This window comes from Ranitomeya imitator, chromosome 1 (genome assembly GCF_032444005.1).
Source record: "Ranitomeya imitator isolate aRanImi1 chromosome 1, aRanImi1.pri, whole genome shotgun sequence".
Lineage (NCBI taxonomy): Eukaryota > Metazoa > Chordata > Amphibia > Anura > Dendrobatidae > Ranitomeya > Ranitomeya imitator.
This window is the reverse complement of record NC_091282.1, coordinates 603,841,379-603,985,557: the sequence shown is the minus strand read 5'-3', so window position 1 is coordinate 603,985,557 and position 144,179 is coordinate 603,841,379. Positions and strand designations below refer to the sequence as shown.

The window sequence follows — 144,179 nt, the reverse complement described above, 5'->3', positions numbered from 1 at the left end:
GGACTACAGCACTAAGTACTGTACGGCCAAAAACTAAATTGGCCTCTGAAGATAAATCAAGACGATAATGTCTATAAAAGGTGGAAGGAGATGACCACGTTGCCGCCTTACATATTACGTCTATGGAGATGTCCGCTCTTTCCGCCCAGGATGAGGCCATGGCTTGAGTGGAGTGGGCCCTGATGCCATCTGGTGGTGTCTGGCCTTTAGCAGTATAAGCAAGATATATGGCATCTCTTATCCATCTGGCGATAGACGCTTTAGTTACACTCGCCCCTTTCCTTGGATTCTGAAAGGAGACAAACAGAGCCCTACTCTGCCTGCATGGTTCTGTTTTGTGTAGGTACTCTTAATAGAGTTCTTCTGACATCTAACATGTGATATTTCTGCTCGTCAGCTGACTTCGGATTGTTACAGAAAGATGGTAAAATTATTTCCTGACTTCTATGAAATTTGGAAGCCACTTTTGGTAGGTATGCTGGATCAGGTTTTAACACTACCCTGTCCTGAAAGACCATTAAATAAGGAGGATCTATCGATAACGCTTGTAAATCACTCACTCTCCTAGCAGAGGTCAGGGCTACTAGGAAGGCTGTCTTTAAAGTTAAATTTTTGATGGAGACAGACTCTAACGGCTCAAAGGGAGGTTCTGTTAAGGCGTCTAAAACCAAATTTAAATCCCATGGTGGTAATCTAGGAATATACACTGGGTTACTACGTTCAGAGGCCTTAATAAATCGGGAAACCCATCTATTTCCCGCCACATCACTATTATATAATGCCCCCAAAGCTGATACTTGGACTCTAAGGGTATTTACCGCCAAGCCCAATTCTCGGTCTTTCTGTAAAAACTCCAGAATAGCCGGAATTGGAACCTTGCCTGAAAAGGGATGTTGGTAGAAGGCAAGGAACTTTTTCCAAGTTTTAGCATAGATCTTTGTAGTAACCTCTTTCCAGCTATTTAAAAGGGTAGCTATCAGAGCTTCTGAAAACCCTCTTCTCCTCAATAACCCCTTCTCAAATTCCACACCATCAGATGCAGGGATTCCACATTGGGGTGGCTGAATGGACCCTGAGAAAGAAGCTCCTGACTGACCGGTAGTACCCAGGGGTCGGTCACAGACATTGTCCTGAGTAACGAGAACCTTGGCCCAGGAGGGCATAAGGGGGCAATCAGGATCACTCTCGCCCTCTCCTCCCTGATCTTCCTAAGGACTATAGGGATCAGACACATTGGGGGGAACGCGTAAGCCAGAGGGAAATCCCAGTGAATTTGCAGGGAGTCTATTATACAGGGCTTGTCCGCCACTCGAAGAGAAGCGAACCTCCTGGTCTGTCTGTTCTCTCTCGTTGCAAATAGATCTATAACGGGCAACCCCCATAGGTCTACAATCTGTTTGAACACTCGTCAATTTAGCACCCATTCTCCCTGACGCAGAGAATGATGGCTGAGGTAGTCTGCCTCTGTGTTGAGCTCTCCCCGAATGTGAACGGCTGACAGAGAGTGAAAGTGAGCCTCGGCTACGTTGAGTATATCCGTGGTGATATTCATTAGAGATCTTGACCTTGTACCTTCTTGACGGTTGAGATACGCTACTACTGTTGTGTTGTCTGACTGGACTCTTACGTGCGAATCCTGCAGAGATGGTAGCAACCTGAATAGGGCCTTTTTTACTGCCGTAAGCTCTTTCCAATTCAAGGACTTTTGAGCCTCTAAGAGAGACCATAGCCCTTGAGTCCAAACATCTCCTATATGAGCTCCCCATCCTATCGGACTGGCATCGGTTGTAACCGTATTGTCTGGAACTATACTCCAGCGTACTCCTTTCCCTAAATGTCCTATGTTTAGCCACCATCTCAGACTGTGTAGAGTGGCGGTGGACAGCCTGAGACTTCCGCCTAATTGCCCTTGAAGACTCTTCTCTGCATCCAAGACCTGGGCCTGCAACACTCGAGTGTGGAATTGAGCCCACTGGACGGCTGGTATGCAAGATGTTAGGGATCCCAGGAGGGACATAGCATCTCTCAAAGTCAGATCTGGTCTTTTTGTTACCGTACTGACTTTGTGTACAATTCTCTGCTTTTTCTCTTCTGGAAGGAAACATAGTTGCTCTTCCGAATCTAGCAGAATACCCAGGAAAGTCTGAGTCGTTGATGGTTCCAATCTTGATTTTTCCATATTGACTAGCCAACCCAAGTCCTGTAAGGAAGATATAACATGATTTAGGCGACTTCTACACTGAGAAAATGAATTTCCCACTACCAGGAAGTCATCCAAGTAGGGTATAATTAACGTATCATGCTCTCTGACATAGGCCATTACTTCCGCCATGACCTTAGTAAACACCCTCGGCGCCATAGATAGACCAAATGGCATTGCAGCAAACTGAAAATGTCTGACCTGGTCGTTTAAGCGCACCGCCATTATGAGAAATTGTTGATGATCCTGGAGAATGGGCAAATGGTAATACGCATCTTTTAAATCCAGGACTGTCATATAACATCTGGGAAAAAGAAGTTTAGTCGCCGTTTTAATAGATTCCATTTTAAAGGCATGGTAATTTAGATGTTTGTTCAATCTCCGTAAATTTATGATGGTTCGAAAGGATCCATCTGGCTTGGAGATCAAAAATAAAGGGGAATAGAACCCTTTCCCCTGCTGATGTTTTGGAACCTCTACTATAACCTCCTTCCGTCTTAATATCTGAATCTCATTTTCAAGGGCCTTTTGTTGGTCTAAGGAATCAGGGGCAATCAAGATATAAAAATCAGAGGGGTTTTCCTGGAATTCTAATTTTAACCCTGAATTAATTATACCCAGAACCCATTTGCTCGAAGATATTTTGGCACACTGAGCATAGAAGTATTTTAATCTGCCCCCTACTGGAAGATCTTTATTAACGATAATTTCTTCTTCTTCTGGAGGAAGATGATGAAGCATTAAAGTCCGAACCTTTCTTTTTCGGGTCTGTTGGTTCCCAGTCTCGGTTGTGGTAAGGTCTTCGGTATTGGAAGCGTCTCCTGAAGGTATTCCTAAAGGTAGGATTGAAAGCTTTAGGAAAACCTTTCTTCCTATCCTCAGCCTTAGCTAGGATGTCGTCCAATACCGGGCCAAACAGGTACTCACCCCTACACGGTATTGTACACAGTTTAGCTCTTGCCTGGGCATCCCCTTTCCAGGTCTTAAGCCATAGGGCTCGGCGAGCAGCGTTTGAGAGACCTGCTGATCTTGCTGCTAATTTTAAGGAATTCACCGAGGCATCCGCTAAATATGCCACCCCTTCCCGTATTTGCGAAAGGGAGTTCAGCATCTTGTCTCTGGGCACCTTGGATTTCTGCTGTTCCTCCAGCTGGGATATCCATACCATGACGGATCTAGCCGTACACGTGCTAGAGATAGCAGGCTTGAACGCTCCCGCAGATGATTCCCATACTTTTTTCAAAAACATGTCGGCCTTTCTATCTGACGGATCTTTCAGAAGGCCCACGTCCTCCAGCGGCAAAGCACCGACTTTAGACGTAGAAGCCACCGCTGCGTCCACTTTTGGGATTTTCATCCATTCTGCTAGATCATCGTCGTCAAAAGGATACCTTCTTTTGGCTGATGACGGCAGGAAACCTTTATCCTGCTTATCCCATTCCCGTTTTATAAGGGACTTACCGGGCCAAACAGGTACTCACCCCTACACGGTATTGTACACAGTTTAGCTCTTGCCTGGGCATCCCCTTTCCAGGTCTTAAGCCATAGGGCTCGGCGAGCAGCGTTTGAGAGACCTGCTGATCTTGCTGCTAATTTTAAGGAATTCACCGAGGCATCCGCTAAATACGCCACCCCTTCCCGTATTTGCGAAAGGGAGTTCAGCATCTTGTCTCTGGGCCCCTTGGATTTCAGCTGTTCCTCCAGCTGGGATATCCATACCATGACGGATCTAGCCGTACACGTGCTAGAGATAGCAGGCTTGAACGCTCCCGCAGATGATTCCCATACTTTTTTCAAAAACATGTCGGCCTTTCTATCTGACGGATTTTTCAGAAGGCCCACGTCCTCCAGCGGCAAAGCACCGGCTTTAGACGTAGAAGCCACCGCTGCGTCCACTTTTGGGATTTTCATCCATTCTGCTAGATCATCGTCGTCAAAAGGATACCTTCTTTTGGCTGATGACGGCAGGAAACCTTTATCCTGCTTATCCCATTCCCGTTTTATAAGGGACTTAACTGTATCCACAACCGGGAATGTCTTACGACTCCTCTGGCACAAGCCCGCAAACATTATGTCCTGTGCGGACCTTGGCTCCTTGTTCTCTGTAACACCCATGGTAGCTCGGACTCCTTTAACTAACATATCCATGTTATCCACCGAGAAACAAGGCCTTCCCTCTTCATCTGAGGAGGATGGAGATGGGGAGCGGGAACATTCACCTTCTTGCAGGGACAGACTAGATCCTGGAGATATGTCCCTGCCCGACCTGGCGGCTGCTTCTAAGGGAATAGCTTATTTCCTCCCTGATAACCGCTCTAAGGTCTGATGACCTAAGGGGAGCTTCCTCTTCTAAGGTCTGACAGATACAAGTCTGACAAAGCCTTTTAGTGTGTCAGGCAAAGGAGTCGTGCATAGAGCACATTGCTTGTGCTTAGATTTAGCTGATTTTTTACCCTAAAACAAAGCACAAATAACAGACCATATCAGCACCACGTGTTTTGTTAACACTCACCATAAGGCTGATTCTGCGAATACCGGTTCTGGAGGAGTAGGATCGCTGGGGCGCTCGCACGCTGCTGCCCCCGTACCACGCTGCTGCTGCTTCTCCTTGAGCGGCCGCTACCACTCTTGCTGCGCTGCTCCGTTCCCTCTCCATGAGGGTGCTCGGTGTCCCCTACTGAGGACATTGCTGCACGCTTCATTCCACAGCTGCCGCTCTTTTCATAACGCTGCAGCGCTCCTCCCCCGGCTTACCCCGGAAGTGTACGAACTACTTCCGGGTTTACCAGCGCCGGTGTGTACCGCGCTCCACTGCGGACCAGGACGGCACTGCCCGACTCCTGGGATGCAATTGCTTGGTCAGATGAGGGGGGGTCTGCAAGCAGGACACCCCCGACGCTGCTTCCGAGGCCCCGATTCTGCCGTTCTCACAGATACCGCGCAGAGGCATGGAGGCCCGGGTAAGACTGATCCTTACTGCAGGCTCCCGCCGTCCGGACAGGAACCCAAACTGGAGTGGTGAGGGGGACCGCCCCTTTAAATCCTGTAGGTTCCTGTCCGGAAGGTGGGCGGATCCCCTCTCTCGTAGGGGTGCTGTCGTGGCGATAGGAAAATAATAGCTATTATGAAACTCATAGGGTAGGAGCAGTCACCAGAGAGTCACAGAAGAGGTGGAGAGAGCTTCCATTGAGCTGCGCTGCTGTTCTGTTTTGATGGCCGTGGAGCTCCAGGAAAGCTCCCTGGGTCGAGATGCCTGCTCCCTGGGTCGGCGCACATATCATTATTAAGCTCTGGGACCTGGCGAGTAGAAGCAAAAGAAGGGGACCCAGACTCTCCCCTCTTTGCTTCTGTTCACCAGGCCCCATACACCAGCATGGGCAGTAATGCACTGATGGCGGTCCTGACTGGACCAGAAACACAGATCACACATTGGGACCCTATACGACTGCTGGTGGAGAGCACCACCTAAAGTCAGACCCCAAATCACACTTCAGGACCATGCACGCCTCCTGGATGAGCGCGCCAATTGGACACCGAACCCTATATCAGGACCATACATATATGACTGATGGAGGAGAGCGCCACCTGGAGGTCAGGCCCCAAATCACAGATCACACATTCAGACCAAACAAGAATGCTGGGGGACAGCAGCACTAGCAGACCGGACCTCGAATCGCAGATCTGGACCATGCACGACTGTTCAGATCACAGAGGTTGAGATCACATCAGGACCATACACAACTGCTGGGGGAGGGCGCCACCTGGGGCTGCACTTATGCTGAAGGAGAGCACCACTTAAAGGCTGGACCCCAAAAGATCACCCATTAGGACCATGCACAACTGCTGGTGGATAGTCACCTGGAGAACAGACCCCGAATCACACATAAGGACTATGCATGACTGTAGGGGAGAGTGCCACCTGGACGCTGGATCCCAAAAGACAGATCACACATCAGGGCCATACACGACTTCTAGAGGAGAGCGCCCCCTGTGGACAGGCGCTGAATGAGGGATCATACAACAGGACCATACATTACTGCTGGAGAAGAGCGCCACCTGGAGGACAGACCCGGAATCAGGGATCACACATTAGGGCAATACATGACTGCTAGGAGAGAAAGTCACCTGGATGCCTGATCGCAAATTACACATCAGGACCCCGAATCACGGGGAGAGTGCTACCTGGAGGCCAGGCTCCGAATCACTGATCAGGACCATATACGACTGCTGGGGGACAGCGCCAACTAAAGGTCAGACCCCAAGTCACAGAGATCACACATCAGGACAAAGCACTTAATGAGAGAGCCACCTGGATGCCAGACCCGAATCATAGCTCAAAAATTGAGACCATATACCACTGTTGGTAAGGAGCGCCACTTGGACGCTGGACCCCAAATCACACATCAGAACCATTCATGACCACTGGGCGAGAGTGCCACCTGGAAGCCAGAATCCAAATCACAGTTCACCCATCAGGACCATACATGACTGCTGGTGGGGTGCACCACCCAGTGTCGGACTTTGGTGTCAAGGGCGCACCAGTAGCCAACCTTAGGGCCCCACTTTCAGGTACATGGAAATGTGATATCCTCAATCACAAATTTATATAACAATGGACTGTGGAGATTGTTAATGAATAAGATGCCACCTTTGTCTGTACATAGTGATTCTTCTGTGGGCCAATCCAAGCCTGGCACCAACTTTTGGCCTGACACGGAATTACATATCAGGCTCATACACAAGTGCTGGGGGGAGAGCGCAATCTGGAGGCCAGACTCGGAATCGTAGAGATCACACATCAGGACCACACAACCTCTAGGGGACAGCGCCACCAGGAGACCGGACCAGGAATCACAGATCCCGCATCGGGACCATACACAACCGCTGGGGGGAGAGCACCATCCCTTCGGAGGCCAGACCAGGAATCAGATCACACATCAGGACCATACACGACTGCTGGAGGCCTGACTAGGAATCACAGATCACACATCAGGACTAGAGATGAGCAAATTTGCTCGGGTTCCTGCTTATTCGGCAAGCTATAGCGTTTGCTGAATAAGCTGCAGAGGGAACCTGGCTTCCTGGATCGCGCCGGCCGATCAGCTGACCGGCGCCGCAGCTGCATGTGTGGCGGCTGTGTCACAGTCATGACGCATGCATGGACCAGGAATCGCAGATCCCGCATCAGGACCATACATGACTGCTGGAGGAGAGCGCCACCTGGAGGCTGGACTTGAAATCATAGAGATCACACATCAGGACCACACAACCGCTGGATGCGAGTGCCACCTTGAGATCCCAACATCAGGACCATACACGACTGCTGAGGGAGAGCGCCACCCGGAGACCGGACCAGGAATCACAGATCACACATTAGGACCATGCATGACTGCTGGGGAAAGAGAGCCACCTGTATCCCAGGCCCCAAATCACTTGGCTAGATGATGAGAATGGGGCATCAGACTCTGCTACTCGCCTGTCAGGATAATGTACCAGAGAAGTCCAAATAGATGTAATAGAGAATAGACTTTATTTCTACGCGTTTCGTGGTGATCACACCACTTCCTCAGGACAGTATATACACATACAGGGTCTTGTATTTATAGCAAAAGAAGGCACATGGAGACGTCTCCTTTAAAAAAAAAAAAAAACACACCACACCCAGTGGGTGGGGAATCTGACTTAAAGCGACTCTGTCACCCCCCTCCAGCCGTTATAAACTAAAAGACCCACCTTGTGCAGCAGTAATGCTGCATTCTAACAAGGTGGCTCTTTTAGTTTTTGGTGCAGCTATTGCCAAAATAAAGCGTTTTATAATTTCGCCAAAATACCTTTCTTTAGGCAGGTCTTAACCCCCTGCTGGAAACGCCACACTGCCGTCACTCAAATCTTCTGGGGCGCCGGGTGCCCCCCCTCCACGCTGTTTTCCCATGAAATCCGGCGCCTGCGCTGTGTAGTATTGGCTGGGGCAAGCGCAGTGAGGTCTGGCCGTCTGACCTCACATGCAGTCTTGCAGACTGCGCCTGCACCAGCCAGTACTAAACAGCGCAGGCGCCGGATTTCATGGGAAAACCGCGGAGGGGGCGGCGCCCCTGAAGATTTGAGTGATGGCAGTGTAGCGTTTCCAGCAGGGGGGTTAAGACCTGCCTCCCTGTCTAAAGACAGGTATTTTGGAGAAGTTATAAAACGCTTTATTTTGGCAATAACTGCACCAAAAACTAAAAGAGCCACCTTGTTAGAATCAGGAACACATGGGCTACTTGCACAGTGAACAAGTCTGTATGATCATGTTCACACACCACCAAGAAACCTGAAGACACAAAAGAGAATAGTAAAACCAAAAACACTCAGTTTGAAAAAATGTTGCAGTAATCCGCAAGTGCTAGTAAAAGATGTAAAAAACAGGGTATTTGGTTGATACGTTTTTTGCAAAAAATGTATACTAAGCTGCTCTACCAATCTTCACGGTATACCCTTATCAGAGCAGTCCTAACTAATGTATGCAATCCCTATCTGATGTATTTAAAAACCTGATCATCTGTATATAACCTGTGTGAACAGGGTTCAGAGAGGAAAAAATCCATGTGTGCATACAGGGTAGAACAGCTTTTGTGCAGATAGCCCAAGAGGAGTGGTGGAACTCCCCAGTCTTGTAGACACAAGAGAACAATTATGGAAACAGGAACACATGGGCTACTTGCACAGTGAACAAGTCTGTATGATCATGTTCACACACCACCAAGAAACCTGAAGACACAAAAGAGAATAGTAAAACCAAAAACACTCAGTTTGAAAAAATGTTGCAGTAATCCGCAAGTGCTAGTAAAAGATGTAAAAAACAGGGTATTTGGTTGATACGTTTTTTGCAAAAAATGTATACTAAGCTGCTCTACCAATCTTCACGGTATACCCTTATCAGAGCAGTCCTAACTAATGTATGCAATCCCTATCTGATGTATTTAAAAACCTGATCATCTGTATATAACCTGTGTGAACAGGGTTCAGAGAGGAAAAAATCCATGTGTGCATACAGGGTAGAACAGCTTTTGTGCAGATAGCCCAAGAGGAGTGGTGGAACTCCCCAGTCTTGTAGACACAAGAGAACAATTATGGAAACAGGAACACATGGGCTACTTGCACAGTGAACAAGTCTGTATGATCATGTTCACACACCACCAAGAAACCTGAAGACACAAAAGAGAATAGTAAAACCAAAAACACTCAGTTTGAAAAAATGTTGCAGTAATCCGCAAGTGCTAGTAAAAGATGTAAAAAACAGGGTATTTGGTTGATACGTTTTTTGCAAAAAATGTATACTAAGCTGCTCTACCAATCTTCACGGTATACCCTTATCAGAGCAGTCCTAACTAATGTATGCAATCCCTATCTGATGTATTTAAAAACCTGATCATCTGTATATAACCTGTGTGAACAGGGTTCAGAGAGGAAAAAATCCATGTGTGCATACAGGGTAGAACAGCTTTTGTGCAGATAGCCCAAGAGGAGTGGTGGAACTCCCCAGTCTTGTAGACACAAGAGAACAATTATGGAAACAGGAACACATGGGCTACTTGCACAGTGAACAAGTCTGTATGATCATGTTCACACACCACCAAGAAACCTGAAGACACAAAAGAGAATAGTAAAACCAAAAACACTCAGTTTGAAAAAATGTTGCAGTAATCCGCAAGTGCTAGTAAAAGATGTAAAAAACAGGGTATTTGGTTGATACGTTTTTTGCAAAAAATGTATACTAAGCTGCTCTACCAATCTTCACGGTATACCCTTATCAGAGCAGTCCTAACTAATGTATGCAATCCCTATCTGATGTATTTAAAAACCTGATCATCTGTATATAACCTGTGTGAACAGGGTTCAGAGAGGAAAAAATCCATGTGTGCATACAGGGTAGAACAGCTTTTGTGCAGATAGCCCAAGAGGAGTGGTGGAACTCCCCAGTCTTGTAGACACAAGAGAACAATTATGGAAACAGGAACACATGGGCTACTTGCACAGTGAACAAGTCTGTATGATCATGTTCACACACCACCAAGAAACCTGAAGACACAAAAGAGAATAGTAAAACCAAAAACACTCAGTTTGAAAAAATGTTGCAGTAATCCGCAAGTGCTAGTAAAAGATGTAAAAAACAGGGTATTTGGTTGATACGTTTTTTGCAAAAAATGTATACTAAGCTGCTCTACCAATCTTCACGGTATACCCTTATCAGAGCAGTCCTAACTAATGTATGCAATCCCTATCTGATGTATTTAAAAACCTGATCATCTGTATATAACCTGTGTGAACAGGGTTCAGAGAGGAAAAAATCCATGTGTGCATACAGGGTAGAACAGCTTTTGTGCAGATAGCCCAAGAGGAGTGGTGGAACTCCCCAGTCTTGTAGACACAAGAGAACAATTATGGAAACAGGAACACATGGGCTACTTGCACAGTGAACAAGTCTGTATGATCATGTTCACACACCACCAAGAAACCTGAAGACACAAAAGAGAATAGTAAAACCAAAAACACTCAGTTTGAAAAAATGTTGCAGTAATCCGCAAGTGCTAGTAAAAGATGTAAAAAACAGGGTATTTGGTTGATACGTTTTTTGCAAAAAATGTATACTAAGCTGCTCTACCAATCTTCACGGTATACCCTTATCAGAGCAGTCCTAACTAATGTATGCAATCCCTATCTGATGTATTTAAAAACCTGATCATCTGTATATAACCTGTGTGAACAGGGTTCAGAGAGGAAAAAATCCATGTGTGCATACAGGGTAGAACAGCTTTTGTGCAGATAGCCCAAGAGGAGTGGTGGAACTCCCCAGTCTTGTAGACACAAGAGAACAATTATGGAAACAGGAACACATGGGCTACTTGCACAGTGAACAAGTCTGTATGATCATGTTCACACACCACCAAGAAACCTGAAGACACAAAAGAGAATAGTAAAACCAAAAACACTCAGTTTGAAAAAATGTTGCAGTAATCCGCAAGTGCTAGTAAAAGATGTAAAAAACAGGGTATTTGGTTGATACGTTTTTTGCAAAAAATGTATACTAAGCTGCTCTACCAATCTTCACGGTATACCCTTATCAGAGCAGTCCTAACTAATGTATGCAATCCCTATCTGATGTATTTAAAAACCTGATCATCTGTATATAACCTGTGTGAACAGGGTTCAGAGAGGAAAAAATCCATGTGTGCATACAGGGTAGAACAGCTTTTGTGCAGATAGCCCAAGAGGAGTGGTGGAACTCCCCAGTCTTGTAGACACAAGAGAACAATTATGGAAACAGGAACACATGGGCTACTTGCACAGTGAACAAGTCTGTATGATCATGTTCACACACCACCAAGAAACCTGAAGACACAAAAGAGAATAGTAAAACCAAAAACACTCAGTTTGAAAAATACCCTGTTTTTTACATCTTTTACTAGCACTTGCGGATTACTGCAACATTTTTTCAAACTGAGTGTTTTTGGTTTTACTATTCTCTTTTGTGTCTTCAGGTTTCTTGGTGGTGTGTGAACATGATCATACAGACTTGTTCACTGTGCAAGTAGCCCATGTGTTCCTGTTTCCATAATTGTTCTCTTGTGTCTACAAGACTGGGGAGTTCCACCACTCCTCTTGGGCTATCTGCACAAAAGCTGTTCTACCCTGTATGCACACATGGATTTTTTCCTCTCTGAACCCTGTTCACACAGGTTATATACAGATGATCAGGTTTTTAAATACATCAGATAGGGATTGCATACATTAGTTAGGACTGCTCTGATAAGGGTATACCGTGAAGATTGGTAGAGCAGCTTAGTATACATTTTTTGCAAAAAACGTATCAACCAAATACCCTGTTTTTTACATCTTTTACTAGCACTTGCGGATTACTGCAACATTTTTTCAAACTGAGTGTTTTTGGTTTTACTATTCTCTTTTGTGTCTTCAGGTTTCTTGGTGGTGTGTGAACATGATCATACAGACTTGTTCACTGTGCAAGTAGCCCATGTGTTCCTGTTTCCATAATTGTTCTCTTGTGTCTACAAGACTGGGGAGTTCCACCACTCCTCTTGGGCTATCTGCACAAAAGCTGTTCTACCCTGTATGCACACATGGATTTTTTCCTCTCTGAACCCTGTTCACACAGGTTATATACAGATGATCAGGTTTTTAAATACATCAGATAGGGATTGCATACATTAGTTAGGACTGCTCTGATAAGGGTATACCGTGAAGATTGGTAGAGCAGCTTAGTATACATTTTTTGCAAAAAACGTATCAACCAAATACCCTGTTTTTTACATCTTTTACTAGCACTTGCGGATTACTGCAACATTTTTTCAAACTGAGTGTTTTTGGTTTTACTATTCTCTTTTGTGTCTTCAGGTTTCTTGGTGGTGTGTGAACATGATCATACAGACTTGTTCACTGTGCAAGTAGCCCATGTGTTCCTGTTTCCATAATTGTTCTCTTGTGTCTACAAGACTGGGGAGTTCCACCACTCCTCTTGGGCTATCTGCACAAAAGCTGTTCTACCCTGTATGCACACATGGATTTTTTCCTCTCTGAACCCTGTTCACACAGGTTATATACAGATGATCAGGTTTTTAAATACATCAGATAGGGATTGCATACATTAGTTAGGACTGCTCTGATAAGGGTATACCGTGAAGATTGGTAGAGCAGCTTAGTATACATTTTTTGCAAAAAACGTATCAACCAAATACCCTGTTTTTTACATCTTTTACTAGCACTTGCGGATTACTGCAACATTTTTTCAAACTGAGTGTTTTTGGTTTTACTATTCTCTTTTGTGTCTTCAGGTTTCTTGGTGGTGTGTGAACATGATCATACAGACTTGTTCACTGTGCAAGTAGCCCATGTGTTCCTGTTTCCATAATTGTTCTCTTGTGTCTACAAGACTGGGGAGTTCCACCACTCCTCTTGGGCTATCTGCACAAAAGCTGTTCTACCCTGTATGCACACATGGATTTTTTCCTCTCTGAACCCTGTTCACACAGGTTATATACAGATGATCAGGTTTTTAAATACATCAGATAGGGATTGCATACATTAGTTAGGACTGCTCTGATAAGGGTATACCGTGAAGATTGGTAGAGCAGCTTAGTATACATTTTTTGCAAAAAACGTATCAACCAAATACCCTGTTTTTTACATCTTTTACTAGCACTTGCGGATTACTGCAACATTTTTTCAAACTGAGTGTTTTTGGTTTTACTATTCTCTTTTGTGTCTTCACCTTGTTAGAATGCAGCATTACTGCTGCACAAGGTGGCTCTTTTAGTTTAGAACGGCTGGAGGGGGTGACAGAGGCCCTTTAAACACATATTCAAACATATGTACATCATAAAACACACGAAACAATCATAAAATATAATTGAGTATAGCATTTAAAACCATTGCTCATACATGTAAAAATCTAAATACAAAAAAACACATTAACCCCTTAGTGACAGAGCCAATTTGGTACTTAATGACCGAGCCAATTTTTACAATTCTGACCATTGTCACTTTATGAGGTTATAACTCTGGAACGCTTTAACGGATCCCGCTGATTCTGAGATTGTATTTTTGTGACATATTGTACTGCATGTTAGTGGTAACATTTATTCGATATTACTTGCGATTATTTATGAAAAAAACGGAAATATGGCGAAAATTTTTAAAATTTTGCAATTTTCAAACTTTGTATTTTTATGTCCTTAAATCAGAGAGATATGTCACGAAAAATAGTTAATAAATAACATTTCCCACACTTTACATCAGCACAATTTTCAAAACAAAATTTTTTTGTTAGGGAGTTGTAAGGGTTAAAAGTTGACCAGCAATTTCTCATTTTTACAACACCATTTTTTTTTTTTTAGGGACCACATCACATTTGAAGTCATTTTGAGGGGTCTATATGATAGAAAATAACCAAATGTGACACCATTCTAAAAATTGCACCCCTCAAGGTGCTCAAAACCACATTCAAGAAGTTTATTAACCCTTCACGTGTTTTACAGGAACTGAAACAATGTGGAAGGAAAAAAATTAACATTTAACTTTTTTTTGCAAACATTTTAATTCAGAACCATTTTTTTTTTTATTTTCACATGTGTAAAAACAGAAATGTAACCATAAATTTTGTTATACAATTTCTCCTGAACACGCCAAGACCCCATATGTGGGGGTAAACCACTTTTTGGGCGCACCGCAGAGCTTGGAAGTGAAGGGGCGCCGTTTGACTTTTTCAATGCAGAATTGGCTGGAATTGAGATCGGACGCCATGTCTCGTTTAGAGAGCCCCTGATGTGCCTAAACAGTGGAAACCCCCCACAAGTGACACGATTTTGGAAACTAGACCCCTTAAGGAACTTATCTAGATGTGTGGTGAGCACTTTGAACCCCCAAGTGCTTCACAGAAGTTTATAACGTAGAGCCGTGAAAATAAAAAATCGCATTTGTTTACACAAAGATGATCTTTCCACCCACAAATTCTTATTTTCACAAGTGTAACAGGAGAAATTAGATGACAAAAGTTGTTGTGCAATTTCTCCTGAATACGTCGATGCCCCATATGTGGGGGTAAACCACTTTTTGGGCGCACCGCAGAGCTTGGAAGAGAATCAGTGCCGTTTTACCTTTTCAATGTAAAATTGGCTGGAATTGAGATCGGACGCCATGTTGCAATTGGAGAGCCCCTGATGTGCCTAAACAGTGGAAACCCCCCACAAGTGACCCCATTTTGTAAACTAGACCCCTTAAGGAACTTATCTAGATGTGTGGTGAGAACTTTAAACCCCCAGGTGCTTCACAGAAGTTTGTAACGTAGAGCCGTGAAAATAAAATAAAAAAATCGCATTTTTTCTACAAAAATGATCTTTTTGCCCCAAAATTTTTATTTTCACAAGGGTAACAGGAGAAGTTAGACCACAAAACTTGTTGTGCAATTTCTCCTGAGTGCGTCAATACCCCATATGTGGGGGTAAACCACTGTTTGGGCGCACCGCAGAGCTTGGAAGAGGAGTGCCGTTTTAGTTTTTCAATGTAGAATTGGCTGGAATTGAGATTGGACGCCATGTCGCGTTTGGAGAGCCCCTGATGTGCCTAAACAGTAGAAACCCTCCACAAGTGACCCCATTTTGGAAACTAGACCCCCCATGGAACTTATCTAGATGTGTGGTAAGAACTTTGAATGCCCAAGTGCTTCACAGAAGTTTATAATGCAGAGTCGTGAAAATAAAAAATATTTTTTTTCCCACAAGAGATTTTGTAGCCCCCAAGCTTTTATTTTTACAAGGGTAACAGGAGAAATTGGACCCCAAAAGTTGTTGTCCAATTTATCCCGAGTACGCTGATGCCCCATATGTGGGGGTAACCCACTGTTTGGGCGCACGGCAGAGCTCAGAAGGGAGGGAGCACCATTTGACTTTTTGAGCGCAAAATTGGCTGTCGTGTTTGGAGACCCCCTGATGTACCTAAACAGTGGAAACCCCTCAATTCTAACTCCAACCCTAACCCCAACACACCCTTAACCCTAATCCCAACCCGATCCATAATCCTAATCACAACCCTAACGATAATCACAACCCTTACCCCAAAACAACCCTAATGTCAACCCTAACCATAACCCTAATCAAAACCCCAAATCCAACACACCCCTAATCCTAATCTCAACCCTAACCTCAAACCTAACCCTAATCCAAATACACCCCTAATGCCAACCCTAACCCTAATACCAACTCTAACCCTAGCCGCAACCCTAGCCCTAACTTTAGCCGCAACCCTAGCCCTAATTTTAGCTCCAACCCTAACCCTAACTTTAGCTCCAACCCTAACCCTAAGGCTACTTTCACACTTGCGTCGTTTGGCATCCGTCGCAATCCGTCGTTTTGGACAAAAAACGGATCCTGCAAATGTGCCCGCAGGATGCGGTTTTTCCCATAGACTTGTATTGCCGACGGATCGCAACGTGCACTGGATCAGTTGTGTTTTGGCGGACCGTCAGCACAAAAAATCGTTCAATGTAATGTTTTTTTACGTCGCGTCCGCCATTTCCGACCGCGCATGCGTGGCCGTAACTCCGCCCCCTCCTCCCAAGGACATAGAATGGGCAGCGGATGCGTTAAAAAACTGCATCCGCTGCCCACGTTGTGCACAATTTTCACAACGTGCGTCGGTATGTCAGGCCGACGCATTGCGACGGCCCCATACCGACGTAAGTGTGAAAGAAGCCTAACCCTATATTTAGCCCCAACCCTAACCCTAAATTTAGCCCTAACCCTAGCCCTAACCCTAATTTTAGCCCCAACTGCTTTCTCCTGCCAGCCGGCAGATGGCGACAGATGGCGGGCGCACTGCGCATGCGCCCGCCATTTTGTTTCCCAAAGAAGATTTTTGCCAGAAAAAGATGGTGGCGCCCATCGGGAGCCACGAGGAGCATCGGGGGAGACAGGTGAGTATTGGGGGGCTATCTGGGACCCCATTTCTCTGTCCTCCGATGTGCGATCACATCGGAGGACAGAGAAATTGAAAGGGAAATCACGTTTTGTTTTATTTTGCGATCGCCGGTAAACGGTTAATTAACGGCGATCGCAAAAGCGGGGTCGGTAAAAAACCCCCGAATCATGTTCTCTGGGGTCTCGGCTACCCCCGGCAGGCGAGACCCCGGAGAAAATCCGACTCTGGGGGGCGCTATTTACTTTTTCCACAGCGCCGTTAATTAACGGCGCTGTGGTTTAAGTACCCTTAACTGCCGCCGTTAAAAGGCGTATTGGCGGTCGTTAAGGGGTTAAAAAGAGTAGTTAAGCAAATGAATAACTTTTGCAAGCTGGGGGAGTGCTAGAACCTAAGGTGTTAAAACACTTATTCTTTGTCAGGACCCTGCTACTGATGTTTAGAACCATTGAGCTGTGGGTGGATTTGATTGGATTGTTTTGTTTGGTGGTAGTTTCACAAGAGTCTGTGAAATCAAAGAGTTAACAGTGGAAAACAAAAAAACAAAAATCCCTGAGAATTATTTTTTCTTTTTCTTTTTTTCCTTTCAATTGAACAAATAAGTTGTTTCGTTGAGTCCATGGGGATCTATAGTGTTCAGCTTGTGAATCCAGAAGATCTCTTTTCCGTTGACAGTCTGGACTCGATTAGTCCCCAAATCACAACACTCCAGGACCATACACAACTGCTGGGGGATAGTGCCACTTGGAGGCCGGGCCCCAAATCACATATCAGGCCCACACACGACTGCTGGGAAAGAGCGCCACCTGGAGGCGGGACTCTGAATCACAGATCACACATCGGGACCATACACTACTGCTGTAAGCGCCAACTGGAGGCCTGATCCTGGATCACAAATCAGGACCATGCATGATTACTGGAGGAGAGCGCCACCTGGAGGCCAGACCCCTAACCACACTGCAGAACAGCACGCAACTGCTGGGAAAGAGCATCACCTGGAGGCCAGGCCCCAAATCACAGATCACACATCAGGACCATAGACGACTGCTGGAGGAGAGCGTCACCTGGAGGCCAGGCCCCAAATCACAGATCAGGACCATAGACAACTGCTGGAGGAGAGCGCCACCTGAAGATTGGACCTCAAAAATCCAGCTCACATATCAGGACTATATACGACTGCAGGAGGAGACCACCACCTGGAGTCCGGACCCCGAATCACTGATCACACATCAGGAGAGTGCCACCTGAAGACTGAACCTCAACAACCCAGCTCACACGTCACAACAATACATGACTGCTGAAGGAGAGTGCCACATGGAGGCTGGACGTCAAATCACAGATTACACATTAGGACCATGCATGACCGCTGAAGGAGAGCGCCACCTGGAGGCTGGGTCCTAAATCACACGACGGCTGGAGGAGAGCGCCACCTAGAGGCCGGATCCTAAATCACGATTGCTGGAGGAGAGCGCCACCTGGAGGCCAGGTCTCGGATCATCTGTCCCACATCAGGACCTACATGACTGCAGGGGGCAAGCATCACCTGGAGGCCACATCCTGAATCACAAATCACACGACTGTAACGGAGTCTACCAAGCTGGGGTACCTCTTTCAGTACCACCCCGTGTTTCAGGAGGTCCAATCTGCTTTTACTAGATTCTGAATGAAGGTCCCTGGCAGGAATTTCTTGATTACATGAGAGCATATAAAAGCCGACTGCTTCTCCAGGTATTTCCAGTCTAAGAACACACTTTATTTACAACACACAGAATATATAACACAGATACACAGGGCAGGCCAATAGGAAAACAGCTGGCCAGACATACATTACAATAGCCGCAGGGGGCCGGAGCCTGCCACTATTTACTGTGGGAATTACAAAGGTGGGGGGAGGTCAGAAAGAGAATATCTTGTCCATTGGCGCAGACTGTGGACTGATGCATTTCACATGGAAACTATTATACATACATATACTGCATAACATTCTTGGTGCTGGGGGTTCTGTAAAACGACTCCCCTTTTCAGCGACGCGATCGGCATACACAGTCTGATCCTTAATGGATCGGTTTGGGGATGACCGAAGTTTATGGGGTTGGTACAAGTTCCGTTTGTCGACTTAGTCCATCGGCATTACTGTTTTGTTTGCCGGGTCTGTAGTGGATGGTGAAGTCCAGAGGTTGTAGGGCTAAACTCCACCGCAGCAATCTGGCGTTGTCTCCGGAGACCCGATTAAGCCAGACTAGGGGATTATGGTCCGTTAGGAGGGAAAACTGTCGTCCATACAAATATGGTTGTAACTTTTTGAGTGCCCATACTATTGCCAGGCACTCCTTCTCGATGGCCGCATAGCTTACTTCACGGGGCAGTAGTTTCCGACTCAGGTAAGCTACCAGGTGTTCTTGGCCGTCCGGCCCGACTTGGCTCAGTACTGCCCCCAATCCAAACATAGAAGCATCTGTGTGGACAAGGAAACGTTTAGTTGGATCGGGTGCGGCCAATACAGGGGTATTGGTGAGGGCGTCCTTTAGCTGGCGGAAGGCTTCCTCACACTCTGGGATCCAGGTTACCTGGCGGGGTTGGTTCTTACGGGTCAGAACAGTGAGGGGCTTGGCTACGCTGCTGTAATTGGAAACGAATTTCCTGTAATACCCTGCTGTCCCTAGAAACGCCATGACCTGGGTTTTAGTGCGTGGGGTTGGCCATTTGGCTATGGCCTCAATCTTGGCTGGTTCTGGTCTAACAAGTCATCCACACGCGGCATGGGATATGCATCCGTCACTGTTTTCTCATTGAGCTTACGATAGTCTACACAAAACCGTGTAGTCCCATCCTTCTTGGGCACTAACACTACGGGGGATGCCCAGGGACTGACTCTTCAATGACCCCTAAACGCAACATCTCGTCACATCCCCTCTCGTACAGACTCAGGGACGCGGAAGGAGGGTTGTCGCAGGGGGGTCTGATCCTGGGTCTCAACCTTGTGTTGTGCCAGGTGAGTGTACCCGGGTTTCCCCGAAAACATCCTCTGTCGCTGCCTCAACAACTCCTCCGCCTGCTGTTTCTCCCGGGGACCTAAGTGTTATGGACCTGGTGGTTAGGAGCACCTGGAACGACCTGATGGTTAAACTAACACCGAACAAGCTCTGGGAAGTGGGAGCTCTGCTGACCGCAACCCCTAATCCTATCACACACACTAGAAATAGCCGTGGAGCGTACCTAACCGGCCTAGACGCCTCTTCACAGCCTAAGAGCTAACTAGCCCTAGAGATAGAAAATAAAGCCTACCTTGCCTCAGAGAAATTCCCCAAAGGAAAAGGTAGCCCCCCACATATATTGACTGCGAGTTAAGATGAAAGTCACAAACACAGGAATGAAACAAGATTCAGCAAAGGGAGGCCAGACTAACTAAACAGACTGAGGATAGGAAAGGTATCTTTGCGGTCAGCACAAAAAACTACAAAAGACCACGCAGAGTGTGCAAAAAGACCTCTGCACCGACTCACGGTGCGGAGATGCCACTCTGCATCCCAGAGCTTCCAGCTAGCAAGGCAGAATCATGATAGCAAGCTGGACAAGAAAACAAAGAACAAATAATAAACTAGCAGGGACTTAGCTTCTGCTGGAGTAGACAGGTCACCCGAAAGATCCAAGAGCGAACTGAACCAGTACAAGAACATTGACAGCTGGCATGGAGTAACGATCTGAGTGGAGTTAAATAGAGCAGCCAGCCAAAGAATAAACGTCACCTGTGGAAGGAACCTCAGAAGCAGCAGCTCCACTCACAGCCACCAGAGGGAGTCCATAGACAGAACCCGCCGAAGTACCATTCATGACCACAGGAGGGAGTTCGATAACAGAATTCACAACAGTACCCCCCCTTGAGGAGGGGTCACCGAACCCTCACCAGAGCCCCCAGGCCGATTAGGACGAGCCAAATGAAAGGCACGAACTAGATCGGCAGCGTGAACATCAGAGGCAAAAACCCAGGAATTATCTTCCTGACCATAACCCTTCCACTTGACCAGGTACTGGAGTTTCCGTCTCGAAATACGAGAATCCAAAATCTTTTCCACCACATACTCCAACTCCCCCTCGACCAACACTGGGGCAGGAGGATCAACGGAGGGAATCATAGGCGCCACGTAGCTCCGCAATAACGACCTATGGAACACATTATAGATGGCAAAAGAAGCTGGAAGGGCCAAACGAAATGACACAGGATTGAGAACTTCAGAAATCTTATACGGACCAATGAAACGAGGCTTAAACTTAGGAGAGGAAACCTTCATAGGAACATAACGAAACAACAACGAAACCAAATCCCCAACACGAAGTCGGGGACCAACACAGCGCCGGCGGTTAGCGAAACGTTGAGCCTTCTCCTGGGACAATGTCAAATTGTCCACCACATGAGTCCAAATCTGCTGCAACCTGTCCACCACAGTATCCACACCAGGAGAGTCCGAAGGCTCAACCTGCTCTGAAGAGAAACGAGGATGAAAATCCGAATTACAGAAAAACGGCGAAACCAAAGTAGCCGAACTGGCCCGATTATTAAGGGCGAACTCAGCCAAAGGCAAGAAGGACACCCAATCATCCTGATCAGCAGAAACAAAGCATCTCAGATATGTTTCCAAAGTCTGATTAGTTAGTTCGGTTTGGCCATTTGTCTGAGGATGGAAAGCCGAAGAAAAATACAAATCAATGCCCATCTTAGCACAAAAGGACCGCCAAAACCTCGAAACAAACTGGGAACCTCTGTCCGAGACGATGTTCTCCGGAATGCCATGCAAACGAACCACATGCAGGAAAAACAATGGCACCAAATCAGAAGAGGAAGGCAATTTAGACAAGGGTACCAAATGGACCATCTTAGAGAAGCGATCACAAACCACCCAAATGACCGACATCCTTTGAGAGACAGGGAGATCTGAAATAAAATCCATGGAAATATGCGTCCAGGGCCTCTTCGGGACCGGCAAGGGTAAAAGCAACCCACTGGCACGAGAACAGCAGGCCTTAGCCCGAGCACAAGTCCCACAGGACTGCACAAAAGAACGCACATCCCGTGACAAAGAAGGCCACCAAAAGGATCTAGCCACCAAATCTCTGGTACCAAAGATTCCAGGATGACCAGCCAACACCGAACAATGAACCTCAGAGATAACTCTACTAGTCCATCTATCAGGGACAAACAGTTTCTCCGCTGGACAACGGTCAGGTCTATCAGCCTGAAACTTCTGCAGCACCCGCCGCAAATCAGGGGAGATGGCAGACAAAATTACCCCATCTTTGAGAATATCCGCCGGCTCAGGAACACCCGGAGAGTCAGGCACAAAACTTCTTGACAGGGCATCAGGCTTCACATTCTTAGAGCCCGGAAGGTACGAAACCACAAAATCAAAACGGGAGAAAAACAGCGACCATCGAGACTGTCTAGGATTTAACCATTTGGCAGACTCGAGATAAGTCAAATTCTTGTGATCCGTCAAAACCACCACGCGATGCTTGGCTCCTTCAAGCCAATGTCACCACTCCTCGAATGCCCACTTCATGGCCAACAACTCTCGATTGCCAACATCATAATTGCGCTCAGCAGGCGAGAACTTTCTAGAAAAGAAGGCACATGGTTTCATCACCGAGCCATCAGAACTTCTTTGCGACAAAACAGCCCCTGCTCCAATCTCAGAAGCATCAACCTCGACCTCAAACGGGAGCGAAACATCTGGCTGGCACAACACAGGGGCAGAAGAAAAACGATGCTTCAACTCCTGAAAAGCCTCTACAGCCGCAGAGGACCAATTGACCACATCAGCACCTTTCTTGGTCAAATCAGTCAACGGTTTAGCCACACTAGAAAAATTAGCGATGAAGCAACGGTAAAAATTAGCAAAGCCCAGGAACTTCTGCAGGCTCTTCACAGATGTCGGCTGAGTCCAATCATAAATGGCCTGAACTTTAACAGGGTCCATCTCGATAGTAGAAGGGGAAAAAATGAAACCCAAAAATGAAACCTTCTGAACTCCAAAGAGACACTTTGACCCCTTCACAAACCAGGAATTCGCACGAAGGACCTGGAACACCATTCTGACCTGCTTTACATGAGACTCCCAATCATCCGAAAAGACCAAAATATCATCCAAATATACAATCATGAATCTATCCAGGTACTCTCGGAAGATGTCATGCATAAAGGACTGAAATACAGATGGAGCATTAGAAAGCCCGAATGGCATAACCAGGTACTCAAAATGGCCCTCGGGCGTATTAAATGCTGTTTTCCATTCATCGCCCTGTTTAATACGCACAAGATTATACGCCCCTCGAAGATCTATCTTGGTGAACCAACTAGCCCCCTTAATCCGAGCAAACAAATCAGACAGCAGCGGCAAAGGGTACTGAAATTTGATTGTGATCTTATTAAGAAGGCGGTAATCAATACAAGGTCTCAAAGAACCATCCTTCTTGGCCACAAAAAAGAACCCTGCTCCCAACGGTGATGACGACGGGCGAATATGACCTTTCTCCAAGGATTCCTTAATATAACTCCGCATAGCGGCGTGCTCTGGCACAGATAAATTGAACAGTCGGCCCTTAGGAAACTTACTACCAGGAATCAAATTAATAGCACAATCGCAATCCCTATGAGGAGGTAAGGCACTGGATTTGGGCTCATCAAATACATCCCGGTAATCCGACAAAAATTCAGGGACTTCAGAAGGAATGGAAGGCGAAATTGACAGCAATGGAACATCACCATGTACCCCTTGACAACCCCAGCTGGACACAGACATAGATTTCCAATACTGGATTATGGACCTGTAGCCATGGCAACCCCAAAACGACCACATCATGCAGATTATGCAACACCAAAAAGCGAATATCCTCCTGATGTGCAGGAGCCATGCACATGGTCAATTGAGTCCAGTACTGAGGTTTATTCTTGGCCAAAGGCGTAGCATCAATTCCTCTCAATGGAATAGGATACTGCAAGGGCTCCAAGAAAAAACCACAGCGCCTGGCAAACTCCAAGTCCATCAAATTCAGGGCAGCGCCTGAATCCACAAATGCCATAACAGAATAGGATGACAGACAGCAAATCAGAGTAACGGACAAAAAAAATTTAGACTGTACCGTACCAATGGTGGCAGACCTAGCGAACCGCTTAGTGTGCTTAGGACACTCGGAGATAGCATGAGTGGATTCACCACAGTAAAAACACAGCCCATTCCGACGTCTGTGTTCTTGCCGTTCAGCTCTGGTCAAAGTACTATCACATTGCATAGGCTCAGGCCTATGCTCAGAGAATACCGTCAAATGGTGCACAGCGCCGATCGATCTGAATGGCCAAGGACATAGACTCATTCAGACCAGCAGGCGTGGGAAATCCCACCATGACATCCTTAAGGGTTTCAGAAAGACCCTTTCTGAAAATTGCCGCCAGGGCACACACATTCCACTGAGTAAGCACAGACCACTTTCTAAACTTCTGACAATATACCTCCACTTCATCCTGACCCTGACACAAAGCCAGCAAGATTTTCTCTGCCTGATCCACTGAATTTGGTTCATCATAAAGCAATCCAAGCACCAGAAAAAACGCATCTACATCACGCAATGCAGGATCTCCTGGCGCAAGGGAAAATGCCCAGTCTTGAGGGTCACCACGCAACAAAGAAATAATGATTTTTACTTGTTGAACGGGGTCACCTGAGGAGCGGGGTTTCAAAGCTAGAAACAGTTTACAATTATTTTTGAAATTCAGGAACTTAGATCTATCCCCAGAAAACAAATCAGGAATTGGAATTCTAGGCTCCAACATCGGATTCTGAACCACAAAATCTTGAATGTTTTGTACCCTTGCAGTGAGATGATCCAAACAAGAGGACAGACCTTGAATTTCCATATCTACACCTGTGTCCTGAACCACCCAGAGGTTAAGGGGAAAAGAAAGACAAAACACACTGCAGAGAAAAAAAAATGGTCTCAGAACTTCTCTTATCCCTCTATTGAGATGCATTAATACTTTGGGCCAGCTGTACTGTTATGGACCTGGTGGTTAGGAGCACCTGGAACGACCTGATGGTTAAACTAACACCGAACAAGCTCTGGGAAGTGGGAGCTCTGCTGACCGCAACCCCTAATCCTATCACACACACTAGAAATAGCCGTGGAGCGTACCTAACCGGCCTAGACGCCTCTTCACAGCCTAAGAGCTAACTAGCCCTAGAGATAGAAAATAAAGCCTACCTTGCCTCAGAGAAATTCCCCAAAGGAAAAGGTAGCCCCCCACATATATTGACTGCGAGTTAAGATGAAAGTCACAAACACAGGAATGAAACAAGATTCAGCAAAGGGAGGCCAGACTAACTAAACAGACTGAGGATAGGAAAGGTATCTTTGCGGTCAGCACAAAAAACTACAAAAGACCACGCAGAGTGTGCAAAAAGACCTCTGCACCGACTCACGGTGCGGAGGTGCCACTCTGCATCCCAGAGCTTCCAGCTAGCAAGGCAAAATCATGATAGCAAGCTGGACAAGAAAACAAAGAACAAATAATAAACTAGCAGGGACTTAGCTTCTGCTGAAGTAGACAGGTCACCCGAAAGATCCAAGAGCGAACTGAACCAGTACAAGAACATTGACAGCTGGCATGGAGTAACGATCTGAGTGGAGTTAAATAGAGCAGCCAGCCAAAGAATAAACTACGTCACCTGTGGAAGGAACCTCAGAAGCAGCAGCTCCACTCACAGCCAGTAGAGGGAGTCCATGGACAGAACCCGCCGAAGTACCATTCATGACCACAGGAGGGAGTTCGATAACAGAATTCACAACACCTAAGTCTTCACCCCAGTGTACCTGGTCCCATGTTTTATTATTATTTATTATTATTATTATTTATTTATATAGCACCATTGATTCCATGGTGCTGTACATGAGAAGGGGTTACATACAAGTTACAAATATCACATACAGTAAACAAACTAACAATGACGGACTGATACAGAGGGGCGAGGACCCTGCCCTTGCGGGCTTACATTCTACAGGATTATGGGGAAGGAGACAGTAAGTTGAGGGTTGCAGGAGCTCCGGTGTTGGTGAGGCGGTAGCTTCGATAGTGATGAGGTGGCAGCGGTGTCAGTGCAGGCTGTAGGCTTTCCTGAAGAGATGAGTTTTCAGGTTCCGTCTAAAGAAGGATCCGACTGTGGTTGATAGTTGGACGTGTTGGGGCAGAGAGTTCCAGAGGATGGGGGATATTCGGGAGAAGTCTTGGAGGCGATTGGATGAGGAGCGAATAAGTGTGGAGGAGAGAAGGAGGTCTTGGGAGGACCGGAGATCACGTGAGGGAAGATATCGGGAGATTAGTTCAGAGATATATGGAGGAGACAGGTTGTGGATGGCTTTGTAGGTCAGTATTAGTAATTTGAACTGGATACGCTGAGGGAATGGGAGCCAGTGAAGAGATTTGCAGAGGGGGGAAGCGGAGGAGTAGCGAGGAGAGAGATGGATTAGTCGGGCAGCAGAGTTAAGGATGGACTGGAGAGGTGCAAGGGTGTTAGCAGGGAGGCCACAGAAAAGGATGTTGCAGTAGTCAAGGCGGGAGATGATGAGGGCGTGCACAACCATTTTAGTAGATTGGGGGTTGAGGAAAGGACGGATCCTGGAGATATTTTTGAGCTGGAGGCGACAGGAGGTGGAAAGAGCTTGGATGTGTGGTTTGAAGGACAGGGCAGAGTCGAAGGTTACTCCGAGGCAGCGGACTTCGGGTACGGGGGAAAGCATGATGTCATTGACTGCGATAGATAGGTCAGATAAGGAAGATTTGTGGGATGGAGGAAAGATGATGAGTTCAGATTTGTCCACATTGAGTTTGAGGAAGCGAGAGGAGAAAAAGGAGGATATGGCTGATAGGCACTCTGGGATTCTAGACAGCAGAGCGGTGACGTCTGGGCCAGAGAGGTAGATCTGAGTGTCATCAGCATAGAGGTGGTACTGGAATCCATGGGACTTTATGAGTTGTCCCAAGCCAAGTGTATAGATTGAGAAGAGTAGTGGTCCTAGAACAGAGCCTTGGGGGACTCCAACAGAGAGAGGGTGGGATGAGGAGGTAGCATGGAAGTGGGAGACGCTGAATGTGCGGTTGGAAAGGTACGAGGCGATCCAGGATAGGGCGAGGTCTTTGATGCCAAAGGAGGAGAGGATCTGTAGTAGGAGGCAGTGGTCAACTGTGTAGAAAGCAGAGGACAGGTCTAGAAGGAGGAGTACAGAGTATTGTCCAGTAGCTTTGGCGGTAAGTAGGTCGTTAGTGATTTTGGTCAGGGCAGTCTCAGTTGAGTGATGGGGGCGGAAACCAGATTGTAGATTGTCAAACAACAAGTTAGATGAGAGGTGGGAGGAGAGTTCAGCATGGACGTGCTGCTCCAGGAGTTTGAAAGCGAATGGGAGCAGCGATATTGGGCGATAGCTGGACATAGCAGTTGGATCGAGGGTTGGCTTTTTAAGGATAGGCGTGATTGTGGCATGTTTGAACGCAGAGGGGAAGGTGCCAAAAGTTAGTGATAGGTGGAAGAGGTGGGTTAGGGATGGGATAAGTGTGGTGGTGAGGTTGGGGAGGAGGTGGGATGGGATGGACTGAGTTTTAGACTGAGTCCTCTCCCCTAAGACATCAAGCAAGGGAAGTCCGGCTAAATCCTCTGCTTCAGGTGCACAGATGGCCACTACCTCTTCAGGGCGCTCCCGATAGGGCTTCAGCATATTCACGTGGAACATGTGGATAACCCTGGGGTCGTCACAATCGGCGACATTATAGGTCGTGTCGGCTATTTTCCCCACTACCTGGTAGGGCCCCTGCCATGCAGCTTGGAACTTGTTCTGCCTAGTAGGCTCTAACACCAGGACCTTCTGCCCTATTTCCAAGGTGCGCTCTCTGGCCCTCCGATCGTACCATACACACTGGCGCCGCTGGGCCACCTGCATGTTCCCACGTACAGCCTGGGTCAGCTCCTGTAGGCGGTCCCGGAATTCCAGCACAATAGGTACCCCTTCTATGGTGCCCTCCCCCTTCCCAGTGTTCTAGCACTAAGTCTAGGGGTCCCCTTACCCGTCTCCCGTATACCAGTTTGAATGGGGAGAACCCCGTGGATTCTTGGGGCACCTCTCGATAGGCAAACAGGAGGTGAGGCAAGAATTTCTCCCAGTCCCTGTAGGTCCTGGTAAAAGTCCCAATGAGTTGTTTTAACGTCCCGTTAAAGCGCTCACACAACCCATTGGTTTGCGGGTGGTACGGGGCGCTTCTAATGGACTTTACGCCGCTCAGCTTCCACAGTTGGTTGGTCACCTCTGCTGTAAACTGGGTACCCTGGTCTGAGATAATCTCCCGGGGAAATCCAACCCGTGAGAAAACCTGGAGCAGGGCAGCCGCCACCGTCTCTGCCAGTATGTTAGGTAACGCAACCGCCTCTGGATACCGTGTGGCATAATCTACCACTGTCAACATATACCTTTTCCCTGACGGACTGGGTTTGGCTAACGGCCCTATCAGATCAACCGCTACTCGGCTAAATGGTTCCTCCACAACGGGGAGGGGGCATAATTTGGCCTTGCATCGATCTCCCCTCTTGCCAATGCGCTGGCAACTGTCACAGGTCTGGCAGTATTGACGAACATCATAGGTTACCCCCGGCCAAAAGAAGTTTTGTGTCAGACGATGCCTGGTGCGACTGACGCCGAAGTGCCCGGCCAAGGGTATGTCATGAGAGATTTGCAGTAACTCCTGCCTATACTTCTTGGGAACTACCAGCTGTCGTTTTATAGTGGGGCTCGTCCCTGTGTGGTGCTGCTCTGTGATCCGGTAGAGGAGTCCCTGCTTCCATATAAACTGTTCCCCTTCCAGTACCCCTCTCCCCTCCTGTGCCTTCCCACGATATCCCTCCAATGAAGGATCCTCAAGTAACTCCCTCGTAAATTCATCTGGGGCGGCCCAAGAAATGTGTCTGGCTATGGGAATACGTGTAGGGCTGGGATGTCTTACCTGGGCCTCCTCTGAGTGTGATTCCGCCTCCGCAGCTCGAGCTTGTCTCCGGGTGGTCACATGATATGTCTCATCCAAAGGGGCAACCGAGAAGGCAGACAACATGGGCCCCAAGTCATTTCCCAGCAAAACGTCTGCAGGCAAATCCTCCATCAAGCCGACCTCAACAAGGCCATCCCCAACTCCCCAGTTCAGGTGAATCCTGGCAGTGGGCAGTCGATGTATGGCTCCCCCTGCTACACGGACTGCCACTGTCCGGTCCGTCTTCTCTTGGTCCTGGACGAGATGAGGCTTCACAAGGGTCAAAGTTGCTCCGTAATCTCTTAGTCCCTGCATGCGTTTCCCATTAACCCACACGAGCTGTCGATGCTGTTGTTGATTATCTGCCCGGGCTGCCTGCATGGGGTCTACTTCATGCAGCACTTCCTCCATGTCTTCCACCCCTTGGTTCGTTGTAGCCCCCAATGCCGGGTCAGCTTCGCCTTGGTAGCAGTGTACAGCAGCCCGGCGGAAGGTAGCTGTTCCCGCCTTTGGCCACTGGGTATGCGGAGTCCGGTTGGGACATTGTCTTTGCAGGTGGCCCAGCTGACGGCAGGTGTGGCATCGCGCCCCAGGGGAACTGTGGTAGGCCGGGTTTCTAGCTGGTCCCCCTACAATCTTCGGTGGTTTGGGGCCCTCCAGGTCCATGGGCGGACCCCTAGTGACCATCTTTGATCCAGACAACTGAGGCCTCCTGGCGTCATGATGTTCATCGGCCAGATGAGCGGCTTCCTCAAGAGTCATTGGCCGCCTGTCCCGAAGCCATTCCTGTGTCTCGGGGTTTAGTCCATTAAAGAATCATTCTAACAAGAGGAGCTGGAGGACATCCTCCTTAGTGGTTGCTTGGCTCCCTTGTACCCACTGTAGCAGTGACCGCCGTAATTTACAGGCCCATTCAGCGTGGGTATCGGTTACTCGTTTTATAAGTCCGCGGAACTTTTGGCGGTATGCCTCTGCTGTCAGCGCATACCGGACCAAGATCACTTCTTTGATCTGCTCATAGTCTATACAGTCCTCATCGGGTACTGTGCGATAGGCGTCCGCTGCCCGGCCTGTCAGCTTGCTGGCCAGAATCTGAACCCGTTCCTCCGGCTTTACTTGATGAAGGGCACACTGCCGCTCAAAGTCCTGCAGAAAGCCATCAATGTCTTCCTCTGCCTCCCCCAACTGTCGGGAAGGCATTATACTGGATCTTTTTGTGGCTTACGGTTGAAGGTACCTGGGCGGAGTCCAGAGCTCCCCTTGCTCGCTGACTCTCCTCTCTCCGCTCTGCCATCTCCATCTTGGCTAGCTCTATCCTGGTCCGCTCGGCCATCTCTTCCTTCAGATAAGTACGCACATCAGCCATCACCTCTCGTATGATCTCTACTGCAGGGTTTGGGCCATAGAACGCCAGTCTGTTCTTTACCTCCCTCTGGAATTCAGTTGTTATGAACAGGTGATTTAGAACCACAATGGACCTAGTGGTTAAGAGCACACAAAGTGACCTGATAGTTACTAACATAGGACGAGCTCTGAGACGTGGGAACTCTGCTGACCGTAATCCCTAATCCTATCATACCACACTAGAGGTAGCCGTGGATTGCGCCTAACGCTCCCTATGCAACTCGGCACAGCCTGAGAAACTAACTAGCCCTGAAGATAGAAAAATAAGCCTACCTTGCCTCAGAGAAATTCCCCAAAGGAAAAGGCAGCCCCCACATATAATGACTGTGAGTAAAGATGAAAATACAAACACAGAGATGAAATAGATTTTAGCAAAGTGAGGCCCGACTTACTGAATAGACCGAGGATAGGAAAGATAGCTTTGCGGTCAGCACAAAAACCTACAAACAACCACGCAGAGGGGCAAAAAGACCCTTCGCACCGACTAACGGTACGGAGGTGCTCCCTCGGCGTCTCAGAGCTTCCAGCAAGCAAGAAAAAACCAATATAGCAAGCTGGACAGAAAAAATAGCAAACAAAAGTAACACAAGCAAAACTTAGCTTATGCAGGGCAGACAGGCCACAAGAACGATCCAGGAGAAAGCAAGACCAATACTGGAACATTGGCTGGAGGCCAGGAACAAAGAACTAGGTGGAGTTAAATAGAGCAGCACCTAACGACTTAACCTCGTCACCTGAGGAAGGAAACTCAGAAACCGCAGCCCCACTCCCATCCACCAGAGGAAGCTCATAGACAGAACCAGCCGAAGTACCACTCATGACCACAGGAGGGAGTTTGACCACAGAATTCACAACATTCAGTCTCCTCCACGTTCACATTGGGGGGCGCTGCACTGTCGTGTTCCATGATGGCTGCTATCAAATCCGCTTTTGTTTTGTTGCTGGCGATTAACCCTCAGGCTTCCACCAGATCTTTTAATGTAGTCCTCTTTAACTTCTGGTAGTTGTCTTCCATTCCTCCTGTAGAAGGGATATCACATCCCGCTGTCTGCCACAAGTGTAACAAAGTCTACCAAGCTGGGGTACCTCTTTCAGTACCACCCCGTGTTTCAGGAGGTCCAATCTGCTTTTGCTAGATTCTGAATGAAGGTCGCTGGCAGGAATTTCTTGATTACATGAGAGCATATAAAAGCTGACTGCTTCTCCAGGTATTTCCAGTCTAAGAACACACTTTATTTACAACACACAGAATATATAACACAGATACACAGGGCAGGCCAATAGGAAAACAGCTGGCCAGACATACATTACAATAGCCGCAGGGGGCCGGAGCCTGCTGCTATTTACTGTAGGAATTACAAAGGTGGGGGGAGGTCAGAAAGAGAATATCTTGTCCAGGGTCGCAGCCTGTGGACTGATGCATTTCACATGAAAACTATTATACATACATATACTGCATAACATTCTTGGTGCTGGGGGGGTTCTGTAACAAGGACCTTAATCAAGTAATGGGGTCAGACCACCAATCACACATCAGGACCATGCACGACTGCTGGAGGAAAGCTCCACCTGGAGGCCAGGCCCCAAATTACATATCACACATCAGGACCACAGACGACTGCTGGAGGAGAGCGCCACCTAAAGACTGGACGCCAAATCACAGATCACGACCATGCAGACAACTGAAAGAAAACGCCACCTGGAGGCGGAACTCAGGATCATAGATCACACATTAGAACTATACATATACTATATTTGACACCAGACCCCAAATTACATATCACACATCAGGACCACAGACGACTGCTGGAGTAGAGCCCCATCTGAAGTCTGGACGTCAAATAACAGATCACACATTAGGACCATGCACGACCACTGAAGGAAAACGCCACCTGGAAGCGGAACTCAGGATCACAGATGATACATTAGGACTATACACGACTGCTTGGGGAAGGGCACCACCTGGAGGCCAGACCCTGAACCACAAATCACACATCAGGACCATAAACAAGTAATAGGGGTCAGACCAACAATCACACATCAGGACCATGCATGCCCGCTGGAGGAAAGCTCCACCTGGAGCCCAGGCCCCAAATTACATATTACACACCAGGACCACAGACGACTGCTAGAGGAGAGCGCCACCTGAAGACTGGACGCCGAATCACACATCAGGACCATGCACGACCACTAAAGGAAAACGCCACCTGGAGGCTGGACCCCTAAATCACCTGTCGCAGGACCATACACAACTAAATCACCTGTCGCAGGACCATACACGACTGCAGGAGGAAGAGCAACCCCTGGAAGCCAGACCACAAATGAGGACCATACAAGACTGCTGGAGGAGAGCGCAACCTGGGGTCCGGCCACCAATCACACATCAGGACCATACACGACTGCTGAGGAAGGGCACCACCTGTTGGCCAGGCCCTGAATCACAGATCACACATCAAGAATTAGAAACGTACAACTTATTTATTTTTCTCACTTATATAGTGCCATCATATTCCGCAGTGCTTTACACACATCATTGCTGTCCCCATCAGGGCTCACAATATATATTCCCTATCAGTACGTGGAGTGTAGGAAGAAAATGGGAGAACCCTTAGGAAATCCCTGCAAACACAGGGAGAACATACAAACTTTTTTCAGTTTTCATCCTTTGTGGGATTTCAACCCAAGATCTGCAGGATATCAGTGTTAATCACTGATACCAACCTCCCCTAAACCCCCCCCCCCCCGCCCCATGCAGTGCTAACCATATCTAGATGGTTATAACCCCGAAGTGTGGATTGTGCAGGTGCCACGTCAGGATGTCACAGGAAGGATGAACGGCGCCCCAGGACTCTGCACGGTCATGCACTCAGCGGCGCCTCCACACATATGTCTGGATGGACTCTGCCGAGGACACGGCTTCGATCGTCCCCAGTAAGGGATCAGAAATGGAGAACTTGACATCATGGGAATCTCTGTAATAAGAGAAATCATCAGTCCAGCGCGTGTAAGGTGGCGATGCCCCTGCACTATATGACAGAAGCCATTACCTGTTCAGGATGACGACAGTGGCCGATCCGTCTGGGCAGAGGAATGCCACGCTCTCCAGGGATGACTTCTGGTTGGCATCCAACCCGACACGCTGAGCCCCCGGAGGGATAAACTTACTGCAAGCGTTAGATAAGAGTGGTGAGCGAAGGGTGGGGGCATCAGGGTCATAAATATATATATATACAGGTCCTTCTCAAAAAATTAGCATATAGTGTTAAATTTCATTATTTACCATAATGTAATGATTACAATTAAACTTTCATATATTATAGATTCATTATCCACCAACTGAAATTTGTCAGGTCTTTTATTGTTTTAATACTGATGATTTTGGCATACAACTCCTGATAACCCAAAAAACCTGTCTCAATAAATTAGCATATCAAGAAAAGGTTCTCTAAACGACCTATTACCCTAATCTTCTGAATCAACTAATTAACTCTAAACACATGCAAAAGATACCTGAGGCTTTTATAAACTCCCTGCCTGGTTCATTACTCAAAACCCCCATCATGGGTTAAGGTACTGTCACACTAGACGATATCGCTAGCGATCCGTGACGTTGCAGCGTCCTCGCTAGCGATATCGTCCAGTGTGACAGGCAGCAGCGATCAGGCCCCTGCTGGGAGATCGCTGGTCGGGGAAGAAAGTCCAGAACTTTATTTCGTCGCTGGACTCCCCGTAGACATCGCTGAATCGGCGTGTGTGACACCGATTCAGCGATGTCTTTGCTGGTAACCAGGGTAAACATCGGGTAACTAAGCGCAGGGCCGCGCTTAGTAACCCGATGTTTACCCTGGTTACCATCCTAAAAGTAAAAAAACAAACACTACATACTTACCTACAGCCGTCTGTCCTCCAGCGCTGTGCTCTGCTCTCCTCCTGCTCTGGCTGTGAGCGTCGGTCAGCCGGAATGCAGAGCGGTGACGTCACCGCTCTGCTTTCTGGCTGCCCGGCGCTCACAGCCAGACCAGAGAAGCAGAGCGCCGAGGACAGACGGCTGTAGGTAAGTATGTAGCGTTTGTTTTTTTACTTTTTAGGATGGTAACCAGGGTAAACATCGGGTTACTAAGCGCGGCCCTGCGCTTAGTTACCCGATGTTTACCCTGGTTACCGGGGACCTCGGGATCGTTGGTCGCTGGAGAGCTGTCTGTGTGACAGCTCTCCAGCGACCAAACAGCGACGCTGCAGCGATCCGGATCGTTGTCGGTATCGCTGCAGCGTCGCTATGTGTGACGGTACCTTAAGACTAGCGACCTGACAGATGTCAAGAAGGCCATCATTGACACCCTCAAGCAAGAGGGTAAGACCCAGAAAGAAATTTCTCAATAGGCTGTTCCCAGAGTGCTGTATCAAGGCACCTCAATGGTAAGTCTGTTGGAAGGAAACAATGTGGCAGAAAACGCTGTACAACGAGAAGAGGAGACCGGACCCTGAGGAAGATTGTGGAGAAGGACCGATTCCAGACCTTGGGGAACCAGAGGAAGCAGTGGACTGAGTCTGGTGTGGAAACATCCAGAGCCACCGTGCACAGGCGTGTGCAGGAAATGGGCTACAGGTGCCGCATTCCCCAGGTAAAGCCACTTTTGAACCATAAACAGCGGCAGAGGCGCCTGACCTGGGCTACAGAGAAGCAGCACTGGACTGTTGCTAAGTGGTCCCAAGTACTTTTTTCTGATGAAAGCAAATTTTGCATGTCATTCGGAAATCAAGGTGCCAGAGTCTGGAGGAAGACTGGGGAGAAGGAAATGCCAAAATGCCTGAAGTCCAGTGTCAAGTACCCACAGTCAGTGATGGTGTGGGGTGCCATGTCAGCTGCTGGTGTTGGTCCACTGTGTTTCATCAAGGGCAGGGTCAATGCAGCTAGCTATCAGGAGATTTTGGAGCACTTCATGCTTCCATCGGCTGAAATGCTTTATGGAGATGAAGATTTCATTTTTCAGCACGACCTGGCACCTGCTCACAGTGCCAAAACCACTGGTAAATGGTTTACTGACCATGGTATTACTGTGCTCAATTGGCCTGCCAACTCTCCTGACCTGAACCCCATAGAGAATCTGTGGGATATTGTGAAGAGAAAGTTGAGAGACGCAAGACCCAACACTCTGGATGAGCTTAAGGCCGCTATTGAAGCATCCTGGGCCTCCATAACATCTCAGCAGTGTCACAGGCTGATTGCCTCCATGCCACGCCGCATTGAAGCAGTCATTTCTGCCGAAGGATTCCCGACCAAGTATTGAGTGCATAACTGAACATTATTATTTGATGGTTTTTTTGTTTGTTATTAAAAAACACTTTTATTTGATTGGATGGGTGAAATATGCTAATTTATTGAGACAGGTTTTTTGGGTTATCAGGAGTTGTATGCCAAAATCATCAGTATTAAAACAATAAAAGACCTGACAAATTTCAGTTGGTGGATAATGAATCTATAATATATGAAAGTTTAATTGTAATCATTACATTATGGTAAATAATGAAATTTAACACTATATGCTAATTTTTTGAGAAGGACCTGTATATACACACACACACACACACATACATATATATACAGTTATATGAAAAAGTTTGGGCACCCCTATTAATCTTAAGCTTAATGTTTTATAAAAATTGTTTTGTTTTTTTGTAACAGCCATTTCAGTTTCATATATAATAACTGTTGGACACAGTAATGTTTCTGCCTTGAAATGAGGTTTATTGTACTAACAGAAAATGTGCAATCTGTATTCAAACAAAATTTGACAGGTGCATAAGTATGGGCACCCCACCAGAAAAGTGACAATAATATTTAGTAGATCCTCCTTTTGCAAAATAACAACCTCTAGTCGCTTCCTGTAGCTTTTAATGAGTTCCTGGATCCTGGATGAAGGTATTTTTGACCATTCCTCTTAACAAAACAATTCCAGTTCAGTTAAGTTTGATTGTCGCCGAGCATGGACAGCCCTCTTCAAATGATCCCACAGATGTTCAATGATATTCAGGTCTGTGGACTGGGATGGCCATTCCTGAACAGTGTAATTGTTCCTCTGCATGAATGCCTGAGTAGATTTGGAGCGGTGTTTTGGATAATTGTCTTGCTGAAAGATCTATCCCCTGCGTAACTTCAACTTTGTCACTGATTCATGAACATTATTGTCAAGAATCTGCTTATACTGAGAGGAATCCATGCGTCCCTCAACTTTAACAAGATTCCCGGTGCCGGCATTGGCCACACAGCCCAAAAGCATGATTGAACCTCCACTAAATTTTACTGTATATACATATACTAGATGGTAGCCCGATTCTAATGCATCGGGTATTCTAGAATATGTATGTCGTTTATTTATGAAGATTTTAGAATAATACATTGAATACACAGGATTCGGCCGGCCGCGACCAATTAGCGAAGTGTGGTTCAAATCCCGCGCCAATTCGCAGCCGGACTGCGCCTGTCTCTGATTGTTTGCGGCCGGTCACATAGTATATAGCACAGCCACGTAGTATATAGCACAGCCCACGTAGTATATTGCTCAGCCCACGTTGTATATTGCTCAGCCCACGTTGTATATTGCGCAGCCCACGTTGTATATTGCGCAGCCCACGTTGTATATTGCGCAGCCCACGTTGTATATTGCGCAGCCCACGTTGTATATTGCGCAGCCCACGTAGTACATTGCGCAGCCCACGTTGTATATTGCGCAGCCCACGTTGTATATTGCGCAGCCCACGTTGTATATTGCGCAGCCCACGTTGTATATTGCGCAGCCCACGTTATATATTGCGCAGCCCACGTAGTATATTGCACAGCCCACGTAGTATATTGCACAGCCCATGTAGTATATTGCACAGCCCACGTAGTATACAGCAATGTGGGCATCATATCCCTGTTAACAAAAAAAAAAGAATTAAAATAAAAAATTGTTCTATACTCACCCTCCGACGTCCCCCCGGATCCAAGCGAGGCCTTTACCGATGCTCCTCGCGACGCTCCGTTCCCAAGAGTACATTGCGGTCTCGCGAGATGATGACGTAGCGGTCTCGCGAGACCGCTATGTCATCATCTCGAGAGATCGCAATGCATGGAGCGGTCACCGGGGCGTCGTGAGGAGCGGGAAAGGCCTCGGCTGGATCCGGGGGGCCGACGGACGGTGAGTATATAACAATTTTTTATTTTTTTTATTATTTTTAACATTAGATCTTTTTACTATTGATGCTGCATAGGCACACAGGGTTAATAGCATTAACGGAGTACGTTACACCGAGGCATAACGCGGTCCGTTAACGCTGCCATTAACCCTGTGTGAGCGCTAACTGGAAGGGAGTATGGAGCGGGCACTGACTGCGGGGAGTAAGGAGCGGCCATTTTGCCGCCGGACTGTGCCCGTCGCTGATTGGTTGCGGCAAAACAGCCACGACCAATCAGCGACTTGGGATTTCCGTGACAGACAGAAAGACACTTCCAGACAGACGGAAGTGACCCTTAGACAAATTATATAGTAATATATATATATATATATATATATATATATATATATACACATACATTATATATATATATATATATATATATATATATATATATATATATATATATATATATATATATATATATATATATATATATATACACACACACACACACATACATACATATTTACAATATATACATAATTGTCTAAGGGGTACTTCCGTCTGTCTGTCTTTCTGTCACGGATATTCATTGGTCCTGGCCTCTGTCTATCATGGAAATCCAAGTCGCTGATTGGTCGCCGCAAAACAGCCACGACGGGCACAGTCCGGAAGAAAATGGCCGCTCCATACTCCCCGCAGTCAGTGGCCGGCGCCTGCTCCCCGCACTGTGTCCCCGGCGCTCCGCTCCCCGCAGTCACTGTCACCCGGCTCTCCGCTCCCCGTGCGCTCCATACTCCCCTCCGGTCACCGCTAACACAGGGTTAATGCCGGCGGTAACGCATTCCGTTACCGCGGCTATTAACCCTGTGTGTCCCCAACCTTTTACTATTGATGCTGCATATGTGGCATCAATAGTAAAAGAAAGTAATGTTAAAAATTGTACAAACATAAAAACTGCTATACTCACCCTCCGTTGTCCGGTGAGCCACTGGCGCCCGCCACCATCTTCCTTTCCCACCGATGCTTTGCGAAATTACCCATAAGACCTAACGGTCTCGCGAGACTGCTAAGTCATATGGGTAATTTCGCAAAGCATCCTGGGAACGCAAGATGGCGGCAGCTGCGCGCTCATCTGCACAGCGCCGTTGAATCCCAGGAAGCGGAGAGACGGGACGCTGAGGAGCAGCGAGAAGAATGGTGAGTATGTTTAACTACAAGGGGCCCTCGGATCGTTAGGCGAGTAGGTTTATTTTTTGGACCTGTGACATACGTGGCTCGGTAATATAGTACATCACTGGGCAATATGCTACGTGCCTCTGTGCTGTATACTACAAGGCTGTGCAATATACTACGTCGCTGTGCAATATACTACGTGGCTGAACAATATACTACGTGGCTGAACAATATACTACCTCGCTCTGCAATATACTACGTGGCTGGGCAATATACTACGTGGCTGGGCAATATACTACGTGGCTGGGCAATATACTACGTGGCTGGGCAATATACTACATGGCTGGGCAATATACTACGTGGCTGGGCAATGTACTACGTGAACATGCATATTCTAGAATACCCGATGCGTTAGAATCGGGCCACCATCTAGTAGATATATATATATAGATATAGAGATATATATAGATATACATACATACACACACACACACACGCGCATGCATGCAGGTGGAGGGCACCAGGGTCATCACACACACAGGCAGGTGGGGGGCTCCGGGGTCATCAAACACACTGGCAGGCAGGGGGAGCCACGGTCACAATATGTACAGGCAGGGGCACCAGGGTCATCACAAACAGGCAGGTGGAGGTTATCATATATACAGGCAGGCGGAGAGCACCGCAGTCATAATATATACAGGCAGGCGGAGAGCACCGTGGACATAATATATACAGGCAGGCACAGAGCACCGTGGTCATAATATATACAGGCAGGCGGAGAGCACCGTGGTCATAATATATACAGGCAGGTGGAGGGCGTCGGGATCATCATTGGCAGGCGGAGAGCACTGCGGTCATAATACAATGGGTATGGAAAGTATTCAGACCCCTTTACATTTTTTACTCTTTCATTGCAGCCATTTGGTAAATTCAAAAAAGTTCATTTTTTTCTCATTACTGTACACTCTGCACCCCATCTTGACTGAAAAAAAAATAGATAAATCTGTGCTGAAATAACGCCGATCTCCTTTTTTTTCTTTAGTGGGGTGGTGCAGTCTCTCAGCCTATCAGCAGTGCACACACACACACAGCAATGTGCATGTGGTGCACACAAGTAAGAGCATGTGTCATTGGCTGTGTATGTCACATGTTCTTGCCCTATAAGAACCAGCCATTTTCCCTGTCGCCACCATTTCCTCAGTGCTGCAGCTTAGTGTCAGACGGCACCGCTGCTGCTGTGGGTGCTATACAGTATAAGAGTGTGAATTGCGAGCGAATTTGCAGTTAGATAGAAAGAAATAGGTTTAGGGAGTCGGGACTAGTTGTAATATCAGCCCTTTTCAGGGTAGGTTACAGCAGTTCATAGCACTGTTTGCCAGGCAGGCCTGTGCCAGCACTGTGCAAGTGTTTGTCACAGCATTTGGTGTAATCTAGCTCAGACAATCCTTTCGGGCTAGTAGCATTGTCTGATAGTCATCTGAGTAGCCCGCCTGTGAAGCTAGCTACACTGCCTGTGTATCTAGTAATTTTTTACTGCATCTAACCCAGTAAATCATTTTGGGCTTAGTAGCAGTGTCTGCACGTTAGCGGAGTAGCCCACCTGTGAAGCTAGCTACACTGCCTGTGTATCTAATAATTTATTACTGCATCTATCTCATTAAATTGTTTTGGGCCAGTACCACAGTTTGGCCACTCAGCTCTGCTCGGTTTCCATCCATCATTTTTTGTGCCAACAACTACAGAGTTGCCAATTAGTTAAGCACCAAAATGAGTGGCAAAAGGCCTGCTGCTGGTGGAAGGGGGAATAGGCGTGTTGGAAAGGGAAAAGGTTGTGTCCGTGGGGTAGGTGGTAAAGCAACAGTAACATCTGCAGAAGAAAGACCATCTTCCAGCCAAAGTAAGATGTCTACTTCTTTTCGTGGACAATCTGATATGATCCCTTTCTTATGACCATCACTACGATCATCGCTACAAATTTCAGATGAGGCACAAAAAGAGCAGGTGCTTGAACGGATATCAAGTGCTGCTTCAAGTGGGCTCTCCACCTCAACATCACAAACTCTCCAGTCCTCAGAGGTGTCACCTCAATCGCACTTGCTTCCTCACAGCTCCCAAGTCTCCAACCGCCCGTCTGAGTATGGGGTAACACAGATGGTTGAATCTGCAGAGCTGTTTACTCATACTATAGCCTGGAAATCAGAGGTCTGCTCCAGAGCTTCTGTGAATCCAGATGAGGAAATGATCTGCACTAATGTCTAGAATCTTTGTGAGTCGGATCCAGGCCCAGTTGAAGAAGGTTCTGAGCATAATGTAGACCCTCGTTCCCAAATTGTAACTCCTGTTGGTGGAGACAATGAGGAAGATTAAGAGGTCATTGGTGACCTTAGTTAGGGCAGTTTCAGTGGAATAGTGTGACCAGAAGCCAGATTGTAAGCGGTCAAAGAGGGAGCAAGAAGAGAGATGGGAGGACAGTTCAAGGTAGACGTGTTGTTCCAGTACTTTGGAGGCATAGGGGAGAAGTGATATAGGGCAATAGCTAGATACAGAGGATGGGTCAAGAGAAGGCTTTTTGAGGATAGGTGTGATGGAGACATGTTTAAAGCTTGAGGGGAAAACACCAGTTATTAGTGATAGTGATAGGTTGAAGAGATGGGTTAGGGTTGGGATGAAGACTGTGGTGAGGTTTGGGATGAAGTGGGAAGGGAGCGGGTCAAGTGCACAGGTGGTGAGATGCGATCTAGAGATTAGAGTGGAGAGTTGATCTTCTGTAATGGTGGAGAAGTTGGTTTTGGAGGCGGAGGGCTGGGAAGTCGGGAGGAAGGGCTCTGGGGGTTGTTGACCAAAACTATCTCTGATGTTATCAATCTTCTGCTTGAAAAATGAGGCAAAGTCTTCAGCTGAGATACGTGGGGAGGGAGGAGGTGCTAGGGGACGGAGGAGAGAATTGAAGGTGTTGAATAACTGTTTAGGGTTGTGAGACAGGGAGGATATAAGAGATGAGAAGTAGGTTTGTTTAGCTGTGGCGAGGGTGGTCTTGAAAGTAGTGAGGGACTGTTTGAATGCGATGAAGTGCTTGTTGGAGTGGGATCTTTTCCATCTGCGCTCAGCAGCCCTGGAAGCTCGCCTCAGTTCTTTGGTCAGGCTGGTGTGACAGGGCTGTCTGTTGATTTTGCGAGCTTTGGTATGTGTAAGTGGGGCAGCAGATTTCAAAGCTACAGCTATTGTGGTGTTATATAGAGCAGCAGTGTCATCCGCATTGTGTAAGGAACTTATATCTGTGAGAGGGAGGAGGGATTCAGAGAATGAATGTAGGTCAAGATGTTTAAGATTTCTGCGAGGGTGTGAAAGTTTGTGGGGTGGGGATTGAAGACATGGAGTGGAGAGGGAAGAGAATGTGAGAAGGTTGTGGTCAGAGAGAGGAAGAGGTGAGTTCGAGAGGTTAGATAGGGAGCAGAGGCGGGTGAAGAGGAGGTCCAGTGTGTGACCATCTTTGTGGGTGGCTGAAGAAGACCATTGAATGAGGCCGAAGGAGGAAGTGAAATAGAAGTTTAGTGGCAGCTGAGATGGAAGTGTCAATGGGGATGTTGAAGTCGCCCATGATGATAGTGGGGATGTTCGCGGAAAGGAAATGAAGTAGCCAGGTGGTGAAGTGGTCAAAGAAGGTGGTGGCTGGCCCTGCTTCTCCACTGCTTCTTTCTCCTCAACCTCCTCTCGGTCCTCCACCTGCACCCAAAGCCTGTCTGGTAATGCCACCCGCGTTGTAACTGCGCAGAAGGAATCCTGCACACCTCCTTACTATGCGGTCACCAGGCCGCTGTTTACCTTGAAATGTCTGGGAAATGTGAGTCACACAGCTGAGGAGTTATGGTCAGCTCTGGAGACTGAGTTCCATCAATGGTTGTCTCCACTAAACCTGCAGCCAGGGAAGGCCGTGTGCGACAATGATGCAAACCTGGGTACGGCCCTTCGCCGGGGCAATGTCTGTTGTGAGTTCTGTTTTTGGGCTCCCTCTGGTGGTTACTGATGGTACTGGGTGACTTGTCTTTCCTGGGTCTCTGGGTTCCACCTGTTCCATCAGGATATGGGAGTTTCCTATTTAACCTGGCTTTGCTGGCATTTCCTCGCCGGTTATCAATGTATCCAGTGTGTCTTGTTACCTCTGCTCCCTGCTCCTAGAACCTTCTGGTCAAGCTAAGTTTTGATTTTCCTGTTTTGGTGTTTTGCTTTATTTGGTTTTTAGTCCAAGCCTGCAGATATGTGATTCTTTGCTGCTGGTTGCTCTAGTGGGCTGAAATTGCTCCTCATGTACCATGAGTTGGCACATGAGTTCAAGTAATTTCAGGATGGTTTTTTGAAGGGTTTTTCGCTGACCGCGCAGTTCACTTTTGTATCCTCTGCTATCTAGCTTTAGCGGGCCTCATTTTGCTGAAACTGTTTTCATACTGCGTATGTGCTTTCCTCTCATTTCACCGTCATTATATGTGGGGGGCTGCTATTTCTGTGGGGTATTTCTCTGATCACAAAAATTTGATTTACCTTGAGTCTGCCAGGCGTCTGAATCCTAGACAGGCTCGTTGGTCACTGTTTTTCTCTCGTTTCAATTTTGTGGTTTCATACCTGCCAGGTTCAAAGAATGTGAAGGCGGATGCTCTTTCTAGGAGTTTTGTGCCTGACTCCCTTGGAAATTCTGAGCCCTCTGGTATCCTTAGGGATGGGGTGATTTTGTCTGCTGTCTCCCCAGACTTGCGACGTGCTTTGCAGGAGTTTCAGGCGGGTAAACCTGATCGTTGTCCGCCTGAGAGACTGTTTGTTCCGGATAATTGGACCAGTAGAGTCATCTCCGAGGTCCATTCTTCTGCGTTGGCAGGTCATCCTGGAATATTTGGTACTAGAGACTTGGTGGCCAGGTCTTTTTGGTGGCCTTCCTTGTCGAGGGATGTGCGTTCTTTTGTGCAGTCTTGTGAGGTTTGTGCTCGGGCTAAGCCTTGCTGTTCTCGGGCCAGTGGATTGTTGTCACCTTTGCCTATCCCGAAGAGGCCTTGGACACACATTTCCATGGACTTTATTTCGGATCTCCCTGTCTCTCAAAAAATGTCCGTCATCTGGGTTGTGTGTGATCGCTTTTCTAAAATGGTTCATCTGGTACCTTTGCCTAAGTTACCTTCCTCCTCTGAGTTGGTCCCTCTGTTTTTTCAGAATGTGGTTCGTTTGCATGGGATTCCTGAGAACATCGTTTCTGACAGGGGATCCCAGTTTGTGTCTAGATTTTGGCGGACGTTCTGTGCTAAGATGGGCATTGATTTGTCCTTTTCGTCTGCATTCCATCCTCAGACGAATGGCCAGACTGAACGAACTAATCAGACCTTGGAAACTTATTTAAGGTGTTTTGTTTCTGCTGATCAGGATGACTGGGTTACCTTTTTGCCGCTGGCCGAGTTTGCCCTTAATAATCGGGCTAGTTCTGCTACCTTGGTTTCTCCTTTCTTTTGTAATTCGGGGTTTCATCCTCGTTTTTCCTCTGGTCAGGTGGAACCTTCTGATTGTCCTGGAGTGGACATGGTGGTGGATAGGTTGCATCGGATTTGGAGTCATGTGGTGGACAATTTGAAGTTGTCCCAGGAGAAGGCTCAGCAGTTTGCTAATCGCCGTCGCCGCGTGGGTCCTCGACTTCTTGTTGGGGACTTGGTGTGGTTGTCTTCTCGTTTTGTTCCTATGAAGGTCTCTTCTCCTAAGTTCAAGCCTCGGTTCATCGGTCCCTATAGGATTTTGGAAATTCTTAACCCTGTGTCGTTTCGTTTGGATCTCCCGGCATCGTTTGCTATTCATAATGTGTTCCATCGGTCGTTGTTGCGGAAGTATGAGGTACCTGTTGTTCCTTCGCTTGAGCCTCCTGCTCCAGTGCTGGTGGAGGAAGAATTGGAGTATGTTGTGGAGAAGATCTTGGATTCTCGTGTTTCCAGACGGAAACTCCAGTATTTGGTCAAGTGGAAGGGTTATGGTCAGGAGGATAATTCTTGGGTGGTTGCCTCGGATGTTCATGCTGATGATTTGGTTCGCGCTTTTCATAGGGCTCATCCTGGTCGCCCTGGTGGTTCTCGTGAGGGTTCGGTGACCCCTCCTCAAGGGGGGGTACTGTTGTGAGTTCTGTTTTTGGGCTCCCTCTGGTGGTTACTGATGGTACTGGGTGACTTGTCTTTCCTGGGTCTCTGGGTTCCACCTGTTCCATCAGGATATGGGAGTTTCCTATTTAACCTGGCTTTGCTGGCATTTCCTCGCCGGTTATCAATGTATCCAGTGTGTCTTGTTACCTCTGCTCCCTGCTCCTAGAACCTTCTGGTCAAGCTAAGTTTTGATTTTCCTGTTTTGGTGTTTTGCTTTATTTGGTTTTTAGTCCAGCCTGCAGATATGTGATTCTTTGCTGCTGGTTGCTCTAGTGGGCTGAAATTGCTCCTCATGTACCATGAGTTGGCACATGAGTTCAAGTAATTTCAGGATGGTTTTTTGAAGGGTTTTTCGCTGACCGCGCAGTTCACTTTTGTATCCTCTGCTATCTAGCTTTAGCGGGCCTCATTTTGCTGAAACTGTTTTCATACTGCGCATGTGCTTTCCTCTCATTTCACCGTCATTATATGTGGGGGGCTGCTATTTCTGTGGGGTATTTCTCTGGAGGCAAGAGAGGTCTGTGTTTCTTCTAATAGGGGAAGTTAGATCTTCGGCTGGAGCGAGACGTCTAGGATCATCGTAGGCACGTTCCCCAGCTACTTTTATTTGTGTGATAGGTTCAGGGTCGCGGTCAGCTCAGGTTCCATCGCCCTAGAGCTTGTTTGTATCTGTGCTTGTCCTTTAGTGATCCCCTGCCATTGGGATCATGACAAATGTCACACATGTGCCTTGTATGGCTCTTGTCTTGAACCTGGTTGTCCAGCAATTATTTAACCCACTATCCCGGACTAGATGGGCTTCTTCAGAGGGCACGGTCGCTGTGTGCTCACTTCCGCCGTTCGCATCCCACAGCTCAACGACTTACATCTCTGCAGAAGTCATTGGGCCTGCCAGTTCACCGGCTGAAAAGCGATATGCCCACATTGTGGAATTCAACTCTGCACATGTTGCAGCGACTGTGGCAGCACCGACGAGCCCTGGTGCAATACATTATGACGTATAGCCTTGGTAAACGAGATCCAGAGGTGGGGCAAATCACGCTGCAGGAGTGGTCTCAGATCAGGGACCTATGCACACTTCTGCACAGTTCTGAAATAGCGAAGATGTTTAGTGCTGACGATGCCATTATCAGCATGAGTATTCCGGTCATGAAGCACACCTTAAACTATTTGGAGTCAGGTGGTGGGACAAGAGGAGGAGGAGGAGGAACAGGAGGAGTATGCGGAAGGGATAATATCTCCAAGGTCCAGACGGTCGGCAGCACCAAGGCGGCTGGCATTGGAGGGTGGGGGAGAGGGATTACTGAGGGCGCATGGTAGCAGCCAAACTGTTGAGGAAGGTGCAGGAGGCGAGGAAGAAGTGGAGGAGAAACTGGCGCTGGGCATGGAAGACTCATCAGATGAGGGAGACCTTGATCAAATTTCTGTTTTGCGAGGTTGGGGGGGGGAGAGGGCAGAGGAAGGAAGCATGATTTTAACCTCGCCGCCACCAAGACAACAAGGACTTTGTCCTCCTGGATGCGCAAGACACGAGTGCATTCTTGCTGCACTACCTGCAACATGACCCTTGGATTTTCAGAATCTGAAGTAATGCCGACTACTGGGTTGCCACACTCCTAGATCTCCGGTACAAAAGAAAATTTGACAAAATAATTCCTGCCATAGAAATGGATTCACGCATGCAGGAGTATGAGCAGAGACTGTTACAGAGTCTTACATCTGCTTTTCTACAAAACACCAGTGGTGCACGTAGTGAATCTCTGAGTTCTAACTTGCCAACCGTGGGACTGTTGAGTCATCACTCAAACCGTAACAGTAACATCGTATCTGGTGGTAACAGCAATTTTTTCCAATCGTTTCAAGAATTTTTTAGACCATCCTTTGCAAGGCCACAGGAGACAAGAAGTCTGACGCATAGCCAACGCCTAAGGAGGATGGTACTGGAGTATCTCCAAGTTAACATCGATGCCATGACTGTGGAACTGGACCCTTGCTCATTTTGGGCTTCCAATCTGGAAAAATGGCCTGAGCTCGCCACTCACGCCTTGGAAATCTTGTTGTGCCCCACAGCCAGCGCTCTCTCTGAACGTGTGTTCAGCACTGCTGGTGGTGTGCTGACAGATAAGCGCACGCGGCTGTCCAGTGAGAATGTAGACAGACTAACGTTCATCAAGATAAACAAATCCTGGATCCGCAAGGACTTTCTACCCCTGTGTCATCCTGGGGAGACTAAAAGCTTGATGATTTTTAAAAATCACCTCACCAACCATTTTAAGAAACTCTGGGGAAATGGATGCCACTTAAGTGGTATCTGTGCTCCAATGTAGACTCTTTTTGGAGTCCCCTTGCTGTGTTTTACATGACGTTGGCATCGTCAATTCCAAGTGGATGGGATCGCTCCCCCCTTTTAACCTTTAGAAACTACATACACTATGGCTTGAGGTAACACAGATGGTTGAGTCTGCATAGCTGTTTACTCATACTATGGCCTGGGATTCAGAGGTCTGCTCCAAAGCTTCAGTGTTTGCTAGTCAGCAGAGTAGCCCACCTATGAAGCAAGCTACACCACCTGTTTATCTAATTACTAATTTTTAACTGCATCTAGACCAGGCAATACTTTGGGCCTAGTAGCAGTGTCTGCTGCTCAGCAGAGTACCCCACCCATGAAGCAAGCTAAACCGCCTGTAGATCTAATGACTAATTTTTAACTGCATCTAGCCCAGGAAATCCTTTTGGGCCTACTAGTAGCAGTGTCTGCTACTCCGCAGAGTACCCCACCCATGATGCAAGCTACACCGTCTGTAGATCTAATTACTAATTTTTAACTGCATCTAGCCCAGGAAATCCTTTTGGGCCTAGTAGCAGTTTCTGCTACTCAGCAGAGTACCCCATCCATGAAGCAAGCTACACCGCCTGTTGATCTAATTACTAATTTTTAACTGCATCTAGCTCAGGAAATCTTTTGGGGCCTAGTAGCAGTGTCTGCTACTCAGCAGAGTACCCCACCCATGAAGTAAGCGACACCGCCTTCTTCCTTTCTCAATCTAACCCCTTGGCTCTGGGGTGTCTGCTCTCCCTCCAGCTCTCTCCTTCTCACAGGTGGTCTACCGCATGAATTCACACTGTGGCAAATCTTTTGGGCCCAGGCATAAGAAGTCGTCGAGGTAATGGATAATACAGGTCCTTCTCAAAAAATTAGCATATAGTGTTAAATTTCATTATTTACCATAATGTAATGATTACAATTAAACTTTCATATATTATAGATTCATTATCCACCAACTGAAATTTGTCAGGTCTTTTATTGTTTTAATACTGATGATTTTGGCATACAACTCCTGATAACCCAAAAAACCTGTCTCAATAAATTAGCATATTTCACCCATCCAATCAAATAAAAGTGTTTTTTAATAACAAACAAAAAAACCATCAAATAATAATGTTCAGTTATGCACTCAATACTTGGTCGGGAATCCTTCGGCAGAAATGACTGCTTCAATGCGGCGTGGCATGGAGGCAATCAGCCTGTGACACTGCTGAGATGTTATGGAGGCCCAGGATGCTTCAATAGCGGCCTTAAGCTCATCCAGAGTGTTGGGTCTTGCGTCTCTCAACTTTCTCTTCACAATATCCCACAGATTCTCTATGGGGTTCAGGTCAGGAGAGTTGGCAGGCCAATTGAGCACAGTAATACCATGGTCAGTAAACCATTTACCAGTGGTTTTGGCACTGTGAGCAGGTGCCAGGTCGTGCTGAAAAATGAAATCTTCATCTCCATAAAGCATTTCAGCCGATGGAAGCATGAAGTGCTCCAAAATCTCCTGATAGCTAGCTGCATTGACCCTGCCCTTGATGAAACACAGTGGACCAACACCAGCAGCTGACATGGCACCCCACACCATCACTGACTGTGGGTACTTGACACTGGACTTCAGGCATTTTGGCATTTCCTTCTCCCCAGTCTTCCTCCAGACTCTGGCACCTTGATTTCCGAATGACATGCAAAATTTGCTTTCATCAGAAAAAAGTACTTGGGACCACTTAGCAACAGTCCAGTGCTGCTTCTCTGTAGCCCAGGTCAGGCGCCTCTGCCGCTGTTTATGGTTCAAAAGTGGCTTTACCTGGGGAATGCGGCACCTGTAGCCCATTTCCTGCACACGCCTGTGCACGGTGGCTCTGGATGTTTCCACACCAGACTCAGTCCACTGCTTCCTCTGGTTCCCCAAGGTCTGGAATCGGTCCTTCTCCACAATCTTCCTCAGGGTCCGGTCTCCTCTTCTCGTTGTACAGCGTTTTCTGCCACATTGTTTCCTTCCAACAGACTTACCATTGAGGTGCCTTGATACAGCACTCTGGGAACAGCCTATTTGTTGAGAAATTTCTTTCTGGGTCTTACCCTCTTGCTTGAGGGTGTCAATGATGGCCTTCTTGACATCTGTCAGGTCGCTAGTCTTACCCATGATGGGGGTTTTGAGTAATGAACCAGGCAGGGAGTTTATAAAAGCCTCAGGTATCTTTTGCATGTGTTTAGAGTTAATTAGTTGATTCAGAAGATTAGGGTAATAGGTCGTTTAGAGAACCTTTTCTTGATATGCTAATTTATTGAGACAGGTTTTTTGGGTTATCAGGAGTTGTATGCCAAAATCATCAGTATTAAAACAATAAAAGACCTGACAAATTTCAGTTGGTGGATAATGAATCTATAATATATGAAAGTTTAATTGTAATCATTACATTATGGTAAATAATGAAATTTAACACTATATGCTAATTTTTTGAGAAGGACCTGTATGTGCCCCCTTACAAACGTCCATGACGACACATTCGAGGAAGCAACTAAATGCCTCAAATAGTGAGCAGGATATGGAGCACCCCATGGGCAAACAGCGATCTATGCAGTATGCTCCTTCACAGAGGCAGCCCAATAGGCGGACACTATTTGGAGGCACAGGTAGTAACTGGAATGCCCCGTCAATGTCTGTTTTGGCCATTAGGGTGCCTCTTCCCAACTTCTTGACCTGCCTGATTGCCTTGTCAAAGGAGGTACAGTATATAGTACTGTACTTGGTTCCGCGTCGATGTTGTTGTTTACTGACCTGCCCCTTGGATATGACAAATGGTGGATTAGTCTGAATGTATTGGGTTCCTTTTTTGGCACGACTCCCAACGGGGATACCACTACGTCTTCTAAGGAAAGTGTTCTGAATGGACCCGCCATTCTTCCTAAAGATATTTCTTTTTTAATTTTTTTTTGTCACGACGTCTGGGTGTTGGTAGGCTGATTTTAGATTTTTACTCCAGCCTTTCTTGATTTTAGAAGGGCATGACATGCCTATATCTGTGTCTCCTCCTCCTTTTATTCCTCCACCTCTTTTCACATGACTATATGTACTTGTGACTTTTCCATGTGTTTTTTGTGTCTTTTAAGGTGTTTTCTATGTGTTTTCTATGTGTTTGTGTTTGCCTTCAAATGGTTTCAATGGGGTTCGACGGTGATCGTCGAACGTTCGACGAACACGCCCCAATTCGACGAACTGAACTCGAACACTAGGGGGGTGGCTCAACACTAGTCATAAGTATTCATACCCTTTGATCAGTATTGAGTAGAAGCACCCATGTGAACTAGTACAGCCATGAGTCTTCTTGGGAATGATGCAACAAGTTTTTCACACCTGGATTTAGGGATCCTCTGCCATTCTTCCTTGCAGATCCTTTCCAGTTCCGTAAGGTTGGATGGAGAACGTTGGTGGACAGTCATTTTCAGGTCTCTCCAGAGATGCTCAATTGGTCAGGGCTCTGACTGGGCCAGTCAAGAATAGTTACAGAGTTGTTCTGAAGCCACTCCTTTGTTATTTTAGCTGTGTGCTTAGAGTCATTGTCTTGTTGGAAGGTGAACTTTCGGCCAAGTCTGAGGTCTAGAGCACTCTGGAAGAGGTTTTCATCCAGGATATCTCTGTACTTGGCCGCATTCATGTTTCCTTTCCAATGACAACCAGTCGTCCTGTCCCTGCAGTTGAAAAACACCCCATAGCATGATGCTGCCACCACCATGTTTCATTGTTGGAATTGTATGGGGCAGGTGATGAACAGTGCCTGATTTTCTCCACACATACTGCTTAGAATTATCACCAAAAAGTCTACCTTCGCCTCATCAGACCAGAGAATCTTATTTCTCATAGTCCTTCATGTGTTTTTTAGAAAACTCTATGCAGACTTTCGTATGTCTTGCACTGAGGAGAGGCTTCCGTCAGGCCACTCTGCCATAAAGGCCCGAGTGGTGGAGGGCTGCAGTGATAGTTGACTGTGGAAATTTCTCCCATATCCCTACTGCATCTCTGGAGCTCAGCCACAGTGATCTTGGTGTTCTTCTTTACCTCTCTCACCAAGGCTCTTCTCCCACGATTGCTCAGTTTGGCTGGACGGCCAGGTTTAGGAAGACTTCTGGTGGTCTTAAAATTCTTCCAATTAAGGATTATGGGGACCACTGTGCTCTTATGAACCTCGAGTACTGCAGATATTCTGTTGTAACCATGGCCAGGTCTGTGCCTTGCCACAATTCTGTCTTTGAGCTCCTGGGCCAGTTCCTTTGACCTCATGATTCTCATTTGGTCTGACATGGACTGTGAGCTGTGAGATCTTATATAGACAGGTGTGTGCATTTCCAAATCAAGTCCTATCAGTTTAATTAAACACAGCTGGACTCCAATGAAGGAGTAGAACCATCTCAAGGAGGATCACAAGGAAATGGACAGCATGTGACTTAACTGAGTGTCTGAGCAAAGGGTCTGAATACTTAAGACCATGTGATTTTTCTTTTGTAATAAATTTGCAAAAATTTCTACATTTCTGGGGGGTTTTTCGGTCAAGATTGAGTGCAGAGTGTACATTAATGAGAAAAAATGAACTTTTCTTAATTTACCAAATGGCTGCAATGAAACAAAGTGAAAACCCACTGTATATACAAGGCAGGCAGAAAGCACCGCGGTCATAATATATACAGGCAGGCGGAGGGTGTCGGGGTAATCACACAGCCATGTGGAGGGCACCGCAGTCAAAATATATACAAGCAGGCGGCAAGCACCATAGTCATAATTTATACAGGCATGCGGAGGGTCGGGGTCATCACACACAGGCAGGTGGAGGGCGTCGGTGTTATTACATACACAGGCAGGTGGGGGCAGCAGGGGCATTGTGGTCATACACACAGAGAGGGGGGCACTGGGGTCATCACCTATACAGGTGGGTGGAGCCACGGGTCATCACACACAGGCAGGCGGGGGCTCACCTGAACTGTGCCATGTGATAGAAGCTGGGCTGCTTGTAGAAGACGTCTCTATCCAGGTCCACAATAATGGGGCTGTCTACATTATTACCCACCCAGGTGGGGCCCCCGCTCACATCCAGGGCCAGGTTCCAATCCGTCCAGCCCATTACATGATTATTCAAATCCTGCAGACAGGAAATCATAAAAGTTACCTTGTATCGTGAGCTGCACATCCTTCACAACCCCGCCATCAAAACATTTCTGCAGAGGTTACAGGGGTGGGGGTCTGCCTGCCAGTGTTCGGACCATACACATTGCTGCAGAGGGTACAGAGGTGGGAGTCCACCCATCAGTGCTCAGACCATACACATTGCTGCAGAAGTTACATGGGTGGGGGGGTTCACCTGTCAGTGCTCAGACCATACACATTCCTGCAGAGGTTACAGGGGTGGGGGGTCCGCCTGTCAGTGCTCGGACCATACACATTGCTGCAGAGGGTACAGGGGTGGGGGTCCTTTTGTCAGTGCTCAGACCATACACATATCTGCAGAGGTTACAGGGGTGGGGGGGTCCGCCTGTCCATGCTCGGACCATACACATTGCTGCAGAGGCTACAGGGGTGGGGGTCTGCCTGTCAGTGCTCAGACCATACACATTGCTGCAGAGGTTACAGGGGTGAGGGTCTGGCTTTCAGTGCTCAGTCCATACACATTGCTGCAGAGATTAAAGGGGTGGGGGTCCTCCTGTCAGTGCTAACATCATACACATTGCTGCAGAGGTTACAGCGGCGAGGCTCTGCCCATCAGTGCTCGGACCCTGCATCACATTGCTCTCCATGGCTCTTGTCCCAGAATGAGCCTCTTCTAACAATGATGCCTAAGAAAGCTGCAAGCACTGTGCTGAAGACAAGCAAATTAAGGACATGGACTAGTGGAGCTGCGTGCTGTGCTCTAATGACTCCAAGATAAACTTAAGAGGTTCAGATGGTGTTAGGTGTGGTGGCACCAGGTGAGGAGTAGGGTTGAGCGAAACGGATTGTTCATTTTCAAAAGTCGCCGACTTTTGGCAAAGTCGGGTTTCATGAAACCCGACCCCTGTGTGGGGTCGGCCATGCGGTACGCGACTTTCGCGCCAAAGTCGCGTTTCGTATGACGCGCTTGGCGCCATTTTTTTCAGCCAATGAAGGGGCGTGGGCAGAGTGATGACATAGGTCTTAGGGGCGTGGACGCCTATCGCCATGTTGTCGCTTGTGCGCTGTAGCGATTTGCACTGTGTAACACCAGCTTTTCAGTTCAGGGACGGACGGAGGGGAGAGAGGGAGAGAGGGAGAGAGGGAGAGAGAGAGAGAAAATTTCCCATTGGCTTTGCATTGGGTTTCGTGTTTCGGTCGATCCTCGACTTTGCGCCATAATCGGCCGATTTCACTCGACTCGACTTTTGAGATAGTCGGGTTTCGCGAAACCCGGCTCGACCCTAAAAAAGTCAAGGTCGCTCAACCCTAGTGAGGAGTACAAGGACACGTCTGTTCTGCCAACAGTCAGGCATGGTGGAGTGTCATGGTTTGGGGTAAATGAGTGCTGCCAGCTGTGGGAGGGCTACAGTTCAGTGAGACAACCATGATGCCAACATGTACTGTGACATACTGAAGGAGAACATGATCCCCTCCTTCCGAAAACTGGGCCACAGGGCAGTATACCAACATAAAGACCCCAAACACCTCCAAGACCACCACTACTTGTAATGAAACCAAGGGTAAAGGTGCTGGACTGGCCAAGCATGTCTCCAGACTCAGTGTCCGCAGACTTGAGTGTAGAAACACGGGATCAGTACCATTCAACACTTGGCTTATTTATGAAGATCCGGATGCAGAAATAATACTTGCTGGTACAATACTGTAACTTTCTGTGAAGCCACGGACGTCCGTTGTTGTTGGTCAGAAGCTGATAACTGCACAAGTGGTCCCTGTCATTTCACAGCAACTCAGGCTATAAAATGGCTGCCTACAGCAGGGACCTATGAACAGCAGCGTGAAGCCACGCGAAGTTTCAGCCAACTTAATGTTAACGAACAAGAGCAAGCGGTAAATAGTGGACAGCAGATGGCAGAGCAGCAACAGTACACATTTAACAGATAAACTATCTAGAATATGCAGCCAAACAGCTGAATAGTGATTATATCTGGATAGAAGCGCATTCATCCAGAGACAGGCAGCGTTTGTAAAAAATATACAAAGAGGATAGAACAGTGCGATATATACAATTACATAAAATAAAAAGCATACACAAAAGAAATGTACTAAACCTGGTACTGTAGAGTTCGCACTGTCTCTTATGAAGGGGAGCTCTTTGTTTTGGGGGGTAACGGTACAGACCCACAGCGCACTGACAATGCTTATAGGTTGGTATTTGCTTTTATTAACAAGCCGACATACCTCCCCTCCGGTGACTTGTAAAATTATGGGATCCCCAACTTCTACAATATCTTTGCCGCTGGAGGTCCTGTATTACTGTCATGTTTCCGAACACGATTTTACCTTTCTATACAGAGGAAACATGGTTCAAGCTGGGGCTAGAGGCGATGGGTTGTCTCTGCCGGCCATAAATCTTTTGTATCCCAAAATTCCGTTCCCAGCCCTGAAAAATATTTAGATCCAAGAGTCCTCAGTGGTTGATACCTTTTAATGGCTAACTGAAGAGATGGTAACAAATCACAGCTTTCTAGACTACTCAGGTCTCTCCATCAGGCAGAGTATAACACAAAATCTGAAGAATCACATATTTATACTCGAGGACACAGCACAGGATTAATGCAATATATAAGACAAGTGACATGAAACAGAACTATCATTATGGGTGAGGGATAAACAGTTGCGGCCATAAATATTGGAACAGTTCATAGATAAGGAGTGTGAAAGTTTTATTGTCTTGTGATTGGGGTCTGGTCCAGGATTGTGATGCCCCCACAAGGTCTGAGGAGCAAATTACTTAGTTGATGTAGAAAGACCTAAATCCATGTGACACATTCATTCCTGCACTGAGTGGATCACAGGTTGTCATCAGTTTATACTCACAGACTCTTCTGTCTCTCTGAAATTTGAAGTTACCTTTTAATACAAGTAATTTCAGGTCCATGGTGCTGTGATCAGCGATACAAAAAGGTTTGGCCACAGGTAGATCCATTCTTTTTTTCTCTTATTGTGTGGCAATGAGAATTCATTCTTGTTCTAAGTTTTTGCCCCGTCTCCCCTCCATACAGACCCCCAGCTGGACATTTAGTACAAGTAATTAAGTACACCCCATTATATGTGATGCAGCTGAAAGTATCTGGGATCTTTTAGTCCTAAAGTGAGTTGGGATCTTTATCTTGTCCGTGGTCATTATAAATGGATAGGTTTTACATTTTTTTTCTGGTTGCAGGGAAAGCTGTTGGAGAGGACAGAGACTTCTGACAATGATGATTCTTAGATTTGGGGGCTGCCTAAAACACAGAGCTTTGTAATGTAGGAGGCGATTCCTTCATATTCTGGAGGCTCTTGTAATCTGGTTTTCAATTGTTCTTGGATGGTCGCCCTGATTCAAAAAGGTTTTTCTGAGGTGACCAAGGTGTTTGTCTCTAACCATGGGGTTGGAACATATATGATTGTATCTGATGGCTTGGCTGTAGACAATACAGTTTTTATGTATTTTGGATGGTAACTGTCCCATTTAAGATATGTTGGAAGGTGGATTGGCTTCTGATACAGGGATATCTCTATTTCATTGTTCTGGAACTTAGTGATGGTGTCCAAAAATGTAATTTCAGTACAGTAGTAGTTGAGTATTAAGTTGATGGTGGGATGAAATTGATTAAACAGTTCATGGAATGTCTTTAGTTGTTGATCAGACTCCGTCCAGATGATTAAATATTGTCAATGTAACGGCGATAGGCCAGAGGCCTGATAGGACATGAGGACAAGAAGTCGATTTCAAGCTTGACCATGCGCGCTTATGTCACTCTCCGCAAGGAGAAACAATAAATCTTAGATCCCGGTCAGACGCCTCTCAATCAGCCAAACCAGATCTCCGCTTTGCACGGACGAGGGGCAGTACCCCGAAACACAGTGTCTGCAAATTGAGATTCTGGTTTGGCTATTATCCTAAGTCATGTGACAAGGCTCATTAAAGGGTCGACATTGACTGTTAGGGTTGCTACTTCCAATAGGTGGCACTAGAGTTCTAGTCCTATTCCTCTCTGAAGAGACAATTTGTGTATTTCCCAGAGGAGCATTGCGGCTTTAAGTCTCCTCATCTCGATGTGCTTATCATGTCACTCTCCGTAAGGAGAAACGATACTTCTTGGATCCCAAGCTTGACCATGAAAAGATTTGCATACTGTGGCTATATCTTGTTATCAAATTCATAGTAATTGTGGGTGAGGATGTATTTTTTAAGTTTCATCACAGAATCAGTGTCAGTCCCTGTGTTTTCCATGAAGACTTTGCAGCCATTTAATCCATCCTGGTGTGGGATATTAGTGTACAAAGATTCCACATTCATGGTGGCCAGAATGGTTCCTCCTAGTAGAGAACCTATCACTGCTAGTTTATTCAATAGATCAGCTGTGTCCCGAGTGTAGCTGGGTGTATCCTTTACCAGTAGTTTAAGAATACCCTCCTCCCATCCAGATACCTCATCAGTAAGGTGCCCACGCATGAAAGAATTGGTCTTCCTGGATTTCCATTTTTGGATTTTGGGAAGCATGTAGAATGTCCCTATTCTTGGACACTCTGCTGTCAGATCACTGTCTCTTATGGATTTGTCTGAAAGACCAAATACGAACTTGTTTAGTTCCCGGTGTAGGGTCCGACTCCATTGTTTTGTAGTAGTGTGTCCTTAAGTTGTCTCCATTATGACTATTGCACCTCCATTTGCAGCAAGTTCAATGAGGATTTTTGTTGGTTTTCACAGACTACAGCCTTTCTCTCCTGGGCACTGATGTTGGATGTTTGTCTCCTGTTAGTGTCTACGATGGTGGATTTTATAAAGTGTCTGAAGGAGTCTATATATTTATCCAAATGAGGGTTGCGTCCAGGTGGTGTCCAGTTTGACCTCTTCTTGGTTGTCAGGATCCCTCTTTCGTCAGCCCGAGTGTTTTCTGAATCTTCTGTATCATTGGGTCCCTTGGGTGCAGTCTCGTGAAATAATGTTCCATATCACTGCAGAGTTCACTTTTATCTTGGGCCTTAGTAGGACAAAATGAGAGTCTTCTAAAAAGCACAGCCAGCTCCACTTTGTTGGGTTTATAATCTGAGACACTGATGACACAGTTGGATGCTTTTCTGTGGAGTAGTCCTGCAATCCATCAGATAAACCTCTTTAATTATCTGTTCACATCAGGGGGTTCCCTTGCATCGGGATCACCTGGAGGTCTTAAGGTACCTTCACACTAAGCGACGCTGCAGCGATACCGACAACGATGTCGATCGCTGCAGCGTCGCAGTTTGGTCGCTGGAGAGCTGTCACACAGACAGCTCTCCAGCGACCAACGATGCCGGTAACCAGGGTAAACATCGGGTTACTAAGCGCAGGGCCGCGCTTAGTAACTTGATGTTTACCCTGGTTACCATCGTAAAAGTAAAAAAAAAAAAAAACACTACATACTTACCTTCAGCTGTCTGTCCCCGGCGCTCTGGTTTCCTGCACTCACTGTGAGCACAGCGGCCGGAAAGCAGAGCGGTGACGTCACCGCTCTGCTTTCCGGCTGGCCGTCGCTGACACAGGATGCAGGAGGAGTGCAGAGAAGCAGAGCGCCGGGGACAGACAGCTGAAGGTAAGTATGTAGTGTTTGTTTTTTTTTACTTTTACTCTGGTAACCAGGGTAAACATCGGGTTACTAAGCGCGGCCCTGCGCTTAGTAACCCGATGTTTACCCTGGTTACCAGTGAAGACATCGCTGAATCGGCGTCACACACGCCGATTCAGCGATGTCTGCAGGGAGTCCAGCGACGAAATAAAGTTCTGGACTTTCTGCAGCGACCAACGATGGCACAGCAGGATCCTGATCGCTGCTGCCTGTCAAACACAACGATATCGATAGCCAGGACGCTGCAGCGTCACGGATCGCTAGCGATATCGTTGTGAAGTTGCTTAGTGTGAAGGTACCTTTAGCCTTGCTTCAATATTCACTATCAACTATGAAATGGCTTATAGATTTTACAATTACATATATGACACCGTGTCCTCTCCATCCCTTTGACTTTTCCTTTTGCTTTGATCCGCTATCTACTAATATTTTGACCTCGGATTGTGACCTGACTTACACCTTTGTCTTTACCCATGGTTTTCTCTCTTGGTCCTGACCCGGGAACATCTGCCACATCATATTTTCAGAAACATGATGAAATGGAGAACACGCAAAACATGGTTTCAAGTCACTGGACAATGCCCAGTGTGCCGCCAAATGAATATCGGCCAGATAAATGCCAGTATCTATCAGATAAAATCCTGATAGGAAAGATGACTGTAATATCTCCTGCCTGGGGCCACCAGGGGTGAAGATATATTAAAAGCTGTGAAATATATATATATATATATATATATATATATATATACATACAGTGGGGCAAAAAAGTATTTAGTCAGTCAGCAATAGTGCAAGTTCCACCACTTAAAAAGATGAGAGGCGTCTGTAATTTACATCATAGGTAGACCTCAACTATGGGAGACAAACTGAGAAAAAAAAATCCAGAAAATCACATTGTCTGTTTTTTTATCATTTTATTTGCATATTATGGTGGAAAATAAGTATTTGGTCAGAAACAAAATTTCATCTCAATACTTTGTAATATATCCTTTGTTGGCAATGACAGAGGTCAAACGTTTTCTGTAAGTCTTCACAAGGTTGCCACACACTGTTGTTGGTATGTTGGCCCATTCCTCCATGCAGATCTCCTCTAGAGCAGTGATGTTTTTGGCTTTTCGCTTGGCAACACGGACTTTCAACTCCCTCCAAAGGTTTTCTATAGGGTTGAGATCTGGAGACTGGCTAGGCCACTCCAGAACCTTGAAATGCTTCTTACGAAGCCACTCCTTTGTTGCCCTGGCGGTGTGCTTTGGATCATTGTCATGTTGAAAGACCCAGCCACGTTTCATCTTCAATGCCCTTGCTGATGGAAGGAGGTTTGCACTCAAAATCTCACGATACATGGCCCCATTCATTCTTTCATGTACCCGGATCAGTCGTCCTGGCCCCTTTGCAGAGAAACAGCCCCAAAGCATGATGTTTCCACCACCATGCTTTACAGTAGGTATGGTGTTTGATGGATGCAACTTAGTATTCTTTTTCCTCCAAACACGACAAGTTGTGTTTCTACCAAACAGTTCCAGTTTGGTTTCATCAGACCATAGGACATTCTCCCAAAACTCCTCTGGATCATCCAAATGCTCTCTAGCAAACTTCAGATGGGCCCGGACATGTACTGGCTTAAGCAGTGGGACACGTCTGGCACTGCAGGATCTGAGTCCATGGTGGCGTAGTGTGTTACTTATGGTAGGCCTTGTTACATTGGTCCCAGCTCTCTGCAGTTCATTCACTAGGTCCCCCCGCGTGGTTCTGGGATTTTTGCTCACCGTTCTTGTGATCATTCTGACCCCACGGGGTGGGATTTTGCGTAGAGCCCCAGATCGAGGGAGATTATCAGTGGTCTTGTATGTCTTCCATTTTCTAATTATTGCTCCCACTGTTGATTTCTTCACTCCAAGCTGGTTGGCTATTGCAGATTCAGTCTTCCCAGCCTGGTGCAGGGCTACAATTTTGTTTCTGGTGTCCTTTGACAGCTCTTTGGTCTTCACCATAGTGGAGTTTGGAGTCAGACTGTTTGAGGGTGTGCACAGGTGTCTTTTTATACTGATAACAAGTTTAAACAGGTGCCATTACTACAGGTAATGAGTGGAGGAAAGAGGAGACTCTTAAAGAAGAAGTTACAGGTCTGTGAGAGCCAGAAATCTTGATTGTTTGTTTCTGACCAAATACTTATTTTCCACCATAATATGCAAATAAAATGATAAAAAAACAGACAATGTGATTTTCTGGATTTTTTTTTCTCAGTTTGTCTCCCATAGTTGAGGTCTACCTATGATGTAAATTACAGACGCCTCTCATCTTTTTAAGTGGTGGAACTTGCACTATTGCTGACTGACTAAATACTTTTTTGCCCCACTGTGTGTATATATATGTATATATATATATATATATATATATATATATATATATATATATATATATATATATATATATATATATATATATATATATATATATTTTTTTTTATTTTTTTTTTTTTTTTTTTTTTAACAACACATAGTATGGTTTTCTAAAGTCCAGACCTGTTATGAGTCACCAGAGGGGAGGGGTGTGGGTGCAACTTCTGTTAATAAAAAGCAAATATCAGTTTATGATTCTGGTTCAATGACAGAAAGATACAAAGTTGTGTAGGATTGATCCACGTTTTCACTAGGAGTTCTTCCCTGCATAAAACTGCGCCATTTCTGTGACCAGGTTTAGCAAGTTTCTTTTGTTATTCCTTTTACAGTTTATGTAATTGTACATGGTGTAATGTTTTGTCTCCTTTGTCAAATATTTTGCATATTTTGTTTGTTTTTTTTATAAACATTGCTTATCTTCTGGATTAAATACAAAAAAGTAATAGCTCTGTTCCTCTTGCTCTGTAAACCGCACCCCTGAAGCCATATGCTACCTGTGAGGGGTGTCCAGTCAGCCTGTATACACGATTGGTTGTGGCAGCTAGTTGCTCGTTATTGTGGAGCTGGCAGTGACTGAACCGGGGTATGTATATAATAAATATATATATTTTCCAGGAGTTGGAATCGGAGGTGTATATACCATACACTCACTGTGAGTTCCCCAATAACCTTCCTAGTAGTGGAAGCAGTCGCAGTCTCGTCCATCACTTATCAATCAATTGTGTAATTGTCTTGATGATTGAAGGCAGAAGAGTTGCGTTCTATGACAAAAAGGTAACAGTGGTTGGATCTACGTGACCCCCCCAGCTGTGTATTCCTGACACCAACATAAATAACCTGATCCCTGTCATTAGGACGTAGCTACAAACAGGGGGTGACGTATGTTTCATATACCTGCAAATAACTACAACCCAGTCCCTACCAGCAAGGCAGCACATCCTCCATATACCAGATATGAGCTGCCTACTCTGAGCTCCCAGCTGTTATTACTCACCTCCATGATTATCCGACTGTAGTGATTTCCCCTCTCCCAGCTTCCCAGCCGCACGCCCTTATCCCAGGGAGTAAAGCCGGCACACGCCTCTGAAGCAAACAGGAAGTATTCTGGGAAGAGCTGGTGAGTGCTGCCAAGGCTGATGTCTGCCGGGACCACTGCATCCAAGTACCAGTGCACTGCAATCCCATGGACATAGCGGGAGGCCTGCAGGTCAGACAGGATCTGGAGAGAAAGGAGTTGACACATCTACGAGGTAGCAGAGCCCCACGTACTATAGGACAGCGTGCAGCTCTGAAGCATAATGCAGTGCTCTATGAACACAGTGACTGCACCAGCAGAATAGTGAGTGTAGCTCTGGAATATAATACAGGATGTAACTCAGGATCAGTAATGTATGTACACAGTGGCAGCACCATCAGAATAGTGAGTGCAGCTCTGGGGTATAATACAGGATATAACTCAGGATCAGTAATGTATGTACACAATGGCGGCACCAGCAGAATATTAAGTGCAGCTCTGAGGTATGATACAGGATCAGTAATATAATGTATGTACACAGTGACTGCACCAGCAGAATAGTGAGTGCAGCTCTGGGGTATAATATAGGGCAGAGGTGTCAAACTGCATTCCTCGAGGGCCGCAAACAGGTCATGTTTTCAGGATTTCCATGTATTGCACAGGTGATAATTTAATCACCTGCACAGAATGATTCCAGCACCTTGTGCAATACAAGGAAATCCTGAAAACATGACCTGTTTGCGGCCCTCGAGGAATGCAGTTTGACACCTCTGATATAGGATGTAACTCAGGATCAGTAATGCAATGTATGAATACAGTGACTCCACCAGCAGAATACTGAGTGCAGCTCTGGGGTATAATACAAGATGTAACTCAGCATCAGTAACGTCATATGTACATAGTGACTGCACTAGCAGAATAGTGAATGCAGTTCTGGAGTTTAATACAGGATGTAACTCCGAGTCAGTAATGTAATGTATGTACACAGTGACTGCATAATGTATGTACACAGTGACTGCATCAGCAGAATAGTGACTGCAGCTCTGGGGTATAATACAGGGCTACAGTTTGGGGCATCTCACCACTTTGGCCCAGTATGGCAGCAAGATACGGTTGTCATCTACAATCATGATTTGGACATCTTTGTGAGAGCTGTTGGTAAATGCTGGGCCCAGATCCAAGGCAATGAAGTCCCTCATAAGTTCGGGCGTGAACCCTAAGCTTTGGAAGGGGTAGTCACTGATCATCCCCGCCGTTGGCTCATTCTCCACCGTTACCGCCCAGAACGTTATGTTATGCTTGGCGTATTCATCCAGGAACCTAGAAGAGAGGAGACAGTAGGTGCTCTGTGTCTCTGCTCAGTACCACGCGGAGGGGCCAGCGGCACCACACACCTGATGAAGTACTGTGCCCAGGTCTTGTAGTATCGCTCCCCGGGTGACCCTTTTAAGGTGCCTTTGCCTGTGATTTTCCCATTGGTCTTCATCCATGCTGGCGCTGTCCAGGGACTGGCAAACAAGGATATGGGTTGGCGGGACAAGGCCTGGGCTTTCTGGATCACTGGGATCTGTGTGCGCATATGTATAAATATGATGACAAGGATCAGCGGCGCCCACGCTATCACCTCTCACCTTTAGCTTCATATCCTCCTCCTGTAAACTGAATGTGTCCAACGCGAAGTCGCCATCACTGTCCAGGTAAGTGTAGACCCGCGTGGAGAAGTCACAGCTGGCCATGGGCACCCGCAACACGTTGTACCCGATCCCTTTGTAATGACACAAATTATAACAGCACACACAATACCTCATCCCGCTGCATCATCATTACCTTCCTCTGAGAAGTATGCGCTCAGCAGCTTGCCCTGAGTCCCCGCACTCAGTGCCAGGATGTTCATGGCGGCCGAGTCAGTCACTGCGCCACCAAACCCCTTGATGACCTGGAAGCGCTTCTTGTCTTGGAGGGTGAGGGTGAGACCTGTGGGGAGAGACTGTTACCTGGCTGCAATTTTCCTTGTATGGTGTAGTACAGTTATCTCTTACCAGGCCGCGAAGTCTTTAGTATGGGGCCCCCACTCTCCTGCAGACGCTTCCCAGACCTGCTGGTCTCATACACCGAGAAGTCCCCCAACTTTGGCAGCGACACGAGCCCCAGACTGTCACAGTACGTGGCATTACAGGTACAGACCACCGAGCTTTGTCCAAAGCTCTGTGGCAAACACGGGCGAGACCCTAAAAGAAGAGCAAAGTCTTTCAGAGAAAAGGCAGAACCTCCCACACTATGACCACAGTCGCTCAGCTAAAGCCCCCCACACCACACTCACTGCCACCAAGCTACAACCAAGCTACATCACGATCACCGCTGCTCAGTTACAGCCTCCCACAATACATGCAGCACTACTCAGTTACAGCCGGCCGAACCACAGGCAGACCACTCAGCTACAGCTGGCTTCACCCGACCACCATCACGCTACAGCCCCCCCGCACCATGACAAGGCAGCAAAGCTACAGCCCCCCTGCACCATGACCACCGCTGCTCAGATACAGCCTCTCACATCAAAGGCACTACTGCTCAATTACAGGTGGCCGCACCCCGACCACCGCCACAAGGCTCCAGCCCCCAGCACCACTACCATCGTAAAGCTACAGCCCCAGCACTATGGCCGCCGTACCACAACCAATGAAACTCAGCTACAGCCCCTCGCATAACGTCCACCGCTGCTCAGATACAGCCTCCAACATCACAGGCACCACTGCTCGTTACAGCCAGCCACACCACAGGCACAACACTCAGCTACAGACGGCAGCACCACGACCACCGCCACAAAGCTCCCTGCACCACAAACAACACCGCTCAGTTACAGCTTCTCACATCACAAGCACCACTGCTCAGTTACAGCTAGCGATACCACAGGCACGCCACTCAGCTACAGCTATCTGCACCCGACCAACGCTGCAAAGCTACAGCCCCCCGCACCACGACCAACGCCGCAAAGCTACAGCCCCCTGCACCACGACCAATGTCGCTCAGTTACAGAAAAATACAAAGCTGCACTCTGGATTGTTTAGAATGGAAAATCTAGAAAATGGGGACTGCATTACTGCCATAGAAAAAAGGTAAGTGCTATATTATGTACATATGGAATTTAGGAAAATTGAAAATGTAATATTGCTATAGGAAAATTTTCAGTAAAAAGAAGGTACCTAGCCCATAAATTGGCCAATGTATATGAGCCCAACATGCAACATCAATGTGTACCTTGTAGTTGGGTCCCTGTCCTGATAGGATACCTCTCTTGAACTAAAAAGCCTACAATATATGGGGGAGGAAGGAACCAGCTAGTTAAAACCACCTGAGACTGATGGGCTTTTTAGTCCAAGACAGGTATCTTATCAGGACATGGACCCAACTACAGGGTAAGCAGTGATGTTGCAGTTGGGCTCATATACATTGGGGGAAATAAGAAGATTTTTGGTTACTCACTGTAAAATCTGTTTCTCGGAGCCTTCATTGGGGGACACAGGAAACCATGGGAACGTGCTGCTGCCACCAGGAGGCTGACGGCAGAAAAAAAAGGCCAACTCCTCCCCAGCAGTGTACACCTGCCGACTGGCCAGGAACTAACTAGTTTGTGAGAAAGCAGTTAGAAAGGAGGTAAAAAAAGAAATTACCCTAAGATGAACCAACAAAGACACAAATGAGGGTGGGTGCTGTATTGGTAAGCACGGTACTAATTAAGGAACGGGCCTCTGACTGTGGATTCCATATGGGTAAAAGCTAGAAAAAAAAAAAAAAAAAACAGTTCAGTGCCCAATTCCCCCCTTTCACCACTCCCCAGATGATGCACTAATTTGGCATGCCCAGCTGTCCAATGGAATGAAAGGGGAAGGGTCCTACAGCCACACCTACCGGGGTTAAATCCAGGTGTCCAGGTCAGTAAATTCCTTTTCCTCCGGCTCACCCCATGTCGGATTCCCTGGTTGAGGCCCTGCAGCAGAGAGCAGCACAGGAAGGTGAGCACTGGCTTCAAGCCCTCATTACTGGCCTCGACGCTCACCTCCCTGTACCCTGTCCTGACCCTCTGCCAGTGCCTTCATCTGTGCCTCTGCTGTTGCCTTCCTCCTCTGGGGCACCATCGGCTGCTGCCCCCCCCCCCCCCCGATCTCACCCACAGCCCTGCTACCCTGAGGTCTGCTCCTAACGTGGCCTGCCCTGCGCTTAGAGTCCTTGCGTCCCCTGCCCCCCAAGCCTCCTCCGCTGTGATCCCATGCGCTGGGCCACCTGATTATTTGTTCGGCGTTGGGATGCCCGGCTCCTCGCCCGAGCCGCACGCCGTCCCTCAGTCATCAGCCGCCGCTGAATACTGTTCCTATGGTGCGGGGGGGCAGGTGGTCTGCGCAGTGCCCCCGCTCTCCCAAGCGGCTCCAGGTCGGCGATGAGGCAGCATTCTTGGCTCCACAACAGCTTGGCTCCTGGCGGCAGGCCTGGTTCTGCCCACTTCAAGTCACTTCCAGTCCCCTCCGAGACACTGCTGGGTCAGCCCAGGACCGGTCTCTATCGTTTTTCCTGCAGGCGCAGCTACACTACCTGTATGGGGTACTTCAAGACCGGTCTGAGATCCCTCAACGCAGCTGCAGAGTGTGGATTGGTCCAACCCGACAGATCAGCGTGCCCTCCAGCTGAACAAAGCATGCAGTACTAATACAAATGTACGGTAGTCGCACCAAGCACTACTTCTGCACCCACAACACCCCCTATAACTTCCCAATAGCTAATAAAGGATGCACATTAACCCCTTCCGTCGCAGGCACCACCCAGTATATGGAATATGGTAATCTCATAACACCCCCCATGCTAAACAGCACTACTTTACCAGTTATGTCCCATAACCCACCCCTTTTTGGCTGATTTAAATGCCACCATCACACCCCATGGCTGCAGCAGACACAGGCATTGACGCCACTGGTCCTCCCAATCCTCCTCTGATGGTTCCCGCCATCATTCCCGCTGTCCCTCTAAAAGACGTTCCTCCCGATACCACCGCAGACACAGCTCACATAGGATACACCACAGATCTCGGTCCTCTGGATGGCATTCCCCTTCCACATCAGAATGGTCCAGCGCATCGCAGAGACCCGTTAGGCAGGCTCGAGCACACGACAAATGCCAGCAGTCACGGGCTCCATCAGGGGCTACCAGCCAGGGAGACCATCTTTATCTCCCAGGGCATCCAGCCAATTCAACCATCTAACCAGTGCGGGAGCCAGAGTTCATCCAGCAACGGGTGCCACTCAGGCTCGGGCACACGACAGACAAGCAGTCATCATTGGCTGCCAGCCGGGTAGACCCATCTCCCAGGGCCTATAGCCAATTCAAGCCACAAACATCGCCCAAGCCGGAGTTCCTCCAACAACGGGAGTCACCCCTGAGTGTTTCGAAGCCAGCGAAAACCACGCCATGCAGAACGCGGTGCATAACATAGGGGAAAATGAGCTAGCCTCAGCCATTAAGGCGCTGGTTCAACATCTTGACGCACCCATGCGATTCAACTGACAACAATACGACTCTTCAGTCAGTGAGCTTACACAAAGATGCTTTTTTCTGTTGAATTAGCCCGCGCACACAGATCAAGAGACTCGACAAAAAATATGGAATAACGATTGTATAGACATATGGTCGCTATTGTCAGCCGACCAACAGTCCGTAGATAAGGAAAGGAGGACAAGCGAACGGTTATATAATAGAAATAAACCATAAAAAGTGCAAACAATTAATAACTGGCTACAGGTGTTCGCAGTCCTAGGCTGTTTTATGGGCCAGAAGCATCCAGAATGATGCTCTGAATTATATATCAAGATCTGATATATAATTTGAATAAATCCCATGGCGGTTCCGTCTGGAGGTGGTATGACGAGGAGTTCCGCAGGCGCTTGGCCCTGCAGCCCGATAAAGGTTGGGGAGTAAAAGCAACACATGTATGGCTATGACTGATGCTGTCACAGAAGCAGGCCCCCTTTTCATCTGCGACCACTAACTACTCCACAGCCGCAGGTCAACACTCAGTGGTCGTACGAAAACCCAGGGCCTGCTGGGCTATTTAACTAAGGAAACTGACGCTTTCATGCCTCTTGTATAGACACAACTGCTCAGCTTGCGGGGGAGGGACACCCAGTAGCAAGGTTTATTCCTCAGGCAAACAGAGCACCTACAAGGCATAACCCCTGTGAGTGTAAGGGGTGTAACCGCGATTGGTCTTGCTAAACCTTTACCCCAATAAAGAAGCGGCACAGCAATTATACTCCGGCTTTACAGATTTTTTTTTTTTTTATTCCCTTCAAGTTCAGTAGAACACCAACTCTGGCTGATAACCTAAAATTCGCTCACAAATTCCATGAAATTTTGAACAAAAAAAAATAGAAAAAGAGGTAGAACTAGGTAGAATGGCAGGCCCCTTTCAATCGTTGCCGTTCTAAAACATCAGAATCTCGCTGTTAGGCAAAAAGGATCCCGGAAAATATTGTCTGATCCATCATCTGTCACACCCAAAAGGAGAATCGGTTAATGACGCTATTCCCCCAGAGGAAGCTTCCGTGACATACACGTCTCTTGACAAGCCGGTAGAATTAGTCCGCACTGCTGGGCCCGGGGCCTTGCTAGCTAAATCAGACAGAGTCGGCATTCCGCCTATTACCCGTGCACCCCAAAAGCCTATTCGGTTGAAAGGTGGACCAGCACTATTATTTTGATACTAGATGGTGGCCCGATTCCAACGCATCAGGTATTCTAGAATATATATACACCGTATTTTTCAGACTATAAGACGCACCCAGGTTTTAAAAGTTGGAAATACAGAAAAACATATTTGAAGCAAAAAAAAAAAAAAGTGGTAAAATTTAATAACATACTATTATATATAATAACACCACATATAATAGTATGTTATTATGTTGGAAGCTGCGGGACCAGTGTGGTGTCTGTAAAGTACTGTATGAAGATGCTGAAGGGTGAGTATAAGAATGGGGGCACAGGGCTTATATTTAATCCCTTCATGACCCAGCCTATTTTGACCTTAATGACCTGGCCGTTTTTTGCAATTCTGACTAGTGTCCCTTTATGAGGTAATAACTCAGGAACACTTCAACGGATCCTAGCGGTTCTGAGATTGTTTTTTCGTGACATATTGGGCTTCATGTTAGTGGTAAATTTAGGTCAATAAATTCTGCGTTTATTTGTGATAAAAACGGAAATTTGGCGAAAATTTTGAAAATTTCGCAATTTTCACATTTTGAATTTTTATTATGTTAAACCAGAGAGATATGTGACACAAAATAGTTAATAAATAACATTTCCCACATGTATACTTTATATCAGCACAATTTTGGAAACAAAATTTTTTTTTGCTAGGAAGTTATAAGGGTTAAAATTTGACCAGCGATTTCTCATTTTTACAACGAAATTTACAAAACCATTTTTTTTAGGGACCACCTCACATTTGAAGTCAGTTTCAGGGGTCTATATGGCTGAAAATACCCAAAAGTGACACCATTCTAAAAACTGCACCCCTCAAGGTACTCAAAACCACATTCAAGAAGTTTATTAACCCTTCAGGTACTTCACAGCAGCAGAAGCAACATGGAAGGAAAAAATGAACATTTAACTTTTTAGTCACAAAAATTATCTTTTAGCAACATATTTTTTATTTTCCCAATGGTAAAAGGAGAAACTGAACCACGAAAGTTGTTGTCCAATTTGTCCTGAGTACGCTGATACCTGATATGTGGGGGTAAACCACTGTATGGGCGCACGGCAGGGCTTGGAAGGGAAGGAGCGCCATTTGACTTTTTGAATGAAAAATTGGCTCCACTCTTTAGCGGACACCATGTCACGTTTGCAGAGCCCCCGTGTGCCTAAAAATTGGAGCTCCCCCACAAGTGACCCCATTTTGGAAACTAGACGCCCCAAGGAACTTATCTAGATGCATAGTGAGCACTTTGAACCCCCAGGTGCTTCACAAATTGATCCGTAAAAATGAAAAAGTACTTTTTTTTTAACAAAAAAATTCTTTTAGCCTCAATTTTTTCATTTTCACATGGGCAACAGGAAAAAATGGATCCTAAAATTTGTTGGGCAATTTCTCCTGAGTACACCGATACCTCACATGTGGGGGTAAACCACTGTTTGGGCACATGGTAAGGCTCGGAAGGGAAGGAGCGCCATTTGACTTTTTGAATGAAAAATTGGCTCCACTCTTTAGCGGACACCATGTCACGTTTGGAGAGCCCCCGTGTGCCTAAAAATTGGAGCTCCCCCACAAGTGACCCCATTTTGGAAACTAGACGCCCCAAGGAACTTATTTAGATGCATATTGAGCACTTTAAACCCCCAAGTGCTTCACAGAAGTTTATAACGCAGAGCCATGAAAATAAAAAATAATTTTTCTTTCCTCAAAAATGATTTTTTAGCCTGGAATTTCCTATTTTGCCAAGGGTAATAGGAGAAATTGGACCCCAAATGTTGTTGTCCAGTTTGTCCTGAGTACGCTGATACCCCATATGTGGGGGTAAACCACTGTTTGGGCACATGCCGGGGCTCGGAAGTGAAGTAGTGACGTTTTGAAATGCAGACTTTGATGGAATGCTCTGCGGGCGTCACATTGCGTTTGCAGAGCCCCTGATGTGGCTAAACAGTAGAAACCCCCCACAAGTGACCCCATTTTGGAAACTAGACCCCGAAAGGAACTTATCTAGATGTGTGGTGAGCACTTTGAACCCCCAAGTGCTTCACAGAAATTTATAATGCAGAGCCGTGAAAATAATAAATACGTTTTCTTTCCTCAAAAATAATTATTTAGCCCAGAATTTTTTAATTTTCCCAAGGGTAACAGGAGAAACTGGACAACAACTTTTGGGGTCCAATTTCTCCTGAGTACGCTGATACCCCATGTGTGGGGGTAAACCACTGTTTGCGCACACGTCGGGGCTCAGAAGGGAAGTAGTGACTTTTGAAATGCAGACTTTGATGGAATGGTCTGCGGGCGTCACGTTGCGTTTGCAGAGCCCCTGGTGTGCCTAAACAGTAGAAACCCCCCACAAGTGACCCCATTTTAGAAACTAGACCTCCCAAGGAACTTCTCTAGATATGTGTTGAGCACTTTGAACCCCCAAGTGCTTCACAGACGTTTACAACGCAGAGCCGTGAAAGTAAAAAATCATTTTTCTTTCCTCAAAAATGATGTTTTAGCAAGCATTTTTTTATTTTCACAAGGGTAACAGGAGAAATTGGACCCCAAAAATTGAAGCCACCCCCCCTGGGCTAAACTACCACTCCCCCTGTCCCTGCAGATCGAGGTGAAATGGGAGTTAACCCTTTCACCGGATCTGCAGGGACACGATCTTTCCATGACGCCACATAGGCGTCACAGGTCGGATTGGCACCGACTTTCATGAGGCCTACGTGGCGTCAAAGGTCGGGAAGGGGTTAAAGCACCACTCCAGAACTGAAAAATAACACTGGAGTGCTGCTTTAAGATCCCATTTGGAGAACTATAACTCCCAGCATGTCCTGCAGATCCTATGGCATGCTGGGAGTTATAGTTCACCACAGGAGTGGCAGAGGGCTTTATTGTGTGTTGTAGTGACTAACCTTTTAATTGTGGCAGCCAGCCATGCTATGGTGAGGTAAAAAGCTGGAGCATCCCATGACTGCACACACAGAGCCCTCCCTGCCTTTCCACAGCACAGGTCATAAGAGTAAGCTTGCAGATTGTAGTGTGGTGTCTGCAGGACCTGTGATGACATCAGAAGAGGGAGGACTATGTGCTGCTATGTGATGCTCCAGCCCACCCACTTCATGACATCACACAGGTCCTTATGCTCAGCATCCAGCACAGGCAGGCAGGTATGCAGCGATCTTGTCCCCTCTGGCCCCTGCTGCTGCCGCCTCCTCCACGAGACACACAGATCTCCCCAGCCACTGCAGGAATCCAGTGCTGGGGAAACCATGCGTGTTTCAGTGAAGGAGTATCCATGTGCTGCTCCTGGCTCACTGCCCTGGGCTGACAGGTGGGCAGGGAAGCGGCTAATGAATATTCGCTGCACTTTAATCATGGGGACCATGTGGTTTCCTCAGAGCTGGATTCAGGCAGCAGGGACATTTTTTTGCCTCCTGCAAGTGGGATCACAGTGGATCCCACTCCCGCTGCCCCCTCCCCACATGGTACGTACCGACCATAAAATGCACCCACACTTTCCTCCCCAATTTGGAGGAAAAAAAAGTGTGTCTTATGGCCGGAAAAATACTGTATGTATATAGCAGCCACATAGTATATAGGAGCCACGTAGTGTATATAGCACAGCCACTTGGTATATAGCTCAGCCACTTGGTATATAGCTCAGCCACTTGGTATATAGCTCAGCCACTTGGTATATAGCACAGCTACTTATTATATAACACTGCCCACGTAGTATATAGCACAGCCACGTAGTATATAACACAGCCATGTAGTATATAACACAGCCACGTAGTATATAACACAGCCCACGTAATATATAGCAGCCACGTAGTATATAACACAGCCATGTTGTATATAGCAGCCACGTAGTATATAGCACAGCCCATGCAGTATATAGCACAGCCCATGCAGTATATAGCACAGCCCACGTAACACAGACAGCCACGTAGTATATAGCACAGCCATGTGGTATATAGCAGCCACTTAGTATATAGCAGCCACTTAGTATATAACACGGCCCACGTAGTATAGCACAACCACGTAGTATGTAACACAGCCCACGTAATATATTACACTGCCCACGTAATATATAGCACAGCCCACGTAGTATATAGCAGTGTGGGCACCATATCCCCGTTAAAAAATAAATAAAAAATAATTATATACTCGCCCTCTGGCGGCCCCCGGATCCAGGCGAGGCGTTTAGCGATGCTCCTCGCGACGCTCCGGTCCCAAGAATGCATTGCAGTCTCGCGAGATGACGTAGCGGTCTCGCGAGAGCGCTACGTCATCATCTCGCAAGACCGCAATGCATGGCCCGGGGCGTCACGAGGAACGGGAAAGGCGCCGGAAGGTGAGAATAGCACAAATTTTTATTTTTTAATTATTTTTAACATTAGATCTTTTTACTACTGATGCTGCATAGGCATAGGTTAATAATCGTAGTAAAATGAAGGACAGAACGGCACTAGAGTAAGACGTGTTCAAACAAGCAGGACTGCTAATAGATAGCTGTGTATCAGGCGTCACAATCGCTAAGGGTAATGGTGCTCTGCATAAATATCCAGCGAATAATCCATATGCAACGAAGAAGAAGAAAACTATGCGGCACTCACCCCGATTTAGCTGTGAAGATCGTGATCTTTATTGGAGAAAAATGAAGAATACATCCGTCAGGACATCAGGTAAATGAGAGGGTGCGGTATAGGAGCATGGACATGTCCATGCTCCTATACCGCACCCTCTCATTTACCTGATAGGCATAGGTTAATAGCAGCGTTAACAGACTGCCTCACACCGCATTATGCCGCGGTGTAACGCAGTCTGTTTTAACAGACTGCTACAATGCTATGTGGGTGGCGGGCGCTGACTGGGGGGGGGGGGGGGAAGAGTACGGAGGGGGCACTGAGTGCAGGGGAGTAGGGAGCGGCCATTTTGCGGCCGGACTGTGCCCGTCGCTTAATCCCAAGTCCCAATCAGCGACTTGGGATTTCCGTGACAGACAGAAAGACGGAAGTGACCCTTAGACAATTATATAGTAGATGTGCTTGCCGATGGGATGTTCCATTTTGTGTCACCATTTCGAGCTATCCAGAACTTTCCTGGACTGGGTAGTCAGAGATGAGACAGCCAGCAATTATCTAATTCACTACCTCGATGATTGTTTTGTTCGTAGGCTTCAGTAATTGTAAACTCTGCTCCTTCCTTCTCGAAAAATTTAAATATACAGTACAGACCAAAAGTTTGGACACACCTTCTCATTTAAAGATTATTCTGCATTTTCATGACTGTGAAAATTGTACATACACACTGAAGGTATCAAAACTATGAATTAACACATGTGGAATTATATACTTAACAAAAAAGTGTGAAACTACTGAAATTATGTCTTATATTCTAGGTTCTTCAAAGTAGCCACCTTTTGCTTTAATGACTGCTTTGCACATTCTTGGCATTTTCTTGATGAGCTTCAAGAGGTAGTCATTGGGAATGGTCTTCCAACAATCTCCCAGAGTTCCCAGAGATGCTTAGCACTTGTTGGCCCTTTTGCCTTCACTCTGCGGTCCAGCTCACCCCAAACCATCTCGATTGGGTTCAGGTCTGGCATAGCACCCCATCACTCTCCTGCTTGGTCAAATAGCCCTTACACAGCCTGGAGGTGTGTTTGGGGTCATTGTCCTGTTGAAAAATAAATGATGGTCCAACTAAACGCAAACCGGATGGAATAGCATGCCGCTGCAAGATGCTGTGGTAGCCATGCTGGTTCAGTATGCCTTCAATTTTGAATAAATAAGGCAGCGCACTGCAGCGCTAGAACATGCAAACTTGAAATATGAAATTTGAACTGCATTACTGCACTAGAAATATGAAAAATGAGAGCGTTTAGCGCATAAAAATGGCCAATTTTATGTGTACCTGGTAGCCCCTTTACGGCATCTCTCTTATACCAGGTCCTAAACTTGCCTTACCTCGCTGAGAATAAACGTCTCCATCTGAATGGGTTCATGTGAAACCTCTTCCTAGACTAAAATTCTCTCTCTCTGTGGAGGGGTATTGGACCTGCTGTAATTAAAACACCTGGTGGCTAGGAGGCGGAGTGCACGATCAGAAGGCTTGTTCTAGCGCTGCAGTGTGCTGCCTTATTTACTTAACTATATACGAGTTGGCGACTCTAGGTTCAGCACCTGTTCACACTTAGTCTATGTTTGGATGTGCCGGTCAGGTTTTTGAAATGTGTTCAATTTTGAATAAATCCCCAACAGTGTCACCAGCAAAGCACCCCCACACCATCACACCTCCTCCTCCATGCTTCACGGTGGGAACCAGGCATGTAGAGTCCATTCGTTCACCTTTTCTGCGTTGCACAAAGACACGGTGGTTGGAACCAAAGATCTCAAGTTTTTACTCATCAGACCAAAGCACAGATTTCCACTGGTCTAATGTCCATTCCTTGTGTTCTTTAGCCCAAACAAGTCTCTTCTGCTTGTTACCTGTCCTTAGCAGTGGTTTTCTAGCAGCTATTTTACCATGAAGGCCTGTTGTACAAAGTATCCTCTTAACAGTTGTTGAAGAGATGTGTCTGCTGCTAGATCTCTGTGTGGCATTGACCTGGTCTCTAATCTGAGCTGCTGTTAACCTGCGATTTCTGAGGCTGGTGACATCCTCAGAAGCAGAGGTGACTCTTGGTCTTCCTTTCCTGGGGCGGTCCTCATGTGAGCCAGTTTCTTAGTAGCGCTTGATGGTTTTTGCCACTGCACTTGGGGACACTTTCAAAGTTTTCCCAATTTTTCGGACTGACTGACCTTCATTTCTTAAAGTAATGATGGCCACTCATTTTTCTTTAGTTAGCTGCCTTTTTCTTGCCATAATACAAATTCTAAGAGTCTATTCAGTAGGATTATCAGCTGTGTATCCACCAGACTTCTGCACAACACAACTGATGGTCCCAACCATATTTATAAGGCAAGAAATCCTACTTATTAAACCTGACAGGGCACACCTGTGAAGTGAAAACCATTCCTGGTGACTACCACTTGAAACTCATCAAGAGTGTGCAAAGCAGTCATCAAAGCAAAAGGTGGCTACTTTGAAGAACCTAGAATATAAGACGTAATTTCAGTTGTTTCACACTTTTTTGTTAAGTATTTAATTCCACATGTGTTAATTCATAGTTTTGATGCCTTCAGTGTGAATGTACAATTGTCATAGTCATGAAAATGCAGAAAAATCTTTAAATGAGGTGTGTCCAAACTTTTGGTCTGTACTGTATATCACGGCATTTCGGCGTACCCCTATCACCAGAATAAAACAGTTGGACCATGTAATATACTGCCTCTCCTTGGCATCGATATAGACACCAGCTTCATGGTTTTTCGCTTACCCGTTGAAAAAATACAAAGAACACTGTCACGGTTCATGGGGAGGATAACGTTATCATCCTCACCACTCACACCAATTTGTCATGAACCGGGGTTGTTTCGTTGCCCCTGGTTCTTTCTGAAGGGGATTTATCTATATCCCACTTCCAGTTTGGAACTTGCAGCTCTCTGGCACCCCCCTTACCCTTAGGCCAGACCGGGTACTGCACCTAGCATAAATAGTCGCCAGAAAGGCTGCCTTACTTTGTACTGGCTAATGGGAACACTGCAGCGAGGGCGATATAACTACTCCCACTCAGGCGGGAACAAAGATTATCAATGCCGCAGTCGCTACAAAGCCTCCCAAACGCACAAAACAAATCCCACTGCCACCTGTTTCGATTTCTTAATTATTAACGGGTCCAGAGCCAACGCAGATTAGTAGCGTAAATCACCTCAGAGGATGTGACAGTTCGTTATAGAGCAAGGAGAGACAAAGCTAGCGATTATAGATATATATTTTACTCCAAAAAAGGTAGGCAGTGTTTACAGAAGTATAAAAAGATAATATGAAGACGACAAGTATCGTATGTACAGTGCAATTATAAATAAAATGGGTTTAAAGTTGAAAAAACACTTACATTTCGCTCAGCTCATTTCATCTCCTGGCTGACCGTGCGCTCAGGGGATACATCAAGATGCATCAAACAACTGTATAACAGCTAGACCCCGGACAAAAGACTCACTCAACTCAGCAGGGTTAAAATATACCCTCTCGTCCTGACATCACTAAGAGGGCTGAGTTATGAAATGCACTCCTCTTTTCTCAGAGTTATGACAAACCATTTGTAGACATAGCTTGCTTCACAGTCCACCAGATTAGGGAATCTCTTAAGGTACCGTCACACTAAAGCGACGCTGCAGCGATACCGACAACGATCCGGATCGCTGCAGCGTCACTGTGTGGTCGCTGGAGAGCTGTCACACAGACAGCTCTCCAGCGACCAACGATCCCGAGGTCCCCGGTAACCAGGGTAAACATCGGGTTACTAAGCACAGGGCCGCGCTTAGTAACCCGATGTTTACCCTGGTTACCATCGTTAAAGTAAAAAAAACAAACACTACATACTTACCTACCGCTGTCTGTCCCCGGCGCTGTGCTTCTCTGCTCTGGCTGTGAGCGCCGGGCAGCCGGAAAGCAGAGCGGTGGCGTCACCGCTCTGCTTTCCGGCCGCTGTGCTCACAGCCAGAGCAGAGAAGCAGAGCGCCGGGGACAGACAGCAGTAGGTAAGTATGTAGTGGTTGTTTTTTTCACTTTAACGATGGTAACCAGGGTAAACATCGGGTTACTAAGCGCGGCCCTGCGCTTAGTAACCCGATGTTTACCCTGGTTACCATCAAAGACAACGCTGAATCGGCGTCACACACGCCGATTCAGCGATGTCTGCGGGAGATCCAGCGACGAAACAAAGTTCTGGACTTTCTTCCCCAAACAGCGATATCACAGCAGGGGCCTGATCGCTGCTGCCTGTCACACTGGACGATATCGCTAGCGAGGACGCTGCAACGTCACGGATCGCTAGCGATATCGTCTAGTGTGACGGTACCTTTACGCCCAAGGAAAGATATAGATTTCCTTCTAAATGTCCATTTATTAACTTCTGCGCTGACAGTACTTCCCACTGCAGCTGTCTCAGGTGAAATTGTGCCCAACCTACAGCCGGTATGCATGATGGTAATGAGCCTAGTAGGGACATTGCTTTCTTAGAGTCATTGCTGACTGTTGCATTGCTGTATGAGCCAGTTTCCTTATCTTGACTACCTTGTTCTCTGGCAGGAGGCAGAGCTGTCACTTAGAGTCCATTATTAACCCTAAGAAGGATTGCACTTTTTCTAGCGTCAATATTGACTTGGGGCTATTTATTATGCATCCCAACTATTAGAGTTGACATTACTTCTCTTACTTGCTTACTTGATGGGTGCAGTGGGTCTCCGATCTCCCTACCAAGAAGTCATCCAGGTATGGCACAATCACTACGTCTCAGGATCAAAAGGTATGACATTACTTCAACCATCACTTTGGTGAAGACCCTGGGAGCTGTAGACAGGCCAAATGGAAGGGCTGTATATTGGTAATGTTTGACCTGACCTTGGACATAGAGCGTTGCCCTCAAGTACTTCCGATACTCCCGATGTATTGGGATATGGTAATACGCATCTTTTAAGTCTATTACTGCCATGAAGCAGTGTTGGAACAGGATTTTTGTGGTCGTGTTGATAGGCTCCATCTTGAAGGAGCAATTCTCTACCGACTGGTTGAGCGTCTTCAGGTTGACTATGGTTCTCCAGGAACCACCTGGTTTTTGTATCAAAAAGAGGGGGGAACTTGAATCCCCTTCCTTCCTCTTGAATTGGGACTTCCTGTAGAACATATTTCTGAACAAGTCCCAAGACCTCTGTCTCCAGAGAAGATTGTGTCTGCTGGGACTTCCTTCGGGGTGTCACTATGAAATTTTGCCTGAGTGGATGGATGAATTTTATCTTTAAACTGTCTTTGATTATATTTAAAACCCACGTACTGGGGGAGATGTTTACCCAGCCGGGAGGAAGCGAGAGAGCCTTCCCTCAACCTCTGATGTAATGTCATTGGGGGGATTTTTTTGATGACGTAGAGGGCTCTTTGAACATGTAGCTCGACCCTCTTTTATCTTTAAAGTCCCAATTTCTCCTATCTCCTGGGGGGCGACCTCTATTAAATCTTCCCCTCCAAAAGAAAAGCTTTTTGGGTTCTCTAGAGAAACTGGGAAATACTTTCTTTTTGTCCCCTACTTGTTCCAAGATTTCTTCTAATCTTCTACCAAAAAGGAATTGACCGTCACACGGGATGGAACACAGTTTATGTTTAGACGGTAAATCCCCCGGACAACCTTTGAGCCACAGGGCTCTTCTTGCTGCATTGGACAAGCCTGCTGTTGTTAATCTTGCAGAATCTGCTGAGGAATCTGCTAAGAAAGCTGCTGCTCCATGCACTAAGGTCATATTCGCTAGGAGATCCTCTCTTGGTACTTTATCCCTCAGCTGATCCTCTATCTGCTGTAGCCAGATCATACGAGTACGGGCAGTACATGTCCCAGCTATTGCTGGTTTTAATCCCCCTGCCCTATGCTTCTCAGATGTGTCTTAAAAAGCCATCTGCTTTTTTGTCAAGCGGGTCCTTTAGTACGCCCGAGTCCTCTAATGGAAGGGCCGATTTTTTTAAATATCTGGCCACGGTGCCATCAATTTTAGGGATTTTTTCCTAAGTTTCCGAGTCTTTCTCCTCAAAGGGGTACCTCCTCTTTGATGAAGGAGGTGAAGTACTCGACCTCTCAGGTTTTTTCCACTCTATCAATCAATGCCTTTATTTTCGCATTGACAGGGAATGGACGTTTTCTTTTTTGATCCAGACCACCGAACATAACTTTTAAATGACCTAGGTGTTTTTTCCTCCTTTAGGCCCATTGCAGCACTGACTGCTTTAACCAGACTCTCTACATCCTCAGTTGGGAAACATGGTCGGCCCCCTATGTCACTGAGGATTCTGAGGACTGGGGAGAGGAGGTGGTGGTAGAGGGAGACAGGGATCTTTCCCGTCCTTCCTTTCCTAGAGAGGCCTGCGAATCCGTAGGCACCTTGTGGCTTCTTTTTCTCGTTTCTTTAAGGGCTATTTATAAGGAGTCTTTTCATTCCGCCTGTATTGTGGCTCTAAAGGTACCGTCACACTTAGCGACGCTGCAGCGATACCGACAACGATCCGGATCGCTGCAGCGTCGCTGTTTGGTCGCTGGAGAGCTGTCACACAGACAGCTCTCCAGCGACCAACGATCCCGAGGTCCCCGGTAACCAGGGTAAACATCGGGTAACTAAGCGCAGGGCCGCGCTTAGTAACCCGATGTTTACCCTGGTTACCATCCTAAAAAGTAAAAAAACAAACGCTACATACTTACCTACCGCTGTCTGTCCTCGGCGCTCTGCTTCTCTGGTCTGGCTGTGAGTGCCGGGCAGCCAGAAAGCAGAGCGGTGACGTCACCGCTCTGCTTTCCGGCTGACCGACGCTCACAGCCAGAGCAGGAGGAGAGCAGAGCACAGCGCTGGAGGACAGACGGCTGTAGGTAAGTATGTACTGTTTGTTTTTTTTACTTTTAGGATGGTAACCAGGGTAAACATCGGGTTACTAAGCGCGGCCCTGCGCTTAGTTACCCGATGTTTACCCTGGTTACCAGCAAAGACATCGCTGAATCGGTGTCACACACGCCGATTCAGCGATGTCTACGGGGAGTCCAGCGACGAAATAAAGTTCTGGACTTTCTTCCCCGACCAGCGATCTCCCAGCAGGGGCCTGATCGCTGCTGCCTGTCACACTGGACGATATCGCTAGCGAGGACGCTGCAACGTCACGGATCGCTAGCGATATCGTCTAGTGTGATAGTACCTTAAGGCTAGTGGCGAAATTAGGGGTCTCTTCCTGTATGGTCTTATTGATGCAGTTATTGCAGAGATCCTTCTTCCACTGAACTGCAAGCGGGTTTTTGCAAAGGACACATACTCTGTTCTTTGTTTTACCGCAAGACTTCCTCGACCCCTAGTGATCAAGCAGAAAAAAAAATGGACCCAGTTACCATAAGGGTGACATTCACGTAGATCACTCACCACCGCTGTCAGTCAAGGGTACCGGTTTCGGAGGCTGGTCAGATGCACGTACAACGTCCCTTCTGGACGCCGAGGATCGAGGATTCTTGCCGGACAAGACGACTGCTGCTCCTACCACTCGAGTGACTACTTATCCTGGTAAGCTGGTGGCTCGAGAAGGCATCTGGCGAGAGCTCCTGCTGCTACTGTGACGGTGGCTGCTGCTGCTGCCCCACTTCCTTGATGAAGCTCTTGGCATGTGTGCGTCTTCTGTGGTCATCTCCCATTTATGAGGGAACCACTGCACTCCCCGCCTCCTCCGCTGCCCAATGATTGTCCCTCCCCCGCCGGGATCGTTTTTGCCGGAAGGCGTTTTCTTCATGGGCGCCATCTTGGATCAGGCGCTCGCCCGACGTCACGTGGGCACGCCCACTCCCAGCGTGCCTTGCGTGTGACGTCAGACGCACGACCCGGAAGCGGCTTCCCTTCCTGGACGCCCGTAGATGGGGGAGGGTGGCGCGGCAGCCACGAAGGAGCTCTGAACACCCGACCGTGCTGCACCGACGCCCGCTCGGACGCTGAGGCCCAGAGGACCCGCGGATGGCGCTTCCAACACCCAAGGACCAGCGCAAGGCCTTGCCGGTTCTTCCACGCCAGGACGGGAGTGGGCAAGTAGAAAAAAATCTTCTACCGTGTTCAACACGAGGGTCTTTGTCAGGACAGGAAACCCAACTGAAGTGACGGAGAGGTACCACCCTTTTATTTTCAGTAGGGTTCCTGTCCTGACTGGGCGGATCCCCTCTCTCAGGTGTGCTGTCATGGGGGAAGGAAAAATGAGGGGTTTAGGATTACACACTCAGGCAGAGTAAACTGCAGCTGAGGCTCTGTATGTGTAAATGAAGTAATCAGAACTTCCTATTTCCTGACAAACACTACAAATGTTGGAAAGCTTCTGTTAACAAAAAAAAAAAAACCTCCAACAGATGCAGGCCTTACTGGGCCTGCTGACATTCGCCAGCCACGTAATGCCGGTCGGCAGAGCCTTCTCTCATCGATTATCGTTGGCAATCAAGGGAATTTCCCAGCTGGACCATAGAATTAGGCTTACTCACTCGAAGGCAAGACTTGCTAGTCTGGAAGACGTTCCTACAATCTTACAATGGCAATAACTGAGTCATGGCAAAAGAAATATCAAGCAAATACCTAGGGTTTGCAGAGGGATTCGCAGCAATCTACAAAAACCAATGGTGCAAAGGCAGCTGGCTGGTTCTATGGACCGCATCAAGCTGGGGTCGCGATCCTGCCCTGTGGGAAATTTTCTCAATAGTATCATCAGTGGAGCTATGGGGTACACAGTTGAGAAACACGAACATTCGATTTCAAACGAAAAATCCGAGAACCGCAAAGAGCTTAAACCATATATCGTCAGCATCTCTGTGCCCTTACTCGCTCTTTTAAGCCGGCTAGCGCTGCCATGTTTGAAAAACAACATCTGGTACCGAGCTACATTAGTGGCAGAGGTAGACAATCTCATTAACTCACCGTTATCTTCCGATTGGCAGGCCTTCAGAGTCCTTCTTCCCAATGCGCAACCACTGGGTATCCAGTGTCCTCCATCCCTATGGGACACAGTGGGCAATCACTGATGCCCTTAATCCGCACCTCAGTTACACTGGCTACCTGGCAGGTCTATGGTAAGGCTTGGGAGGAGTGGTGTTCTCTAATTCAGGGTAGGCCTGTTGATAAGGGTGACCGAGCAAGAGGCGAAGTGATGACGGAATTTTTGATTCGGCTGAAGGAAAGAGGTGCGTTGTGTACATCGGCGCAACGGCATTTATCGGGAATAGCCTTTTTCTTTTAACTACTGGCGTGGGCGGACGTTACCAAGTTCTTTTTCATCAAACAAGCCATTAAAGGCTGGAAAAGGCTTCATCCTAGTCAGGAATGTTGTCGCCCCATTTCACTCAGATTACTACACAAGTCACAATACTATTGCAAGTCACAATATGAGGCGATCCTCATATCGGCAGCCATCGCTATCACTTTTTCTGGCACGCTGCGCATTAGCGAAATTGTTGCCGCTGTTAAAAATAGCAACGGAAGGTGGCTTAATTAACGAGGACTTAGTCATATGCAGCGACACTCTGCGCATTCGCGCAAATCCATGTGCTATCCCGCCGGTAGGGGCATGTGGGTCCTGGTAAACTCATCAGATGGCCTAGTTTGCCCACTAAAAATAGTCAAACGCTACGCGCTAATAAGACACGCAAGCAGATTTTTTCTCTCACATACAGATGCTTCCCCTCTTACGAAATATCAATTTCAGGAAATTTTCAAGCTGTGCTTAGAAAAAACGTCACTAATCCAAAGGAATACGGGATGCATTCTTTCCGAATTGGGGCAGCCACTGAAGCAGCTAAGGCAGGAGTATCTGAGGCCAAAGTTCAGAAAATGGGTCATTGGAAATCCGCATGTTTCGCCAGATATATAAGACCTGATTTGCTGAAGTAACACATTTTTTCTCTTACAGGTGTCTGTAAGCCCACAGTTTGGGTATTAGGACATTCATATGTCTACTGGGCATCAAAACGGGCCGACCTTCGGCCCGGAGGAAAAAAATTTAGGCTTCCTGGGATTAAAGGTTAATGTGAGAGATATCAGAGGGGTCCAGTTGCAAAAGGTGTTCTCAGCCGGTACTATTAGTGATACACGCTGGTAGGAATGATCTCGGCAAAAGAAAAATCGCCAAACTTTACACAATAATGAAAACGGACATCGAACGTCTTACATGTTTATTCACAGATATGGTATTGGCGTGGTCAGAGAAAATACCAAAAGCTGTCTGGCGTGGCACAAGGAGAAAGATCAACGTGCGGATGGCGAAATTCATAGTTACATAGTTACATAGTTATTAAGGTTGAAGGAAGACTATATGTCCATCTAGTTCAACCCATAGCCTAACCTAACATGCCCTAAGATGTTGATCCAGAGGAAGGCAAAAAAAACCCATGTGGCAAAGAGTAAGCTCCACATTGGGGAAAAAAATTCCTTCCCGACTCCACATACGGCAATCAGACTAGTTCCCTGGATCAACGCCCTATCAAGGAATCTAGTATATATAACCTGTAACATTATACTTTTCCAGAAATGTATCCAGTCCCCTCTTAAATTTAAGTAATGAATCACTCATTACAACATCATACGGCAGAGAGTTCCATAGTCTCACTGCTCTTACAGTAAAGAATCCGCGTCTGTTATTATGCTTAAACCTTTTTTCCTCCAACCGCAGAGGATGCCCCCTTGTCCCTGTTTCAGGTTTATGATTAAAAAGATCATCAGAAAGGTCTTTGTACTGTCCCCTCATATATTTATACATTAAAATAAGATCACCCCTTAGTCTTCGTTTTTCCAAACTAAATAGCCCCAAGTGTAATAACCTATCTTGGTATTGCAGACCCCCCAGTCCTCTAATAACCTTGGTCGCTCTTCTCTGCACCCGCTCCAGTTCAGCTATGTCTTTCTTATACACCGGAGACCAGAACTGTGCACAGTATTCTAAGTGTGGTCGAACTAGTGACTTGTATAGAGGTAAAATTATATTCTCCTCATGAGCATCTATGCCTCTTTTAATGCATCCCATTATTTTATTTGCCTTTGTAGCCGCTGCCTGACACTGGCCACTGAATTTAAGTTTGTCATCCACCCATACACCCAGGTCTTTTTCATTGACGGTTTTGCCCAGAGTTTTAGAATTAAGCACATAATTATACATCTTATTACTTCTACCCAAGTGCATGACCTTACATTTATCCCCATTAAAGCTCATTTGCCATTTATCAGCCCAAGCTTCTAGTTTACATAAATCATCCTGTAATATAAAATTGTCTTCCTCTGTATTGATTACCCTGCAGAGTTTAGTGTCATCTGCAAATATTGAAATTCTACTCTGAATGCCCCCTACAAGGTCATTAATAAATATGTTAAAAAGAAGAGGGCCCAATACTGACCCCTGTGGTACCCCACTGCTAACCGCTACCCAGTCCGAGTGTGCTCCATTAATAACCACCCTTTGTTTCCTATCCCTGAGCCAGCTCTCAACCCACTTGCACATATTTTCCCCTATCCCCATTATTCTCATTTTATGTATCAACCTTTTGTGTGGCACCGTATCAAAAGCTTTTGAAAAGTCCATATACACTACATCCACTGGGTTCCCTTGGTCCAATCCGGAACTTACCTCTTCATAGAAACTGATCAAATTAGTCTGACATGAACGGTCCCTAGTAAACCCGTGCTGATACTGGGTCATGAGGTTATTCCTCTTCAGATACTCCAGTATAGCGTCCCTTAGAATGCCCTCCAGGATTTTACCCACAGTAGAGGTTAAGCTTACTGGCCTATAATTTCCGAGTTCAGTTTTTGTTCCCTTTTTGAATATTGGCACCACATTTGCTATACGCCAGTCCTGTGGCACAGACCCTGTTATTATGGAGTCTTTAAAGATTAAAAATAATGGTCTATCAATGACTGTACTTAATTCCTGCAGTACTCGAGGGTGTATCCCATCCGGGCCCGGAGATTTGTCAATTTTAGTGATTTTTAGACGCCGCCGCACTTCCTGCTAGGTTAAGCAGGTGACATTTAATTGGGAATTTTTATCACTAGACATTTTGTCTGCCATGGGATTTTCTTGTGTAAATACTGATGAAAAAAAGTCATTTAGCATATTGGCTTTTTCCTCATCCTCATCCACCATCTCACCCAGACTATTTTTAAGGGGGCCAACACTATCATTTTTTAGTTTCTTACTATTTATGTAGTTAAAGAATATTTTGGGATTATTTTTACTCTCTCTGGCAATGAGTCTCTCTGTCTCAATCTTTGCTGCATTGATTTGCTTTTTACAGAATTTATTTAATTTTCTGTATTTATTTAATGCCTCCTCACTACCTACTTCCTTTAATTCTCTAAATGCTTTCTTTTTGTCACTTATTGCGCCCCTTACAGCTCTATTTAGCCATATTGGTTTCCTCCTATTTCTAGTATGTTTATTCCCATACGGTATATACTGTGCACAGGTCCTATCCAGGATGCTAATAAACGTCTCCCATTTTCTTTGTGTATTTTTGTGTCTCAGGATATCGTCCCAGTTAATTGCACCAAGATCCTCTGTCATCCGTTGGAAATTTGCCCTCCTGAAGTTTAGTGTCCTTGTAACCCCTCTACTACAAATCTTATTAAAGGATACATGAAAACTTATTATTTTGTGATCGCTATTTCCCAAGTGACCCCCAACCCTTATATTTGATATGCGGTCTGGCCTGTTGGTTAATATTAGGTCTAGTAGTGCCCCCCTTCTTGTTGGGTCCTGAACCAGTTGTGAAAGGTAATGGTCTCTCATAATTGTCAAAAACCGATTACCTTTGCTGGAACTGCAGGTTTCTGTTCCCCAATCTATTTCAGGGTAGTTGAAGTCCCCCATAATAATGACTTCTCCTTGAGTCGCAGCTTCATCTATTTGCTTTACGAGGATATTCTCCATTGCTTCCATTATTTTTGGAGATTTATAACAAACCCCTATCAGTAATTTATTATTTTTTCCCCCTCCCCTTATCTCCACCCACAGGGATTCTACATTTTCATTAAATTCACCTATATTATCGCGCAGGATGGGTTTTAAGGATGATTTTACATATAGACACACCCCTCCCCCTCGCTTATCTGAACGGTCATTTCTGAACAGGCTATAGCCCTGCAAGTTAACAGCCCAGTCATGGCTCTCATCCAGCCACGTTTCAGATATCCCCACCATGTCATAATTATGCTCCAACAACATTAGTTCTAATTCGTCCATTTTGTTGGCGAGGCTTCTGGCATTAGTATACATGCACTTTATGTTCCTCTCTGTACTTCTATTTCTTAAATTATTAACTGTTCTGACCCCACCCCCCATGCCACCGCCACCCCCAACTTCCTTATTTGTGCCCAGGTCTCTGTCTGCACTATCTTCCCCTCCTATAAAATGAATACCCTCCCCCCCAATTCCTAGTTTAAACACTCCTCCAACCTTCTAGCCATTCTCTTCCCCCAGCACAGCTGCACCCTCCCCATTGAGGTGCAGCCCGTCCCTAGCGTAGAGCCTGTAGCCAACTGAGAAGTCGGCCCAGTTCTGCAGGAACCCAAACCCCTCCTTCCTACACCAATTCTTGAGCCACTTATTAACCTCCCTAATCTCCCGTTGCCTCTCTGGCGTGGCACGTGGTACCGGCAGTATTTCGGAAAATACCACATTGGAGGTCCTTGCTTTCAGCTTGCAGCCTAATTCCCTGAAATCATCTTTAAGGACCTTCCACCTACCTCTAACTTTGTCATTAGTGCCAATGTGCACCATGACCGCTGGGTCCTCACCAGCCCCTCCCAATAATCTGTCCACCCGATCAGCGATGTGTCGGACTCGAGCGCCAGGTAGGCAGCACACCGTTCGACGATCCCTGTCTTTGTGACAGATTGCCCTATCTGTTCCCCTAATAATTGAGTCGCCCACTACCAGCACCTGTCTGGCCTGCCCTGCTCTCCTATTTCCCTCCTTACTGGAGCAGTTACTCCTCCGGCTTTCAGAGGACATGCCTGGCTGCAGCAGTGCTACCCCTGTACTGGCACCCCCCTCATCTGCCAACTTAGCAAACTTATTGGGGTGTTCCAGATCAGGACTAGCCTCCCTGGCACTCTTCCCTCTACCCCGCTTCCTAACTGTCACCCAGCTTGCTACTTCATTGTCCTGCAGCTCCATCCCACCATCCCCCCCTCATCTGTCCCATTGAGCGTCTGCTCCGTGAGCAGAAGACTCCTCTCCATATTGTCTATGGATCTCAGTGTTGCCAGCTGCACATTTAGAGTCAGAATCTGGGTTTCCAAATGCACAACGTGCTCACATCTCGCACAGCAGTATGCACCCTCGATCGGCTGCTCAAGGACTGCATACATGTGGCAAGATGTGCACTGGATGGCATTAACAATCGTGGAGCACATTTCCTAATGGGGATTGCACCAGACAGAACAGTTCTATAAAAAAAATAAAAATAAATACAAAGTATTAATAAAAAACAGACAGCAATTCAGTAATTCCTCCCTTGAAAACTCCCTGACTCCAAAGTCACTGAATCACAAGTCACACTTACCGCCGTCCACACTTACGCTCAGGCCACACTCAGCTCGCTCACACTCGCTATGCTGAAGATTTATAGATTTATTTTTTTTTCTTCTAGTTCCCCTCAACAGCAATCAACCTTGCTGTTCAAATGCACTTCCAAAAAGGACTTGAGCCCCAAACAACTGCCCCTTATAAGCCCTTAACTATGAGCCCCCACCCTAAGTTAACCCTTATGAATATAGCTACCCCCAATTCAGCAACTCACCAATTCACACAGGTATTTGTTAAAGGCTTTCCAAATACCTCTTCACTGAATCACAAGTCACACTTACCGCCGTCCACACTTACGCTCAGGCCACACTCAGCTCGCTCATACTCGCTATGCTGAAGATTTATAGATTTTTTTTTTTTCTTCTAGTTCCCCTCAACAGCAATCAACCTTGCTGTTCAAATGCACTTCCAAATTCGTGAGGAGTAAATGTGGTATTGTGGTTTGTCACCACCAGCTGGAAGGTGATAACTTGGCACTATTTAGACCGGATGGAGTTCACCTAACGGATATTGGCTTAGACATATTTTTGTCCGGCTTGCAGGACGGAGTCGATCAGGCCCTAATGTTGATGGGTGGGGGAGTCCTGGGTAGGTCATACACATGATCCTCCGTGGCAGAAGAAATGGAGCAGGGCAAAAGTTCGTAAGAGCTCATTGGCCCGCTCACCTATCTATTGCTGATAGGACCTTCGGTGATGAGCTGTTATGAAATGTAATTGATTTTCTCTGCTTATGTAATTAATAAACTGTGACCGACCCGTTTTAACCCATCTAGGCCTGTCTTTGTTTCATTACGAGATTGGTGTGAGGGGGGAAGCCACTGTTTAAGACACACAGGTCTCCGCAGTCTGGTAGGCACGGTACTAATTAAGGAACGTGCCTCCGACTGTGGAGCCCATATGGGTAAAAACTATAAAAATATACAGTTCAGTGCCCAACAGTTCTCCCTCTATGGAAACACTCCATAAGGCTGTTGGAGGATGGAGGACACACTCTTAGGGATAATTCTTCTTGAAGGAGACAGGGGGTTCCATAGAACGAAATTCATCTTCTATGACTGAGAATCTGCTAGTGGCTATTATCCGGCTGTCCATCATGTCCTGTAACTTAGAGAGTCTAGTTAGAAACTAGATTGAAGTGACAGGTGGGGGAAGGTCCAACCCGAGGGCTGCCTCTGAGACAGAGGCGTGAGACATAGAAATAGTCCTGGATGATGCAGAAAGCGAAGGCAAATCTAATGTATAGCTGGTGTGTGCCCACTTCATAGATCTATCTGTAGTCTGTAAAAGCTGCATGTACATGTAGGAAATGATCAGAGCCACAGAGACGGGAGGACTATTAACCAGTAGTGTGGGGGCCTCTACCAACAACTGAGATATGCTAGTTAGGCCAGTACTGAAAGAAAATAGGGAGGCAACCTACTCAGAGGAGGATGTGCGCCCCTGACCCTGACGGACGGACGGAGACTTGTGCTGCGGTCAGTGTCGAGGGATGTCTCATAAATAAATATGGTTTTTGGTAAGGGAATGAGATGGCCCACCAACTCTAATTATTTTGAAATGAGATCTCCCACAGATCTATGGTTTTGTAATGATTTGTCCGACAGCCTTAACCCCTTTATGACCGCCAATACGTCTTTTTACTGACCTGAGATATAAGAGACTATCATCCCTATACAGGTGACAATCCAGCAGCTGTCGGCTGTACACTATAGCTGACAACTTGCTGCATCAGCCACGATCAGTGTCGGCACCGTCCATATATTTTAACCCCCTTAGATGCTGCTGTCAATAGTGACTACATCATATAGATGGTTAACAGAGTGTGGGGGCTTACGCTTTAACCCCGTTGGCACGCTGAGATCATGATTGTGTGATGCTAATGTTTGCCATAGCAATTAACGGCCAATTGGCGGCCTTAGAGTCTGCCGGCTACAGCGGCCTGTTCCGAATTTAGCGACAACTTCTGCTCAACACAACGGATGGTCCCAACCCCATTTATAAGGCAAGAAATCCCACTTATTAAACCTGACAGGGCACACCTGTGAAGGGAAAACCATTCCCGGTGACTACCTCTTGAAGCTCATCAAGAGAATGCCAAGAGTGTGCAAAGCAGTCATCAAAGCAAAAGGTGGCTACTTTAAACAACCTATAATATAAGATATAATTTCAGTTGTTTCACACTTTTTTGTTAAGTATATAATTCCACATGTGTTAAATTCATAGTTTTGATGCCTTCAGTGTGAATGTAGAACTTTCATAGTCCTGAAAATACAGAAAAATCTTTAAATGAGAAGGTGTGTCCAAACTTTTGGTCTGTACTGTAGGTGGTAAAACAACGCTTCTTCCTTCCTGTTATGTCATTTTGTATTAATTCCTGAAAAGCACCTTGACAGGTTAATAAACTACATGACATCAGTTTTCAGTATGTCAGGGGGGTGCCTGTTTTAAAATGGTATCACTTTTGGGGGTTTTCCAATATATAGGATTCCTAGAGTCACTTTAAACTTGGATAGGTCCCTGACACAAAAATGGGTATTATACCTACCGATAATTCGGTTTCCAGGAGTCCATCCTGACAGCACTCTGGAGGACGTCCTCCTCCTCCTTGCAGGGACAGGAAAAACAACACGAGAGGTTAAAAGGTCCCACTCCACCCCCTTTTCTTCAGTGTTTTGACAAGTACCACACCATGGATAGATACTATTTGAATTTTTTATTAACCAAATCATATTACATGATATGACATAGTATACATAGGGGGAGGGAAAGTAACGGTGCTGTCAGGATGGACTCCTGGAAACCGAATTATCGATAGGTATAATACCCATTTTCCAGGACGTCCCCCTGACAGCACTCTGGAGAATACCAAAGAAACTCCTTTAGGGTGGGACAACTGCTTGGAGAACCTTTCTCCCAAATGACGTTTGCTGGGCTGCTAATACGTCAAGTTTATAATGTTTGCAAAACGTATTTACCCTGGCCCAAGTTGCTGAAATGGCCCTAGTAGAATGAGCTTTAATTCCTGTTGGACAATCTACCCCTTCTGATGAGTAGGCTTTAGAGGTTTTGGAAGCTTTTTTTACCCCTATTCTTTCCCCAAAAAAGGATAAATAGGTTAGGATCTTTTCTCCAGGTCCTAGTGGCCTCTAGATAGTCTAACACTGCTTGTCTGACATCAAGAGAATGTAAAGTGTAAAGATTGCTCTTTTGCATTAGAGGGGTTTTCGCAAAAGGAGGGTAAAATTATCTCCTGGTTTCGGTTTTGTACTGAAGCTATTTTAGGGATAAATGATGGATCTAAATTTAAAATTATGTGATCGTCACGAATCTGAAGGTATGGATCTCTAATAGATAGGGCTTGAATTTCTCCCACTATTTTAGCCGTTGTAATCAATACCAAAAAGGCTGTTTTCCTTGTCTGAACCGGGATAGGCATGTCTTCCCCATGGGTATAAGGGTTTTTACATAGAGCCCTGAGAACTAGATTTAAGTCCCAAGTGGGAGTCAATTGTCTAACAGTGGGGCGTAATCTCTGAATGGCTTTAACAAATCTAATTATCCAAGGGTGAGAGGCCAAAGGATAATCTAAAGGCCCCGTCACACATAGTGACGCTTGAGCGATTCCGACAACGATTCGACCTGTCAGGGATCGCTCAAGCGTCGCTATGTGGTCGCTGGTGAGATGTCACACAGTGCGATCTCCCCAACGACGCAGCAGCGATGCGGCGAACTGTAGCGACCTGTAGAACGATGCTATTTCATGATGATTCAATGGGACGTCCTGTCAGCGAGGTCGTTGGTAAGGTGTCAAACACAGCGATGTGTGCTACCCAGCGGACCTCAACGATCAAAAAATGGCCCAGGCCATTCCGACACGACCAGCGATCTCACAGCAGGGGCCTGATCGCTGCTACGTGTCACACATAGCGAGATCGCTACTGAGATCGCTGTTGCGTCACAAAACTTGTGACTCAGCAGCGATCTCGCTAGCGATCTCGCTGTGTGTGACGGGGGCTTAAGAAAGTGCTGAGGGCCGAGATCTGCACCTTAAGGGTACTAGGTTTAAGCCCCATATTGAACCCAGATTGGAGAAAATCCAGAACTCTGGGAACGTCCGGGGTTTCCAGTATCACGGCCGACCTGCCACTCTCCATACAGAATCTTTTCCATATTTTGTAACAGATGGCTGAAGTTACCGGTTTTCGACTAGCCTGAATGGTTGAGATGACTTCATCGGATAAGCCTCGGGCTTTCAAAACGTCCCTCTCAGGATCCATGCTGAAAGGTGCAATTGTTCCGGATTTTGATGTAGGACAGGACCCTGATAGATGATGTCCTTCCATAAAGGGAGTTTGACTGGGTTCTCTGTTGTCATGGATCCCAGCAACGGAAACCAGCTCCTTTTTGGCCAGAATGGTACAATTATCAACACTGTTGCCTGGTCTTCCTGAATCTTTCTGAGTACCATTGGAATGAGTGGCAATGGAGGAAATGCGTAAAAGAGTGGTTCGTCCCATGTCTGGCTTAAGGCGTCGACTGCTTCTGGCATGTCCGAAGGGTTGAGAGAATAGAATCTGGGCACCTTCGAATTTTTTCTTGTGGCAAATAAATCTATCTTGGGAGTTCCCCAACGATGGCATAATAGTTGGAAAACCTCTTGATTTATTTCCCATTCTGTTGGACAGACTTTCCTCCTGCTCAGGTAGTCAGCCAGGATATTCTGAGACTCCTCTAGGTGTACTGCTGTGATTGACAGAACTGTGTTCTCCGCCCCAACAAATATCTTCTGTGCTAACTCCTGAAGTGGTTTGTGTCTGGGACCTCCCTGGTGTTTTAGGAAGGATACTGCCGTCATATTGTCCGTTAGAATCTTCACATGCTTGTTTTTTAGGCGAGAACGATTTCTTCTTAGGGTCTCCCAAACCGCATTAAGCTCTCTGTAATTTGATGACTTGTGGCTGATGTCTTCGGGCCACTTGCCCTGGAAGAAACTTCCTTCTAGATGTGCTCCCCATCTAACTGGCGTCTGTGGTAATTATCACACAAGGGGTCAAGATCCATGGTACACCTATTCTTAGGTTGCTGTCTTGTGTCCACCATCGTAATGATCTCCTTACTGCCGTTGATAGTCGAATTGTCTAGTCCAGCGATGTTTGGCGACGATCCCATACGAGAGAAACTGATTTTGTAGTAGTCTTTGGTGGGCTTGGGCCCACTTGACACAAGTGGTACAGGCTGTCATCTTTCCTAAGATCTTCATGGCTGATCTTATGGTAACTTGATGCCTCAGGAACTCTATGATCATCTTCTTTATTGTCTCCCATTTTTCTCTTGGAAGAAAGGACTGTCTGGAGGTATAATCCAGAAGAACTCCCAGGAATATCTTTCGAGATTCGGATTTTAGGTTTGACTTCTTTCGATTTACTACCCAGCCCAGGTGTTCCAACACCGATATGACTCGATCTCTGTGTAGGAGTAACGTCTCTTCTGCTCGAGCTACCAGGAGAAAATCGTCCAAATAAGGAATTATTGTAATTTCCTGATTTCTTAAGTATGCCACTACCTCTGCCACCAGCTTAGTGAATATCCTTGGAGCTGAGGCAAGACCAAACGGGAGGCACTGAAACTGGAGGTGGCAGGTCTGGTCCGGCAATCTTACCGAAAACCTCAGAAGCTCCTGAGAAGTTGAGTGGATTGGCACCTGATAATATGCACTCTTCGGGTCGAGAGTGCACGTTACCAAATTTCTGTCTATAAGGTGGATGGTTGACCTTATTGACTCCATTCTGAACCTTTTGTATTTGACGCATACATTTAAAGGTTTCAGATTTATTATCGTGCGAGTTTCTCCTGACGGTTTTGGGATTGAGAATAGGGAAGAGTAGTGACCTCTGCCTATTTCTGATGAGGGAACCCGAACTATGACCTGAGATCTGAACAGATTCTGAAGGTCTTAGAACATTGGAGAATTGTTTGCCACCGGTGTTGGTGAGATACACCTTTGTGGCGCGGGAGATGTAAACTCTATTTTGTAGCCTTCGGATATTATATTGAGGACATATGCGTTTTTTGTGATCCGCCTCCAATAGATCAGAAACCGACTGAGTCTGCCCCCTATACCTATGGCGTCATCGCCTTCTAGGTCTAAAGCTTGACCCAAAAAGGGAATTTCTTCCCCTTCTGTTCTGAGCATTGGATCCTTTATAGGCTCCTGTTATGGACCTGGTGGTTAGGAGCACCTGGAACGACCTGATGGTTAAACTAACACCGAACAAGCTCTGGGAAGTGGGAGCTCTGCTGACCGCAACCCCTAATCCTATCACACACACTAGAAATAGCCGTGGAGCGTACCTAACTCGGCCTAGACGCCTCTTCACAGCCCAAGAGCTAGCTAGCCCTGAAGATAGAAAATAAAGCCTTCCTTGCCTCAGAGAAATTCCCCAAAGGAAAAGGCAGCCCCCCACATATATTGACTGTGAGTTAAGATGAAAGTCACAAACACAGGAATGAAACAAGTTTCAGCAAAGGGAGGCCACACTAACTAAACAGACTGAGGATAGGAAAGGTATCTTTGCGGTCAGCACAAAAAACTACAAAAGACCACGCAGAGTGTGCAAAAAGACCTCCGCACCGACTCACGGTGCGGAGGTGCCACTCTGCATCCCAGAGCTTCCAGCTAGCAAGGCAAAATCATGATAGCAAGCTGGACAAGAAAACAATGAACAAATAATTAACTAGCAGGGACTTAGCTTCTGCTGGAGTAGACAGGTCACCAGAAAGATCCAAGAGCGAACTGAACCAGTACAAGAACATTGACAGCTGGCATGGAGTAACGATCAGAGTGGAGTCAAATAGAGCAGCCAGCCAAAGAATAAACTACGTCACCTGTGGAAGGAACCTCAGAAGCAGCAGCTCCACTCACAGCCACCAGAGGGAGTCCATGGACAGAACTCGCCGAAGTACCATTCATGACCACAGGAGGGAGTTCGATAGCAGAATTCACAACAGGCTCCTCTATTGGATCTCCACTGCTCTCTATAGTCAGGTTGTTTGCGAGGTGGAGGTCTTTTTCGAAAGGGCTGAAATTTCTTGGGTTTATCCTCAGGAATAACCGGATTTTTTACGGTAATGCTCTTTTAATCAGTCCATGACAGCACCCACTGGAGAGATAGGGATCCGCCCCAAGGAACAGGAAACCTACAGAGAAATAAAAGGGGGCGGTCCCCCTCCCCTCCTCAGTTTAATTTCAGAGTACCCGGAGGACCGCCAGTATTAGTCAAATATTACAATATATCATCAGGTTATAAACTTCATAGAAGTAATTACATTGGCTTTTATTTATTAGGGAGGGATGTGACTGGGTGCTGTCATGGACTCATTAAAAGAGCATTACCGTAAGTAATCCGGTTATTTACCCTTCGCCATGACAGCACCCACTGGAGAGATTTCCAGAGACCAAACACCTAGGGGGGGGATCACCGTGCTGAGGATAGTCCTGCCAAAGTGTAGGTTAGAGTCTGATGAAAGATCAAGCCTGTAGTGATTATAGAAAGTAGAAGGAGCCAACCATGTTGCGGCCTTACATATGTCCTAAATTGGAACGTTCCCTTTTTCGGCCCAGAAGGAAGCCATGGCTCTGGTGGAATGTGCTTTTATACCCTCCGGAGGTTCTTTATTTTTCATGGAATAGGCCAACTGGATAGCGTCCCTTATCCACCTGGATAATGTTGCTCTTGTGACTCCATACCCTTTCTTTTTGCCCTGGAAGGATATGAACAGAGCCCTACTCTGCCTCCAACTACTAGTTTTTTCAATATATTGCAAAACTACTCTCCTGACATCTAGAGTGTGAAATTTTTGTTCTTCAGGAGTAGAGGGGTCTTTAACCCCTTCATGACCCAGCCTATTTTGACCTTAAAGACCTTGCCGTTTTTTGCAATTCTGACCAGTGTCTCTTTATGAGGTAATAACTCAGGAACGCTTCAACGGATCCTAGCGGTTCTGAGATTGTTTTTTCGTGACATATTGGGCTTCATGTTAGTGGTAAATTTAGGTCAATAAATTCTGCGTTTATTTGTGATAAAAACGGAAATTTGGCGAAAATTTTGAAAATTTCGCAATTTTCACATTTTGAATTTTTATTATGTTAAACCAGAGAGATATGTGACACAAAATAGTTAATAAATAACATTTCCCACATGTTTACTTTACATCAGCACAATTTTGGAAACAAAATTTTTTTTTGTTAGGAAGTTATAAGGGTTAAAATTTGACCAGCGATTTGTCATTTTTACAACGAAATTTACAAAACCATTTTTTTTAGGGACCACCTCACATTTGAAGTCAGTTTGAGGGGTCTATATGGCTGAAAATACCCAAAAGTGACACCATTCTAAAAACTGCACCCCTCAAGGTACTCAAAACCACATTCAAGAAGTTTATTAACCCTTCAGGTGCTTCACAGCAGCAGAAGCAACATGGAAGGAAAAAATGAACATTTAACTTTTTAGTCACAAAAATTATCTTTTAGCAACAATTTTTTTATTTTCCCAATGGTAAAAGGAGAAACTGAACCACGAAAGTTGTTGTCCAATTTGTCCTGAGTACGCTGATACCTCATATGTGGGGGTAAACCACTGTTTGGGCGCACGGCAGGGCTTGGAAGGGAAGGAGCGCCATTTGACTTTTTGAATCAAAAATTGGCTCCACTCTTTAGCGGACACCATGTCACGTTTGGAGAGCTCCTGTGTGCCTAAACATTGGCGCCCCCCACAAGTGACCCCATTTTGGAAACTAGACCCCCCAAGGAACTTATTTAGATGCCTAGTGAGCACTTTAAACCCTCAAGTGCTTCACAAATTGATCTGTAAAAATGAAAAAGTACTTTTTTTTCACAAAAAAATTCTTTTCGCCTCAATTTTTTCATTTTTACATGGGCAGTAGGGTAAAATGGATCATAAAATTTGTTGGGCAATTTCTCCCGAGTACGTCGATACCTCATATGTGGGGGTAAACCACTGTTTGGGCACTCGGCAGGTCTCGGAAGGGAAGGCGCGCCATTTGACTTTTTGAATGGAAAATTAGCTCCAATTGTTAGCGGACACCATGTCGCGTTTGGAGAGCCCCTGTGTGCCTAAACATTGGAGCTCCCCCACAAGTGACCCCATTTTGGAAACTAGACCCCCCAAGGAACTTATCTAGATGCATATTGAGCACTTTAAACCCCCAGGTGCTTCACAGAAGTTTATAACGCAGAGCCATGAAAATAAAAAATAATTTTTCTTTCCTCAAAAATTATTTTTTAGCCTGGAATTTCCTATTTTGCCAAGGATAATAGGAGAAATTGGACCCCAAATATTGTTGTCCTGTTTGTCCTGAGTACGCAGATACCCAATATGTGGGGGTAAACCACTGTTTGGGCGCACGGCAGGGCTCGGAAGGGATGGCACGCCATTTGGCTTTTTAAATGGAAAATTAGCTCCAATCATTAGCGGACACCATGTCACGTTTGGAGAGCCCCTGTGTGCCTAAACATTGGAGATCCCCCAGAAATGACACCATTTTGGAAACTAGACCCCCAAAGGAACTAATCTAGATGTGTGGGGAGGACTTTGAACCCCCAAGTGCTTCACAGAAGTTTATAACGCAGAGCCATGAAAAAAAAAAAAAATTATTTTCTCAAAAATGATCTTTTAGCCTGCAATTTTTTATTTTCCCAAGGGTAACAGGAGAAATTTGACCCCAAAAGTTGTTGTCCAGTTTCTCCTGAGTACGATGATACCCCATATGTGGGGGTAGATCACTGTTTGGGCACATGCCGGGGCTCGGAAGTGAAGTAGTGACGTTTTGAAATGCAGACTTTGATGGAATGCTCTGTGGGCGTCACGTTGCGTTTGCAGAGCCCCTGATGTGGCTTAACAGTAGAAACCCCCCACCAGTGACCCCATTTTGGAAACTAGACCCCCAAAGGAACTTATCTAGATGTGTGGTGAGCACTTTGAACCCCCAAGTGCTTCATAGAAGTTTATAATGCAGAGCCGTGAAAATAAATACGTTTTCTTTCCTCAAAAATAATTATTTAGCCCAGAATTTTTTATTTTCCCAAGGGTTACAGGAGAAATTGGACCCCAAAAGTTGTTGTCCAGTTTCTCCTGAGTACGCTGATACCCCATGAGTGGGGGTAAACCACTGTTTGGGCACACGTCGGGGCTCAGAAGGGAAGTAGTGACTTTTGAAATGCAGACTTTGATGGAATGGTCTGCGGGTGTCACGTTGCGTTTGCAGAGCCCCTGGTGTGCCTAAACAGTAGAAACCCCCACAAGTGACCCCATTTTAGAAATTAGACCCCCCAAGGAACTTATCTAGATATGTGGTGAGCACTTTGAACCCCCAAGTGCTTCACAGACGTTTACAACGCAGAGCCGTGAGAATAAAAAATCATTTTTCTTCCCTCAAAAATTATGTTTTAGCAAGCATTTTTTTTGATTCACAAGGGTAACAGGAGAAATTGGACCCCAGTAATTGTTGCGCAGTTTGTCCTGAGTATGCTGGTACCCCATATGTGGGGGTAAACCACTGTTTGGGCACACGTCAGGGCTTGGAAGTGAGGGAGCACCATTTGACTTTTTGAATACGAGATTGGCTGGAATCAATGGTGGCGCCATGTTGCGTTTGGAGACCCCTGATGTGCCTAAACAGTGGTAACCCCTCAATTCTACCTCCAACACTAACCCCAACACACCCCTAACCCTAATCCCAACTGTAGCCATAACCCTAAACACAACCCTAACCGCAACACACCCCTAACCACAACCCTAACCCCAACACACCCCTAACCATAACCACAACCCTAATTCCAACCCTAACCCTAAGGCTATGTGCCCACGTTGCGGATTCGTGTGAGATATTTTCGCACCATTTTTGAAAAATCCGCGGGTAAAAGGCACTGCGTTTTACCTGCGGATTTTCCGCGGATTTCCAGTGTTTTTTGTGCGGATTTCACCTGCGGATTCCTATTGAGGAACAGGTGTAAAACGCTGCGGAATCCGCACAAAGAATTGACATGCTGCGGAAAATACAACGCAGCGTTTCCGCGCGGTATTTTCCGCACCATGGGCACAGCGGATTTGGTTTTTCATATGTTTACATGGTACTGTAAACCTGATTGAACACTGCTGCGGATCCGCAGCCAAATCCGCACCGTGTGCACATAGCCTAATTCTAAAGGTATGTGCACACGCTGCGGAAAACGCTGCGGATCCGCAGCAGTTTCCCATGAGTTTACAGTTCAATGTAAACCTACGGGAAACAAAAATCGCTGTGCCCATGCTGCGGAAAAACTGCACGGAAACGCAGCGGTTTACATTCCGCAGCATGTCACTTCTTTGTGCGGATTCCGCAGCGGTTTTACAACTGCTCAAATAGAAAATCGCAGTTGTAAAACCGCAGTGAAATGCGCAGAAAAACCGCGGTAAATCCGCCATAAATCCGCAGCGGTTTAGCACTGCGGATTTATCAAATCCGCAGCGGAAAAATCCGCAGAGGACCAGAATACGTGTGCACATACCGAAACCCTAACCCTAGCCCTAACCCTACCCCTAACCCTACCCCTAACCCTACCCCTACCCCTACCCCTATTCTAACATTAGTGGAAAAAAAAAATTTCTTTATTTTTTTATTGTCCCTACCTATGGGGGTGACAAAGGGGGGGGTCATTTATTATTTTTTTTATTTTGATCACTGAGATATAATCCCGGCTGGATCGGTAAGTATGATGGGGTGGGGGGGGGACCACGGGGGGGGGGGGGGGAATCGGAGCACGGGGGGGGGAATCGGAGTGCGGGAGGGGTGGAACGGAGCACGGGGGCGTGGAACGGAGCACGGGGGGGCTGGAATGGAGCACGGGGGGGTGGAACGGAGCACCGGGGGGGGGTGGATCGGAGTGCAGGGGGGGTGATTGGAGCACGGGGGGGTGATTGGAGCACGGGGGGGTGATTGGAGCACGGGGGGGTGATTGGAGCACGGGGGGAGCGGACAAGAGCACGGGGGGGAGCGGAGCACTGGACGGAGGGGAGCCGGAGCAGTGTACCGGCCAGATCGGAGGGCTGGGGGGGCGATCGGTGGGGTGGGGTGGGGGCACACTAGTATTTCCAGCCATGGCCGATGATATTTCAGCATCGGCCATGGCTGGATTTGTAATATTTCACCTATTATAACGGATGAAATATTACAATCGCTCTGATTGGCAGTTTCACTTTCAACAGCCAATCAGAGCGATCGTAGCCACGAGGGGGTGAAGCCACCCCCCCTGGGCTAAACTACCACTCCCCCTGTCCCTGCAGATCGGGTGAAATGGGAGTTAACCCTTTCACCCGATCTGCAGGGACGCGATCTTTCCATGACGCCGCATAGGCGTCATGGGTCGGAATGGCACCGACTTTCATGACGCCTACGTGGCGTCATGGGTCGGGAAGGGGTTAAAGAAAGTAGGAAGGTGTATTTCTTGTGACCTGTGGAATTTCCCTGCTACCTTAGGAAGGTATAAGGGGTCTGGTTTTAAAACTAGTCTGTCATGAAATGTGAGAAGGTAAGGGTGATCTATCGACAAGGCCTGAATGTCGCTGATTCTTCTAGCCGATGTTAAGGCTACTAAGAAGGCTGTTTTTAGCGACAAGTGTTTTAGAGAAACTGTGTCTATAGGCTCAAACGGAGGTTCCGTTAGAGAATCTAGGACTAGGTTTAGGTCCCAAGGAGCTATTCTAGGTATGTGGACAGGAGTAACTCGTTCACAGGCCGTGATGAAGCGGGATACCCATTTATTACCAGCAATATTATGGCCATAGAGGGCACCCAGAGCGGACACCTGAACTTTTAGTGTGTTAACAGACAGACCTAACTCTTTCCCTTTCTGTAGAAATTCTAGGATAGATTTTATTGGGACTTCAGAGGGGTTTGAATCTGTATGGAACTGAAGAAACTTTTTCCATATTTTGGTATAAATTTTTGTTGTAGATGGTTTCCTGCTAAGCAGGAGTGTATCAATTAGGCCTTTCGAGAACCCCCTGGAATTTAATATCTGCCTTTCAAATTCCAGGCCGTCAAGTGGAGGCTGTCCACTTGAGGGTGGAAGAAAGGTCCCTGAGAGAGAAGGTCTGGGATTGAGGGGAGGACCCATGGATCTGTCACCGACATTGACTGCAGGCACGAGAACCATTGTCTTTTGGGCCAGACTGGTGCTATCAATATTATCCTGGCCTGTTCTTCCCTGATCTTTCGTCCTGGATCTTGAATCCGTGGCATTGCTCCTGCAGCTGGCATCTGAGGACCTCCTGCTGGGTGCATCACCTACTGGGTCACCGTCTTGCCTGGGGATGACATGTTGCATCGCCTGTGCGCTCGCAACCATCCCCCATTTATTGGCAGAAAAGATCCGGTTTGATTTTTTTTTTTTTTGCGGTGAACTGCGCATGCGCGAACCGCGCTTTCCCCCACCGCTGATGAATGCCCTGGAAGTACTGCAATCACTTCCGGGCGGGTAATGGTGGCTTACACCGCTCCCCACATGCGCGGCCGCGCTCTTACCTCGGCCCTGCGCTTAAGAAGTGGTGTTCCGGCTGCCGCTGGGGATCATGCAATGGATCCCGGACCCCATATGTCGGCCCGCGTCCAGGCTCCTTTCAGGCCGTGCCTCCCCGCAGCGTTCCACAGCGAGACCGGGCGGCCTCTCCCTGGACCCAGCCATCATGTGGGCCGGACAGATGAGGGGGGAGCCGTCTAACGGAGTCAGTCCGACGCTGCTTCTGGACCGCATCCCTTGCCGTTCCCGCAGAGACCGCACAGGCAGATGCTTCCGGCCCAGGTAAGGTTTCTGAGAATCCGTGAGATCCAGAGATCCTGTCCCCTGGGAACAGGAAACCTAAACTGAGGAGGAGAGGGGGACCGCCCCCTTTTATTTCTCTGTAGGTTTCCTGTTCCTTGGGGCGGATCCCTATCTCTCCAGTGGGTGCTGTCATGGCGAAGGGTAAAAACCTTTTTTACTATCAGAAGCAAACTATAAAATGTCATCTAATGCCTGTCCAAACACCCTGGATCCTGCAAAGGGAATGGCACATAATTTATTTTTAGATGCATTATCTCCCGACCAAGATCTAAGCCATATGGCCCTACGGGTTGCATTAGATAAGGAGCTATTTCTAGTTGCAAATCTCACTGATTCAGATGAAGTATCTGCCATAAAAGCCGTGGCTGACTTTATAATGGGTAGGGAAGATATTATATCCGCCCGCGGGGTCTTATTAACTAAATGTTCCTCTAACTGTCCCATCCACAAGTACATGGACCTGGCTACTGACGTAGCAGCTATGTTGTCCTTTATCAAAGCTGCCGATGTTTCCCAAGCTTGATGCAAGAGAATATCTGCCTTGCAGTCCATGGCGTCTTTGAGGCTTGATGAATCCTCAAAGGGGATGGCTGTCTTCTTTGTAACTTTGGCCACTGGAAAGTCGATTCTCGGGATTTCTTCCCATGTTTTGATATCCTCTGAGTCAATTCTCTTATGACCTTGGAAATGCAGGAGTTGCAAAGATCTTTTTTGTATGCTTCCGGCAGCTTTACATTGCATATGGAGCACCGCTTAGACTTCGCCGAGGTCTTGCCTGGCTTTTTAGTCGTTGGGAAAGGGTGTCTGCGGGACATCCTTATCCTAAACATAAGAATGGGTACGCTTAACGTCTACATATGTGTGTGTAGATATATCTGCGTTATGCGCACTTACCCCAGCATCCTCACTCCTGACTTCCATATCCTCTGTTAAAAAGATAATCAGGAGTGGGTAACTATATAATCCTCTGACAAAAAAGGGCCCCCAGCAGACATTGCTGCACTCACCCTTTGTGTCCGGCATTGCAGAACCTCTGCTCCAGTCCTTTGTGTCCACCTTGTGACTCTGGACTGAATACTCGCAACCTGCGCCCATTTAGTCAAATTTTGGCGCCTGCTGCCTTACGTTGTGGAACGCTGGATCACCGCTCGGCTATTATGCCTGATCAGCGTTCCACACTGTGCTCTGAGATACGCCGCTGACGTCACCGCGGCTACCCTGCACTTACTTCAGCGTTCCACGCCGTGGAATGCACGCTGCTCCGCTCTGCTGCCGACACCGGAAATGACGTCCGGTGACCCCAGAAGTTCTTTCGACCCTGCCATGTTCATTATGGAACACGTGGGTACCAGCATCTCCTCTGCCTGGCGCTGGCGCCCCTTGTCCTATGTCGCCCGAGCCGAGAGCCCCCCACCGGGAGGAAACGGCTCTACCCAGGAGCTCGCCCGCTCGACTGGTCTCTGGGGCAGAGGGACTCCCCCCCCCCACCCCCCCTGGGAAGTATCTGCCCCGGGCTACCGTCGAGGGGGAAATATGTTGGACCAGCCGCACGATCCCCCTGAGCCCTCCGGATCCGGTAAGCTTCTGCTTGAGTCTCGTGTGTCCCTCCATGCAGGGACAGGAAAAACACTGACGGAAAGGGGGCGGAGTGGGACCTTTTAACCTCTCGTGTTGTCTTTCCTGTCCCTGCAAGGAGGAGGAGGACGTCCTCCAGAGTGTTGTCATGGGGACGTCCTGGAAAAACAATCTCAGAATCACTGGGATTTGTTGAAGCGTTGAGTAGTTATTACCACAAAGTGACACTGGTCAGATTTTAAAAATCTTAGCCCGGTCACTAAGGGGATAAAGCCTTCAGAACGAGGTGTGCCAAAAACTTTATGTGCACTAGAAAATCCCACCAGTTATATGACTCTGGAATGAGAAATCCCACAATTCTATAGATGGAGTTGGGAAGTCTCTAAAAAGTTCACACTTTAGTACATATGCTGCAAGCACGGTCATATGTGCACAGGGGACAAAAAAAGTGGAATGCTCCACAAGTGCCACAAAGGTCTGGCGCCCAACTAAATCATTTGGTGATTTGGATTAAATTGATACTGTCTCCTTGCCTTGGAGCAAGAGATAAACAGGAGGAAGGGAGAATCAAGACGCCCTCCTGAGGCTAGACTGTGGCGCCTCTGTTAGACTCAGGCGCCTTACTTAGTGGAGGCCCCTGTTGGGGGAATGAATCTGCATCAGGGACCGCAGCCACCACTAATGCATATGTGTAGAGGCCACAGGCCCTGGAAATAATGGCACGGTGGGAAAAGGAAGGAGCGGAACCGGAGAGAGCGCCATGAGGCAGTAGGAAAAAAAAAAAGAAAAAAAAGAAGAGGTGCAAGGGAGGCTCCGCAGCTCCGATTGGCTGAATTTTAACATTAAGAGATAGAATATCAAAAATAAAATCCAGAAAATGGGGATCAAATACTTATTTCCCCCACTGTACATTGGCCAATTTATGTGCTAGTTACCTTCTTTTTACTGACCATTTTCCAATAGTAATATTGCATATCCAATTTTCCAAAATTCCACATGTACATAACATAGCACTTAACGATTTTCTATGGCAGTAATGCAGTCCCCAGTTTCTAGATTTACCATTCTAAACAATCCAGAGTGAAGCTTTATATTTTTCTAGAAATGTTGTGTTAGTTGGCACCTGTTGACACTAGTTGGAATGTGCTGTTCAGTTCACCTGCAGCTCCCATACTATAGTGACAGGCAGACCCCCAGTCACCTGCAGCTCCCATACTATAGTGACAGGCAGACCCCCAGTCACCTGCAGCTCCCATACTATAGTGACAGGCAGACCCCCAGTCACCTGCAGCTCCCATACTATAGTGACAGGCAGACCCCCAGTCACCTGCAGCTCCCATACTATAGTGACAGGCAGACCCCCAGTCACCTGCAGCCCCTCGCACTATAGTGACAGGCAGACCCCCAGTCACCTGCAGCCCCCGGCACTATAGTGACAGCCAGACCCCCAGTCACCTGCAGCCCCCGGCACTATAGTGACAGCCAGACCCCCAGTCACCTGCAGCCCCCAGCACTATAGTGACAGCCAGCCCCCCAGTCACCTGCAGCCCCCGGAACCGGAGAGAGCGCCATGAGGCAGTAGGAAAAAAAAAAAGAAAAAAAAGAAGAGGTGCAAGGGAGGCTCTGCAGCTCTGATTGGCTGAATTTTAACATTAAGACATAGAATATCAAAAATAAAATCTAGAAAATGGGGATCAAATACTTATTTCCCCCACTGTACATTGGCCAATTTATGTGCTAGTTACCTTCTTTTTACTGACCATTTTCCAATAGTAATATTGCATATCCAATTTTCCAAAATTCCACATGACCCCCAGTCAGCTGCATCCCCCGCACTATAGTGACAGCCAGACCCCCAGTCACCTGCAGCCCCCCGCACTATAGTGACAGCCAGATTCCCCCAGTCACCTACACCCCCGGCACTATAGTGACAGCCAGACGCCCCCAGTGACCTGCAGCCCCGGCACTATAGTGACAGCCAGACCCCCAGTCACCTGCAGCCCCCCGCACTATAGTGACAGGCAGACCCCCAGTCACCTGCAGCCCCCCGCACTATAGTGACAGTCAGACCCCCAGTCACCTGCAGCCCCTGAATTATAGTGACAGCCAGACCCCCAGTCACCTGACGCCCCCGCACTATAGTGACAGCCAGACCCCCAGTCACCTGCAGCCCCAGGCACTATAGTGACAGCCAGACCCCCAGTCACCTGCAGCCCCCGCACTATAGTGACAGCCAGCCCCCCCCCCCCCCCCCCAAGTCAACTGCAGCCCCCGGCACTATAGTGAGAGCCAGACCCCCCCCCAGTCACCTGCAGCCCCCGCACTATAGTGAGAGCCAGACCCCCCCCCAGTCACCTGCAGCCCCCGCACTATAGTGAGAGCCAGCCCCCCCAGTCACCTGCAGCCCCCGGCACAATAGTGAGAGCCAGCCCCCCCAGTCACCTGCAGCCCCCCATACTATAGTGACAGCCACCCTCCCCCCAGTCACCTGCAGCCCCCGGCACTATAGTGAGAGCCAGACCCCCCAGTCACCTGCAGCCCCCGCACTATAGTGACAGCCAGCCCCCCCCCCCCACCCCCCACCCCCAAGTCAACTGCAGCCCCCGGCACTATAGTGAGAGCCAGACCCCCCCCCCAGTCACCTGCAGCCCCCGCACTATAGTGAGAGCCAGACCCCCCCCCCCAGTCACCTGCAGCCCCCGCACTATAGTGAGAGCCAGCCCCCCCAGTCACCTGCAGCCCCCGGCACAATAGTGAGAGCCAGCCCCCCCAGTCACCTGCAGCCCCCCGCACTATAGTGACAGCCAGCCCCCCCCCCCAGTCACCTGCAGCCCCCGCACTATAGTGAGAGCCAGACCCCCCCCCCCAGTCACCTGCAGCCCCCGCACTATAGTGAGAGCCAGCCCCCCCAGTCACCTGCAGCCCCCGGCACTATAGTGAGAGCCAGCCCCCCCAGTCACCTGCAGCCCCCCGCACTATAGTGACAGCCAGCCCCCCCCCAGTCACCTGCAGCCCCCGGCACTATAGTGAGAGCCAGACCCCCCAGTCACCTGCAGCCCCCGCACTATAATGACAGCCAACCCCCCATTCCAGTCACCTGCAGCCCCCGGCACTATAGTGAGAGCCAGACCCCCCAGTCACCTGCAGCCCCCGCACTATAGTGACAGCCAGCCCCCCCCCCCAGTCACCTGCAGCCCCCGGCACTATAGTGAGAGCCAGACCCCCCAGTCACCTGCAGCCCCCGGCACTATAGTGACAGCCAGCCCCCCCCCCCCGACACCTGCAGCCCCCGCACTATAGTGAGAGCCAGCCCCCCCCCAATCACCTGCAGCCCCCGGCACTATAGTGAGAGCCAGACCCCCCCCCCCAGTCACCTGCAGCCCCCGCACTATAGTGAGAGCAAGACCCCCCCCCCAGTCACCTGCAGCCCCCGCACTATAGTGACAGCCAGCCCCCCCCCAGTCACCTGCAGCCCCCGCACTATAGTAAGAGCCAGACCCCCCCCAGTCACCTGCAGCCCCCGCACTATAGTGAGAGCCAGCCCCCCCAGTCACCTGCAGCCCCCGGCACTATGGTGACAGCCAGCCCTCTCAGTCACCTGCAGCCCGCGGCACTATAGTGACAGCCAGACCCCCCAGTCACCTGCAGCCTCCGGCACTATAGTGACAGCCAGCCCCCCCCCCCCCCAGTCACCTGCAGCCCCCGCACTATAGTGACAGCCAGCCCCCCCCCCCCCAGTCACCTGCAGCCCCCGGCACTATAGTGAGAGCCAGACACCCAGTCACCTGCAGCCCCCGCACTATAGTGACAGCCAGCCCCCCCCCCCCAGTCACCTGCAGCCCCCGCACTATAGTGATAGCCAGACCCCCCCCCCAGTCACCTGCAGCCCCCGCACTATAGTGAGAGCCAGCCCCCCCAGTCACCTGCAGCCCCCGGCACTATAGTGAGAGCGAGCCCCCCCAGTCACCTGCAGCCCCCCGCACTATAGTGACAGCCAACCCCCCCCCCCAGTCACCTGCAGCCCCCGCACTATAGTGAGAGCCAGACCCCCCAGTCACCTGCAGCCCCCGCACTATAGTGACAGCCAGCCCCCCCCCCCCCAGTCACCTGCAGCCCCCGGCACTATAGTGAGAGCCAGACCCCCCAGTCACCTGCAGCCCCCGGCACTATAGTGACAGCCAGCCCCCCCCCCCAGACACCTGCAGCCCCCGCACTATAGTGAGAGCCAGCCCCCCCCCAGTCACCTGCAGCCCCCCGCACTATAGTGACAGCCAGCCCCCCCCAGTCACCTGCAGCCCCCGGCACTATAGTGAGAGCCAGACCCCCCAGTCACCTGCAGCCCCCGCACTATAGTGACAGCCAGCCCCCCCCCCAGTCACCTGCAGCCCCCGGCACTATAGTGACAGCCAGCCGCCCCCCCCAGTCACCTGCAGCCCCCGGCACTATAGTGACAGCCAGCCCCCCCCCCCCCCCAGACACCTGCAGCCCCCGCACTATAGTGAGAGCCAGCCCCCCCCCCCCCAGTCACCTGCAGCCCCCCGCACTATAGTGACAGCCAGACCCCCAGTCACCTGCAGCCCCCGGCACTATAGTGACAGCAAGACCCCAAGTCACCTGCAGCCCCCAGCACTATAGTGACAGCCAGACCCCCCCCCCAGTCACCTGCAGCCCCCGCACTATAGTGAGAGCCAGACCCCCCAGTCACCTGCAGCCCCCAGCACTATAGTGACAGCCAGACCCCCCCCCAGTCACCTGCAGCCCCCGCACTATAGTGACAGCCAGCCCCCCCCCCCCAGTCACCTGCAGCCCCCGGCACTATAGTGAGAGCCAGACCCCCCAGTCACCTGCAGCCCCCGGCACTATAGTGAGAGCCAGACCCCCCAGTCACCTGCAGCCCCCGGCAGTAGGAGCCCCAGCAAGATGAGCTGCCTCAGCATGATGATTTCTCAATCTGTGAAATCCAGTAACCACTTCCTGGTCATGTGATAAGACATTAGATCATGTGACCAGGGTGTGTGTTCTGGCTTGCACGTGGGCGGAGTCAGGACACATCCATCAATTTGTGGCTATGTTACCAGGGAGACAGAAGACATGATGACGCCAGGAGTCTCCTCTGCTTTCACATAATGAGGTGTACTTACTTATATGAGGCCACAGGACAAACGCTCAGAGCAAGAAAAACTAAAAGAAGCGGTGTCCCAAGAGGCTGCGCTCCATCACATCGTCACTGTACATTAAACACGGCTAATCAGAGGGAATATCCCAGAGACAGAAGACGTCTGACCTGGTGACACCGAGGACAGAGGAGGAAGGGGGCCATGGTTCAGTGAGTCACGGGCGTCTCACACCCAGCGGGGGTTAAGGCACAGACCCCAATCAGTATGAACTGCCCCATATTCCCTCCATGTCGGCCACTCCGCCCCATATCATTACCGCTCTGTCCTCTATGATCAGTGACCCCACATCTCCTGACACCCGATGATGAGACCAGCGGAGGCTCCAGAGCTTCTATTTGTCCTCTATGATCAGTGACCCCACATCTCCTGACACCCGATGATGAGACCAGAGGAGGCTCCAGAGCTTCTATTTGTCCTCTATGATCGGTGACCCCACATCTCCTGACACCCGATGATGAGACCAGCGGAGGCTCCAGAGCTTCTATTTGTCCTCTATGATCGGTGACCCCACATCTCCTGACACCCGATGATGACACCAGCGGAGGCTCCAGAGCTTCTATTTGTCCTCTATGATCAGTGACCCCACATCTCCTGACACCCGATGATGAGACCAGCGGAGGCTCCAGAGCTTCTATTTGTCCTCTATGATCATTGACCCCACATCTCCTGACACCCGATGATGAGACCAGCGGAGGCTCCAGAGCTTCTATTTGTCCTCTATGATCAGTGACCCCACATCTCCTGACATCCGATGATGAGACCAGCGGAGGCTCCAGAGCTTCTATTTGTCCTCTATGATCGGTGACCCCACATCTCCTGACACCCGATGATGACACCAGCGGAGGCTCCAGAGCTTCTATTTGTCCTCTATGATCAGTGACCCCACATCTCCTGACACCCGATGATGAGACCAGCGGAGGCTCCAGAGCTTCTATTTGTCCTCTATGATCATTGACCCCACATCTCCTGACACCCGATGATGAGACCAGAGGAGGCTCCAGAGCTTCTATTTGTCCTCTATGATCGGTGACCCCACATCTCCTGACACCCGATGATGAGACCAGAGGAGGCTCCAGAGCTTCTATTTGTCCTCTATGATCATTGACCCCACATCTCCTGACACCCGATGATGAGACCAGCGGAGGCTCCAGAGCTTCTATTTGTCCTCTATGATCGGTGACCCCACATCTCCTGACACCCGATGATGAGACCAGAGGAGGCACCAGAGCTTCTATTTATCCTCTATGATCAGTGACCCCACATCTCCTGACACCCGATGATGAGACCAGCGGAGGCTCCAGAGCTTCTATTCGTCCTCTATGATCAGTGACCCCACATCTCCTGACACCAGATGATGAGACCAGAGGAGGCTCCAGAGCTTCTAGTTGTCCTCTATGATCAGTGACCCCACATCTCCTGACACCCGATGATGAGACCAGCGGAGGCTCCAGAGCTTCTATTTGTCCTCTATGATCGGTGACCCCACATCTCCTGACACCCGATGATGACACCAGCGGAGGCTCCAGAGCTTCTATTTGTCCTCTATGATCAGTGACCCCACATCTCCTGACACCCGATGATGAGACCAGAGGAGGCTCCAGAGCTTCTATTTGTCCTCTATGATCAGTGACCCCACATCTCCTGACACCCGATGATGAGACCAGAGGAGGCTCCAGAGCTTCTATTTGTCCTCTATGATCGGTGACCCCACATCTCCTGACACCCGATGATGAGACCAGAGGAGGCTCCAGAGCTTCTATTTGTCCTCTATGATCGGTGACCACACATCTCCTGACACCCGATGATGAGACCAGCGGAGGCTCCAGAGCTTCTATTTGTCCTCTATGATCGGTGACCCCACATCTCCTGACACCCGATGATGAGACCAGAGGAGGCACCAGAGCTTCTATTTATCCTCTATGATCAGTGACCCCACATCTCCTGACACCCGATGATGAGACCAGCGGAGGCTCCAGAGCTTCTATTCGTCCTCTATGATCAGTGACCCCACATCTCCTGACACCTGATGATGAGACCAGAGGAGGCTCCAGAGCTTCTATTTATCCTCTATGATCAGTGACCCCACATCTCCTGACGCCCGATGATGAGACCAGCGGAGGCTCCAGAGCTTCTATTTGTTCTCTATGATGAGTGACCCCACATCTCCTGACACCCGATGATGAGACCAGAGGAGGCTCCAGAGCTTCTATTTGTCCTCTATGATCAGTGACCCCACATCTCCTGACACCCGATGATGAGACCAGAGGAGGCTCCAGAGCTTCTATTTGTCCTCTATGATCAGTGACCCCACATCTCCTGACACCCGATGATGAGACCAGAGGAGGCTCCAGAGCTTCTATTTGTCCTCTATGATCAGTGACCCCACATCTCCTGACACCCGATGATGAGACCAGAGGAGGCTCCAGAGCTTCTATTTGTCCTCTATGATCAGTGACCCCACATCTCCTGACACCCGATGATGAGACCAGAGGAGGCTCCAGAGCTTCTATTTGTCCTCTATGATCGGTGACCACACATCTCCTGACACCCGATGATGAGACCAGCGGAGGCTCCAGAGCTTCTATTTGTCCTCTATGATCGGTGACCCCACATCTCCTGACACCCGATGATGAGACCAGAGGAGGCACCAGAGCTTCTATTTATCCTCTATGATCAGTGACCCCACATCTCCTGACACCCGATGATGAGACCAGCAGAGGCTCCAGAGCTTCTATTCGTCCTCTATGATCAGTGACCCCACATCTCCTGACACCCGATGATGAGACCAGAAAAGGCTCCAGAGCTTCTATTTATCCTCTATGATCAGTGACCCCACATCTCCTGACGCCCGATGATGAGACCAGCGGAGGCTCCAGAGCTTCTATTTGTTCTCTATGATGAGTGACCCCACATCTCCTGACACCCGATGATGAGACCAGAGGAGGCTCCAGAGCTTCTATTTGTCCTCTATGATCAGTGACCCCACATCTCCTGACACCAGATGATGAGACCAGAGGAGGCTCCAGAGCTTCTATTTGTCCTCTATGATCAGTGACCCCACATCTCCTGACACCCGATGATGAGACCAGAGGAGGCTCCAGAGCTTCTATTTGTCCTCTATGATCAGTGACCCCACATCTCCTGACACCCGATGATGAGACCAGAGGAGGCTCCAGAGCTTCTATTTGTCCTCTATGATCAGTGACCCCACATCTCCTGACACCCGATGATGAGACCAGAGGAGGCTCCAGAGCTTCTATTTGTCCTCTATGATCAGAGACCCCACATCTCCTGACACCCGATGATGAGACCAGAGGAGGCTCCAGAGCTTCTATTTGTCCTCTATGATCGGTGACCCCACATCTCCTGACACCCGATTATGAGACCAGAGGAGGATCCAGAGCTTCTATTTGTCCTCTATGATCGGTGACCCCACATCTCCTGACACCCGATGATGAGACCAGAGGAGGCTCCAGAGCTTCTATTTGTCCTCTATGATCGGTGACCCCACATCTCCTGACACCCGATGATGAGACCAGAGGAGGCTCCAGAGCTTCTATTTGTCCTCTATGATCGGTGACCCCACATCTCCTGACACCCGATGATGAGACTAGAGCAGGCACCAGAGCTTCTACTTATCCTCTATGATCAGTGACCCCACATCTCCTGACACCCGATGATGAGACCAGCGGAGGCTCCAGAGCTTCTATTCGTCCTCTATGATCAGTGACCCCACATCTCCTGACGCCCGATGATGAGACCAGCGGAGGCTCCAGAGCTTCTATTTGTTCTCTATGATCAGTGACCCCACATCTCCTGACACCCGATAATGAGACCAGAGGAGGCTCCAGAGCTTCTATTTGTCCTCTATGATCAGTGACCCCACATCTCCTGACACCCGATGATGAGACCAGAGGAGGCTCCAGAGCTTCTATTTGTCCTCTATGATCAGTGACCCCACATCTCCTGACACCCGATGATGAGACCAGAGGAGGCTCCAGAGCTTCTATTTGTCCCCTATGATCAGTGACCCCACATCTCCTGACACCCGATGATGAGACCAGAGGAGGCTCCAGAGCTTCTATTTGTCCTCTATGATCAGTGACCCCACATCTCCTGACACCCGATGATGAGACCATAGGAGGCTCCAGAGCTTCTATTTGTCCTCTATGATCAGTGACCCCACATCTCCTGACACCCGATGATGAGACCAGAGGAGGCTCCAGAGCATCTATTTGTCCTCTATGATCAGTGACCCCACATCTCCTGACACCCGATGATGAGACCAGCGGAGGCTCCAGAGCTTCTATTTGTCCTCTATGATCAGTGACCCCACATCTCCTGACACCCGATGATGAGACCAGAGGAGGCTCCAGAGCTTCTATTTGTCCTCTATGATCAGTGACCCCACATCTCCTGACACCCGATGATGAGACCAGAGGAGGCTCCAGAGCTTCTATTTGTCCTCTATGATCAGTGACCCCACATCTCCTGACACCCGATGATGAGACCAGAGGAGGCTCCAGAGCTTCTATTTGTTCTCTATGATCAGTGACCCCACATCTCCTGACACCCGATGAGACCAGCGGAGGCTCCAGAGCTTCTATTTGTCCTCTATGATCAGTGACCCCACATCTCCTGACTCCCGATGATGAGACCAGCGGAGGCTCCAGAGCTTCTATTTGTCCTCTATGATCAGTGACCCCACATCTCCTGACACCCGATGATGAGACCAGCGAAGGCTCCAGAGCTTCTATTTGTCCTCTATGATCAGTGACCCCACATCTCCTGACACCCGATGATGAGACCAGCGGAGGCTCCAGAGCTTCTATTTGTCCTCTATGATCAGTGACCCCACATCTCCTGACACCCGATGATGAGACCAGCGGAGGCTCCAGAGCTTCTATTTGTCCTCTATAATCAGTGACCCCACATCTCCTGACACCCGATGATGAGACCAGAGGAGGCTCCAGAGCTTCTATTTGTCCTCTATGATCAGTGACCCCACATCTCCTGACACCCGATGATGAGACCAGCGGAGGCTCCAGAGCTTCTATTTGTCCTCTATGATCAGTGACCCCACATCTCCTGACACCCGATGATGAGAACAGAGGAGGCTCCAGAGCTTCTATTTGTCCTCTATGATCGGTGACCCCACATCTCCTGACACCCGATGATGAGACCAGCGGAGGCTCCAGAGCTTCTATTTGTCCTCTATGATCGGTGACCCCACATCTCCTGACACCCGATGATGAGACCAGAGGAGGCTCCAGAGCTTCTATTTGTCCTCTATGATCAGTGACCCCACATCTCCTGACACCCGATGATGAGACCAGCGGAGGCTCCAGAACTTCTATTTGTCCTCTATGATCAGTGACCCCACATCTCCTGACACCCGATGATGAGACCAGAGGAGGCTCCAGAGCTTCTATTTGTCCTCTATGATCAGTGACCCCACATTTCCTGACACCCGATGATGAGACCAGAGGAGGCTCCAGAGCTTCTATTCGTCCTCTATGATCAGTGACCCCACATCTCCTGACACCCGATGATGAGACCAGAGGAGGCTCCAGAGCTTCTATTTATCCTCTATGATCAGTGACCCCACATCTCCTGACGCCCGATGATGAGACCAGCGGAGGCTCCAGAGCTTCTATTTGTTCTCTATGATCAGTGACCCCACATCTCCTGACACCCGATAATGAGACCAGAGGAGGCTCCAGAGCTTCTATTTGTCCTCTATGATCAGTGACCCCACATCTCCTGACACCCGATGATGAGACCAGAGGAGGCTCCAGAGCTTCTATTTGTCCTCTATGATCAGTGACCCCACATCTCCTGACACCCGATGATGAGACCAGAGGAGGCTCCAGAGCTTCTATTTGTCCCCTATGATCAGTGACCCCACATCTCCTGACACCCGATGATGAGACCAGAGGAGGCTCCAGAGCTTCTATTTGTCCTCTATGATCAGTGACCCCACATCTCCTGACACCCGATGATGAGACCATAGGAGGCTCCAGAGCTTCTATTTGTCCTCTATGATCAGTGACCCCACATCTCCTGACACCCGATGATGAGACCAGAGGAGGCTCCAGAGCATCTATTTGTCCTCTATGATCAGTGACCCCACATCTCCTGACACCCGATGATGAGACCAGCGGAGGCTCCAGAGCTTCTATTTGTCCTCTATGATCAGTGACCCCACATCTCCTGACACCCGATGATGAGACCAGAGGAGGCTCCAGAGCTTCTATTTGTCCTCTATGATCAGTGACCCCACATCTCCTGACACCCGATGATGAGACCAGAGGAGGCTCCAGAGCTTCTATTTGTCCTCTATGATCAGTGACCCCACATCTCCTGACACCCGATGATGAGACCAGAGGAGGCTCCAGAGCTTCTATTTGTTCTCTATGATCAGTGACCCCACATCTCCTGACACCCGATGAGACCAGCGGAGGCTCCAGAGCTTCTATTTGTCCTCTATGATCAGTGACCCCACATCTCCTGACTCCCGATGATGAGACCAGCGGAGGCTCCAGAGCTTCTATTTGTCCTCTATGATCAGTGACCCCACATCTCCTGACACCCGATGATGAGACCAGCGGAGGCTCCAGAGCTTCTATTTGTCCTCTATGATCAGTGACCCCACATCTCCTGACACCCGATGATGAGACCAGCGGAGGCTCCAGAGCTTCTATTTGTCCTCTATGATCAGTGACCCCACATCTCCTGACACCCGATGATGAGACCAGCGGAGGCTCCAGAGCTTCTATTTGTCCTCTATGATCAGTGACCCCACATCTCCTGACACCCGATGATGAGACCAGAGGAGGCTCCAGAGCTTCTATTTGTCCTCTATGATCAGTGACCCTACATCTCCTGACACCCGATGATGAGACCAGCGGAGGCTCCAGAGCTTCTATTTGTCCTCTATGATCAGTGACCCCACATCTCCTGACACCCGATGATGAGAACAGAGGAGGCTCCAGAGCTTCTATTTGTCCTCTATGATCGGTGACCCCACATCTCCTGACACCCGATGATGAGACCAGCGGAGGCTCCAGAGCTTCTATTTGTCCTCTATGATCGGTGACCCCACATCTCCTGACACCCGATGATGAGACCAGAGGAGGCTCCAGAGCTTCTATTTGTCCTCTATGATCAGTGACCCCACATCTCCTGACACCCGATGATGAGACCAGCGGAGGCTCCAGAACTTCTATTTGTCCTCTATGATCAGTGACCCCACATCTCCTGACACCCGATGATGAGACCAGAGGAGGCTCCAGAGCTTCTATTTGTCCTCTATGATCAGTGACCCCACATTTCCTGACACCCGATGATGAGACCAGAGGAGGCTCCAGAGCTTCTATTTGTCCTCTATGATCAGTGACCCCACATCTCCTGACACCCGATGATGAGACCAGAGGAGGCTCCAGAGCTTCTATTTGTCCTCTATGATCAGTGACCCCACATCTCCTGACACCCGATGATGAGACCAGCGGAGGCTCCAGAGCTTCTATTTGTCCTCTATGATCAGTGACCCCACATCTCCTGACACCCGATGATGAGACCAGAGGAGGCTCCAGAGCTTCTATTTGTCCTCTATGATCAGTGACCCCACATCTCCTGACACCCGATGATGAGACCAGCGGAGGCTCCAGAGCTTCTATTCGTCCTCTATGATCAGTGACCCCACATCTGACACCCGATGATGAGACCAGAGGAGGCTCCAGAGCTTCTATTTATCCTCTATGATCAGTGACCCCACATCTCCTGACGCCCGATGATGAGACCAGCGGAGGCTCCAGAGCTTCTATTTGTTCTCTATGATCAGTGACCCCACATCTCCTGACACCCGATAATGAGACCAGAGGAGGCTCCAGAGCTTCTATTTGTCCTCTATGATCAGTGACCCCACATCTCCTGACACCCGATGATGAGACCAGAGGAGGCTCCAGAGCTTCTATTTGTCCTCTATGATCAGTGACCCCACATCTCCTGACACCCGATGATGAGAACAGAGGAGGCTCCAGAGCTTCTATTTGTCCCCTATGATCAGTGACCCCACATCTCCTGACACCCGATGATGAGACCAGAGGAGGCTCCAGAGCTTCTATTTGTCCTCTATGATCAGTGACCCCACATCTCCTGACACCCGATGATGAGACCAGAGGAGGCTCCAGAGCTTCTATTTGTCCTCTATGATCAGTGACCCCACATCTCCTGACACCCGATGATGAGACCAGAGGAGGCTCCAGAGCTTCTATTTGTTCTCTATGATCAGTGACCCCACATCTCCTGACACCCGATGAGACCAGCGGAGGCTCCAGAGCTTCTATTTGTCCTCTATGATCAGTGACGCCACATTTCCTGACTCCCGATGATGAGACCAGCGGAGGCTCCAGAGCTTCTATTTGTCCTCTATGATCAGTGACCCCACATCTCCTGACACCCGATGATGAGACCAGCGGAGGCTCCAGAGCTTCTATTTGTCCTCTATGATCAGTGACCCCACATCTCCTGACACCCGATGATGAGACCAGCGGAGGCTCCAGAGCTTCTATTTGTCCTCTATGATCAGTGACCCCACATCTCCTGACACCCGATGATGAGACCAGCGGAGGCTCCAGAGCTTCTATTTGTCCTCTATGATCAGTGACCCCACATCTCCTGACACCCGATGATGAGACCAGAGGAGGCTCCAGAGCTTCTATTTGTCCTCTATGATCAGTGACCCCACATCTCCTGACACCCGATGATGAGACCAGCGGAGGCTCCAGAGCTTCTATTTGTCCTCTATGATCAGTGACCCCACATCTCCTGACACCCGATGATGAGAACAGAGGAGGCTCCAGAGCTTCTATTTGTCCTCTATGATCGGTGACCCCACATCTCCTGACACCCGATGATGAGACCAGCGGAGGATCCAGAGCTTCTATTTCTCCTCTATGATCGGTGACCCCACATCTCCTGACACCCGATGATGAGACCAGAGGAGGCTCCAGAGCTTCTATTTGTCCTCTATGATCAGTGACCCCACATCTCCTGACACCCGATGATGAGACCAGCGGAGGCTCCAGAACTTCTATTTGTCCTCTATGATCAGTGACCCCACATCTCCTGACACCCGATAATGAGACCAGAGGAGGCTCCAGAGCTTCTATTTGTCCTCTATGATCAGTGACCCCACATTTCCTGACACCCGATGATGAGACCAGAGGAGGCTCCAGAGCTTCTATTTGTCCTCTATGATCAGTGACCCCACATCTCCTGACACCCGATGATGAGACCAGCGGAGGCTCCAGAGCTTCTAGTTGTCCTCTATGATCAGTAACCCCACATCTCCTGACACCCGATGATGAGACCAGAGGAGGCTCCAGAGCTTCTATTTGTCCTCTATGATCGGTGACCCCACATCTCCTGACACCCGAAGATGAGACCAGCAGAGGCTCCAGAGCTTCTATTTGTCCTCTATGATCAGTGACCCCACATCTCCTGACATCCGATGATGAGACCAGAGGAGGCTCCAGAGCTTCTATTTGTCCTCTATGATCAGTGACCCCACATCTCCGGACGCCCGATGATGAGACCAGAGGAGGCTCCAGAGCTTCTATTTGTCCTCTATGATCAGTGACCCCACATCTCCTGACACCCGATGATGAGACCAGAGGAGGCTCCAGAGCTTCTATTTGTCCTCTATGATCAGTGACCCCACATCTCCTGACACCCGATGATGAGACCAGAGGAGGCTCCAGAGCTTCTATTTGTCCTCTATGATCAGTGACCCCACATCTCCGGACGCCCGATGATGAGACCAGCGGAGGCTCCAGAGCTCTAGTTGTCCTCTATGATCAGTAACCTCACATCTCCTGACACCCGATGATGAGACCAGAGGAGGCTCCAGAGCTTCTATTTGTCCTCTATGATCGGTGACCCCACATCTCCTGACACCCGATGATGAGACCAGAGGAGGCTCCAGGGCTTCTATTTGTCCTTTATTATCGGTGACCCCACATCTCCTGACACCCGATGATGAGACCAGCCGAGGCTCCAGAGCTTCTATTTCTCCTCTATGATCAGTGACCCCACATCTCCTGACACCCGATGATGAGACCAGAGGAGGCTCCAGAGCTTCTATTTGTCCTCTATGATCAGTGACCCCACATCTCCTGACACCCGATGATGAGACCAGAGGAGGCCCCAGAGCTTCTATTTGTCCTCTATGATCAGTGACCCCATATCTCCTGACACCCGATGATGAGACCAGAGGAGGCTCCAGAGCTTCTATTTGTCCTCTATGATCGGTGACCCCACATCTCCTGACACCCGATGATGAGACCAGCGGAGGCTCCAGAGCTTCTAGTTGTCCTCTATGATCAGTGACCCCACATCTCCTGACACCCGATGATGAGACCAGAGGAGGCTCCAGAGCTTCTATTTGTCCTCTATGATCGGTGACCCCACATCTCCTGACACCCGATGATGAGACCAGCGGAGGCTCCAGAGCTTCTATTTGTCCTCTATGATCAGTGACCCCACATCTCCTGACACCCGATGATGAGACCAGAGGAGGCTCCAGAGCTTCTATTTGTCCTCTATGATCAGTGACCCCACATCTCCGGACGCCCGATGATGAGACCAGAGGAGGCTCCAGAGCTTCTATGTGTCCTCTATGATCAGTGACCCCACATCTCCTGACACCCGATGATGAGACCAGAGGAGGCTCCAGAGCTTCTATTTGTCCTCTATGATCAGTGACCCCACATCTCCTGACACCCGATGATGAGACCAGAGAAAGCTCCAGAGCTTCTATTTGTCCTCTATGATCAGTGACCCCACATCTCCGGACGCCCGATGATGAGACCAGAGGAGGCACCAGAGCTTCTATTTGTCCTCTATGATCAGTGACCCCACATCTCCTGACACCCGATGATGAGACCAGAGGAGGCTCCAGAGCTTCTATTTGTCCTCTATGATCAGTGACCCCACATCTCCTGACACCCGATGATGAGACCAGAGGAGGCTCCAGAGCTTCTATTTGTCCTCTATGATCAGTGACCCCACATCTCCTGACACCCGATGATGAGACCAGAGGAGGCTCCAGAGCTTCTATTTGTCCTCTATGATCAGTGACCCCACATCTCCTGACACCCGATGATGAGACCAGAGGAGGCTCCAGAGCTTCTAGTTGTCCTCTATGATCAGTAACCCCACATCTCCTGACACCCGATGATGAGACCAGAGGAGGCTGCAGAGCTTCTATTTGTCCTCTATGATCGGTGACCCCACATCTCCTGACACCCGATGATGAGACCAGCGGAAGCTCCAGAGCTTCTACTTGTCCTCTATGATCAGTAACCCCACATCTCCTGACGCCCGATGATGAGACCAGCGGAGGCTCCAGAGCTTCTATTTGTCCTCTATGATCAGTGACCCCACATCTCCTGACACCCGATGATGAGACCAGAGGAGGCTCCAGAGCTTCTATTTGTCCTCTATGATCAGTGACCTCACATCTCCTGACACCCGATGATGAGACGAGAGGAGGCTCCAGAGCTTCTATTTATCCTCTATGATCAGTGACCCCACATCTCCTGACACCCGATGATGAGACCATAGGAGGCTCCAGAGCTTCTATTTGTCCTCTATGATCAGTGACCCCACATCTCCTGACACCCGATGATGAGACCAGAGGAGGCTCCAGAGCATCTATTTGTCCTCTATGATCAGTGACCCCACATCTCCTGACACCCGATGATGAGACCAGCGGAGGCTCCAGAGCTTCTATTTGTCCTCTATGATCAGTGACCCCACATCTCCTGACACCCGATGATGAGACCAGAGGAGGCTCCAGAGCTTCTATTTGTCCTCTATGATCAGTGACCCCACATCTCCTGACACCCGATGATGAGACCAGAGGAGGCTCCAGAGCTTCTATTTGTCCTCTATGATCAGTGACCCCACATCTCCTGACACCCGATGATGAGACCAGAGGAGGCTCCAGAGCTTCTATTTGTTCTCTATGATCAGTGACCCCACATCTCCTGACACCCGATGAGACCAGCGGAGGCTCCAGAGCTTCTATTTGTCCTCTATGATCAGTGACCCCACATCTCCTGACTCCCGATGATGAGACCAGCGGAGGCTCCAGAGCTTCTATTTGTCCTCTATGATCAGTGACCCCACATCTCCTGACACCCGATGATGAGACCAGCGGAGGCTCCAGAGCTTCTATTTGTCCTCTATGATCAGTGACCCCACATCTCCTGACACCCGATGATGAGACCAGCGGAGGCTCCAGAGCTTCTATTTGTCCTCTATGATCAGTGACCCCACATCTCCTGACACCCGATGATGAGACCAGCGGAGGCTCCAGAGCTTCTATTTGTCCTCTATGATCAGTGACCCCACATCTCCTGACACCCGATGATGAGACCAGAGGAGGCTCCAGAGCTTCTATTTGTCCTCTATGATCAGTGACCCCACATCTCCTGACACCCGATGATGAGACCAGCGGAGGCTCCAGAGCTTCTATTTGTCCTCTATGATCAGTGACCCCACATCTCCTGACACCCGATGATGAGAACAGAGGAGGCTCCAGAGCTTCTATTTGTCCTCTATGATCGGTGACCCCACATCTCCTGACACCCGATGATGAGACCAGCGGAGGATCCAGAGCTTCTATTTGTCCTCTATGATCGGTGACCCCACATCTCCTGACACCCGATGATGAGACCAGAGGAGGCTCCAGAGCTTCTATTTGTCCTCTATGATCAGTGACCCCACATCTCCTGACACCCGATGATGAAACCAGCGGAGGCTCCAGAACTTCTATTTGTCCTCTATGATCAGTGACCCCACATCTCCTGACACCCGATGATGAGACCAGAGGAGGCTCCAGAGCTTCTATTTGTCCTCTATGATCAGTGACCCCACATTTCCTGACACCCGATGATGAGACCAGAGGAGGCTCCAGAGCTTCTATTTGTCCTCTATGATCAGTGACCCCACATCTCCTGACACCCGATGATGAGACCAGAGGAGGCTCCAGAGCTTCTATTTGTCCTCTATGATCATTGACCCCACATCTCCTGACACCCGATGATGTGACCAGCGGAGGCTCCAGAGCTTCTATTTGTCCTCTATGATCAGTGACCCCACATCTCCTGACACCCGATGATGAGACCAGAGGAGGCTCCAGAGCTTCTATTTGTCCTCTATGATCAGTGACCCCACATCTCCTGACACCCGATGATGAGACCAGCGGAGGCTCCAGAGCTTCTATTTGTCCTCTATGATCAGTGACCCCACATCTCCTGACACCCGGTGATGAGACCAGAGGAGGCTCTAGAGCTTCTATTTGTCCTCTATGATCAGTGACCCCACATCTCCTGACACCCGATGATGAGACCAGAGGAGGCTCCAGAGCTTCTATTTGTTCTCTATGATCAGTGACCCCACATCTCCTGACACCCGATGATGAGACCAGCGGAGGCTCCAGAGCTTCTATTTGTCCTCTATGATCAGTGACCCCACATCTCCTGACACCCGATGATGAGACCAGCGGAGGCTCCAGAGCTTCTATTTGTCCTCTATGATCAGTGACCCCACATCTCCTGACACCCGATGATGAGACCAGAGGAGGCTCCAGAGCTTCTATTTGTCCTCTATGATCAGAGACCCCGCATCTCCTGACACCCGATGATGAGACCAGAGGAGGCTCCAGAGCTTCTATTTGTCCTCCATGATCGGTGACCCCACATCTCCTGACACCCGATGATGAGACCAGAGGAGGCTCCAGAGCTTCTATTTGTCCTCTATGATCGGTGACCCCACATCTCCTGACACCCGATGATGAGACCAGCGGAGGCTCCAGAGCTTCTATTTGTCCTCTATGATCGGTGACCCCACATCTCCTGACACCCGATGATGAGACCAGAGGAGGCACCAGAGCTTCTATTTATCCTCTATGATCAGTGACCCCACATCTCCTGACACCCGATGATGAGACCAGAGGAGGCTCCAGAGCTTCTATTTGTCCTCTATGATCAGTGACCCCACATCTCCGGACGCCCGATGATGAGACCAGCGGAGGCTCCAGAGCTCTAGTTGTCCTCTATGATCAGTAACCTCACATCTCCTGACACCCGATGATGAGACCAGAGGAGGCTCCAGAGCTTCTATTTGTCCTCTATGATCGGTGACCCCACATCTCCTGACACCCGATGATGAGACCAGAGGAGGCTCCAGGGCTTCTATTTGTCCTTTATTATCGGTGACCCCACATCTCCTGACACCCGATGATGAGACCTGCGGAGGCTCCAGAGCTTCTAGTTGTCCTCTATGATCAGTGACCCCACATCTCCTGACACCCGATGATGAGACCAGAGGAGGCTCCAGAGCTTCTATTTGTCCTCTATGATCAGTGACCCCACATCTCCTGACACCCGATGATGAGACCAGAGGAGGCCCCAGAGCTTCTATTTGTCCTCTATGATCAGTGACCCCATATCTCCTGACACCCGATGATGAGACCAGAGGAGGCTCCAGAGATTCTATTTGTCCTCTATGATCGGTGACCCCACATCTCCTGACACCCGATGATGAGACCAGCGGAGGCTCCAGAGCTTCTAGTTGTCCTCTATGATCAGTGACCCCACATCTCCTGACACCCGATGATGAGACCAGAGGAGGCTCCAGAGCTTCTATTTGTCCTCTATGATCGGTGACCCCACATCTCCTGACACCCGATGATGAGACCAGCGGAGGCTCCAGAGCTTCTATTTGTCCTCTATGATCAGTGACCCCACATCTCCTGACACCCGATGATGAGACCAGAGGAGGCTCCAGAGCTTCTATTTGTCCTCTATGATCAGTGACCCCACATCTCCGGACGCCCGATGATGAGACCAGAGGAGGCTCCAGAGCTTCTATGTGTCCTCTATGATCAGTGACCCCACATCTCCTGACACCCGATGATGAGACCAGAGGAGGCTCCAGAGCTTCTATTTGTCCTCTATGATCAGTGACCCCACATCTCCTGACACTCGATGATGAGACCAGAGAAAGCTCCAGAGCTTCTATTTGTCCTCTATCATCAGTGACCCCACATCTCCGGACGCCCGATGATGAGACCAGAGGAGGCACCAGAGCTTCTATTTGTCCTCTATGATCAGTGACCCCACATCTCCTGACACCCGATGATGAGACCAGAGGAGGCTCCAGAGCTTCTATTTGTCCTCTATGATCAGTGACCCCACATCTCCTGACACCCGATGATGAGACCAGAGGAGGCTCCAGAGCTTCTATTTGTCCTCTATGATCAGTGACCCCACATCTCCTGACACCCGATGATGAGACCAGAGGAGGCTCCAGAGCTTCTATTTGTCCTCTATGATCAGTGACCCCACATCTCCTGACACCCGATGATGAGACCAGAGGAGGCTCCAGAGCTTCTAGTTGTCCTCTATGATCAGTAACCCCACATCTCCTGACACCCGATGATGAGACCAGAGGAGGCTCCAGAGCTTCTATTTGTCCTCTATGATCGGTGACCCCACATCTCCTGACACCCGATGATGAGACCAGCGGAAGCTCCAGAGCTTCTACTTGTCCTCTATGATCAGTAACCCCACATCTCCTGACGCCCGATGATGAGACCAGCGGAGGCTCCAGAGCTTCTATTTGTCCTCTATGATCAGTGACCCCACATCTCCTGACACCCGATGATGAGACCAGAGGAGGCTCCAGAGCTTCTATTTGTCCTCTATGATCAGTGACCTCGCATCTCCTGACACCCGATGATGAGACCAGAGGAGGCTCCAGAGCTTCTATTTATCCTCTATGATCAGTGACCCCACATCTCCTGACACCCGATGATGAGACCATAGGAGGCTCCAGAGCTTCTATTTGTCCTCTATGATCAGTGACCCCACATCTCCTGACACCCGATGATGAGACCAGAGGAGGCTCCAGAGCATCTATTTGTCCTCTATGATCAGTGACCCCACATCTCCTGACACCCGATGATGAGACCAGCGGAGGCTCCAGAGCTTCTATTTGTCCTCTATGATCAGTGACCCCACATCTCCTGACACCCGATGATGAGACCAGAGGAGGCTCCAGAGCTTCTATTTGTCCTCTATGATCAGTGACCCCACATCTCCTGACACCCGATGATGAGACCAGAGGAGGCTCCAGAGCTTCTATTTGTCCTCTATGATCAGTGACCCCACATCTCCTGACACCCGATGATGAGACCAGAGGAGGCTCCAGAGCTTCTATTTGTTCTCTATGATCAGTGACCCCACATCTCCTGACACCCGATGAGACCAGCGGAGGCTCCAGAGCTTCTATTTGTCCTCTATGATCAGTGACCCCACATCTCCTGACTCCCGATGATGAGACCAGCGGAGGCTCCAGAGCTTCTATTTGTCCTCTATGATCAGTGACCCCACATCTCCTGACACCCGATGATGAGACCAGCGGAGGCTCCAGAGCTTCTATTTGTCCTCTATGATCAGTGACCCCACATCTCCTGACACCCGATGATGAGACCAGCGGAGGCTCCAGAGCTTCTATTTGTCCTCTATGATCAGTGACCCCACATCTCCTGACACCCGATGATGAGACCAGCGGAGGCTCCAGAGCTTCTATTTGTCCTCTATGATCAGTGACCCCACATCTCCTGACACCCGATGATGAGACCAGAGGAGGCTCCAGAGCTTCTATTTGTCCTCTATGATCAGTGACCCCACATCTCCTGACACCCGATGATGAGACCAGCGGAGGCTCCAGAGCTTGTATTTGTCCTCTATGATCAGTGACCCCACATCTCCTGACACCCGATGATGAGAACAGAGGAGGCTCCAGAGCTTCTATTTGTCCTCTATGATCGGTGACCCCACATCTCCTGACACCCGATGATGAGACCAGCGGAGGATCCAGAGCTTCTATTTGTCCTCTATGATCGGTGACCCCACATCTCCTGACACCCGATGATGAGACCAGAGGAGGCTCCAGAGCTTCTATTTGTCCTCTATGATCAGTGACCCCACATCTCCTGACACCCGATGATGAGACCAGCGGAGGCTCCAGAACTTCTATTTGTCCTCTATGATCAGTGACCCCACATCTCCTGACACCCGATGATGAGACCAGAGGAGGCTCCAGAGCTTCTATTTGTCCTCTATGATCAGTGACCCCACATTTCCTGACACCCGATGATGAGACCAGAGGAGGCTCCAGAGCTTCTATTTGTCCTCTATGATCAGTGACCCCACATCTCCTGACACCCGATGATGAGACCAGAGGAGGCTCCAGAGCTTCTATTTGTCCTCTATGATCATTGACCCCACATCTCCTGACACCCGATGATGTGACCAGCGGAGGCTCCAGAGCTTCTATTTGTCCTCTATGATCAGTGACCCCACATCTCCTGACACCCGATGATGAGACCAGAGGAGGCTCCAGAGCTTCTATTTGTCCTCTATGATCAGTGACCCCACATCTCCTGACACCCGATGATGAGACCAGCGGAGGCTCCAGAGCTTCTATTTGTCCTCTATGATCAGTGACCCCACATCTCCTGACACCCGGTGATGAGACCAGAGGAGGCTCCAGAGCTTCTATTTGTCCTCTATGATCAGTGACCCCACATCTCCTGACACCCGATGATGAGACCAGAGGAGGCTCCAGAGCTTCTATTTGTTCTCTATGATCAGTGACCCCACATCTCCTGACACCCGATGATGAGACCAGCGGAGGCTCCAGAGCTTCTATTTGTCCTCTATGATCAGTGACCCCACATCTCCTGACACCCGATGATGAGACCAGCGGAGGCTCCAGAGCTTCTATTTGTGCTCTATGATCAGTGACCCCACATCTCCTGACACCCGATGATGAGACCAGAGGAGGCTCCAGAGCTTCTATTTGTCCTCTATGATCAGAGACCCCGCATCTCCTGACACCCGATGATGAGACCAGAGGAGGCTCCAGAGCTTCTATTTGTCCTCCATGATCGGTGACCCCACATCTCCTGACACCCGATGATGAGACCAGCGGAGGCTCCAGAGCTTCTATTTGTCCTCTATGATCGGTGACCCCACATCTCCTGACACCCGATGATGAGACCAGAGGAGGCTCCAGAGCTTCTATTTGTCCTCTATGATCAGTGACCCCACATCTCCTGACACCCGATGATGAGACCAGAGGAGGCTCCAGAGCTTCTATTTGTCCTCTATGATCAGTGACCCCACATCTCCTGACACCCGATGATGAGACCAGAGGAGGCTCCAGAGCTTCTATTTGTTCTCTATGATCAGTGACCCCACATCTCCTGACACCCGATGAGACCAGCGGAGGCTCCAGAGCTTCTATTTGTCCTCTATGATCAGTGACCCCACATCTCCTGACTCCCGATGATGAGACCAGCGGAGGCTCCAGAGCTTCTATTTGTCCTCTATGATCAGTGACCCCACATCTCCTGACACCCGATGATGAGACCAGCGGAGGCTCCAGAGCTTCTATTTGTCCTCTATGATCAGTGACCCCACATCTCCTGACACCCGATGATGAGACCAGCGGAGGCTCCAGAGCTTCTATTTGTCCTCTATGATCAGTGACCCCACATCTCCTGACACCCGATGATGAGACCAGCGGAGGCTCCAGAGCTTCTATTTGTCCTCTATGATCAGTGACCCCACATCTCCTGACACCCGATGATGAGACCAGAGGAGGCTCCAGAGCTTCTATTTGTCCTCTATGATCAGTGACCCCACATCTCCTGACACCCGATGATGAGACCAGCGGAGGCTCCAGAGCTTGTATTTGTCCTCTATGATCAGTGACCCCACATCTCCTGACACCTGATGATGAGAACAGAGGAGGCTCCAGAGCTTCTATTTGTCCTCTATGATCGGTGACCCCACATCTCCTGACACCCGATGATGAGACCAGCGGAGGATCCAGAGCTTCTATTTGTCCTCTATGATCGGTGACCCCACATCTCCTGACACCCGATGATGAGACCAGAGGAGGCTCCAGAGCTTCTATTTGTCCTCTATGATCAGTGACCCCACATCTCCTGACACCCGATGATGAGACCAGCGGAGGCTCCAGAACTTCTATTTGTCCTCTATGATCAGTGACCCCACATCTCCTGACACCCGATGATGAGACCAGAGGAGGCTCCAGAGCTTCTATTTGTCCTCTATGATCAGTGACCCCACATTTCCTGACACCCGATGATGAGACCAGAGGAGGCTCCAGAGCTTCTATTTGTCCTCTATGATCAGTGACCCCACATCTCCTGACACCCGATGATGAGACCAGAGGAGGCTCCAGAGCTTCTATTTGTCCTCTATGATCATTGACCCCACATCTCCTGACACCCGATGATGTGACCAGCGGAGGCTCCAGAGCTTCTATTTGTCCTCTATGATCAGTGACCCCACATCTCCTGACACCCGATGATGAGACCAGAGGAGGCTCCAGAGCTTCTATTTGTCCTCTATGATCAGTGACCCCACATCTCCTGACACCCGATGATGAGACCAGCGGAGGCTCCAGAGCTTCTATTTGTCCTCTATGATCAGTGACCCCACATCTCCTGACACCCGGTGATGAGACCAGAGGAGGCTCCAGAGCTTCTATTTGTCCTCTATGATCAGTGACCCCACATCTCCTGACATCCGATGATGAGACCAGAGGAGGCTCCAGAGCTTCTATTTGTTCTCTATGATCAGTGACCCCACATCTCCTGACACCCGATGATGAGACCAGCGGAGGCTCCAGAGCTTCTATTTGTCCTCTATGATCAGTGACCCCACATCTCCTGACACCCGATGATGAGACCAGCGGAGGCTCCAGAGCTTCTATTTGTCCTCTATGATCAGTGACCCCACATCTCCTGACACCCGATGATGAGACCAGAGGAGGCTCCAGAGCTTCTATTTGTCCTCTATGATCAGAGACCCCGCATCTCCTGACACCCGATGATGAGACCAGAGGAGGCTCCAGAGCTTCTATTTGTCCTCCATGATCGGTGACCCCACATCTCCTGACACCCGATGATGAGACCAGCGGAGGCTCCAGAGCTTCTATTTGTCCTCTATGATCGGTGACCCCACATCTCCTGACACCCGATGATGAGACCAGAGGAGGCACCAGAGCTTCTATTTATCCTCTATGATCAGTGACCCCACATCTCCTGACACCCGATGATGAGACCAGCGGAGGCTCCAGAGCTTCTATTCGTCCTCTATGATCAGTGACCCCACATCTCCTGACACCCGATGATGAGACCAGAGGAGGCTCCAGAGCTTCTATTTATCCTCTATGATCAGTGACCCCACATCTCCTGACGCCCTATGATGAGACCAGCGGAGGCTCCAGAGCTTCTATTTGTTCTCTATGATCAGTGACCCCACATCTCCTGACACCCGATGATGAGACCAGAGGAGGCTCCAGAGCTTCTATTTGTCCTCTATGATCAGTGACCCCACATCTCCTGACACCCGATGATGAGACCAGAGGAGGCTCCAGAGCTTCTATTTGTCCTCTATGATCAGTGACCCCACATCTCCTGACACCCGATGATGAGACCAGAGGAGGCTCCAGAGCTTCTATTTGTCCTCTATAATCAGTGACCCCACATCTCCTGAAACCCGATAATGAGACCAGAGGAGGCTCCAGAGCTTCTATTTGTCCTCTATGATCAGTGACCCCACATCTCCTGACACCCGATGATGAGACCAGAGGAGGCTCCAGAGCTTCTATTTGTCCTCTATGATCAGTGACCCCACATCTCCTGACACCCGATGATGAGACCAGAGGAGGCTCCAGAGCTTCTATTTGTCCTCTATGATCAGTGACCCCACATCTCCTGACACCCGATGATGAGACCAGCGGAGGCTCCAGAGCTTCTATTTGTCCTCTATGATCAGTGACCCCAAATCTCCTGACACCCGATGATGAGACCAGCGGAGGCTCCAGAGCTTCTATTCGTCCTCTATGATCAGTGACCCCACATCTCCTGACACCCGATGATGAGACCAGAGGAGGCTCCAGAGCTTCTATTTATCCTCTATGATCAGTGACCACACATCTCCTGACGCCCGATGATGAGACCAGCGGAGGCTCCAGAGCTTCTATTTGTTCTCTATGATCAGTGACCCCACATCTCCTGACACCCGATGATGAGACCAGAGGAGGCTCCAGAGCTTCTATTTGTCCTCTATGATCAGTGACCCCACATCTCCTGACACCCGATGATGAGACCAGAGGAGGCTCCAGAGCTTCTATTTGTCCTCTATGATCAGTGACCCCACATCTCCTGACACCCGATGATGAGACCAGAGGAGGCTCCAGAGCTTCTATTTGTCCTCTATGATCAGTGACCCCACATCTCCTGAAACCCGATAATGAGACCAGAGGAGGCTCCAGAGCTTCTATTTGTCCTCTATGATCAGTGACCCCACATCTCCTGACACCCGATGATGAGACCAGAGGAGGCTCCAGAGCTTCTATTTGTCCTCTATGATCAGTGACCCCACATCTCCTGACACCCGATGATGAGACCAGAGGAGGCTCCAGAGCTTCTATTTGTCCTCTATGATCAGTGACCCCACATCTCCTGACACCCGATGATGAGACCAGCGGAGGCTCCAGAGCTTCTATTTGTCCTCTATGATCAGTGACCCCACATCTCCTGACACCCGATGATGAGACCAGAGGAGGCTCCAGAGCTTCTATTTGTCCTCTATGATCAGTGACTCCACATCTCCTGACACCCGATGATGAGACCAGAGGAGGCTCCAGAGCTTCTATTTGTCCTCTATGATCAGTGACCCCACATCTCCTGACACCCGATGATGAGACCAGAGGAGGCTCCAGAGCTTCTATTTGTTCTCTATGATCAGTGACCCCACATCTCCTGACACCCGATGATGAGACCAGCGGAGGCTCCAGAGCTTCTATTTGTCCTCTATGATCAGTGACCCCACATCTCCTGACACCCGATGATGAGACCAGCGGAGGCTCCAGAGCTTCTATTTGTCCTCTATGATCAGTGACCCCACATCTCCTGATACCCGATGATGAGACCAGCGGAGGCTCCAGAGCTTCTATTTGTCCTCTATGATCAGTGACCCCACATCTCCTGACACCCGATGATGAGACCAGCGGAGGCTCCAGAGCTTCTATTTGTCCTCTATGATCAGTGACCCCACATCTCCTGACACCCGATGATGAGACCAGCGGAGGCTCCAGAGCTTCTATTTGTCCTCTATGATCAGTGACCCCACATCTCCTGACACCCGATGATGAGACCAGAGGAGGCTCCAGAGCTTCTATTTGTCCTCTATGATCAGTGACCCCACATCTCCTGACACCCGATGATGAGACCAGAGGAGGCTCCAGAGCTTCTATTTGTCCTCTATGATCAGTGACCCCACATCTCCTGAAACCCGATAATGAGACCAGAGGAGGCTCCAGAGCTTCTATTTGTCCTCTATGATCAGTGACCCCACATCTCCTGACACCCGATGATGAGACCAGAGGAGGCTCCAGAGCTTCTATTTGTCCTCTATGATCAGTGACCCCACATCTCCTGACACCCGATGATGAGACCAGAGGAGGCTCCAGAGCTTCTATTTGTCCTCTATGATCAGTGACCCCACATCTCCTGAAACCCGATAATGAGACCAGAGGAGGCTCCAGAGCTTTTTTTTGTCCTCTATGATCAGTGACCCCACATCTCCTGACACCCGATGATGAGACCAGAGGAGGCTCCAGAGCTTCTATTTGTCCTCTATGATCAGTGACCCCACATCTCCTGACACCCGATGATGAGACCAGAGGAGGCTCCAGAGCTTCTATTTGTCCTCTATGATCAGTGACCCCACATCTCCTGACACCCGATGATGAGACCAGCGGAGGCTCCAGAGCTTCTATTTGTCCTCTATGATCAGTGACCCCACATCTCCTGACACCCGATGATGAGACCAGAGGAGGCTCCAGAGCTTCTATTTGTCCTCTATGATCAGTGACTCCACATCTCCTGACACCCGATGATGAGACCAGAGGAGGCTCCAGAGCTTCTATTTGTCCTCTATGATCAGTGACCCCACATCTCCTGACACCCGATGATGAGACCAGAGGAGGCTCCAGAGCTTCTATTTGTTCTCTATGATCAGTGACCCCACATCTCCTGACACCCGATGATGAGACCAGCGGAGGCTCCAGAGCTTCTATTTGTCCTCTATGATCAGTGACCCCACATCTCCTGACACCCGATGATGAGACCAGCGGAGGCTCCAGAGCTTCTATTTGTCCTCTATGATCAGTGACCCCACATCTCCTGATACCCGATGATGAGACCAGCGGAGGCTCCAGAGCTTCTATTTGTCCTCTATGATCAGTGACCCCACATCTCCTGACACCCGATGATGAGACCAGCGGAGGCTCCAGAGCTTCTATTTGTCCTCTATGATCAGTGACCCCACATCTCCTGACACCCGATGATGAGACCAGCGGAGGCTCCAGAGCTTCTATTTGTCCTCTATGATCAGTGACCCCACATCTCCTGACACCCGATGATGAGACCAGCGGAGGCTCCAGAGCTTCTATTTGTCCTCTATGATCGGTGACCCCACATCTCCTGACACCCGATGATGAGACCAGCGGAGGCTCCAGAGCTTCTATTTGTCCTCTATGATCAGTGACCCCACATCTCCTGATACCCGATGATGAGACCAGCGGAGGCTCCAGAGCTTCTATTTGTCCTCTATGATCAGTGACCCCACATCTCCTGACACCCGATGATGAGACCAGCGGAGGCTCCAGAGCTTCTATTTGTCCTCTATGATCAGTGACCCCACATCTCCTGACACCCGATGATGAGACCAGCGGAGGCTCCAGAGCTTCTATTTGTCCTCTATGATCAGTGACCCCACATCTCCTGACACCCGATGATGAGACCAGCGGAGGCTCCAGAGCTTCTATTTGTCCTCTATGATCGGTGACCCCACATCTCCTGACACCCGATGATGAGACCAGCGGAGGCTCCAGAGCTTCTATTTGTCCTCTATGATCAGTGACCCCACATCTCCTGACACCCGATGATGAGACCAGCGGAGGCTCCAGAGCTTCTATTTGTCCTCTATGATCAGTGACCCCACATCTCCTGACAACCGATGATGAGACCAGCGGAGGCTCCAGAGCTTCTATTTGTCCTCTATGATCAGTGACCCCACATCTCCTGACACCCGATGATGAGAACAGAGGAGGCTCCAGAGCTTCTATTTGTCCTCTATGATCGGTGACCCCACATCTCCTGACACCCGATGATGAGATCAGCGGAGGCTCCAGAGCTTCTATTTGTCCTCTATGATCGGTGACCCCACATCTCCTGACACCCGATGATGAGACCAGAGGAGGCTCCAGAGCTTCTATTTGTCCTCTATGATCAGTGACCCCACATCTCCTGACACCCGATGATGAGACCAGCGGAGGCTCCAGAACTTCTATTTGTCCTCTATGATCAGTGACCCCACATCTCCTGACACCCGATGATGAGACCAGAGGAGGCTCCAGAGCTTCTATTTGTCCTCTATGATCAGTGACCCCACATCTCCTGACACCCGATGATGAGACCAGAGGAGGCTCCAGAGCTTCTATTTGTCCTCTATGATCAGTGACCCCACATCTCCTGACACCCGATGATGAAACCAGAGGAGGCTCCAGAGCTTCTATTTGTCCTCTATGATCAGTGACCCCACATCTCCTGACACCCGATGATGAGACCAGCGGAGGCTCCAGAGCTTCTATTTGTCCTCTATGATCAGTGACCCCACATCTCCTGACACCCGATGATGAGACCAGAGGAGGCTCCAGAGCTTCTATTTGTCCTCTATGATCAGTGACCCCACATCTCCTGACACCCGATGATGAGGCCAGCGGAGGCTCCAGAGCTTCTATTTGTCCTCTATGATCAGTGACCCCACATCTCCTGACACCCGATGATGAGACCAGACGAGGCTCCAGAGCTTCTATTTGTCCTCTATGATCAGTGACCCCACATCTCCTGACACCCGATGATGAGACCAGAGGAGGCTCCAGAGCTTCTATTTGTCCTCTATGATCAGTGAACCCACATATCCTGACACCCGATGATGAGACCAGAGGAGGCTCCAGAGCTTCTATTTGTTCTCTATGATCAGTGACCCCACATCTCCTGACACCCGATGATGAGACCAGCGGAGGCTCCAGAGCTTCTATTTGTCCTCTATGATCAGTGACCCCACATCTCCTGACACCCGATGATGAGACCAGCGGAGGCTCCAGAGCTTCTATTTGTCCTCTATGATCAGTGACGCCACATCTCCTGACACCCGATGATGAGACCAGAGGAGGCTCCAGAGCTTCTATTTGTCCTCTATGATCAGTGACCCCACATCTCCTGACACCCGATGATGAGACCAGCGGAGGCTCCAGAGCTTCTATTTGTCCTCTATGATCAGTGACCCCACATCTCCTGACACCCGATGATGAGACCAGAGGAGGCTCCAGAGCTTCTATTTGTCCTCTATGATCAGTGACCCCACATCTCCTGACACCCGATGATGAGACCAGCGGAGGCTCCAGAGCTTCTATTTGTCCTCTATGATCAGTGACCCCACATCTCCTGACACCTGATGATGAGACCAGAGGAGGCTCCAGAGCTTCTATTTGTCCTCTATGATCGGTGACCCCACATCTCCTGACACCCGATGATGAGACCAGCGGAGGCTCCAGAGCTTCTATTTGTCCTCTATGATCGGTGACCCCACATCTCCTGACACCCGATGATGAGACCAGAGGAGGCTCCAGAGCTTCTATTTGTCCTCTATGATCAGTGACCCCACATCTCCTGACACCCGATGATGACACCAGCGGAGGCTCCAGAACTTCTATTTGTCCTCTATGATCAGTGACCCCACATCTCCTGACACTCGATGATGAGACCAGAGGAGGCTCCAGAGCTTCTATTTGTCCTCTATGATCAGTGACCCCACATCTCCTGACACCCGATGATGAGACCAGCGGAGGCTCCAGAGCTTCTATTTGTCCTCTATGATCGGTGACCCCACATCTCCTGACACCCGATGATGAGACCAGAGGAGGCACCAGAGCTTCTATTTGTCCTCTATGATCAGTGACCCCACATCTCCTAATGCCCGATGATGAGACCAGAGGAGGCACCAGAGCTTCAATTTGTCCTCTATGATCAGTGACCCCACATCTCCTGACATCCGATGATGAGACCAGAGGAGGCTCCAGAGCTTCTATTTGTCCTCTATGATCGGTGACCCCACATCTCCTGACACCCGATGATGAGACCAGCGGAGGCTCCAGAGCTTCTAATTGTCCTCTATGATCAGTAACCCCACATCTCCTGACACCCGATGATGAGACCAGAGGAGGCTCCAGAGCTTTTATTTGTCCTCTATGATCGGTGACCCCACATCTCCTGACACTCGATGATGAGACCAGAGGAGGCTCCAGAGCTTCTATTTGTCCTCTATGATCGGTGACCCCACATCTCCTGACACCCGATGATGAGACCAGCGGAGGCTCCAGAGCTTCTATTTGTCCTCTATGATCAGTGACCCCACATCTCCTGACACCCGATGATGAGACCAGCGGAGGCTCCAGAGCTTCTATTTGTCCTCTATGATCGGTGACCCCACATCTCCTGACACCCGATGATGAGACCAGAGGAGGCTCCAGAGCTTCTATTTGTCCTCTATGATCAGTGACCCCACATCTCCTGACACCCGATGATGAGACCAGCGGAGGCACCAGAGCTTCTATTTGTCCTCTATGATCAGTGACCCCACATCTCCTGACACCCGATGATGAGACCAGCGGAGGCTCCAGAGCTTCTATTTGTCCTCTATGATCAGAGACCCCACATCTCCTGACACCCGATGATGAGACCAGAGGAGGCTCCAGAGCTTCTATTTGTCCTCTATGATCAGTGACCCAACATCTCCTGACACCCGATGATGAGACCAGCGGAGGCTCCAGAGATTCTATTCGTCCTCTATGATCGGTGACCCCACATCTCCTGACACTCGATGATGAGACCAGAGGAGGCTCCAGAGCTTCTATTTGTCCTCTATGATCAGTGACCCCACATCTCCTGACACCCGATGATGAGACCAGCGGAGGCTCTAGAGCTTCTATTTGTCCTCTATGATCGGTGACCCCACATCTCCTGACACCCGATGATGAGACCAGAGGAGGCACCAGAGCTTCTATTTGTCCTCTATGATCAGTGACCCCACATCTCCTGACGCCCGATGATGAGACCAGAGGAGGCTCCAGAGCTTCTATTTGTCCTCTATGATCGGTGACCCCACATCTCCTGACACCCGATGATGAGACCAGCGGAGGGTCCAGAGCTTCTAGTTGTCCTCTATGATCAGTAACCCCACATCTCCTGACACCCGATGATGAGACCAGAGGAGGCTCCAGAGCTTCTATTTGTCCTCTATGATCGGTGACCCCACATCTCCTGACACCCGATGATGAGACCAGAGGAGGCTCCAGAGCTTCTATTTGTCCTCTATGATCGGTGACCCCACATCTCCTGACACCCGATGATGAGACCAGCGGAGGCTCCAGAGCTTCTATTTGTCCTCTATGATCAGTGACCCCACATCTCCTGACACCCGATGATGAGACCAGAGGAGGCTCCAGAGCTTCTATTTGTCCTCTATGATCAGTGACCCCACATCTCCTGACACCCGATGATGAGACCAGAGGAGGCTCCAGAGCTTCTATTTGTCCTCTATGATCAGTGACCCCACATCTCCTGACACCCGATGATGAGACCAGAGGAGGCTCCAGAGCTTCTATTTGTTGTCTATGATCAGTGACCCCACATCTCCTGACACCCGATGAGACCAGCGGAGGCTCCAGAGCTTCTATTTGTCCTCTATGATCAGTGACCCCACATCTCCTGACTCCCGATGATGAGACCAGCGGAGGCTCCAGAGCTTCTATTTGTCCTCTATGATCAGTGACCCCACATCTCCTGACACCCGATGATGAGACCAGCGGAGGCTCCAGAGCTTCTATTTGTCCTCTATGATCAGTGACCCCACATCTCCTGACACCCGATGATGAGACCAGCGGAGGCTCCAGAGCTTCTATTTGTCCTCTATGATCAGTGACCCCACATCTCCTGACACCCGATGATGAGACCAGCGGAGGCTCCAGAGCTTCTATTTGTCCTCTATGATCAGTGACCCCACATCTCCTGACACCCGATGATGAGACCAGAGGAGGCTCCAGAGCTTCTATTTGTCCTCTATGATCAGTGACCCCACATCTCCTGACACCCGATGATGAGACCAGCGGAGGCTCCAGAGCTTGTATTTGTCCTCTATGATCAGTGACCCCACATCTCCTGACACCCGATGATGAGAACAGAGGAGGCTCCAGAGCTTCTATTTGTCCTCTATGATCGGTGACCCCACATCTCCTGACACCCGATGATGAGACCAGCGGAGGATCCAGAGCTTCTATTTGTCCTCTATGATCGGTGACCCCACATCTCCTGACACCCGATGATGAGACCAGAGGAGGCTCCAGAGCTTCTATTTGTCCTCTATGATCAGTGACCCCACATCTCCTGACACCCGATGATGAGACCAGCGGAGGCTCCAGAACTTCTATTTGTCCTCTATGATCAGTGACCCCACATCTCCTGACACCCGATGATGAGACCAGAGGAGGCTCCAGAGCTTCTATTTGTCCTCTATGATCAGTGACCCCACATTTCCTGACACCCGATGATGAGACCAGAGGAGGCTCCAGAGCTTCTATTTGTCCTCTATGATCAGTGACCCCACATCTCCTGACACCCGATGATGAGACCAGAGGAGGCTCCAGAGCTTCTATTTGTCCTCTATGATCATTGACCCCACATCTCCTGACACCCGATGATGTGACCAGCGGAGGCTCCAGAGCTTCTATTTGTCCTCTATGATCAGTGACCCCACATCTCCTGACACCCGATGATGAGACCAGAGGAGGCTCCAGAGCTTCTATTTGTCCTCTATGATCAGTGACCCCACATCTCCTGACACCCGATGATGAGACCAGCGGAGGCTCCAGAGCTTCTATTTGTCCTCTATGATCAGTGACCCCACATCTCCTGACACCCGGTGATGAGACCAGAGGAGGCTCCAGAGCTTCTATTTGTCCTCTATGATCAGTGACCCCACATCTCCTGACACCCGATGATGAGACCAGAGGAGGCTCCAGAGCTTCTATTTGTTCTCTATGATCAGTGACCCCACATCTCCTGACACCCGATGATGAGACCAGCGGAGGCTCCAGAGCTTCTATTTGTCCTCTATGATCAGTGACCCCACATCTCCTGACACCCGATGATGAGACCAGCGGAGGCTCCAGAGCTTCTATTTGTCCTCTATGATCAGTGACCCCACATCTCCTGACACCCGATGATGAGACCAGAGGAGGCTCCAGAGCTTCTATTTGTCCTCTATGATCAGAGACCCCGCATCTCCTGACACCCGATGATGAGACCAGAGGAGGCTCCAGAGCTTCTATTTGTCCTCCATGATCGGTGACCCCACATCTCCTGACACCCGATGATGAGACCAGCGGAGGCTCCAGAGCTTCTATTTGTCCTCTATGATCGGTGACCCCACATCTCCTGACACCCGATGATGAGACCAGAGGAGGCACCAGAGCTTCTATTTATCCTCTATGATCAGTGACCCCACATCTCCTGACACCCGATGATGAGACCAGCGGAGGCTCCAGAGCTTCTATTCGTCCTCTATGATCAGTGACCCCACATCTCCTGACACCCGATGATGAGACCAGAGGAGGCTCCAGAGCTTCTATTTATCCTCTATGATCAGTGACCCCACATCTCCTGACGCCCGATGATGAGACCAGCGGAGGCTCCAGAGCTTCTATTTGTTCTCTATGATCAGTGACCCCACATCTCCTGACACCCGATGATGAGACCAGAGGAGGCTCCAGAGCTTCTATTTGTCCTCTATGATCAGTGACCCCACATCTCCTGACACCCGATGATGAGACCAGAGGAGGCTCCAGAGCTTCTATTTGTCCTCTATGATCAGTGACCCCACATCTCCTGACACCCGATGATGAGACCAGAGGAGGCTCCAGAGCTTCTATTTGTCCTCTATGATCAGTGACCCCACATCTCCTGAAACCCGATAATGAGACCAGAGGAGGCTCCAGAGCTTCTATTTGTCCTCTATGATCAGTGACCCCACATCTCCTGACACCCGATGATGAGACCAGAGGAGGCTCCAGAGCTTCTATTTGTCCTCTATGATCAGTGATCCCACATCTCCTGACACCCGATGATGAGACCAGAGGAGGCTCCAGAGCTTCTATTTGTCCTCTATGATCAGTGACCCCACATCTCCTGACACCCGATGATGAGACCAGCGGAGGCTCCAGAGCTTCTATTTGTCCTCTATGATCAGTGACCCCAAATCTCCTGACACCCGATGATGAGACCAGCGGAGGCTCCAGAGCTTCTATTCGTCCTCTATGATCAGTGACCCCACATCTCCTGACACCCGATGATGAGACCAGAGGAGGCTCCAGAGCTTCTATTTATCCTCTATGATCAGTGACCCCACATCTCCTGACGCCCGATGATGAGACCAGCGGAGGCTCCAGAGCTTCTATTTGTTCTCTATGATCAGTGACCCCACATCTCCTGACACCCGATGATGAGACCAGAGGAGGCTCCAGAGCTTCTATTTGTCCTCTATGATCAGTGACCCCACATCTCCTGACACCCGATGATGAGACCAGAGGAGGCTCCAGAGCTTCTATTTGTCCTCTATGATCAGTGACCCCACATCTCCTGACACCCGATGATGAGACCAGAGGAGGCTCCAGAGCTTCTATTTGTCCTCTATGATCAGTGACCCCACATCTCCTGAAACCCGATAATGAGACCAGAGGAGGCTCCAGAGCTTCTATTTGTCCTCTATGATCAGTGACCCCACATCTCCTGACACCCGATGATGAGACCAGAGGAGGCTCCAGAGCTTCTATTTGTCCTCTATGATCAGTGACCCCACATCTCCTGACACCCGATGATGAGACCAGAGGAGGCTCCAGAGCTTCTATTTGTCCTCTATGATCAGTGACCCCACATCTCCTGACACCCGATGATGAGACCAGCGGAGGCTCCAGAGCTTCTATTTGTCCTCTATGATCAGTGACCCCACATCTCCTGACACCCGATGATGAGACCAGAGGAGGCTCCAGAGCTTCTATTTGTCCTCTATGATCAGTGACTCCACATCTCCTGACACCCGATGATGAGACCAGAGGAGGCTCCAGAGCTTCTATTTGTCCTCTATGATCAGTGACCCCACATCTCCTGACACCCGATGATGAGACCAGCGGAGGCTCCAGAGCTTCTATTTGTCCTCTATGATCAGTGACCCCACATCTCCTGACACCCGATGATGAGACCAGCGGAGGCTCCAGAGCTTCTATTTGTCCTCTATGATCAGTGACCCCACATCTCCTGATACCCGATGATGAGACCAGCGGAGGCTCCAGAGCTTCTATTTGTCCTCTATGATCAGTGACCCCACATCTCCTGACACCCGATGATGAGACCAGAGGAGGCTCCAGAGCTTCTATTTGTTCTCTATGATCAGTGACCCCACATCTCCTGACACCCGATGATGAGACCAGCGGAGGCTCCAGAGCTTCTATTTGTCCTCTATGATCAGTGACCCCACATCTCCTGACACCCGATGATGAGACCAGCGGAGGCTCCAGAGCTTCTATTTGTCCTCTATGATCAGTGACCCCACATCTCCTGATACCCGATGATGAGACCAGCGGAGGCTCCAGAGCTTCTATTTGTCCTCTATGATCAGTGACCCCACATCTCCTGACACCCGATGATGAGACCAGAGGAGGCTCCAGAGCTTCTATTTGTCCTCTATGATCGGTGACCCCACATCTCCTGACACCCGATGATGAGACCAGAGGAGGCTCCAGAGCTTCTATTTGTCCTCTATGATCGGTGACCCCACATCTCCTGACACCCGATGATGAGACCAGCGGAGGGTCCAGAGCTTCTAGTTGTCCTCTATGATCAGTAACCCCACATCTCCTGACACCCGATGATGAGACCAGAGGAGGCTCCAGAGCTTCTATTTGTCCTCTATGATCGGTGACCCCACATCTCCTGACACCCGATGATGAGACCAGAGGAGGCTCCAGAGCTTCTATTTGTCCTCTATGATCGGTGACCCCACATCTCCTGACACCCGATGATGAGACCAGCGGAGGCTCCAGAGCTTCTATTTGTCCTCTATGATCAGTGACCCCACATCTCCTGACACCCGATGATGAGACCAGAGGAGGCTCCAGAGCTTCTATTTGTCCTCTATGATCAGTGACCCCACATCTCCTGACACCCGATGATGAGACCAGAGGAGGCTCCAGAGCTTCTATTTGTCCTCTATGATCAGTGACCCCACATCTCCTGACACCCGATGATGAGACCAGAGGAGGCTCCAGAGCTTCTATTTGTTCTCTATGATCAGTGACCCCACATCTCCTGACACCCGATGAGACCAGCGGAGGCTCCAGAGCTTCTATTTGTCCTCTATGATCAGTGACCCCACATCTCCTGACTCCCGATGATGAGACCAGCGGAGGCTCCAGAGCTTCTATTTGTCCTCTATGATCAGTGACCCCACATCTCCTGACACCCGATGATGAGACCAGCGGAGGCTCCAGAGCTTCTATTTGTCCTCTATGATCAGTGACCCCACATCTCCTGACACCCGATGATGAGACCAGAGGAGGCTCCAGAGCTTCTATTTGTCCTCTATGATCAGTGACCCCACATCTCCTGACACCCGATGATGAGACCAGCGGAGGCTCCAGAGCTTCTATTTGTCCTCTATGATCAGTGACCCCACATCTCCTGACACCCGATGATGAGACCAGAGGAGGCTCCAGAGCTTCTATTTGTCCTCTATGATCAGTGACCCCACATCTCCTGACACCCGATGATGAGACCAGCGGAGGCTCCAGAGCTTGTATTTGTCCTCTATGATCAGTGACCCCACATCTCCTGACACCCGATGATGAGAACAGAGGAGGCTCCAGAGCTTCTATTTGTCCTCTATGATCGGTGACCCCACATCTCCTGACACCCGATGATGAGACCAGCGGAGGATCCAGAGCTTCTATTTGTCCTCTATGATCGGTGACCCCACATCTCCTGACACCCGATGATGAGACCAGAGGAGGCTCCAGAGCTTCTATTTGTCCTCTATGATCAGTGACCCCACATCTCCTGACACCCGATGATGAGACCAGCGGAGGCTCCAGAACTTCTATTTGTCCTCTATGATCAGTGACCCCACATCTCCTGACACCCGATGATGAGACCAGAGGAGTCTCCAGAGCTTCTATTTGTCCTCTATGATCAGTGACCCCACATTTCCTGACACCCGATGATGAGACCAGAGGAGGCTCCAGAGCTTCTATTTGTCCTCTATGATCAGTGACCCCACATCTCCTGACACCCGATGATGAGACCAGAGGAGGCTCCAGAGCTTCTATTTGTCCTCTATGATCATTGACCCCACATCTCCTGACACCCGATGATGTGACCAGCGGAGGCTCCAGAGCTTCTATTTGTCCTCTATGATCAGTGACCCCACATCTCCTGACACCCGATGATGAGACCAGAGGAGGCTCCAGAGCTTCTATTTGTCCTCTATGATCAGTGACCCCACATCTCCTGACACCCGATGATGAGACCAGCGGAGGCTCCAGAGCTTCTATTTGTCCTCTATGATCAGTGACCCCACATCTCCTGACACCCGGTGATGAGACCAGAGGAGGCTCCAGAGCTTCTATTTGTCCTCTATGATCAGTGACCCCACATCTCCTGACACCCGATGATGAGACCAGAGGAGGCTCCAGAGCTTCTATTTGTTCTCTATGATCAGTGACCCCACATCTCCTGACACCCGATGATGAGACCAGCGGAGGCTCCAGAGCTTCTATTTGTCCTCTATGATCAGTGACCCCACATCTCCTGACACCCGATGATGAGACCAGCGGAGGCTCCAGAGCTTCTATTTGTCCTCTATGATCAGTGACCCCACATCTCCTGACACCCGATGATGAGACCAGAGGAGGCTCCAGAGCTTCTATTTGTCCTCTATGATCAGAGACCCCGCATCTCCTGACACCCGATGATGAGACCAGAGGAGGCTCCAGAGCTTCTATTTGTCCTCCATGATCGGTGACCCCACATCTCCTGACACCCGATGATGAGACCAGCGGAGGCTCCAGAGCTTCTATTTGTCCTCTATGATCGGTGACCCCACATCTCCTGACACCCGATGATGAGACCAGAGGAGGCACCAGAGCTTCTATTTATCCTCTATGATCAGTGACCCCACATCTCCTGACACCCGATGATGAGACCAGCGGAGGCTCCAGAGCTTCTATTCGTCCTCTATGATCAGTGACCCCACATCTCCTGACACCCGATGATGAGACCAGAGGAGGCTCCAGAGCTTCTATTTATCCTCTATGATCAGTGACCCCACATCTCCTGACGCCCGATGATGAGACCAGCGGAGGCTCCAGAGCTTCTATTTGTTCTCTATGATCAGTGACCCCACATCTCCTGACACCCGATGATGAGACCAGAGGAGGCTCCAGAGCTTCTATTTGTCCTCTATGATCAGTGACCCCACATCTCCTGACACCCGATGATGAGACCAGAGGAGGCTCCAGAGCTTCTATTTGTCCTCTATGATCAGTGACCCCACATCTCCTGACACCCGATGATGAGACCAGAGGAGGCTCCAGAGCTTCTATTTGTCCTCTATGATCAGTGACCCCACATCTCCTGAAACCCGATAATGAGACCAGAGGAGGCTCCAGAGCTTCTATTTGTCCTCTATGATCAGTGACCCCACATCTCCTGACACCCGATGATGAGACCAGAGGAGGCTCCAGAGCTTCTATTTGTCCTCTATGATCAGTGACCCCACATCTCCTGACACCCGATGATGAGACCAGAGGAGGCTCCAGAGCTTCTATTTGTCCTCTATGATCAGTGACCCCACATCTCCTGACACCCGATGATGAGAACAGAGGAGGCTCCAGAGCTTCTATTTGTCCTCTATGATCGGTGACCCCACATCTCCTGACACCCGATGATGAGACCAGCGGAGGATCCAGAGCTTCTATTTGTCCTCTATGATCGGTGACCCCACATCTCCTGACACCCGATGATGAGACCAGAGGAGGCTCCAGAGCTTCTATTTGTCCTCTATGATCAGTGACCCCACATCTCCTGACACCCGATGATGAGACCAGCGGAGGCTCCAGAACTTCTATTTGTCCTCTATGATCAGTGACCCCACATCTCCTGACACCCGATGATGAGACCAGAGGAGTCTCCAGAGCTTCTATTTGTCCTCTATGATCAGTGACCCCACATTTCCTGACACCCGATGATGAGACCAGAGGAGGCTCCAGAGCTTCTATTTGTCCTCTATGATCAGTGACCCCACATCTCCTGACACCCGATGATGAGACCAGAGGAGGCTCCAGAGCTTCTATTTGTCCTCTATGATCATTGACCCCACATCTCCTGACACCCGATGATGTGACCAGCGGAGGCTCCAGAGCTTCTATTTGTCCTCTATGATCAGTGACCCCACATCTCCTGACACCCGATGATGAGACCAGAGGAGGCTCCAGAGCTTCTATTTGTCCTCTATGATCAGTGACCCCACATCTCCTGACACCCGATGATGAGACCAGCGGAGGCTCCAGAGCTTCTATTTGTCCTCTATGATCAGTGACCCCACATCTCCTGACACCCGGTGATGAGACCAGAGGAGGCTCCAGAGCTTCTATTTGTCCTCTATGATCAGTGACCCCACATCTCCTGACACCCGATGATGAGACCAGAGGAGGCTCCAGAGCTTCTATTTGTTCTCTATGATCAGTGACCCCACATCTCCTGACACCCGATGATGAGACCAGCGGAGGCTCCAGAGCTTCTATTTGTCCTCTATGATCAGTGACCCCACATCTCCTGACACCCGATGATGAGACCAGCGGAGGCTCCAGAGCTTCTATTTGTCCTCTATGATCAGTGACCCCACATCTCCTGACACCCGATGATGAGACCAGAGGAGGCTCCAGAGCTTCTATTTGTCCTCTATGATCAGAGACCCCGCATCTCCTGACACCCGATGATGAGACCAGAGGAGGCTCCAGAGCTTCTATTTGTCCTCCATGATCGGTGACCCCACATCTCCTGACACCCGATGATGAGACCAGCGGAGGCTCCAGAGCTTCTAT

At 48.7% G+C, this 144,179-nt stretch overlaps 1 protein-coding gene across 3 annotated transcripts; it reads right to left on the bottom strand.

Moving 5' to 3' along the window:
* Positions 1–32,581: 32,581 nt before the first annotated feature.
* GBA1 (glucosylceramidase beta 1) lies at positions 32,582–107,538 on the bottom strand. Of its 3 annotated transcripts, XM_069768826.1 has the most exons (11): positions 65,043–65,179; positions 64,617–64,910; positions 63,176–63,364; positions 62,964–63,110; positions 62,768–62,901; positions 62,531–62,703; positions 62,219–62,456; positions 61,116–61,340; positions 51,903–52,066; positions 33,170–33,286; positions 32,582–33,094 (listed from the first exon to the last, which is right to left on the bottom strand). In XM_069768826.1, exons 2-11 carry the CDS (start codon positions 64,642–64,644, stop codon positions 32,989–32,991), a joined length of 1,521 nt encoding a protein of 506 aa, XP_069624927.1. In that variant the 5' UTR covers positions 64,645–64,910; positions 65,043–65,179; the 3' UTR covers positions 32,582–32,988. The 3 variants fall into 3 exon arrangements, with proteins under 3 accessions (XP_069624927.1, XP_069624919.1, XP_069624911.1); XM_069768818.1 differs by lacking the exons at positions 64,617–64,910; positions 65,043–65,179 and adding an exon at positions 107,435–107,538; XM_069768810.1 differs by lacking the exons at positions 64,617–64,910; positions 65,043–65,179 and adding an exon at positions 104,088–104,133.
* Between the last annotated feature and the right edge of the window lie 36,641 nt (positions 107,539–144,179).

Coding starts and splice junctions, on each gene's coding strand:
- GBA1 (XM_069768818.1), bottom strand. CDS start 107,483: ATGCTGAGGCAGCTCATCTTGCTGGGGCTCCTACTGCCGGGGGCTGCA. Junction 62,902..62,963: donor CGCATACTTCTCAGAGGAAG/GTAATGATGATG, acceptor GTCATTACAAAG/GGATCGGGTACAACGTGTTG. Junction 33,287..51,902: donor TATCACATGGCACAGTTCAG/GTGAGCCCCCGC, acceptor TAACGCTTGCAG/TAAGTTTATCCCTCCGGGGG.